Here is a 144,179-nt window from a genome sequence, read left to right on the forward strand (position 1 = left end):
CATAAACCTTATACAGGGTAAAACGGATTTATTTGGGGTTTAGACCCCATTGGGAGTTGGGCATCTGAGTGTTAAAGACAGGAACACTTTGTGAGCTGCTTTCAGGTAAACCTGCAGCTTTGGGGCAAGTAATTCAGACCCTGGGTCTGTGCTGGAGCAGACAGGAGTGTCTGGCTCAGCAAGACAGGGTGCTGGGGTCCCGAGCTGGCAGGGAAGGCAGGGGTAGTAGTAGTCTTGGCACATCGGGTGGCAGCTCCCAAGGGGGTTTCTGTGATCCAACCCGTCACAATGCCAGTGCGGGGGGAAATAGTTGCAGCACTTTCTAGTCTTTAGAGACATGGAGAATCCTGAAAGAAAACCCAGAGGAGATTTGAAGTGCAAAGGTTTTCTCAGACAGTTACATGGTCAGATAGAACCAGAGTATGAGCCCATCGTCTCAGGTATGGTCTCATGACACCTCTGCTATCTCTAGCCTAGACCGTTTTAAAATTTTAGTTCTAAACAAAACCAAAAACATTCAAACCTTTAAAAATTACCTTTTGGTTCAGAGGACAAAGACATTGCAATAGAAATGGGAAACAAACCATAACCAACTGGTGGGAGGGGGAGACAAGATCAATAAAAATAATCCCTTTGTGATCCCTGATCCGGCTTCAGAAACAGAGTCAGAAGATTGGTGCTATTTAAAAAATGAGTAAGGGCTAACTCAGCTTCTGTTAGCCTGCCTCACTTCACTGTTGTGGCGATACTCTGTTACAGAGTATGGTTTCTAGTTTGTTTACTTTTTCAATATAATTCAACATGTTCACGCAAGACTACAAACATGTATGGAGTATAAATCACTTCTGCTATGCTGTGGTCAACATTATTTTCTTGTTAGTTAATATATTTTATTAATGTATAGATCCACCTTTTATGCCCTGATTCAGCAAGGAATTTAAGCATGTGTCTAACATTTAGCATGCAAACAAAAAGCCTTGATCCAGCAAAGCATTTAAGCATTTGATGAACAGTAAGCACATAAGTAGTTCCATCAGCTTCGATGGAACCACTCACATGCTTAAAGTTAGGTATGTGCTTATGTGCCTTGCTGAACTGGGGTTTATATTAGGATGCTTTGACTTGTTAAGAACCCAGACAGGAGATGGATTTTGATGCAGGACACGGAGCATTCACTTTGGGCCAAATTCTGCCATCAGCTGTTCACGATCAACTCCCACTGGACTTCCTTGAGGATTGTGTATATATCTGATGGCAGAGTGTGGCCCATTGTGCTTCAGTAGGTCTTTTACATGCAGGTTGAACAGTTACAGAACATATATATGTGGTGAGGGTGACCTGTAAGTTGCCATTGATATTGTTTTTGCACTATGCTATTGTTTTTGAAGGCAGAAAGTTAAAACCCAGTAAGCAACTGAATTTAAAGTAAAACTCAGGGGGCTTTTCCTCGTGTTTATGTCCACAGCACTTATGCATGGGCTCGAGTCCCACTGACATCAATGCTTAGCTGTAAGCATGTGCTTAAGTTCTTTCCTACTCAGCAAGGCACTTAAGCACAGTCATAAGTTCCATGGATAAAGTGCCAAAGTGCCTTGCTGAATAGGAATGGACTTAAGCACGTGTAGGCAGTTAAGCACGTTTTGTTTAATCAGGGCCTATAGGAGAACACAGCCCACTTTACCAGCTGACCAACAAAAATGTACTTGTGAACTAACTGCACTGATAGAAGAAACAATATTCACTGAGTCTGGCCAGTCATCAGACATGTCACTAGATTATTTACGTGTTCTCCATCCAAGCAAATGGGAACATGAGAGGCCGTGTGCAACATGAGCACTTGCTGAAAGGGATGTGACAACATGGATCACGAGTGTGCGAACGAGGACCCATGTTGTCACTCGCTTATGATCAGCCTGACTAGATGCACTATGAACAAAGCCACAAGAGAGAGAAAATGAGACCAAAAGGCACTGGGTTTTCCAGGTCTGCTTCCATTCAAGTCAGGGGGCGCTTTGCCAGAATCGGGCCCTCGGTTTGTAACTATAGGCTCAATCAAAAGCAAATGTAAGTTGGTTTCTCTCTCTGAGCAGAGCAGTAGGGCATGATCTAATTAAAATGCCCTTGATTGCCCATTCCTACCTGCCCTGTACAATACAATGCCCCTTTGGAATAGTGATGCAGTCATTGTATACCCCACAATGAATAGCACTGTTCTTGTGCAGCACAAGCGATATTGCTCTGGAAGATGCAAAGTCTCTTCCCAACTGAATGAATTGGGCAAAACAACTCAGTGTGAGGTGGGTAAACACTCTGTTTTTAATGTTCAAATGTTAGCTCAACAGTGCTTGAAAAGAGCAATTTTATGAGTTGTACTGGGGCAAAGCACAATAGCCTAGTGTGCTAATTAATTACCAGCTAGAGCTCTGGAGGCAACTGAATCAGCAGAGATTATATAATTAAGCCCAAGACTTTTATAGATGTATTTTAAATGTTCTTCTAGAATTCTCTCTCTGGAAAAATGCAGAGGAGAAGCAAGTACCTGTTAAAGAGAATGCAGGAAGGCTGCAGTACCCAGCCATCATGAAATCTCAGCACAGAGCTGTAAAAAAAAGTTTCAAAAGTGAATTAGATTGATTTTTCTTTCTTTTTTTTTTTTTAAATGTAGCAGTTGTGATCCCAGCAAGTGATCTTAAAATATTGTTCAAAGACCTAGGAGCTCATCGAGTGACAGAGAAGGGAATGGAGACAAGCAAAGACCCTGATCTAGCAAAGCACTTAAGCATGTGATTAACTTTAAGCACGTGAATAGTCCCCTTTACTTCAAATGTGTCAATGGAACCGTTTGTGTGCTTTCACGTTAAGCACACACTCAAGTGTTCTGCTGGATTGGGGCCTAAATTCCCCTTTGATGCATTGCATATGATGTATAAGACGACTTTACAATAAAATGTTTAAAATGAATATTTTCCTTTGTTGGGAGGTTGAGTACAACTTCCATTCTGACTCCTCTGTTTCTGTTGCTCATAACATTCTCAAGCAAATAAGTTTGGAATTGAAATTTGCTCAGAAAAGTGTTGTGTTTTTTTGTGTAAAAAGTCTGAGAGGAATTGATTTAGAGATTTTTGAATTATGGTTGCATGGAAAAAAAGTATCTGTTCTGATCAGTAATTCTGTGAAGAGATAACAGAATTGGCTGAATAGAAAAACAAACAGCTTGCTTTGTAGCTTTCACTAAGATCTAACAAAATTAGTAAGTGGGAAATTTTGTGCATGAACATTGGAATTATGCTCTCTGCTTTTCTTAATAACCTGGTCTTGGAGTATCTCAAAGATGAGAATGGCAGAGTTAAAAAGACACCCTGTCAAATATCTAATGTTCAGAGATATCACAAGCTCTAATGGCAATTTTTATTGGATCAGGTCAGTGGTCGATCTGGCCAGTATCCTCTTTTTAACAGTGGCCAGAACCAATGCTTCAGAGAAAGGTGCAAGAATCATATTAATTAACATTAATTAATTAACAATATTAACTACGGGATAACCAGTCCTCAGTTTGTTCCTAACTCAAATGGTCAGAGAACGGCTTATGCCCTGAAGATTCAGGGTTTCTCCCCCTATCAAACTCTCTCTTTTAAGATGTTTACTATTCCAAAACTGGATAGTCTTGTTATCTATATAAATGTCCAATTTTTTTTAAAAAACCATCAAAAATCGGATAAGCGTTTGGCCTTAATGATATATTGTGGCAATGATTCCAGAGGGTAATTGAAAGAGAAATTAGAAAAAAACTAAAAGAGCATAGAGCCTTAGAACTACCTAAAAAAGAGAGTGGACGATGGGTTAAGGTTGGAAGCTGAACCTTAATGTTGTGTGCTCACATATAGAATGTTACATGTTAAAACTGTTCTTTGTATCAATATATTATTTGTGAAAATACTACAACATATAATGAAAAGCAACTTCACTTTAGTCCAATTCTAGGGCTTAGGCCTGCCCCAAAAGCCTAGGCCAGCCTGAAAGCTTGTCTCTTTCACTAACACAAACGGTCCAATAAACAGTATTACCTCACCAATCTTGTCTCTCTAATATCCGGGGACTGACACAGCTACAACACTGCACAGTCCTGCACCAGTAAACTTTTGTCACTGACTTCAGTGGAAGCAGAATCTCACTGCTACGGAGGGAAAGCAAGAGAGATGCAGTAATCATCCTATTTTAGCATTTAGGCTTGAATACGGTCTGCCCTTGCCTAACCTCTCTCTCTAATCGATGCTTAATGTGGTTTTGAATTGCTAATCCACATTAAATTTCTTTTATGCAGAGTCATTCAGGACCAACATATGGTTGAGGAGCAGGGAGGGGGAAAATAACTGATGGAAGAGGAACTGTTTTCCTGCTAAATTCTAGCACGTCAGCCAGACTAATCAAATGGAATCACCTTACCGCTTGGGTCATCTGAAGTGAGGATCAAAGCCCCTCAAGGGAGTTGAGGCTTGCTAGACACATTTTTTAGACACATCCAAGGACTTTAGCAATCATCCAACTACCAGGAGCCCCTGAGCTGAGGAGGCAAGAACCTGACTGCTCCACGTTCTAGAACAGGATCAGGAGTACGCCACCACCAGGATTAAATGGTTCCTCTCCCCTTTTTTCTTCCAGGGGTCCAGTTTAGAATCTGTTCTTCTGACAGCAGGACCATTGTTACTAAGCAGCATGTGACAAAACCCACATTCCCAGTATGTACGTCAGGGAGCTCTGTTATCCCAAAAGCACTGAATTTAATATCTTATATAAATAGTGCACAGGACGGAAAAGCCATCATGATTAAAAGATGACCCGAAACATTCCTTTGTAGGCTAGTCTTAGAAATTCCCCAGGTAAAACATGGTAAACTCATGACAAGGATTTACAAGCAATAAAGGTTTTTTGCTGAAGTATCCATTATTTCTATAGAACTGAAAAAGACTCTGAAGTAACCTCCACCTTGCATCCCCGTCTGCTGCAAGGTGGTACTAGAAAATTCTATTAAAACTGCACGTGCCAGTGAATGTTTCTCTCCATATGTATATAAAGATTTTCCACTGGCTAGAGAACTCGCTTTTCTCCAGGACGGGCTCCTCTTCTTACAAGACACATCCAGCTATCATAGGACAAGACTCCTCTTGCCAAAGTTTAAATGTTTTATTATTTTTTTCCCCACAGCCTCTGGGACTTACTCTGATCTGACCAGGCTGGTGTAAATCAGAAGTAACTCCAGTGATATCAATGAGGTTCCACTGAAATCTGGTTTCAGTAAGAAACAGGCAGTGCATTATTGACTTCCTTACACGAAAATGGTCCTTTGTGTTTATAATGTCAGAGAGTGGTTTACTTGCTTGACATTCTTTGAAGATGCTACCAGAAGGTAACTGATCTATCACCATTTTGTTCCCAACTGTTCTCATTGATAAAGTAGCACATTTTCTCATTAAGTACATTTCTGTTCTATTTTTAGAAAGCTTGGGTCTCAGCTTTGAGATCTTGAGGACAGCCTAAGTAGTGGCAGGCTACTGACAAAGCCAGGATAGCTGTGCTGCTGCTATGACGACAGGCTAGCAGTGTGATTTCACAACACCCACAACCACAACTACAGCCTAAGAAACAGAGCCTGTAAAATGGGCTAGCCAGACCGGATCTGTGAGACTGTTCCTCACAAGAGGAAATGCCACATGATGCTGACCTGGGACACATCTAATCAGTCCATTTCCAGAGCCGATGGGAAATACTAGACCATATGGTCCAAGAATCCATGGGTGCACTACTGACAAGCTTATTTTTCTCACTGAGACAAGAAAAAGGATTCCTCAACCTCATTACTCAGTTCTGGCAGTGCTGCCGTATTTCACCTTTCTGCCACTACTCAGCCAACACAATAGCCCACTACAGAAGAATAGGAGGATTATTTAGGTGCCTAGTTATGGATTTAGGAACCTAACTTTTGTTGTCTATATTTAAAAGTCTCAGCATCCGGTGGAGTGAAACTGTTCTCTACTACAGCGCCTCAAGAACAGTTTTGATAGCTCCTATGGGTCTATATTCTCACAAACACAGGCTGTTGCAGGCAATATCTTTTAATGAGAGATTCCAGTAATTATGGAATTGTCCTTACCACACTTATTTGCCACTCGTGACATGTTTTTCAAATTTTAAAAACTCAAGCACAACTTTAAACAAAGCAGAAAATGGCATCAGTAAATAACAAACACACAAGAAACGTACCTGACTCGGTATGGGGCCAGTGGCATGGTAGTGGTTATGTCATAGCATAGTGCACATCGGAGCACTGCAAATATGAAAATGGCCACCTATAACTTCTAACTTCAGGGGAATGCAAGAAAAGGTTTGCCTTTGTTTATGTGCTGAATGCCCACCTCTCTCTACTTGTTGCCGTAGCAACTTGTAATGATTTCAGATCTTTCAATGCTCTGCTAAGCCCTTCCTTGACATGTGAACACCCTGATGTAAACTTGGAATAGAATTGCCTTAATCCCTATGTACCAGGACCTCCGCAGTGCGCTCAGCACTGAGAAAACACGTCCACGTCTCCCCAGAGTGATGGATAGCTCTTTCCCTGGCTCCAGTTCAAATCTTCAAAGCTTCATGTCATACAGACACATTTTAATAAATTAACCTTTATGGAAAAGATCACCTCAGCCTTTATTTTTCTTTTTTGGCCCAGTGCAAAATTAAACCATTTAATATCTAATTGGAATAAGCTGAATTGCAGGTAGCTTTAAAAATGAATGACAAAATACACTTAAAAAGAGGATCAGACACTTTAATCTGGTGGATATGGAGGAATGGGAGGGGAAGTGGAAAGAATGTTATAAGGTCTGTCTGATACACAATCTACCATCAGCTTTTCCCACACACTTCTGTATTAAAAACCACTGTTTGGTGTACAACATGCACTTAAAATTGACAACACAAGGTGTAATCCATTAAATATACTGTCTGTAGACAGGAATCATTAGGGATGATAAAAGATTAAAATAAAAAAGCACCAGGGCTCAAAGGCCATTCTAAGATGATGTATATCTGTAGGGATAGTGTCATGCCATTGATCAGAGATCTACTGCAACATGCTATAAGGTCTGGTATTTGGTCCCCTTCTTGCACATGTTTTGCAGAATGTACTACTTTGGAAAAGTGACATCGCAAGCTCTGCATGGGCGAGGGAGAGGGGTAACATCAGACCCCCAGCTTATTGGCTTGGGTGAGGACGACTTTCAGCACTGGCATGAAGGCAGACGTCTCGCTGAAGTTGCTGGTGCTGACTATGTGGGTGTGGATGTTCAGTCCCTCTGTGTAGTTGCGCGTTTCGATGCTCTTCGCAATGCTGTGCAAGCCGTTGATGATTGCTGGGGAGAGCTGAAATGAAGCCGAGGACACAGAAGGAAGTTCAGCAGAAGGAAATACATCCAGTATGCCAAAGCCAGAAGACTGAATAGCCCGGGTCAAGCATCAAACCACAGTGCTGCTGTGGCACCTGGGTCATCCCTTGGAAAGAGCTAAAGCATTTTGGACCTAAAATGAAGCCTAATGAACTCACTGGCAGTCTTCTCATTGACCTCAACTGACTTTGGTCAGGCCCTTTTACACCAGTGTTTACAGGCTGTTCAGAGGGGAAGAATATTAACTGAATCATCAAAATACGAGAAGAAGAAAAAATTCCTGCAGAGCTCTTCTGGGATGGGGCAGGGGCTCAAGGCAAGCTTGTATTCTGGGACATACAGCCAATTCCACACATGGCTTTACACCGATGTTACACCAGCATCTCCCTGAGTTCAGAGCACCTGTGTTAGTGATGACTATGAAAAGACACATTAATGGTTTTATTGTTATTTATTTACTGACTTTAAGGTCTATCTCCTCTTCTAGAAGCATCCCACGAGCAAGTGCCAACAACAAAAAGATTTATCACTAAGGAAAGAGGGTCTTGTGGTTATGCCACTGGGGATGGTACCAGGGGCGGCTCTAGCTTTTTTGCCACCCCAAGCATGGCAGGCAGGCTGCCTTTGGCGGTCCGTCTGCAGGAGGTCCCTGGTCCCGCGGATTCGGCGGCTTCCCTGCGGGAGGTTCCCGGTCCCGCGGATTCGGCGTACCCACCACCGAATTGCTGCCGAATCCGCGGGACCGGGAACCTCCCGCAGGCAAGCTGCTGAAGGCTGCCTGACTGCCACCCTCGCAGGGACTGCTTGGAGCGCTGGTGCCGCCGCTGGCTGGTTCTCAGCAGAGCTGAGTTCAGTAGTTGGCTATGCCACAAAACTTCCTGTGTGACCTTCGACCACTCACTTAGTTCCCCATCTGTAAAATGGGGATGATACTTCCTCTGTCTGATTTGTCTATTTAGATGGTAAGCTCTTTGGACCAGGGACTCCTATTGTTTGCTTTTAGCACAATGGGACCCTGATGTCAGTCAGGGCCTCGAGGCACTACCACAATACAAATGCCATAACTCCACCACATGCATGAGAAGTCTGCACACGCTCACAGTGCCAATCATTTTAGGTAATGATTAATATGTGAGCATTAAACCTGGATCAATGCCATCTTTTCAAGAAAGTCTCAGAAATGCCTACAGCATAGGAACAGACCTGTGCAATAATATTCTACTGAAATGTCATGCGTCTAACCAATGATATAATATATATAAATGCAACATCATATGGAAAAAATATTTAAAGACAAAGTAATAAAAGAATAAAACTACTTACTGTCTGTTCCCTAAGTTTGTCATACAGAAACTCCAGGCGTTTGTTGGCATCATCTAATTTCCTCTTCGTTTGCTGCAGAGGAAAAAAGGAAGTGGAGTGGTACTAAGAACACAGTTCTGATTTGATAGTGAGACTATGATTTAGTCACAAAGGGAACCATATAACAAATGAACAGCAGCAACTGAGGTTCCCTGATTAGCACTGTTTTCATTAGGACTTTAAGCTGTTTGCTGAGTACCTTTTACTACTGATTTTACTACGAAAGATGAAGACTAGATGATAGTAGAGAGTAGCCAACCCCCACACCTAAGGTTCTGCCTACCTACTGCACTGCAGTAGTACAGCACACGTGTAGTTTGTGAAACATCCTGTGATGTTTTTGGGATTTAAAAATGTGTGACAAATATATAGTATACATTTTGTTTTGCAGCTAACTGGAAAAACATGAGTTCTGTTGAATAAAAATAACGCAAAGATCAAAATAGCCAGCTGCTGAAGGAATAATTTTGTCCTGAGAGTTCAAGGACTGACAGTAATAAAAGACAAAAACAAGAAATGAAATTCACTAGTTTAAAACCTATTCTGATTCTGTTTTAATGGCAAGGCTATTAAGAGTAAAAACAGGAACATGTAAATAAATTCTTACTGCAAGCAGGAAAAAACAAACAAACCCAGGCTACAAAACAGCTTTTGTGCCCATTGAGGGTTCTGATTTTGCAGATACAGAATTTTATGGGTGCAGTGTGATCTTTTCTGCCACAAAAATGACGATATTTCTCTTAGAATAGCAAGTGATAGATTCATGATTCCTGCCCAGGGTGTGGGGTGGAATTTCACCATGTTCCACCAAAAGTGCCACATTCATTAGTGAGATGGTGAATTTTCATCCCATGTCATGTTTGTGAACCGTTGTGAACATTGATTAGTCATGTGCAAAAATCAAAGTAAAAACAGAGTCCTCCAGCTGTAAATGGGACAGTGAAACATAGAGTCAGATTCTAGGACTGGAAGGGACCTCCAGAGGTCATCAAGTCCAGTCCCCTGCCCTCATGGCAGGACCAACTACTGTCTAGACCATCCCGGATAGACATTTATCTAACCTACTCTTAAATATCTCCAGAGATGGAGATTCCACAACCTCCCTAGGCAATTTATTCCAGTGCTTAACCACCCTGACAGTTAGGAACTTTTTCCTAATGTCCAACCTAAACCTCCCTTGCTGCAGTTTAAGCCCATTGCTTCTTGTTCTATCCTTAGAGGCTAAGATAAACAAGTTTTCTCCCTCCTCCTGATGACACCCTTTTAGATACCTGGAAACTGCTATTATGTCCCCTCTCAGTCTTCTCTTTTCAAACTAAACAAACCCAATTCTTTCAGCCTTCCTTCATAGGTCATGTTCTCAAGACCTTTTATCATTCTTGCTGCTCTTCTCTGGATCTTCTCCAATTTCTTCACATCTTTCTTGAAATGCGGTGCCCAGAACTGGACACAATACTCCAGTTGAGGCCTAACCAGTGCAGAGTAGAGCGGAAGAATGACTTCTCGTGTCTTGCTCACAACACACCTGTTAATGCATCCCAGAATCACGTTTGCTTTTTTTGTAACAGCATCACACTGTTGACTCATATTTAGCTTGTGGTCCACTATAACCCCTAGATCCCTTTCTGCCGTACTCCTTCCTAGACCGTCTCTTCCCATTCTGTATGTGTGAAACTGACTGTTCCTTCCTAAGTGGAGCACTTTGCATTTGTCTTTATTAAACTTCATCCTGTTTACCTCAGACCATTTCTCCAGATCATTTTGAATTATGACCCTATTTTCCAAAGCAGTTGCAATCCCCCCCTGTTTGGTATCATCTGCAAACTTAATAAGCATACTTTCTATGCCAATATCTAAGTCACTGATGAAGATATTGAACAGAGCTGGTCCCAAAACAGACCCCTGCGGAACCCCACTTATTATACCTTTTCCAGCAGGATTGGGAACCATTAATAACTACTCTCTGAGTACTGTTATCCAGCCAGTTATGCACCCACCTTATAGTAGCCCCATCTAAGTTGTATTTGCCTAGTTTGTTTATGAGAATATCATGCGAGACCATATCAAATGCCTTACTAAAGTCTAGGTATACCACATCCACAGCTTCTCCCTTATCCACAAGACTCGTTATTGTATCAAAGAAAGCTACCAGATTGGTTTGACATGATTTGTTCTTTACAAATCCATGCTGGCTATTCCCTATCACCTTACCAGCTTCCAAGTGTTTACAGATGCTTTCCTTAAATACTTGCTCCATTATCTTCCCTGGCACAGAAGTTAAACTAACTGGTCTGTAGTTTCCTGGGTTGTTTTTATTTCCCTTTTCATAGATGGGCACTATATTTGCCCTTTTCCAATCTTCTGGAATCTCTCCTGTCTCCCATGATTTTCCAAATATAATAGCTAGAGGCTCAGATACCTCCTCTATTAGCTCCTTGAATATTCTAGGATGCATTTCATCAGGCCCTGGTCACTTGCAGGCATCTACATTTTCTAAGTGATTTTTAACTTGTTCTTTTTTTATTTTATCTTCTAAATTCCCATTAGCATTCACTATGTTAGTCATTCCTTCAGACTTCTCAGTGAAGACCAAAACAAAGAAGTCATTAAGCATCTCTGCTATTTCCAAGTTTCCTGTTACTGTTTTGTGAATGAGGAGAGGCCAGCAACATTGGAGACACCCTAGTTTGGTGAAGATCTTGGGATTCCTTCTCCCAACGCAGTCTTAGGACCTTCTAGAATCAATAACTTCATTTACCAGAGAGCATTTCACTGAGTTATTGTACTCAGTAAATCACTAACACACAGAGAGAGAGAGAGAGAGAGAGAGAGAATGAAAAGTTATATGGCTGTATTTCAGTAGAGATTTGAAGCGTGATGGATGGTTGATATGGGAGAAATAAAGGAAGGTTATTACAGATGGCAAAAGCTTCAAGGAGAATGTCATTCCACAATCACATTCTAGAGTTAGCTTGGCATAACCCTGCATGGTATCCAGGGATTTAAAGAAGAAAATTATTTCCCAAAATGACAGGGTGAGAAAAGAGCATCTTAGTGTGACCTCCCACATATAAGATTTTGTACCATTTGTCTCAAATCACTTGACAGCCTGGGTACTATCCTCTTTTTACAGATGGAGGAATTGACGCATAGAAGGATTAAGTGATAACAACAACATCTGTGTTCAGCAAATGGCACAAAGTGACAACACAAGTCAGCAGCAGAGCTGCAAGTAGTTCTACTGACTCCCAGTTCCCTGTTTTAACCACTAGACAACACTTTCTTTCATACCGAGTCCTGTATTTGTACACAGCCTGGTAGAGACTGCCCATGTGCTAATGATAAATATTCCTCAAATATACGGAAGGAATCATGAAAGCTTTTCCAACTACTGTATCCAAGGAATGTTTGCTCTGCCCAAGAAAATCTGAGAGATTTTTTTTAAAAGAATTAAATGATTGGGCTGATGCCCCAGAAAAAGTGACCTTTTCATACGGAGAAAACAAGAAAAAGTAAAGCAGTGTTAGAACGTGAACTGAATTTTCTTCAGGCCAGTCTTACATTTGCGGCCCAGAAGGGAGAAGGTATAATTATGGGAGCAAAGGGCCAGACTTCTTTATTGTATTTGACTTTTGCTCCCATCCCACTACAGAGAAAAGCACTGGCCAATCAACTGCTACTGACTAGTCACACAGAGTATTCTGGAGACTATCAAAAGGAAAAGGAAGGGATTCTTTCCCACCTCCCACGAAGACAACGTGTACAAGAAATTGTTGGGATGAGAAACAAGGGGAAGAGGAAACAGCCTATGATACAAGCAGGTATCAAACCAAAACTACATCTCTAGTTTAAATGTTAGACAAAGCCATTATTGTATTCCAGCGTCAACATGTCAGCTGACATTAATAATGGAAACCTGTGTCTCTGTCATTGGTTAAACATATTCAGCATACAGGAGCCCAATAGCCAGTCAATCTCCCTTTCATAACCTACTTACTGTTGGCACAAGCTGAAGAGTAAAAATTATTCTTTACAGCTGCAGTGTTATTGACTCAATGCAAATCTCTCTCTCGGAGTCCCTCCGATATTTCCATTGTTTACTTAGAAATGTTTGTTTTCTCTGGACTTGGAGTGACAACTCAGGAAATGCACTGAAGCAGTTAAAAAGATAATGGACTGGCACTTACAGGAAATGAGCCAGGCACAGCTGTTGTACTTTACCAGTGATAACCCACAATAAAATGCTTCTGCAATAGTAGTAAGCCTCTAGTCTAGTCTCTGTATGTTGCCACTAAAGGGCAGCATGATTAAACGCATGAGCAGATCTGAAATCCCATCCTTTAGAACAGGGGTTCTCAAACTATTTTTGCTGGGCCTCCCTTTGAAAATATTTCAGGCTGTGATGACCACCCCCATACCATGCCACCCTTACTTCTGTGCTGCTGCTGGCAGTGGCACTGCCGTCAGAGCTGGGCATCCAGACAGCAGCTGCCGCTCTCCAGCCGGCCAGTTCTGATGGTAGTGCAGAAGTAAAGGTGGCAATATCTCGACCTCCCCACCCCCCTTCAATAGGCTTGCAGCCCCCTTTTGGGTCAGGATCCCCAGTTTGAGAAACGCTGCTTTAGACGGCAGTGGTCACATGGTGTGGGAGGACATAGGCACCACTACAGAGACAAGAGACACTGAATAAACCCAATTATTAAAAACTGGTTACCTAACCACTTAATACTTTTCCCCCTCTCCCCGTCTTGTGAAGCCTGTTTGCTATCATGAAGCACATGTCACCTTGTGACACAGAGCCCATTGGTGCCAATAGGTAAAGGGTTCTCTACACTGGGTCAGGAACTCCTAACAGGCCTGACAAACTCACTACACCCAACACGTTGCTGCTATATAGAATACCACATGCGATCTTAAATGAAAGCCCGGATCATGCTGGCCAAAAATATCATTGTGAAATGTGTGTACTCATTATATTTAACAAGTTATGTCAATATACTGAAAATGTGTCCTTACAAGTTTGTGTCCAGATGTTACTCCCCAGCAAAGGTGAAAAACTGGTTTAGCCAGACAAAGGGATGTATATTTGCATGACTGCTTAGGTTCATCTATAGATTAAGCATGGTAAGCCAAACACAATGGGAGCTACGCCTGCCTTTCAAGTCAATATATGGATGTGAAATAAACAGACGTATGGGAAGACACCTTGGAGCCAGCTCCCCAGGAAGAGAATCACAGGGGTCTCCCCATCTTTGGGGACAAAAATCATGAGTTTTTGGAAATACAAGGAACAACAAAAAGACTCTGTCATCTATTGACTGAGGAAACTGCTTAAAAGGACAGGGGTATTCATGAAAACCAGTATCCTAGCTATGACTAAAACAGCTCTGTTAAAGCCTGAATCCTTAGGGGAGAACATTCTTTCAAACAGGAAAAGGTGACCATCCATAAGTGTAGACCTGGGATGGCATTTTATGTTTTGTTTTATTTGAAATCTACTCTTCTAATTATCCTTGCTCACTAGCTCTTAAAATCTTAACCTTCGTTTCTAAGTTTGTATTTGTTTTCGCTATAAAGAGATTGCAGTGCTGCCTTGCTATAAAGGATCTGATCCCGAGTTGTTCTAGTCAAGCTGTCCCCTTCAGGGACAGCTTAGCTGGTAATGCCTGTGAGTGCCCAGTGACAAGGGCTGGATATTCCAGAGGACGCTGGCAGATGGGGCTCGGGGGCTGGAGTGTGACTGTCACTAGCCCGCAGAGAGAGGGTGGGGTTGTGGACTTCTGGAAGTCAGGGCTTGTCTGGGGCCACAGGCTGTTGCTTTCAGGGAGCTGAGCTACAGCAGGCATCAGGCAAAGCTGCTTCATGCTGTGAGCAGGTGGTGATGAGGCACCTCACACCCTGAATTCCGCTGGGGAGTGTCACACACCTATCAAAAATGGAGGCTTACAATGATCCTTCTGCCCCCTCTCTCAGCTCGGATGCACAATAGCCTCAGCTAATACCCAACCTGGCATATGAGATTTCTTGCTCCAGTTAAAGGAATGGGCTAAACAGACAAACAATGACATGCCAAAACAGCTTAGCGTTGCTCCAACCTTAAGGGGGCAGGTTTGGTGTGAAGAGAGGCAGAGGAATCCCTTTCCCCCTAAACAGAAATAGAGCAGAGACCCCATTGCTCTCCACCCTCCAACCCAGACCAGAGCTCCAGTTCTTCTAGCCGGAAGAGAGCCCAACGATGCCACTAATACAATGGAAGGAGTTTGCCCTTGTGGACAGAAGGAATTCCTCCTGCCTTTCTCCCAGTAGCAGTGCTCTACCTAGGCCTACTTATCCAGAGACAAAGTGACCCAGACCTGGAGCCATGTCTCCCGTGTGGTGGGGCAGATCATTAGCAGTAGGCCACAGCACTAGTAAAGATTTGAGGTGGAATCCTGCTCCCACTGAAGTCAATGGGAGTTTTGCCATTAACATCTATGCGGCCAGGATTTCACCACCCTTGATTCTTTGTTTCCCATTTGGAACGCCTGTGGTGCTTTGCTGTGCTGCTGCTGAACGGCTGCCATGTTCCGTCCCCAATGTGGCTGCCTCTCAGTGGTGAGTGGGTTTCTATCTACAATCTGTGTCTGATTTATGTTTGTAAAGTGCCTAGGGATCCTTTGGGCCAGAAAGAGTTAAAACGAATGAGAGAGTTATCACTAGTTAATGCAGTCACCACCGTGTATGTCTAATTAAAATACTTCTGCATTATAGAGTGCCACTCCACTAATGGATCACCCAATGCAAAGACCTACTGGATCTGTGGCAGATGACAGGCATCTCTGGATGAGAGCTTCAAATGTTGTCTTCAGAATAAGGTGCTCATCAGGAATAGGCTTCTTTGTAATCTTCTCCGCTGGCAATGACTGCACATGCTAAAGAAGAGAAGATGGGGTATTAAAGTCACTTTGGAAACTCCTCGGGAATTGTACGTACTCTATCATCATTTCTTAAACTCGTCCCAAGTACTAACAATCTGAGCACGCTCACTCGCTCCTCCCCTCCATGCCTGGGGAGCTGAGATCACTGAAGAGGTAACATTAGCAGTGTCTCAGCTGGGGAGTGCATTCGATGTCTCTTCTTCAGCAGCAGCTGTGCAAAGCAGGGTAGTCGCAGGGAGAAGCTACTCGATTAGCCTGACTGCCTGGCTCGGGGTAGTAGCAAGTGCAAAGCAGCAGCGACTAGGTGGTTATGGTTATAAAGTGACAACCCTGAATGAACACGGTGGATACAAACTCCACTGATGCTCTTTCAGCTATGTAAGATCCTGCTACTCATAGTGAGATGGACACCTCCTGGCATTAGTCTTGTTCTGGTTTGGGGAAAGGGGACGAATGCTCTGAGGTTGGGGTTGGTCGATATAAACAAAGGATGGGTGGGAGAAGGACACAGGAGATGCCTGTAATAACTGATATATAATCTATGTCCAACTGTTTGCCATTGCATTGTTTGTTATGATTACCAGGGGTTAATTCCAGCAGGAGTTCCTAGCATCTCTGCAGGAAAGGGGACGATGGTTTCAGGTTGCCCATTCACAGATACCTAATGGGACAGGCATCGCTACCTATGACCAGGCTGAGATCAACCATCAGGAGGGGACCCAGTATGGGAGGTACTAATCTGTAAGCCCATGGAGGGTCTGTCAGGCAGGAAGCTGGAAACACAGAACCTTGGGACTGACAAACAGAGAGAGTCTAAAGTGGGTGTGAGGGGGGATGGGGACACAGGGACCATGGAAAGCAAACTGAACTCCAGCCCCCAGAAGTGGGGGTGCCCGGGAGAATCTAGGTCAAACAGATATGCCTGTAGATTGTTGTGTTAACCCTCCCATTTCCTTGTTATGCTTGGCCATACTGTTAAAGTCACACAATACTTTGGTTTGTCAAAGCTGTACTGGGTCTCTACATTCACACTGGTCACAGCTGTGAAAGAAAGGCTGCTGGCAGCCAAATTTAGTCAGGCTGCTCAGCCATCACGGTTGGTGCACAGGAGGCTGCAGCCTACCCTCTTGGCTGAGAGTGGGAGAATCATGAGATTCCACCCTGGAGACGTAAAGCCTTGAGGCCTGAAGGGGGTGCATTCATAGAGATCACTGAAGGGGGCAGAGATGCAGATAGCTTTGAACCATGAGACGGTTTACTCGATTTTGCCTTCTCTCTCAGCCTCTCTCTGGATTTGTCTACATGAGAAAGTTGTACTGGTTCAACTTGAACTGGTTTTTATACCCATTTAATCTGTGCAAACCCTCATGTGGACATTCTTACTTCAGCTTAAGAGTGGCTTATTTCAGTTTAACGGAAACCAATTCCCAATCGACTTTTGCTAAACCAAAATAAGTGTGCACACAGACTTTTGAATCAGTTTAGTTAAACCGGTGCCACTTTCTCGTGTAGTTGAGGCCTAAGATGAACAGAGAACGTTCTCATTCTGTGTCTGTTCTGTGCCTAGCACAATGAGTCCCCAATCCTGGATGGGGCGGTTAGGTACTACCGGAATACAAAACAACATCTTCTTAATTACCGTTACCTGTATGGTATTGCCAATTGGAGCTCCTGGTGCCCCCTCTGTACTAGTTTTTGAGATAGCTGGAGGCATGACTGACTGCCCCAGAGGCTGCTGAATAGGCTGGAAAGGGTTTTGTAAAATGGGCTGCCCTGATGGAAGATGCGAGGGCTGAAACGTAGCCTGGGCTGCAGGTGGCAGTGAAGTTGGCGGCTGCTGCATCTGGGATTGTGGATCCAGGAGAGGATTCATTATTGGGGATGTGATGGGAACAGGAGGCATGAAGTTATCAGGTATCTAAAGAAAATCAAACAAAAAGTTTACCATGCCTTCTCTGTTCATTATTTCCACAAAAAGGGCTGTACTGTACTAACCCTGTCTTTCAAACACGATGTACCTGTAATACAGAAATGTAGAAAACAATCCCTCTCTGCCAGCTCCTTGTACATTTTTACTTATGACATATAAATTGGCACTGTTGTACAAGTGATAGATAACAAGTACATAAAAGGTCTCTGTTCCAAAGATCTTACAATCTAAAACCCCGATCCAGCAAACACTTACACACATGCTTCACTTCAAGCCGAAAGGCTAGTCACTAACTTAAAAAGCATGTGATTAAGCATTTACAGGATTGGGATCTACAGGCAGTAACGGGTACAACGTAGTAGAATACACTACAGAACTCACAGAGTGGCATACAGTCATTAGAACATGGCATTTTTCTTTCAAAAAAACGAAAGTGTAAGTGAGAATGAATCTCAGTTAATAACAGAAAATTAACTCCCAAATATCCAGATTACTTAATGATAGCATTACTCAGATGGGAAATAGTCTATAAATAGTTCATTTCTTATTGTTTTTTAATCTGTATTGATATTTTAAGATCTTCTTTGCAAGAACAGTTTTTTATTCTCGTCTGTAAAGTGCCTAGCCCACAGCTGACACTATACAAACAATACATCTTTCAAATGAGAATCAAGCCTCTGGCAAACAGATTTCTATTAAGCCCAATGATTAGTGCATTTCAGAACTAGTGCCTACTAAATGTTTATATGTACATACTCACAAAAGGCCACAAACGTGAGTGTGTGTGTTTGGGAGAGGAAAGAATCAATGACTAAATGGGATGCTGGCTTCTGTTACAACTACAATAATATGAAAAACAAACCCCAATTAGACTTTCCACACTTTTTAAGGGTATTAAAGGAAACAACAAGGAAGTCCAAGATGCTAAGTGTAGTTCTGGTTGAATGAAGCTGTAATTATGGCTGGTTGCTTGTCATGGCATGTTTTGGTCACAGCAAAAAAAGCAAAACTCAGTTTTAGCTATAAAAAAGAAAAATCATGGCCTTCAATATTTTCATTAATAAATATTAAGTCATTAGTCATGGGAAATTATTTTAAAAAAAGCCTTGTTGGGGAGGGAGGGGAGAGAAATGCAAAATATCCTTTATTTTACAATAAAAAACGTTTTAAAACCATTTAATAATATTTAATAGTTTAAAAACCATTATGAAACCCATACTCTCTTATAGTGAAAATACACAGTAAATAAATCAGTGCGTAAATATTCATGATGGAAGCTGGGCTGGTACCAATTAGGGCAGGGTGACAAAGATCATGACATTTTATTGAAATAACTCCCCAAACCCAAAGAGCAGGTTGTGTTACAGAAGCCATGGCTCTATCCAAAACATTCCACGACAACTCATCCAATTAAAAAGTATTTTCTAACCAACTTTTTATTAATTTATCATCAAGGCGTTATCCATACTGGTATGCTTCCTCCTCCTCTTTGACAGTATTAACCCTCTCTAAAAGGTACCCCAGATTGACAGCTTTGGAGACCAAAGCCCTGAATTTGTCATGTACAGGAACAGTGCAAGCTTCCCCAACTCCATCCTGCCAGTGAAGTTTGGTAATCCTGACCTGGACAGACAAACTCCAGGGATTACTAGTTACTGTAGTTTTGTCTCTGTGCACATTCACAACCTTGTTCTGTGTGCTCAGACTGCCATGAAGAAATGGACAGATCACCACTCTCTCATTTCACATGGACCAGTATGACAGCTGGCAGATGCAAGAATTTTGATCACTGCAAAATGTTCCACAATGAACCCAGATGCTAGAACTGAAAGGCTCGTTCTACCCTAATAAAAGGGTCATGTGCTCCTCCCTCCCGCTATCTACGCTGGCCATGCTGCATTTTCCCACCCAGACTCTTTGATAAAGGTAAAGTTTTATATCATGGTCTCTCAGCGTGACACCTCTCATACCATTAGTAAATACCAGGGGCCGGATCCTCAACTTGTGGACATTGTTGTAGCTGAGAGAAGTCAATGGAGCTATGACAACATACACCAACTCAGGGTCTGGCCCTAGGCAAACACATTCACGATTCACCTGCTTTTCTGCAAATAACAATGGCCCATAGTATTTTTGCCCCAAAATGTGACCATACTGATTAACAACAACAATTTCCCCAAGAACTCAGTCTCCTTTGAATGCATATTTCAGGGTGTTTACAAATGTATTTCAGGAGATAATATATGCTGAAAATTTACATTTCTTCCTTCCCTTTAAATGCAACTTTTATTCGTGATGCTATTAAATTGCTGTTTGATGATAACACTTCGTTTTTCTTCTTCCAGCAATGGTTTTCATACCATTTATTTAAGAGACTGCTTTTGAAAATGCATCATACAGTACCTTCTTCTTCTTTGTCATTCTGCTCAATGCCGGAGGATCGTTCCAACCATTTTGAGGTCCTATACCAAAAAAAGGCAACGTTAATCATGTGTTAGAATCCTAGAAGATGGGGAATAGACCTATTTGCCTCACTACACCTCCAAATTACTGCTCTACTAACATCTAAAACTCTTAAGCAAGGCTGGCTTTGCCAAAGTTGTAAAACTGGTGGTTACGTGACCTGCTAACCAAAGTCTGGGTTCTCAAATCTGCTACTGCACTACTAATTGTGCTAAGCAGCAAGCCCTGCAGTTCATCACACCGAAAGCCCTTATGCTCTATCTGCCTTAGAGAGGTTACTTTCTTTATAGCTAAGCTGGAGTTTGACCTACTCATCTTGAGCTTCCTCTCCTGTACATCATATAAATCCCCTGAATGCACTAAATTAAACTCCTAGTAGTCAACATAAAAAAGCAAACTACCAACCTCCGATCTCCCAAGAGAGCAATGTTGCACTGCCAAACCCTCTGAATTTTGGCAATGTTGCTGGCAGAAACACTGTTAGGACCGCACAGCCAAAATATGTTAACATAGTCTCTCAGTTATCAGTTTTGCTATATCTGTTTGTAACAAAACAAATCAGACCATTTGCTGGGCAATTTCGTTTGCACAACCACGTTAACGTTATGATAAAAGTTAATCAATAGTCGGTACCTCAAAGAAGTTTCGAAAAAAGCAGTTAATGGGCACCGAATTCTGCTTAAGACATTTTCTGAATGTTGCTGCTCTGTGTTTTTTGTGAAGGATGTTTACATAGCAACAAGATGTGTTCTCCAACAACAACAAAAGGAAAACAGAGAGGATACTCCAAGTGAAGAATAAACATCAGAAGGGCTCCTAAAATCCTAGGTCGCATTCACCTGTGCACTCTAGAGAGCGAAGGCGGTTATAAACCAGGTTTACCCAGCCAGTTAAATCAGGTTTATGGCTGTCACAAAAGCAGAGTAGGGCTTTCTGAGCAGACTGGTGATTCTGACCCTTGCATTCAGGCCAATGTCAGTAGTAATGAGGACAGAGAAATACAGAATATAGGCTAACTGTTTCTAAATCATTTTTTCAGTGGTTTTCATGAGAAATCAGGTCATTAAAAGAAAGCGTTTTTTGTGTACTTGCAAAATTTGCAGTACAAAGCTTAGATTAGTGAATTAAAAATTGTTCCAGTATTTCATTATGCACGTTTAATAGGGACCACTGTATTAAAGCTCAACATTTATGCTGCTTAAACTGGGGTAATGAGGATTTATTGTACAAAGCCACAAAAAGCCAAAAGAAAAAAATTCAATGGACTTTTTCACCACAGTATTTTTCTTTTAGTAAACTATGAATTCATGTTCACACAGTGCTCTGTGTTACTTCAGTACAGACTTAACTGGACTCTGAATTTAACAAGCACTTGAGAGTTTTGTTAAACAAGTTCCATAGCCATCATGGCCATAAGACCTTAAAGAGGCCTATTAAACAATTAATTAAAAACCTTTTATCTGACTTCTTGTTAACCAAAACTCAAGTCACATCCCCTGACCAACAAGATCATCAGGTATTATTTCCTCTACCTATCTGACACATCAGTTGTCATAAGATTTCAGATATGGAGAGCCTGGCTTTTGTAGCACAGACTATGACATCAAATTTTTTTTAGCATTACTAATACTGCTAATAATTGTATAGAATTCAGTTAAAATGCATCAACTCATTTCTGTGGTTAAAAATTCCAGTTCTGGTATTATTTATGTTCATTGGGGTATTATAAAATTTGATTCAATTAAAAATGTATTGACAAAGAGCATTGAATTTAGTGTACTATGAGGGTCACATTCATTCCATTAATTTCGCATTGTTGCTTAATGATTTCCATGTTATACTGTAGCTAGTTCACCTTGCAGGGTAGAGGCCTGGTCTTGAGAAGACTGATTTTCTGTAGATAAAATGCAAAAATAACTAAGGCGTTTAAAAAAAAGTAAACATAGCCTAACCTGTAATTATTTTTCTCATTAGCTATTTCATTTCAGCAAGTGTGCAAAGCTTGAATTTTTAATCACCTGACAAAAATATCTCATCTAATTAAATAGGCAGTTTAATGATAACATGAATTAGTGCTATATGCTGCCTCGTCAACCCTGCAGAATGACTTTCCTCTGCCCTCCCAAACCATGAGTCTGACTCCTTTCCCATTTAGCATGTCATCATTTCAAGTGGCTCCTAATAATTGTTGCAGAATCCTGATTCGCTTTGTTATCAGGCCAACTGAACCAAGAGACTACTCATCAGAGACAAAATTCCCTCATCACAATGGCTTCCACTCAGTAAAGCATTTAAGTATGTGCTCAAAGTGCTAGACTTCAGTAGGACTTAAGCACATGCTTAAGTGCTTTCGTGAATCAAGACCTATATGATTATTTTGTATTTATACTGTGTAGGAACTTTACACTTCTTAAGCACTAACGGGGTAGGAAGACCGCCCCCGAATTTAGAGCAGCTGAAGTGGTTTCCCCCCCACACACACTCGGTCAGGAGACACACTGATTAAGCGCCGACCAGGTGTTTACCACTGGAACACACAGTGCATAAAGCACCAATCAGGAGAAGGGGCGAGAAGTTGGACTGAGTTAGTACATGTGCATGATAGGATGATTTATGTAATCAATTATAATAAAAGGACGTGGAAAACCCCCGTTCGGGGCGCTCCACTGGAACAGATTGACTGACTTGGCTTCGTTATTTGCAACAATACTGCGTGTCAATATCATGTTTGTTATGATACGAGGTTTGCACAGAAATATAAAACAAGTTCCCTGCCCTAACTGAGCAGACAATCCAAATAATATGACACAGCAAGATACTTTGCATCATCTAGAAGGGAAAAGGGGAGCACTAGACAGCTATTCTATTTGTTAGGCACATCTGTCATTAAACCTGGTTTTTAGAGATTTATAATCATTGCACAAACTTCTCACTGGACTGAGACGTGCACTGTCATAACCCCAAAAAAGAAGGAATACTGTGCAACAAAAAAAATATTACTTCATGCTTAAGATGGATGCCACAGATAGGTTCCTTAAACATCTGCTGTTATAGAAGTCCAGACGGTTTAAAATGAAATTTGAAAGCACTTAGTTTCTAATATTATCTTATTCATATTGCTTAGCCTACTAATTTTTATATTTTTCTGTATTAAAAAAAAAAAATGGAAAAAACTGCCCCCAGAGTTCTAGCTTTTATACCTGCATCTTTGAAGGATGCTGGTTTACTGCATATATCCTTTAATCTTAAAGCATTAGATTTTTATTTTTGAATGAATAAAGTTTAAAAAGAAAAACCAGCCACATCAAAATTGTATTAAGATCCTGGATTACAACATATGAACGCACAGAAATTCAAAGTCAAGGATCAGACCTCCATTACTAGGCATAACCACCCTGTTTGCTTAAATTCATAAACGCTGATAGACACTAAACAGCATAGCTTGAATACAGACACTGGATTAATGGTTTATTACAATAATCTATAATCCACTAACAACCCTCCACCCTGCCTCCCTCCTCCTTTCCTCCCTATGACTGGAGGGGTGTTAACAGGCCACTTCACCTTGAATGGTCCCTTGAAATGTGTGTTAATTACTTATGCTAAACGATCTGTTCCACCTTGTATTTAGCTGTGACACTGATAAATAGCAGGTCTCCATACACATAAAATGCTGCATCGGTGCAGCTGCGCTGCTAAAGTAAAGATGCTCTTTACTAGGCCAATGGGAGAGCTTTTCACACAGCGCTGTATACAGGGAGTGGGGAGGGGGGTTAGGTCGGTGTAACTACGTCGCTCAGTACTGAAGCAGAGCTCTGTGTAAACTTGTCTCTCTCACCAACAGAATTTGGCCCCGTAAAAGATATTACCCCATGCACCTCATCTCTCTGTTTGCACCTAGACATTTGGAGGTACAGCTATGAGCTTAACGTTGGCTTTATGTTTTCATGTATTTAATATAATGGTCCCTTACTGAGTGGCCTTTTTCACTATGCGGCACAGCTTCTGTGAATGACGTTGGTGCTAAGGCACGGTAAGCAGTCTATTTATCAAGAGGACTCTGAGGGGATGGAGTTTGAACAGAATATATATTGTACTTTCAGCACTAAAAACATTTTAAAAAGCAAGTTTCCCCTCTCTGGTTGGTACGGTTTTCTGAGAGAAATGATCTAACAACTTGAACAGAACAGTCTGTTGAAGGTTCCCTGAAACATCTTTTTTAGAAAGTTCCCTCAGCTGCAGCCAGATGGTTCCAACTCAGCGGCCCAACCCTGTGCAATAGAGCAATTCAGCCCTTAAGATGCAATGGGACTAAGCACGTGACTAAAGTTAAGTATGTGCTCAAATGCTCAGGTGAATAGGGATGGACTTACATACATACTTAAAGGCTTTGCGGCACTGCGGTCTCAGTGCTGAAATCTGCTAATAATCAATTAAAAGAATTTTCAGTACCCAAGTTTAAAAGATTTAAACTTTACACCAGATCTCCCCCCAGGACACATTCAGCCCATATTGCTAATGTTGACAGAACTTGATAAAAAGAAGCGTAGGTCACCTTTGAGCAAAAAGTGGAAACTGAAAGTGACCTACATTACAGTGCTTGTTACTATGGTTGGAAGCTTCTACAGTGAGAGCTGTACCCTACTTTGAAAGGGGCATATGGACTATATTGCTTACACTTTTAACACAAGAAACTTAACAGGTGACAGATCTCTCAACTGCATTCTAGTGACCTATATCTAAATGGATTAGAGAGAAAACTGTTAAAGCGGTTTCCTGCTACCGGCATTTTTTGGAAGGTACAGGAGCAATGTTGTCTGCATTACAGTGCGCAGCTTTGCTTCTGCAAGGCTAGGAAACTTGGAAGCAACTCCCACTCCACCCGTTTTACTAATACCTCCTCCTCGTGGTGTACACCATCCTCACACAAAGATGGGGAAGGGTATCCAACTGCCTCATCATGAAGAGGAAAGGAGAAGGTATTCTGTCCGTTTGTAGAACAGATAGGATATTAACAGTCTCAGCAAGATGCACCCTTTGGGAAGATACATCCCTACAATGTTAAACAACGCTGCCCAGGCTGACAGGCCTCCAAAATGGAGCCCACTCTTCCCTGGACAGAGTGGACATTTTCCTCCTCACGTGTGTGTGTAAATGTAATACCCATGAAAGGAACTGGAGCCAAAGCCTAGGAGACAGCAGTCCTGTTTATCCAGAGAACAGGCACAGTCAGGGTAGGGGCAGAACCAGCTTCAGCTAAATGCAAGTAACATCCGTGTGCCCCGAGCCACCCTTTGGAGCTCCTCCTGGTCAAGGGTGCCTCATTCCTGACCCAGATTGATTGCTCAGGTTGGTCAGAGAACAGATCAGCTTCCACTCCCATTCAAGCCATGATATCTCTGATGAGATGGACAATAATGTTGCCAGTTAGTACCAAGTGGGTCTGGGCTTTTTGTGTTGGGGATGCTTGTTCATTGGGAATGGACCGAGACCAAATACATTTCACATCGACCAACAAACAACATCAGCCTTTCAGTCACTACCAACTTGGGCGGGATTCCAGCTGGCAACCTAGAAGCTCTATATCCCATTAGCAACGCCTTGAGCAAACCATTTCCCCACCAGAAAGGACATTTAAAAGAAAGTTCAATGGTTTGATCTCAGAGCCCATTAGCAGGACGCTGTCCCTTTAAACAATGGAATCCTTGCCCAAACACAGCCCTGTTTTCAGTCTGCTGCATTACTCTCTTATCCCCTTTGAGTTAACAGAGCGGATCTAAAACGATGTTTAAATCAGAATTGCTCACGCTCATGTATACATCAGGACTGGAAATGCTGTTTAAAAGTTAGCTGAGAAATAAGCGACATTAATAAAGAGATAGGTCGGTCATCATGCAAAGGTCACTAAAGCAGCTCAAACCGAAAACAACAGTAAAGGATGCTTGGGTCACTCTGTTATCACACTCAAACATGCTCTTGTGTTCTAGCAACAGACACATGCTATTTTTGTTTTATTTGTTTATCTTATAGAAAAAACATGCCATTGGAGTGTTTCTAAATAATTTGTGACCCTCTTTCAGGGCATTCATAAGCACAGTAATCCCATCACAGCTGATGATTAGGAAAACAGAGCTAATGACTGCATCTCCGTGAGGCTATTCAGTAGAAAGGGCTTCTTAAATTAAATTTGATCTAACACTGGGCTTGACCCTTCTTTCATTTATAGATGTGTGTGACTTGGGGATGACACTACTGAGAAATTATGCTAGTAAAAATGGTGCGAGTAAGAAGAGAACCAGGCTCACTGCATCCACAATGGTTTGATATTTGCTCATTTTTAGGTACTGGTTCACCAACCACATTTTGGCTCCGTTCACACGATGCTTAAAATTGTGCCAGCATCAATTGCATATGAACGCTGTTCTAGCATGGTTCCTCTGACCAGGGCAGACAGAGATTCTTTTTCTATAGCACAGCGTGACTCTCAGAAGATCTCAGTACATATTGATCAGGGAATCAGAGCTATTATGCTAGCATGGTTTCAGCTGTGGTAGACAAGGTGTTACAGCTATACTACGCACAGAGAGGATAATGCCATTTTTAGAAACACTGTGCATTAACCCTAAAATGCAGCCAAATTTTATATTAATAATTCACCAGAGCACACAAACTACAACAACAAAAATCCACATAAGCAAAACAACTCCTTTCAAGCACAGACCTGTTCTTTGGGATGCAGGAAGCTCATTGGTTGCAGGCAGAGTACCTGTTGGTCCAGTAGACAGTGCATAAGCCACAGAAGTTGCTGGAGCTCCTGGTCTGCCATGCTGGAAGGATGCACCAGAAGGAGGGGTGGGGAAAGAAGAGCCAGGATTCAAGCTTGTTGGAGAGGGTTGAGGTTGTCCTGGGTATAACTGAGAGGGCGCAGAATGGGGAGAAGCAGAAGGCATATAGGGGGGGTTAGCGTAGGAGGTTGAAGTAGGAGGAGCAATAGGTTGTTGTGGCTGATAGAGTGCTGGTCCCCCCGTTCCAAAAGAATACTGCTGTGTTGGCTGATAAGCTACATAGGGGGAGAAAAGGGAGAGGTTTTGTTAGTAACATTATTAGACTAGGAGAAAGCTACTATCCTCTCCAGTTTTGATGCCCCATTCCCTCTTCCTAGCTACCAAGGATCACAACTTTCCTCCTGATTTCAGTTGAGCAGAACATTTTAGACTAGTTCAATGGTTTAATAAGTAGAAAAATGTGCCGTCATGTAGGACACCTAACTTGAATAGCAAGCTCAGGCCTCAGATGTTGTGGGCCTTTCTCCAAAAGCCAGCTATGGGGGAGAGTCTTGCTACTGGTAGGTAATGAGCTAATACCCTGCTAGCGCAGGTTAAAGGTGCCAGCTTGTCCCTCTCTGTAGTGGAGGGTCAGATTTCATATCAGGTTCCCTTAGTGGCAGTGCCCACCTCCTCCCTTCCCAACCCACTTGAAATGGCTTCCTGGCTACCCAGTTCCCACTCCCACAATGCGATGCCTGGACTCAGAAGGCCATGTCACCTCACCCTGTTGCTGCAGCCTGGTAGGGAAGCAATGGTAATTATGTCCTTTTTCACAAATACCTTGATTATCGGCAGCTCTCTGCTTCTCTCCCAAAACTCATAAGTGTCAGGCATTATACAACCCATACACTCAAAATTAACAGGTGAGGAAAATTAACAGGTTTTAGAAAGACTGGTGGCTACTTCTGTGGGAGCCTTCTAGATTTGGAAAGTTAGGAGCAACATAATCCACACGATAGCCCGGTCACGTAGGAAAGTAGGGTCCCCACTTGACAGACGGGGAAACCCATACAGAGGAGATAAATGACATGCACACAGTCACAGTTAGTAGCAGAACCAAGGCCAGGACTCAGGTCTCTTCACTGCAAGGCCCCGATCTCATCACCAGATGACAGAACTCAAACACTGTGCCTGGTCTAATTTTGGTGTTTGTCATTTTTCCTCTGCTCCCATAGGATCCTTTCTCCATATTCTCTCTCCCTCCCCTCGGCCCCCCCGGTTACTCTTCCACATCCCGTGTTTCTTTTGTTGTTATTTGTTTTAAACGGGTTACTGCAGCTTCCCCTTCCTCGTTAATCTCCATCTTTGCCCTTATCTATGGTCTCTTCCCTGTCCCCTTTTTCTGTCTCTCTCTCACTTTGAGCCGACTCTGCAATAGCTGAATTAGGTTAAATTCCTTCTCAACAAGTAGGCATGCTGCTTGAGAAATACCTGGCTCTGGAGTACTCGTAGGGATCTTTGGCTCTCTGAGCTTTTAGGAAGGGCCAGTCTAGGCCTCAATCTAAGATTTGTTGGTAGCCACCCGCTTAATTATAATTTAGCTGTTCAATAGGCAGTGCCACATCATCCCTGACAAAATACCCCTCGGTATGGTGAGTGAATGGGAACAGTAGCAGGAGCTTTCTGTGGATTGTTCCACCCAAAGAGTGGCATTGGTTTTCCCATTGGTCTGAACCTCCCAAACAAACTCACTCATGCAAATGCTGTGTAAATAAGCCATTGCTACTTACTCTGTGGGTACGGCTGTCGTGCCCCCGCCGGCGAGTACATGTTGTAGCCGGGAGAGGCGGCCTGATGTGGCGACACATTTGGATGAGCAGCCCCTGGTGGCATAATAAAACCTGGGGGTGGAGGATTATCTCCCTGGGAAACAAGAATGCAGTAAAGAGAAAAGAGATTAGATGTAGTCGGTGCTGCTAACAAGTCGACAGAGGAGGAGTTGAATGGGATTTCACAATTTCATATTTAAAGGCCTTGAACTGACATGAACAGAAAATAGCCATCGCCGCTGACATAACTGTGCTGATCATTTCACCACCTCCGTGAGCCAGGCTTTTTGAACAATATAAAGGTGAACCACAGCCACATTTACACAGGAAATGAAGAAGCAGACATCCTTAGAACACAAACCCTTCGATATAATGAAGAGATGATGTGTAGCAAGTCACAAAAAATTGCCATCTAGATATTTTAAGACACTTTTTAAAGGTTAAACCTGATATTTCCAACATTAGGGGGAAAGAGAGAGAGAGAGGAAAAAAAGACTACTCTTGCAACACTTGCATGATTCCACAGCCAAAAGGAAGCTGTGCAAGTTCTCACTTGAACTTAAATTTTGATTAAAACACCAGCTAATGCTTTTTCAAGGCTAGCCGTCCCGGTAATATCTGGAAATGTAACAAGAGCTGAATGGAAACAAAAAAATCAGATTGACCTGAACACCTGTTGCTGTCTCCCAAATGCACTGGAATGCATCAAGCATACAAACTGTATACGAGGGTATTTGTTTAAAGGGAGCAGGATCTGCTCAAAGAGGAATAATGAATGTTATACCTGTGTGTCAGAGGGAGAGGCTGCAGGAGGATGGCTGGGAAGGGCAGTAGGAGTTTTGTTACTCCAGGTAGTGACAGTAGGGGCAATTCTAACCTGAATTGAACAAAGAAATACCAATCACGGAAAATAAAATTAAAAAGAACAAAAAACAAAACCACCCTAAAAGGTATCACATTACCAGATGCAATGCAGGTTATAGGAACTCTGTGAACACACAAAATCAGGCATCCCAGTGCTTCAAAGCAGCCATGAAATCAAGATAATAAAATAAAAATAAAGACAGAGCCTAAATCATTGCACATTCAAAAGCAAACAGAGAAGACAAGAGTTTTGGTATCTAAAGGGAACCATAGCAGGAAGATGGAGCATAGAGAAGGTACTAACAGTTAGAAAGCGGACTGGTGTTTGAATGGCATTATACATGGCCCTAAAGCCAGCTCTGTCAGAGTGTCATTATTACAAAGCTCCCTTTTGTCACATTTTTGTCACTGCTACAAAAATTCACCCCATGCTGAGGGCTCACACCAAGCAGCACTTACACAATAGCCTGTCAGTCACAAGGCTTCAATGAAATGGAAGGTGACTGCCTCCATGTAAGTGGAGTTTGTTTAACTTGGGGTCAGATGACTCTCTCAGGTGTCTTATTTTAAAAAGACAAATTTGAAATCCAGCTGTAGCACATGCACAATAAGCTTCTTCCTCAGTGTTAGTCTCTCCCCACAACTGGGTCCTCAGAGTGCCCCCGGGATACCAGATATCTCCTATGCCCATGTTTTCCGTACTTTCCCAAGGCCTTAGCCCTACATTGTAATCACTATCTTCCTGACCAAGGATGAACGAGCAGGACTCTGTTGGCTCATCTATATCACATCTTTAACTGGCAAGAAATGGCGCTGTTGAGGAATGGGAGATACTGCCGTACACTGAATTCATAGTGCCTACGTTGCATGTCAGAGGAAGGAGACAGGAGGTGAGCCTTAAATCCAGGTCTTTGCATAGTTAGAGTAAAAGCAACATTAAGTTACCATCCCGCTCAGGAATGACTTTAATACACCTACTTCTAATAACAGCAGTGGTTTGTTTAGTCTGGAGAAGAGAAGACTGAGAGGGGAAATGATAACAGTTTTCAAGTACATAAAAGGTTGTTACAAGGAGGAGGGAGAAAAATTGTTGTTCTTAACCTCTGAGGACAGGACAAGAAGCAATGGGCTTACAGTGCAGCAAGGGCGGTTTAGGTTGGACATTAGGAAAAATGTCCTAACTGTCAGGGTGGCTAAGCACTGGAATAAATTGCCTAGGGAGGTTGTGGAATCTCCATCATTGGGGATTTTTAAGAGCAGGTTAGACAAACACCTGTCAGGGGTGGTCTGGATAATACTTAGTCCTGCCACGAGTGCAGGGGACTGCACTAGATGACCTCTCGAGGTCCCTTCCAGTTGTATGATTCTATGTATTTTTTGATATAATGAGCCATTACAACAACAAATATGAACATTTTAATAACTTCCCAAATATGTATGTGCATGATTTGATCAAAAATCAGTTTGCAATTTTAAAAAGTTAATTAGATGCTTTTCGCCTTCTGAAAAAAAGAGTATTATAATGAAACACAGACGGAGGCCCATAATTAAGCACATGCTTAAAGTTAATCACATGCTTAAGTGTTGGCCTGAACAGGAATGATGGACTTACACACGTGTTTAAGTGCTCTCCTAAGTTGGGGTGAATGGCAAGTAAACGAAAAGTGAAGGCTCAAATACTACGTTTTACTTTGCTCTGTCCAATCTACATACTGGTGCATGTCCGTTTGTAACACCCCGTTAATATCAAATCCCTGCAGTGCCTAAATGTGGAATTGTGTTTTTAACACAAGGAACCTGCAAGTCAAAAATTTCTTTGCACAGTTCACTTGGAACGTACTTGTTGGTTTGTGTTTAAACCAGGGATTGGCAACCTTTCAGAAGTGCTGTGCCGAGTCTTCATTTATTCACTCTGATTTAAGGTTTCGCGTGCCAGTCATACATTTTAATGTTTTTAAAAGGTCTGTTTCTCTAAGTCTATAATGTATAACTAAACTATTGTTGTATGTAAAGTAAATAAGGTTTTTAAAATGTTTAAGAAGCTTAATTTAAAATTAAATTAAAATGCAGAGCCCCCCGGACCGATGGCCAGGCCCCAGGCAGTGTGAGTGCCACTGAAAATTAGCTCGCTTGCCGCCTTCGGCACCCGTGCCATAGGTTGCCTACCCCTGGTTTAAACCATAATTTTACCTGTATGTAAGTTTTGTTGTTTTTTATTAAATAAGCAGAGGCAGTTCTCCCATCCCCTTCCTAGCATTTAACTCTAGGGTAATAAAAAAAGGTAATAATTGGAGATATACCAATCTCCTAGAACTGGAAGGGACCTTGAAAGGTCATCGAGTCCAGCCCCCTGCCTTCACTAGCAGGACCAATTTTTTCCCCAGATCCCTAAGTGGCCTCCTTAAGGATTGAACTCACAACCCTGGGTTTGGCAGGCCAAACTTCAGTTTGTAGCATTACCAAGACCATCTGGTATCTAGGAAAGCTAACATTTTCCATAACAGAACATGAAGGTTATTGCGACTGCAGAATCACCTTTAAATACAATTCATTGGTTACAGGAAGGAAGGTGAGAGAGAAACAGAAAGGAAAAGCTGGTTTAATTATTTGTAATAATGTATCTGAAAACAAGCACAGTGATGTTTGCACAAATCTAATGAAGTCTTTTGCCCGCTCTGAAAGTTACTTTTTGTAAGTTCTACATCCAGGATATCATCTGGGGGTAACTATGCAGTAAGGCATTCAAAGCCACCGATATACAAAGGAAGACAACAATGCCAAACACCCTGACGCTTCAGCCTTTCCTCTTCATTCTGCCCTCAAAAAGGCAAATAATTTTGTTTCCCTGATGCGATGCGATGCAGCATAACCCCCTCCAGAATCCAAAAAAGCTGGGAAGATGCAACTACTTGATTTACTTGAAGCATCAGATGCCTCAAGACCAGAAAGTGTGAGCATTCCAGTAAATCCACATTATCAGCACCCAGCATGTGAAGGGAAACCCAAAGCGCAGACCTAGTTTCTCGTTTCCATTTTCTCCATTTAAAAACAGTTCCTATACCACTAATACACGCCTTCCGGTCTCAAGGAATTAGCTGAAAGCAGCTAGTGGCAAAAGGGCCAGCCAATCAACAATGGCTTGCTAAGGGACTGGCGATCACACTTAAACTAGGAGAACAGCTGAGATGGCATGTCTCACACCATCCCATGGCAGTAATGGCAAGCCTGTTTCCCCCCATTCTACCATGTAGTCTGATTTGGTACAGCCTTGAGTCCAATCTAGCACAAAGGTCCCCACTTCCTTTATATCTCATTTGCCTTCCCACTCAACGCCCCCCAAAACAACTTCCACCTCTACCCCAGACTCACTCACTCACTCATTCTTCCAGCACATCTCACGCTCTGGTCTTCCAGGCCTCCCGCACCAGCACCTCAACCCTGTCCAGGGTGCAGATGTTCTCCATACACAGCTCCTACTCCACCTGCCTCTTCCCCACACCCTGGGGAAGAGATTTTAAGCATGAGGCTGTACTGGCCACCCAATCTCTCCATCACTGGACTCACAGCACGGGCCAGCAGAATCGGCATCACCTGCCATGAGTTTGCTATTGCAGCTGTGCAGCAATTTCTCTGGATGGCTGCAGAGCAACGGGCTGCAGAGCGAATAGCCAGCCCGACCTTAGCTGAAGAGATGGTAACTGCATGACATGACTGCATCTCAAAGGCTGCATGTAGAAGGGGAAAATAAAAATAAAAATAAAAAATCCCTGAAGCTATAGTGCTTTGCACTGAAATACATTTGAAATTAAGGAAAAAAATATCTCCAACCCCAGGCTGCTTGATAAGGTATGTGAGAGGTGTTTCCAAAAGCCGAATAAAGGAGGCATCTACAGAGATGGCAAGAAAGCACAATGGAATTGCTGTCCAGAGGGTTTGTAGGCACATCACACACACTTCGGATTCATGAAAGAAAAAGTGCACAAGCCATCATCTTCAAACGCCACGCAGTGCAAGCACTGCTTCAGCTTGACAGCTGTAAATCATTTACCTGCTGATAATACTGCTGGGCCGGGCCTTGGGGCATCTGCATTTGTCCAGCCACAGGTCCAGAACTTCCCTTGGGCACGGGTTCTCTCTCATACGGGGACTTTGGTGTCTCCTGTCCCACTGGAAGTTCTCCCTGAGCTCTGCAAAGTCTGTCCCGCAACATCACGATCTTTGGCTACAAATAGTAAACCAAAGCAAACACATAATTACACCAAGTGGAATCTGTGGCCTCAAATCAGCAGATGGATGGCCACTTACTGACCAGTTAAACTTCAAATGACTGTTCAGAAGAGGACAGGATACTCCACTGAACAGTGTTCTGGTTGGCTGAAGCAAATCTGTTCGTCAGCCAGAAAACAGGCATTCCAGCTGGATCACGGTGCAGGTGACTCTACTGGAAGTGTGGGTTGAATCCCAAGTTTGGTATTCTCATTCCCAGGCCGGCAGTGGTGGGAATGCCAAAGAAATGTGGAGAGAGGGGAAAAATGGGGCATGGGGGGTGATTGCAGCTACAACCACTGGTGACTGGCTCTAGAGAGCTCTTCTCAAATCCACACTGGCCAGGAGAATGGCACGCCATGAGCCAAGAAGGGAGAAGAATGAAATGCAATTCTCACAGCTCAGAGTGACAAGAAGAAGAACTTCAGTATATATACAGGAATTAACTGATAGTCCAAGAGCCACCCTGCAAAACCTATGGAATTCACAGGAAGTGGTTAGCAGGAGAGAAATTAAACCATTCACTGTAAGAGAGCATTGTCACTTGGGGACCACAAAGCAAAGTCTTGGCTTCACCTGGATTTATTTTCCAGCCCCCTCCCCTCTAACTTCTGAGGCACCAGGAGACGATTATACTGAGACCAGGTTCCATTCCAGTGACTGTTCCCACCTACGCACAATACTAATCCCTGTCAATGCCGTTCTGAGCAGGAAGAAGAACCCCAAACCACATTGGAACATGTCTTCAAGTGACAGTTTTATACACTGTATGTGCCATGCAAAGGTCTTCAATTAAAGCTTGTTCATCTAGAAGGGGGCAGAAGGAAAGTTAAGGCCACTTACCTGGTTGGTGTCTGCAGGAAGGAAAGCCAATGCAGTAGCAATGCTCCCCTGTGCAGCCAACAGATTGGCATACTGACTCATCTTCTCAGCCAGAAGAGCCCCAACAGCATCAGCGTCCATAGATCGTGTAAACTGCACAGCCTTACGCAGGATCACTACTTTCTCAATGAGGTCCTGGAGGATTATGACAGAGGGAAAAACAGCAAGTTCATGGGATCAAGTGAGAGAAAACGGCCACTAACTACAGCATGTCAGTAATAGACTCGAGATCAACCTTGCATACTACACAGTTCTCATTACATTGTTTTAAACAGAGTGAAAATAAAGGTTTTCCCAACCATTATTAGCTCGTGTTCTGTGTAACATTCAGAGAGAGCAAGATAATAGAACAGTAATCAGTGATCATCAATTTCAGTGCATTTTAAAATGTACTGACATTAAATAAACCAGTAGTAATCTGGTTACTCCATAAAGAAAAGCTTTTTAAAATTCTTATTTTATGACATCTAAGGTACCTGTAGATTATCAGCAGCCATTTTTTCTAGTATTAGTCAACAAAAGAATGTTATTTACTGTGGTTACAAAATTTTTCTAGAAACATAAAGCAGAGATGGGAAAGACCAGTTAGGTCATCTAATCCATCTTCTCGCAAATGCAGGATTGTTCCCTAACGTACTATTAATAGTTTTTTGGCAACTCTAGTTTTAATCGTCTTAAGCCAAGAGGATTCAACCACTCCCTCTGGGAGACTATTCCACAGTCTAATAGTTCTTACTGACAAGAAATTGTTCTTGATATTCATCATACATTTTCCATTTCTTGATTCCATTCCATGACTCCTAGTTAAACCCATGTACCATTCAAAATAATTCTCCTCGTCGCTTGCACCACCCTTTAACAACTGTGCCTCTGTATATGTAGCCCAAAACTACCAAACAGCACTGCAAACTCCATGTTCAATGAAATGTCTACTCTCGACCCTTGCTCTCTTTCTGAAACCTATTCCCCAGTTTCTTCCTTCCCATTGAACTGCTGTGTTTTGGATTATTTTTCTCCTAGATGTCACTCGTACTTTTTTTCACAGTTGCAGCTCACCTAGGATGACCAGATGTCTCGATTGTATAGGGACAGTCCCAATATTTGTCTTTGTCTTCTACAGGGGCTTTGGCTTCTACAGTATAGGTGCCTATTATCCCCCACTACCCAGCCCCTGTCCCAATTTTTCATACTTGCTATCTGGTCATTCTAATCTCATCGTGTTATTTTCTGTTCACATTTCTTATCTTTCTCTTATTCCTCCACCTTCACTGGTGTTTGCAATAGCTCCCAGTTTACTATAATTTGTTAATTTCATTCATGTACAGTTTACTCCCTCTTCTAGACCATTAATGAAGGTACAGTGTTTAAAAAATCCAGACCCACACATGAATCGCAATAGTAAACCACTAGTATTGTGTGTTTATTGACTGTTCTCTAGTTCAGTCATGTTTTTCCTCAGTAAGTGAATATCTTAATAAATAAGTAAGCTTTTATCCCCCCCAGGATTAAAATAATAGTTTCTAGGATTTCCAGCTCTCCCATATCACAATTCGCTTTGAAATCCAAAGCAATTTCATAGGACAGCATCATAAAAAGAAAAAAATGCAAGAATTCCCTTATAGTGGGGAAATAGATATTGACTTTGCCTTAAAAGGAACACAACACACATATACAAGTCCAAAAAATAAATATATCCATGTCCACCTTTCAAAAACACCTGTGACTAACTATTCTGGGTTTTACTTCTAGGTACTTCATCCCCAAAGTTTCTAAACCATCTATTCCAAAAGCAAGAATTACAAAACAAATCAAGGTCTCTAATGAACTTAAATGATGTATCAACCCTTGCAAAGAAAGTATATAAATTAAAAATGCAACAGCCTTATTTTTACAAGCTGAGATAAAAACTAAACATGTTTTGCAATATAGTGTCAGCACAGGCCATTTATAAATAATTTTATTTTACTCTTAAAGTAACACATTACTTTCATGCTGAAGGATATGCAAGTATCAGAGGGTCTGTCAAAATCCTGTATAAAAATAAACTTATTTAAAAGCCAAACTCATATACTTACCAAAAGTACTACACCAAATTATTACAGCATGTCACTCAACACCTTTCTTCACAAAGACACTAACCTGAAGGGACAAGGGGCTGTTTCCATCTTGAGCTTTAGTCCAACACGCAACTAGTTTCTCTACATTCCCAGCACAAATATAACACAGACAAGCCTGTGTCTGCAGGAGATTGTCCCCTTCGTTTTCAAGTCTAGTACCCAACAGATCTAAGAATTATGAACAAAAAGCTTTTGAGTCATCTCATAAAATACTTGATAATTAAAACAAAGTACCATTCAGGATGCTTGGACTAGCTCTGGGTAAGACAATGAAAAGCCCGGTGATACTCAAATATATGCCCAAACTCTAAATTTAGCAAAACGTAGAAAAGAAACATTAAAATTGTCATTGTTTTGTGCGTACCCACTCGGTCATTTAGGGTGCTGTGGAAAATGTTACCCACCCTTGCACAGAGGGAATGCAGACATTGTGACACATTCCTGATACTGCTTGGCCAACGTGGCTCAGTGTTTATCTGCAAAGTCATAGGAACCCAAAGTGTGGGAACCCTCTTCCCTGACACTCACGCTGAAAACAGACTAATTGTGCAACATGTTCATGTGTCCAAAGGGGACAAATGATGGGGGCTAGTCTGAGCTTGTCTCACATTTTGCTGTTATTTGCATGTACCTGGCAATCTGATTTGCTAGCACAATATATTTTGTCTTGTAGCTGTGACAGTATCCATCACGCGAGTAATGTTAATAAGGTTTAGAACGTAAGGCTGGTGTAACCGTGGCTAGCCATTGGTTTATTATGCTAATAAGACGAGGTGAGACAGCGTGGTATGCAGGAGTGAACACATGGTGTGGGTGACTGGATTTTCTCCACATTCATCCTGGATTTCCTACTGACTTGCTGTGTGGTCTTTGGTGAGTCTCAAGGATCTGTTCCTTCATTCACAGACTTCAACAGAAGCAAGAGCAAGCCTTTAACTCCACTCTGCCTCGGTGTGGGCCTCTGTGGAAAGGAGACAGCACTTCCCTCCTCCTAGCCGTGGTGGGAGAATTAATTTTTCCAAGGTGCTTTAACAACTTAAAGTGCTAACACGGTTGTACACAAAAACAGCTACACTCAGTCAGATCAATATTCCATCAAGCCAGTATCCTGTCTTCTGACACTGACCAATGCCACATGTTTCAAAGGGAATGAACAGAATGGGGCAATTATCAAGTGATCAATCCTGTCATCCAGGCCCAGCCTCTGGCAGTCAGAGGTTTAGGGACACCCACAGCATGGGGTTGCATCCCTGACCATCTTGGCAAACAGCCACTGATGGACCTGTCCTCCAGGAATTTATCTGAGGGTATGGCTACACTTGCAGCTGTACAGCGCTGCTGCGGGAGCGCTCCCGCGGCAGCGCTTTGAAGTGCAAGTGTGGTCACGGCACCAGCACTGGGAGAGAGCTCTCCCAGCACTGCAGGTACTCCACCTCCCCGTGGGGATTAGCTTACAGTGCTGGGAGCCGCGCTCCCAGTGCTGGGGCACTGTTTACACTGGCGCTTTACAGTGCTGTAACTTGCTGCGCTCAGGGGGGTGTTTTTTCACACCACTTAGCAAGAAAGTTGCAGCGCTGTAAAGCACCAGTGTAGCCAAGGCCAGATTCTTTTTTGAACCCTGTTATAGGGCTTGGCTACACTACTTTATTTGCTGCAGCAGCAGGTGTGAAAAACACAAAAACTGCAGCGCTGCAAGCTGCAAATTGCAAAGCGCCCAGTCAAGTCAGCAGGCAGCCTGGCGCTCCGCGCCGCCCGCTGTGCTCCCCACAGGGATGTGGTGGGGGGGGCAGCGCTGGGCTGTTTTTTTTTCTCCAGCGCTGGCGACTACTACACTTGCTTCAAGCGCGCGCTGGCAGCGCTTTGAAATGCAAGTGTAGCCAAAGCCATAGTTTTGGCCTTCACAACATCCTCTGGCACCGAGTTCCACAGGCTGACTGTGCGTTGTGTGAAGAAGTACTTCCTTTTGTTTGTTTTAAACCGGTTGCCTATTAATTTCATTGGATGACCCTGGTTCTTCTGTTATGTGAAGGGGTAAATAACACTTCCATAACCCCCTTTAGTCATCTCTTTTCCAAGATGAACAGTCCCATACTTTTTAATCTCTCCTCAAATGGAAGCTGTTCCACACCCCTAATCATATGTGTTGCCCTTCCCTGTACCTTTTCCAATTCTAATGCATCTTTTTTGAGACGGGGCAACCTGAACTGCATGCAGTATTCAAGATGTGGGGGCGTTCCATGGATTTATATAGAGACATTATATTAGTTTCTGTCTTATTATCTAACCCTTTCCTAATGGTTCCAAACAGTGTTAGATGTTTTGACTGCTGCTGCACATTAAGCAGATGTTTTCAGAGAACTGTTTTCATGATGACTCCAAGAAAACTTTCTTAAGTAGTAACAGCTAGTATAGACCTTAACATTCTGTATGTACAGTTGGGATTACATTTTCCACAGTGCATTACTTTGCATTTTTCAACATTGAAATTCATCTGCCATCTCACTTCTGAGATCCCTTTGTAATTCTTCAAAGGCAGCTTTGGACTTAACTATCTTGAGTAATGTTGGATCATCTGCAAGCTTTGCCACCTCACTTTTTATCCCTTTTTCCAGATCATTTATTAATATGTTGAACTGCACTGGTCCCAAAACAGATCCTTGGGGGACCCTTTTATTTACCTCTCCACTGTGAAAACTGACCATTTATTCCTACTCTTTGTTTCCGCTTTTAACCAGTTACTGATCCATAAAAGAACCTTCCCTCTTGTCCCATGACTGCTTACTGAAAGACTTTCTGAAAGCCCAACTACACTATGTACACTGGATCACCCTTGTCTACATGTTTGTTGATGTCCTCAAAGAATTCTAATAGCATGATTTCCCTTTACAAAAGCCATGTTGACTCTTTCCCAACAAATCCTGTTAATCTATCTGTCTGATAATTCTGCCTCATCTAGTCATGTTTCTGAAACATTTGAATTGGCATCCCATAAGAAAAGAATATTATATACTGTTTTCTTAGCAGAGGCAGCTCTCATATTAATGGTCATCACTGCTGGCTTATAGGAAAAGATAACAGTGGTTGTGCTTTGCTTTGGCCATGAAGAGGCATACCTGTTCTTTCCACGTACAAACACCTTTGAATTGTACAATGATTTAGGAATGGATCACCTTGAGGGGTATGTTTCTTTTATTACAAAAAATTAAAACAATGAATTTAATGCCTTATGAAAAAAAAGAGTTGTACTGACATCCCTGGAGACTGAAGAGCTGTCTGTTCACGGAACAAATACAGTAGGGGGAGCTGCATGTTGAACCAGGAACAGAGACAGATTTGGTTGGGTAGGAGATGAAAGATAATAGAGTATTGATTTCAAGTTGATTGTATTCCTTTAAAATTCCAATAAATTCCCATAATCCAAAATAAAGGAATTATCCAATGAACGAACGAATTATGAATAAATTAATTCATTTGAAGGAAAATAACTTTGGAGTATTTAGAAGCATAGTTTCACTAAAGTTGAGTAAAATAAATTACATTCATTCTTAAGTTTTCTTACCACAGAGAGCTGCAAATTCATCTGGCCTAGCATAAGTCAACACAGCAGCCAGCGCCTCTCTCCAGTTTTGCAAATCACATGACTGAACTATCTCCTTCCAGTTCTTTGTCACAACGGCAGTGATGAGCTGGGAAGCAAAGAGAAAGACCGAATGATGTCTTTGTAGAATCCCCATTCCTGACACCATATCATTTATATCTATGCTGTGTGCCCAACCCCAGGGTATTTGGGACAGACACTTCACCATGACTCAACTAATCTGAAAGATTATGTAAATTCATGTTTAGATGGATCCAGTGAAACTTAGACACCAGGGCAAAGGCAACAGAGGACAGCAAGTATCCTTATGATAAAATTCACACCACATAATGTGACGATCAGGGGAAGGCTGCCTGGGGGCGGGGAGGGGCAGCCCCGCAGGGGCCCCCACGAGAATATAGTATTCTGTAGTATTGCAACTTTTTTTTAAATGGAAGGGACCCCTGAAATTGCTTTGCCCCAGACCCCCTGAATCCTCTGGGTGGCCCTGGATCAGGGTGCAGATGTCCCAGGGGGAAAAAAAGAGGGTCTGAACCACAAAGAATAAAGAATTGAATCAACTTATTGAATACAATATTATTATACTATAAACGTGTATTGAATAAGATGTTTTCTGAAAGTTGGTAATACAGTGGTGATTTGCGTTACTGCGTGAGGTACGCATGGGTAGCGTGAAAAGTGTTACATGTGTGTGCTGGAAATATGTTCCTAAAATGTGTTCAGACAAAGCAATCTGAGTAGAGCAGATAAACAGGTTTGTCCTAGACAAAGGAATGTGGATTCACCAGTCTGCCAGGGTCAAGCTTTGCAAGCAAAGTACAACAGAAGTACATTTGCATCGAAGGTAAATAAAGTGATCAAACTAATTAAAAAAGCAAATTGCCCAGAGGGTGAAAAAAGGGGCTTGGTGCCTTCAGCCTGAAGAACAAGCAGCAGGGGAGAGGAACTTCTTCTGTGCTTACTTTTCAAATAATACGTTTCAGGGGTTATTGTCTATAACAAGAAAGGGAGAGATCTCCTTAGGTGCCCATCACTGAGAGGACATAGGTACAGCACGCTTTGAGCCTGTAAAAGTTGGATCCCCTAGTCTGAAACGCTATGAATGCTGGTAATTTGATGTACATACAAAAACTGCTTAGGCAAAGAAAGATTAAGTTTTAGTCACTTTTATTTTATAGTATGTTTTCTTTTGTTTTATTTGTAACCATACCTGTCTCTTTCTCTTGGTTAGTATCACTTCAATGTCTGTTCTTTGTTCATAAACTTATTCTTGTTTTATTACAAAGCCATCTCAGTGCTGTTGTATGGAAGTGCGAATCTTAGCTAACCTAACATGCTGGTGTGTGTATTGTCTCTCTGGAGGCAGGGAACTTAATTTCTGTGAGTGCCCAGTGAGAGGGCCTGGACACTGCAGGGAGACATCTCTGGGGAACTCCAGAACTGGGGTTCACTGATTGTCACCTACAAGGCAAGGTTTAGGCTGGCGGAGTCCTGAAGAGTTTGCTGGCAAGGCAGACAGGCTGATGTGTCAGAAAGCTGACACATACCTTATCAGCAGCAACACTCTCACTCTTGCTAAGGCAGAGTGGGAACATGGTGGCTCACAGCTCTGGGAGTCCTGAGTGCAACGTCACACGGGTACAGTAATCAGCAATTTAGGGACACTGCAGGTGCTTAAAAAAATTATTTTACAGTACAAGGTTAGCTTTGTTTGGTTAAGAATTTAGTTATAAAACGTATGCACAACACAGGGTAAAGTGAGGGGCATCACTGATTTTGTTACTAAACTGCATGCCAATCAAACCTTTTAATTCCATTTTATTAAACTCTACGCCCCTGGCAGCCTACTTCACTGCAGTTAAAAGAGATTGCCCTAAGCAGCGGCAACCCAGACTTGCATCAACAATACTCCGGCCACTAACTGAACAACCCCGCCCTTTGTCCTGTGAGCCAAACTGCCAGGATCTTGATAGTATTCAGTTTTTTCTTCCCTGCCTCCGGCTCTGCCCTCCAGTTACTCATCCACTTCAGATGGAATACTGATTTACTCTGCAGCTGTGTTGATATTTAGTGAACAAGGGCCTTGTAAGTAACACAACTGAGCATAACAAACAGTTTGTATGACTTTAGAAGAAAAACAAAGGCAAGTAACTAATAAAAAAAAAATGTGCAATGACAAATGTATCACTTATTTGCTAACACAACGCATAGGTAAGGGATTGGTGTTCCACCAAATTGTCTTTCCCCAAAGGATGGATTGCCAAAAGGAGTATTAGAAATACCAGTACATCTGTTCTTTAAGCCTACTAAAGATATCTAGAAAAGGTCTCAGAGAGATGGACAGATTTTCCCTCTTTACTCTTTCCCCAGACAAAAGAAATTGGAACTGCCCTTGCCCCAATCGGATCATAGGGAATGGCCAGTAAAGGCCCACTTAGAGACTGCAGATGGTATGTTAGTCCTGGTCATGCTTTGCAGCCTTGCGCCCTAAGCCAGAAAATCACTTGAGCAACCTGCTCAACTTTAAGCACAGGAGCATTTGAAGCCACTGCTCCCTGTTAAGCATGTGATTAAGTGCTTTGCTAATTCAGGACCTTAGCATGAGGATAAAAACCTGCTCTTTTCAATTTTGCCTCCTCCTACTACACTGTTAAATGCCTTTCCCTGTCCAAGGAACAGTGAGAAGCAAGAACTGAAATACGCTGTCAGTTTCACAATGCCAACTTTGGTAACAGTATGTCTTGATGGCTGCTCCTCTCACCTTCTGCTGACACTGTGACACAAGTGAGCAGCAAGAGGCAAAGAACTGAAGGAGCATTGCCAGCAAGGCAGAAGCTGCAGAGCACAAATAACCAGATGTCCATATCACACTGTCTCATAGATGTTATGTGATTAGATTAGATCTGCTATTCTTAGATAACTTTTGTACACAGTAAAGCAAAACATCAGCAAAAATCTCTCCTCCAACTGACTGGACAGAAATTAACATAGTAAATGCTGCAGCTGGAGTAAGTACAGTACTTGCTAAAGATGGCCAGATAAGAGACTGCACATACACTAAACACTGTTTAAACTAAATATTTATCCTTGTTCATCAGCGAGGATTCTTTTTACTCAATATGATCAACAAATTTTAAAAGGACGAGGAGAGAGAGTAGAAATAAGAGTAAAAGCTGCTCTTCATCTTAGCTAATAAGCTTGTTCTCTGCTTAACAACACACAAAACAGAAAAACACCCTTTCACTCACAGATCCAATGAATGAATTTACCCTACATTCAATTCTCCTAGAAACAAATGTATATAGATAGCAAGGAAAGCCGTATGTCACCAGAACATTAACAGTTTCAGGACTCTGCTGAAAGCCTATACGCACAGATTTTGTTTTAGTTTTCAGTTGTAAAGCTACATACCCTGGTAATTTTGCTTTGCATCTTTGCAAAGTACTTTTTCTGTGTCCTCGACAGCAGCTCCTGTCCACCTGCTATGGCCAATATGATGGCATCAGCCATGCGATTATCATGTAGGCAGAGATCAACCGCACTTTCGAAGTTACCAGTCAGCAAAGCCTGGGTAATCAAACCATCAACATCTGCAACAGGAGGGATAATTTAGTTTTAAAAATTTCACTGCTTCAAAATAAAATAAGTGTTAAACATACAGTTATATAGGTGAGTCAAGTAGCAGCTTCTCTCTCACTCTGTGATGCTGGGCTGTTTTCTTCTTAAAGACCTTGATTCAGGAAAAAAGTTAAGCACATGTTTAAGCTCATTGCTATTCAAGACAACACTTTCGTATATGCTTAAGTGCTGTCCTCAATAGGGTGGATTTCCTGAATCAAAGCCAAAGAGCCTGCAGCCTTATCACTTTGTGCTATGATCCCAAGAGATCTCAAACGCACTTGGTCAGGCCATACCAGTACTAGGATAAGAGATCTCCAAGAATCACGTACTTCAGTGTCATAGGAAGTACTGCTAGTATTTCACTAAGCAGCCCTCTTTCTTCTGAGTCAGTATTGAAACTATGACCCAGTGTCTTTCGTCAGGGCTTCTTGAAGTGCTATCTTGTGGATGAGATGTACAAGAAAGGCCTTGAACTTCGGTGGTCACTAAAGATCCCCTGGGAGTGTTGGTAAGAATGAGGTTTTACACCCATCTCCTGACCAAATCTGAACTCTGCTAACAACAGTCTGTCTACTAAACCCTTCTTCTAGTTTCAGTGTCAACTGGTACAGGATCCTTCCTAACAATCTGTCTAAAAGTAGAGTTGCCTATATGCAGTTAAAAAGGTGTCAAACTACCCAGAGGTGGATGCATTTCAGTGATGGGGGATGCAATCCCTGTGTAATTCCTTACTTTTCCTAACACAGGTGTTGTAGTACTTTGAGATTGTTGGGTGAAAGCTAATATAGAAGTGAAAATAATTGAAATGCGGGTAAATAACAGACTCTCTGACATTCCCTAGGCAGAAGGCTCCATATAAAGAGAATTTAGGTAATACTACAGTTGTATCTCGATAATTAAAAATATTTGCAAGTACCATGAAATCAATATAAACAGGTTTTTACCTCCACTGACAGAGATGTTAAACGTTTCTTTTCCAGATGTCAGATCTTCAATCTCCTCTTTTGTTCTCTAATAGAGAGGAAAACTGCAGTTTTTCAGTCTATGCAAAGAATTTGGCTAAATAAATCCATGTTTGACGACATACACCGTACATTGGAGGGCATGGTATGCTTTCTTAAAGCCGTTCCCCAAGGAGCCACTAACTTAGAATGAAAGAGCATTGTTATGCTCAGTGTTTCTACTCAATGTCATTAACTTCCCCTGGCACCCGTACAAAGCAAATCTCTGAGCACTGTGGAAAAGCCCTGAACATACCCAGGAATCTACCTCGCTATGTACATGTACAAACATAAGAGCACACTGCTGACAGATCACTGGTGAGCATTATTAAAATTAGATGCAATTAGGGAAAAACTTCAAAAACGTCAGGGTTCACTTCACTGGGAAGAGGTTCATTTAAGTACATGGGTGAGTATTTAGACATTGTGAGCAATTACTTGGACAACAAGGTGCAGCCTTGGGATTTCCATGCATGAATGCACAGAATAATAGTAATAAAAAACCCCTCCAGAAGCTTTAGCTAATTAATCCTCACAGTGGATAACATCCTCATTTTACAGAGAGGGGAACCAAAAAGTTAAGTCACCTGCTCAAGGTGTCAGGGTGAGTCAATGTCCAAGCGTCTAATTGCTCTAGCATGATGCATCAGATTGGCAGGTACAGCTTTTTAAATAAGCATATATTTTTCCCCGCAAAAAGGCTGATCTGTATGTTAATGCTACCTACCTAACACTTAACTTTACTGCACAGAGATCTGGTGCTTGATCCTGCAAGGTCCTGGGCACCCTGGCTCAATCCAGCAAAGCATTTAAGCACATGCTTAGCTTTGGACATTGAAATGAGACCACTCACATGCTGAAAATTAAGCACATGCTTAAAAATGCTTTACTGGATAAGGGCCAGAGCATTCAGCAGCCTCTACAATAGAACCGTGTATGATCTTTCAGTTAAAAAAAAAACAACCCAAAAAACAACAATCTTAAATCCAATGTGAAAATCTATGCACAACATGTTAATTTTGGAATTTAAAATGAAATTCATATAGAAATGCATACTACCCAGTGGAAGTCTCCTTCACACATTAGTTCTCAACCTTTTCATAGTGTGGAACAAACCCTGAACAGAGAAACTGTTGATTGACCACATCCCCTCTCATTTGCCATTGTGCAAATATGCGCGGGCACAATACACAGAGAGAACATTAGAAAGACGCACTAGAAAGGAAATGAGCTGTTAAGGCGGTGGGTAAGCACGTGATAACCCAACATAGTTAATACAGAAGCCAACACTTACCTCTCCCAAGAACAGCTCTTCAGTAGATTGGCTATCTTCACCATCACTTTGTACTGATTGGTCAGATTCTTTAAGAGCCTTTTGCAGAGAATGGAAGATGGCATTTGGAAAAAGTTTGCAGGGGAGAGAGAGAGAGAGAAAGACACTCAGCACTGAAGAACACAGATTAAAAGGAACATGAGCCAACAATATACAGAGCGAGTCTGCCAAGAGCAGAACTCCATTTGCAAAAATGTAAATGTCTTCACTTCGTCCGTTTTCCCCACTAACTAGAACCATACTTAGGCCACATCTATGCTACAACAGCGCAGCTACAGTGCTGCAGGTTCTCCATTGTAGCCGCTGTAGCGTAGATGCTTCCTACGTCTACAGAAAGGGTTTTTCCACCGATGTAGACAATCCACCTCTCTGAGAGATAGTAGCTATGTTGATGGAAGAATTCTGTCAACCTAACTACTCTGCACAGGGCATGGAGTTTTTCACAGCCCTGAGCAATGTAGCTAGGTCAATATAATTTTTAGGTGTAGACCAGGCCAGTTTTCCAATTAGCCATCTGAACACATGTAGCCACTTTTTAAAAATTTGACACTTATTGATTGTAGCCAAAAGAGCATGTGCACGATAATGATACGAAGGGTGTTTGTAACAGACTCTGCTGCTTTCAAATTCACGCGCTGCGCAGCGCTCGCGCGCAGCGCTTGAGGCGCAAGTTAGTCAAAGCCCCAGCTGGGAGAAAGCTCTCAAAACCTCCCAGCCCTCATCCACATCACACATCCATGTGGGTGGCTGGCAGCCAGCGCGAGCGCTGGGCCAGCCTGGGGCTGGGACTGCACTGCGCGCGGGCGAGCGCCAGCGCCTGCAGCGTGTGTTTGGTTCACACCCTGCAGCAGCTGCAAACATACAAAAGTGTGCCAAGCCCTCTGACAAAGAAGAGAGTGTGAAGCAGAGAACGTATGGCGAGGGTATATTCCATTACCACTTTAGACCACTAAGAAAAAAAAGATGCATATTCAATACAAGCCATTCTTACAAGAAAGCTGTGGGAATCTCAGATTCAGTCCCACATGCTGAAAATTAAACCATTAGACCAAATCCTTCTCTGTAATGCAGACAGGTATGCTAGGGGAGAAGTGTGGCCAGGTGCTGCAGGGGAAACCCTAATTAATTCCTGCCACCCCAGCCCCAATCAGAGGAAATGGGTTGGGGCTGGGTCACTAGCTAGGCCTGTCCTGGAAAATGGCCACACCTGTCCACCTCATTAACAGGGGCTAAAAGCTTGGGGGGGAGGAGTACGCTCAGAAGGAGCCTGTTGCCACTGAGGCCTGTGTTAGGCCAACCCTTTAAATAATCTATTTACAGATAGTTGGAGCTGGTTGTGGGGGAGAGAATGGACACAGGAATAAAGAGCATGGGTGTTGCACCAGCTTGAAATGGTCCTGATTTATTAGGAAGCGGGGCCAGGAGGCTGAACCCAGCGGGGCGTGGTGAGCACCCCGTTACAAGAAGGGCCTAGCTTCAGGCCTGCTGATGCATCATATTCACTCTGGGAAGAGTAGGCAGCCAGGGCTGGTGCAACCATTTAGGCGACCTAGGTTGCTGGCATTTGGGGGGTGCCATTTTCTTCGGCAGTGACCTCGGCAGCCGGATCTTTGGCTGCCCCAGTTGCCGCCGGCATTTAGGCGGAGGGAGATGGGGCAGGGGGGGCGCGGGGAGGGCTGCCTGCAGCAAGTAAGGGGAGGAAGGGAGGTGTGGCACGCAGGGGAACTCCTCACCCCAGCTCACCGCTGCCCCGCCTCCTCCCCGAGCATGCCATGGCCGCTTCACTTCTCCTGCCTCCCAGGATTGCAGCGCCTAAGCTGATTGGCTTAGGCGCCGCAAGCCTGGGAGGCAGGAGAAGTGAAGCAGCGACGGCGTGCTCGGGGTGCTCGTGCGCAGAGCAGGGGTGAGCTGGGGTGGGAGGGGGTGCCTCAGGGAGGAGGGTGGGGAGCTGCCACAGGGGGGGTGCCTCAGGGCAGAGGGGGAGCTGCCGTGGGGGGGGGCACCTCAGGACGGGGGCGCAAGGAGGATGTTTCGCGCCCTAGGTGAAACTTCCATGCACCGGCCCTGAAGGCAGCCCCCTCTATCGGAATCCTGCAATGTACAGCACAGACTAGCCAGGGCCACAAACTGCTCCTCTTGACAGGAGCAAAGCACACTGCCTGGCAGTGCATTCCCTGCCTTCTCCCACCCCTATAATCCTGGACCTGGACGGTCCCTAGATCATTGTTGTGGCGAGAGCTCCCTTCCCCAGCTCCCTCATTCCATATGATAAGGGCAGGATTCCCCCTGTCTGTCTCCAGAGTGATGAGCACTTAGATGCCACAGATTATATTTCCCTCTGCAACTCCTGATAGAGTTCACAACATTTTGTTTTAGCAGATGTTTAAGGGAAGGTAGAAATTGCAATATAAGTAGTGATTGCCTACAACAACCATGACTTGCTGAGAATGTGGGTCTGCAGAGAGAAAGAGAGAAGAGGAGCTGTTTATTTCTGAGGCTTTGGCTACACTTGCACTTCAAAGCCCTGCCGCGGCAGCGCTTTGAAGCGCTAAGTGTAGTCAAAGCGCCAGCGCTGGGAGAGAGCTCTCCCAGCGCTGTCCGTACTCCACCTCCCTGTGGGGAATAACGGGGCTTTGACCACACTGGTGCTTTGCAGCGCCGCAATTTGCAGTGCTGGAGAGGGTGTGTTTTCACACCCTGCTGCAGCGCTGCAAATTTGCAAGTGTAGCCAAGACCTGAGCTAGCTACGAAGGTTGTTATTTACTCTGTGCTTTCCAGGGTGGTTCTTCCCCCAACACGTTGCAATTCTTTTTGTTAATGATCCGGAGGCTGCAGAGATTGCCTGACAACAGGAAGGATATGACACCTTTCTACACCCACAGACAACATAAACATTGTAATGGACACTACAAAAGCATTAAAAAAGCAACCAATATGGAGGAGCAAAGAAATCCCACAAAACTCATGTCAAGATTAATTTCTCTCCCTGCAGACAGAGATCCTAAAACAAAACACACCAGTAACTGTTAACTGGGTGATAAGAAATTAACTAATGATATTCACACAGTTCTAGTGCCAGAAATGTCAGGGACTTTTTAAAATATGAACTTTCATATTTTATGTGGAAATTGTAAATTTACAACATGCTCATAATCTGAGTCATTCATATGATCTGGTATAACTATTGAGTTAAAAGAGAAATGATTCTTACCTGGCACATTTTTGTTATATTAATGTGACAAAAAAGATTTTTGTTGTTTTTGTTTGCTTACCTCCTCTAGTTTGCCATCTACAAGATTCTCTTTATTCAGAGCTGAAGTAATCTACAAAACAAATAAGGTTTATTAGAGAAGTGGTTTTCTCTCTTACTTTAGGGTATGTAGCAAGTGTTAACATTTCACAGGTCACCATAAGTTGGAGATGAGATAAGGCCCTGATTGCATGCTAGAACGTTTCCCTGATCATTGCGCAGAGGAATTTACTTTGAGACCCATGCTAACCAAACCGTGATGGAACTGACCACTTCTAAAGGTTAAAATCTTCTTGGATTTTAGCTTTCTGGGGGGCAGAGACTGTGTCTTTCCTTGTGTTGCACAATAGGGCCCCAAACCTGATTGGGACTTCTGAGTTCTACTGTAGTAATAAAATAATAAAAATAATGTTATAACACAGCTCTCAGGGGGGAAAAGATCCCTATCTATAGTGATTAGGGAAACTGGATTTTGTTAGGATTACTTGAACCACAGCACAACAATGTGTCAGGGTAGGATTTTCAAACAGGCGGAAGAGTTCAGACACCTACCTCTCATTGACTTTCAATGTGAAGTGAGTGTCTGACTCCTTTAGATCCCTTTGAAAATCCCAACCTAATGTATAGATAAAGAGTTAAAATACAGACTGGAAAAGCATTAGTCTAGCAGCTGGACAGGATGGCTTTTCTAATACCACTAATCTCATCTGATTATTTCTAGTTCTACAGGTTGAATAGTCTCCATAGAGGCTGTTCTAGTCCGTAAATTTAGCTTAATGCACAGGTTTTTTTCTAGACTCTCATTTTTATTTACATTACTGTAAATACAGCAATGAAAAGTGATATTCCAGAAGTTCCCTTGGTTTGGCCAGAGTGCCAGACCAAACAAATAATAAAATAAAGCCACATGCTACTAGAAGCTCATTCTGGCAAACTGACACCAATTGCTCTTTTTATATTAGTGATAAAGTAAGGAACCTAAAAATGTTAAAGAATAAATTGTTTTTTGTTGTCAAGATGTCACTAACTCTAAGACTAGTCAGTCACTCTGTATTGTTTCAACTCACTAGACAACATGAATTCAGTTTACAGTGCAATTCTTTGCTGAAAACTGCCTATTTTTCAGACACACTTAAGTTTGGAGGTGCTACAGATTACAAAAATGAGTAAAGTGTTTGTACCAACTTAGTTAAAACTAAAGGAAGACAAACTGGAGATTTCAAGGAGGCAACACTGTTCTATTGAAAAAGCATGAAGCATTGAGAAATAAAGGTGATGGCTTGAAAAGCAAGCTCAGAAAAGCATGCCAGATAGGGTGACCAGGTATCTGGTTCTCAACTGGAAACCCGATTGAAAAGTGAACCTGGTGGTTCCGGTCAGGACCGCTGCCTGAGCTGTTGACTGTCTGGTTGGTGGTGCCAGGACTGGCAGGCTCCCTCCTAGCCTCCATGCCGTGTGGTTCCCAGGAAGCAGCCGGCATGTCCCCCCTTCGGCTCCTACATGTAGGGGTCTCTCTCTGCGCGCTGCTCCTGCCTGCAAGCACTGCTCCTGCAGCTCCCATTGACCAGAAGAGCTGCAGGGGCGGTGCTTACAGAGAGGGGCAGAGCGCGGAGCCACGTGCCCCCCCTCTCCCTGGGGCGCGTTGGCCTCTTCCGGGAGTGGTGTGGGGCCAGGGTAGGCAGGGAGCCTGCCTTAGCCTCGCTGCACCGGCCGCCAACTGGGAGCCACCGGAGGTAAGTGCTGCCCAGCAGGACGCCACACCCCAACCCCATCTCGGAGCCAGCACCCTGTACCCCCTCCTGCCTCAGCCTGGAGCCCCCTCCTGCATCCAAACTCCCTCCTGGAGCTTGCACCCCAACCCCCTGCCCCAGGCTCAGCCCACAGCCCCCTCCCACACTGCGAACCCCTCGGCCCCAGCTCAGAGCACGCACCCCCTCCCGAACCCCAACCCCCTACCCCAGCCCAGTGACAGTGAGTGACGGGCGGGGGGCAGTGTAGAGGGAGGAGGCGGAGCCTTGGGGAAGGGGCGGGGTAGATCCTGGATTGCCCTTAGATTAAAAAAAGTGATCTTGGGCGTAAAAAGATTGAAGACCACTAGTTTATAGGATAGTAATTGTAATATAGTAGTTATCACAGGGTCATAACTGCATCCTGGGATAATACAGCTTTAACTGAGTTATCAGGAAGCACCCTCAAGATACTACTACACAGAAAAATGTTATGTCCTCTCACGTGCTCTGTTTTGTTACTGCCATTCCAACTTTCCATCCATATGCCAAATAATATCAGCACCTCAACTTCTGACCGTCTCTAACATTTTATATTTCAATATATTCCTCAGTATAAATACTTAATACATACACAACTTTCAAGCAGATTTACCTTTTGCCCTAAGTCATCCTTCCTGTACCCCAAAAGTTCAAGGTATTTGCCACGAGAATCTTCTTCAAAATTCACCTTTAAAAAAAACAAAAAACTATTAGTCAAAAGAAGCATGTTTTCATTTTCCCCATTGTAATTTCAACTGACGTGTAACCATGTATTGGATATCAATGATTAAGCAAAATGTGTTAAAAAGGAAGAACTTAATTGTGGACTCTGAGGATCAGGGCCTCTGAGTATAGCTATGTCTAGTAACTGGACCTCTTCAATTTCCATTCAGTTCTTATTCTGAAAACACAAAATGTCATAACTAATAACAGGGAGCGTATTTTACCTTACCAAATACTAAACCTGAAATCTCTCATTACCTGACCTAGTATAAAGATGTACCAATACTAGGCTAATGGTTAAATTATGTCAAACCTTCCCCAGAATCTGTAGCTCTTTGCTTCTGCTAGAACATCTTTTAAGAGCAGACACTAACGCATACCTATTTCAAAGATTTCTTGTCCTGCCACCAGTCATCTCTTTTGATCAAGTATATGGATTATTTGATGCCATTTTCAGAATCTAATCTCATTCTACTGTACAAACTAGAAATTGCCTCATTATCTTTACACGGTGTTTTCTGTTTAAAATGTTTTACCATGCACTGAGAACCACTTTTAATATTGGTTTTAAGAGGCTGGGGAATCCTTTAATAATTCAGAAACATCTGAAAAACATTACCTTTAAGAAAGACCACACATTTTTCTCAAAATCAGTCTGGGCAGCTTCTATTTTTTTCTGACAGTAGTTGATGAAGCCTTCGGACTGCACAGCTTCTTGCAGCTGATCTGAGCGGTTCAGAAACTCTTTCTCTGTGACAACTTGACTCACATACACGTGGTGCTGCAGCTGCTGCTGCTCAGATCCTTGTTGATGAGACTTTATATTCTCAAATGTAACTAGCTTCCCTCCAAACTGTAATTTAATAAATCATGTACCAAATATTACAACGTATTTATACAATGCACACACATTTATACACACACACACGTTATATATTACTTACACACACATTTTCTCTCGATTCGTTGCCCCAATCCTGCACTTACACATGTGAGTAGTCCCATTGAACTCATTGTGACTACTAAGAGTAGTAAAATTGCTCATTTGCATAAATGTTTGTAGGATCACAGCCTCAGACCGAAAGCTCTTAGGAACAGGGTCAGTGTATTTGCACATCTAACACAATGGGGCTCTAATCTTGACTGGGGCTTCTGGTGCTGCTACAATTAATTGTTAAATAATAAAATTATGCATACACATATGGCATGATAAGTGCTACCTGAAAACAATCATAAAAATGTGCAATGCTACCTTAGACAGCACACAACTGGCAGATTAGAAAGACAGAAATAAAAGTGGCAGAGAAAGAACCAAGATTTGGATAACAGGGAAAGAAGAAGAAGAAGGAAAAAAAAAAAAGGTAACTGATTTGGCTTTAAATGAAGCCAGTATAATATAAAGCAAAAAAACCACACACATCCAAATTTCTCAGTTAGCTCACAGAGAACTAAGATGAGCTAATGGGAATCAACATCCCAAAGTACAGTTAGAAGGATATATTAATTGTTTCCAAAACAACATGAATTATACCCTAATGGAGATGTCAAATTTCACTTTAACCTATGAATCAGAGAGCACTATGCTGAGACTAGATCAGTATTTTGGCAGATATCTATTCTGAGTCAGGGTTCAACACTGAGAGAACAAACACCTAGTATATTCTAGTTATCAGTTAAAAAACCTGTAACTTAGAAGTAAGTGAACAATAAAGTTATAGAACAGATGGCTCTGCTCTCAGTGGAACCTTGCTAAAACTCACTTGGCTAATCTGTGACTTTGATAATTCTAATATATATACAAAAACAACAAAACTTGGCATTCTCACCCTTCTTCTCAGCAAAGACTTAACAGCAGAGAGGTCTCACACACTTCAAAGCTGTTACTAAACACAGAGTGTATTTACTATGCAGTGTAGTTCATAACTGAAATCTAAAGTACACATAGCAAAATAAATTAAAGTGTATAGTGATGCAGCACCCATAAAAATTATTTTGTAATGTATTTATTCACTTGGCTGCCAAATGCAAAACGTGGTACTCCACAGTGGACCTTCCAGTCATTATTGCAAATGAGTGAAGCTGTGTTGTAATGCAATATGGCACCCCTTCTACACTGCTTGCAGAGAATATATCAGAAATGTTATCGCCAAGTCAATTTTGCCCACTCAGTAGCCTACAAAGGGGCTCTCACTTACTGAAAACGATGCACCCACAGGCCGTCGGACCCATTTGGGTGGCTTCTTTAATGGTAGAACAGTGCTCTGAGGAGTTGTCTGCTGTGGAAGCTGCAACGGAGGGAGGGGCTGCCCCGTGCCAAATGGATCAAGATTCCCAAAGGAGGATGAAAGCTTTAAAGAGAAAGAAACTGATTGCACATTTCCTGCAGTATTCAACGTAAGATACATATTTGTACATGATAATTATTCAACCGTCTAGTGCACTACTTTGGCAGTCAATGCTTCCGCCATTTTCAAATACTGTCACACGGAACAAACTATTTTCTTCTCCAACTTCACATTATGTTTTTCAATACCTTGTCTACCTGTTTCTGCCTCAAACCATCTGTGCTCCCTCCCATGATGGAGTAAATGCTGATCCGTCCATCAAAAGAAGCAGCTGAAAGGATAGCGGGGTTCCTGGGACACCACTGAACATCAAAGCACCATTGGGTATTTGTGGGAAGTTCATACAACACCTGTGCCAAAACAGAGTTTGATGAAACAGTATTAACATAACAAACGACATTGTAGACCCTAATGTGTCACTAAAGACCCTGTGTCAGTAGGATGAGCAACCACACTCTGAAACAGGATTATGGTCTCCTGCTTTAAAATCATCTCCATGGGACAAGAGAAAGGAGGAGCTAAAAACTGTGGCTAAAGGCTTTAAAGAGAAGAATGATGGCTTTGTGGTTAAGGTGCTGGAATGCTACTCAGGAGATCTGGTCTCTGTGCCCACCTCTGCCACAGACATCCTGCATGACCCTGGGCTAGTCACTTAGGGTAATTTTTTCAAAACCTAAGGGATTTAGGAGCCTAAATCCCATTGAAAATGATGCTATGTTTCTCAGCTCAGAACCGTTGGCTTCCCACTTTGATTCAACAGAGCAATGCTCTGCTGCTGATCAGGGCACAGCATAAGGCTGATTGCTTTGGAACGAGGGCATGTTTGGAAGAATGAGAGAAGGGAGAAGCCTGTTTACTTATGCTAACTTTCACCAATGTTCTGTGCACAGTTTTGGGTCTTTTTGCATTATGGCAACATCCATAGGAAGGTGTTAGGGCACATTTCAAATAGCCAAAGAAAATGTAGTCATATTTTAAAACTATGTTTCCATGACTCAATGAGTTTCCTTGTATTATATAGTAACTATGGGAACCCTCTGTTGGGCGAAAAACTACCTGCTTACTTCCTATAGATTTTAATCAAAGATTCAAGTCTACTGAATAAAGAATCCGCACCGTTTTAAACATTTGTTCAGTTAAAAACCTGCAAGGAATGTAATTATTAAAGCTTCTATTAATTTTCCATCAATACAATCAGACATTAATTCTTATCACTTCTACAGCAAATACAAAATAGTGTCTGGTTGAAAATGCCTTGTAGCTTTAAAAAAAAAGGTGGGGGGAGGGACATATAAATTCTCATCCAACAAAGCTGAAACATGCTTAACTTCAGTGGGACTACGCACCTGCTTAACATTAAGCGTGTGCTTAAGTGCTTTGCCAAATCAGAGCCATAAAGATGTAGGTACAAAAACATCTATATTAGAGTAGGGTACTGCTATTAAATGGTGGAGTAAGAAATGACACAATCGATATTAATTTGATTTCTCCCCCAAATCAGAGTTCTCATGCGTAGCTTTGAAGGGATGCAATCAAGTCAAAAACCCATGGCCAGGAAGCCCCAACATCTTCAAAACCTCCTTCCTCGGAGTAGGAGCAAAGAAAGCAGGTCCTTTCAAATACTCCACTCCATGGGGACCAAAGGAGGTAGTGAGCAGGTGTTTGGCCTACAAGGCTTTCATATGTGCAAGCAAAAGGGTTCAGGGTTCTCATATGCAGGGCTGAAAGTAGGCTGGTATGGCATACCGGTAAGAAGCAGCCACCGGTACTGGCTCATACAAGGCTGACATTACCGTCGCTGCCCCTTTTGTGCCCCCCAAGGGCCGCCGACTGTAGGGGGCAAAAGGGGCAGCTGCCCTGTGGCCCGGCAATTTAAAAGGGCCCAGGGCTCCTGGCCACTGCTGCTGCTATTGCAGCACTGGCCAGATCCCCGGGCCTTTTAAATTGCCACCGGAGCCCCAGGTGGCGCTGGGCAGCATGGAAGGGCTGGCTGGAGAGGCTGACCCTCAGCCCCGCCCTGTTCCCCCGAGGCCCTGCCCCTTCTGGGGGCCTGGAGCCGGGCCCCTGTACCAGTATTTTTATCTTACTTTCACCCCGCCCATATAGATCACCAGACCCCAGATTTTTAGCTCATGGTTTCTCTGGATTGCAAAGAACAGCAGGTGTGTCAAAAACCACACCTCAAGGAAACCACGGACAAAAAAAACAAGAGCTCATAGACAGGTGCACTTCACAAAGCTACTTTTAGCAGAGGCAGATTAAATGGATAAAACTGAACTGACAGTGTCCCTTCAGTGAACCATAAGAGTGAGCAGGGTACAAGTCTTGTCCCGTTCTGGTTTATAATATATATGGCTGACAGTAGCAGCTAATACTTCCAGGTTTTAAAGAGGTCACCTTTGTATAAGACTGACCCATTTTTTCTCAGTGGGTTGTGTACACAAAATGTTTGGGGTCAAAGAACACAGTTTTGGTATGAACGGCACAGTGTAAAACAAATATGAACTACTTTAAAAAAAATATTTTGCTCACAACACTGTGTCATCTAAGTACAAAGTCAGTATGTTCTCCACTACTCTCCACAACAAATGTAATGCAAAGAATCTTTCTCTATTTATGACCTTTAAAAGTGGTTTGCATACAATACCTCCCCTGTATTAGGGTTAGAGCAGAGAATCTTAGCATCCTTTCCACAGCTGAGTAACAGCTCAGAATCTGCCATACTCCAAGCAATGGTCAAAATACCCCTGTGTGAAAAGCCATAGTAAGAAAATATTAATATAAATGCATGATGATTAATGAGGCACCCTCATTAGCACACATCTAGATTACCTGGCCACTCATCTTTAAATGCCACGTTCCCCACCACCCCCATTATGTTGAGAGAGCAGAGAAGGTGCTGCCAACATTTGTTTTATTGGAATAGATTTTTTCCACTTTCTGCACAAGGAGTCATGACAGCGTAGCCACAGGCTAAGGGCACAATCCAGAAAGGTACCTGAAAGCCAAAGACTATATCCACTGATAAAAACATGGCTATCAAAGGTAGATTGTGTAATAAAAAGTCACAGTAATACCTGACTCGGAAAATTGCAGGATAAGAACTGTGACTAATACTTGTGGCAATCTTCTTTTTATTATCAAAGGGTTAACATTAGCACAGTCAACATCAGCATTTTCAGGGAGTGCTTGCAACACAGTTTTTTGCTGCCCTCCGTCCTTGAATGCAGTAAACTCCTGTCCACCATTTTCACACCACTGTACACCAGGTCAGCCAAAGGTTTAGGGGAGAGTTAGTGAAAGGATTCATTAGAATACACCCCAAATTTCAGCAACTCATTTTGGATTAGAAAGCGCGTAGGATGGGGGCTAATTTAGCTGCAACTAATCAGGAAAAAGATCTTGGAGTCATTGTGGATAGTTCTCTGAAGATGTCCACGCAGTGTGCAGAGGCGGTCAAAAAAGCAAACAGGATGTTAGGAATCATTAAAAAGGGGATAGAGAATAAGACTGAGAATATATTATTGCCCTTATATAAATCCATGGTACGCCCACATCTTGAATACTGTGTACAAATGTGGTCTCCTCACCTCAAAAAAGATATATTGGCACTAGAAAAGGTTCAGAAAAGGGCAACTAAAATGATTTGGGGTTTGGAGAGGGTCCCATACGAGGAAAGATTAAAGAGGCTAGGACTCTTCAGCTTGGAAAAGAGGAGACTAAGGGGGGATATGATAGAGGTATATAAAATCATGAGTGATGTGGAGAAAGTGGATAAGGAACAGTTATTTACTTATTCCCATAATACAAGAACTAGGGGTCACCAAATGAAATTAATAGGCAGCAGGTTTAAAACAAATAAAAGGAAGTTCTTCTTCACGCAGCGCACAGTCAACTTGTGGAACTCCTTACCTGAGGAGGTTGTGAAGGCTAGGACTATAACAGCGTTTAAAAGAGAACTGTATAAATTCATAGTGGTTAAGTCCATAAATGGCTATTAGCCAGGATGGGTAAGGAATGGTGTCCCTAGCCTCTGTTTGTCAGAGGATGGAGATGGATGGCAGGAGAGAGATCACTTGATCATTGCCTGTTAGGTTCACTCCCTCTGGGGCACCTGGCATTGGCCACTGTCGGTAGACAGATACTGGGCTAGATGGACCTTTGGTCTGACCTGGTACGGCCGTTCTTACGTTCTTATGAGTGTTTTTATGGGTGTGGGATCTTTAGATTCCCCAACCCCTCGTGCAGAAGTGGAGCCCAGCTGCTTCTTCTTTTGCACCCTTGCAATCGGTTTACATACATTTACGTTTTTGAGACTTTCTTCTTAAAGGAAACAGCTAGAAATGTACTTTTTAAAATTAAAGCTGGGATCCTTCTTCACAGTTCTAGCTCCTTAAAACCAGTGTGGCCCATTGGCACAGGTTTGCTGGGCCCAAAGGCTAGCTATATCACTAAAAGTCTAGATTAAGGATTACAGTAGCTGCTAAAGCATCTGCCTTGGAGCTTAAAATTGGGATGGCATTAATACTAACTGATAGAGAGTTGTGTACAAACCAAGTTTAGAATGGGGAAAATGGCTAAACAACAAACAAAAATCAAGATTTACAGACTAGCCGACATAAATACCTTGCATGGTTTTCCAAAACACGAAGAGGAGAAGAAGCAAACCTAAGATCCCACATCTGAATTACAGGCAACCTGTCATCTTCAGAAGCCAGGACCATCTGTGTAGCCACATCAGGGTGCCAAGCCAAGTCTGAACAGTGCATCTGATAGATAAAGGAGTGTTAGACCACAAGATAATTAAGCAGAGCTATAAAAAAAAGGAACCCTCTAAAACAGAAGCATGGAGAATGCTGGCTGGAGCGTGGCCCTGTTTATTCTCATTTTGTGACTGTATTCTTCTGTAACTAGACCAGTGGCTCCCAACCTTTGCAGAGTACTGTACCCCCTTCAAGAGTCTGATTTGTCTTGCGTACCCCCAAGCTTCACCTCACTTAAAAACTACTTGCTTACAAAATCAGACACAAAAATACAAAAGTGTTTCAGCACGTTATTACTGAAAAATTACTTTCTCATTTTACCATATAATTATAAAATAAATCAATTGGAATATAAATATTGTGCTTACATGTCAGTGTATAGTATATAGAGCAGTATAAACATGTCATTGTCTATATGAAATTGTAGTTTGTACTGACTTTGCTAGTGGTTTTTATGTAGCCTGCTGTAAAACTAGGCAAATATCTAGATGAGTTGATGTACCTCTGCGTACCCTCACAGGCACACAGTCTAGTTTAGTAGTTCTTAGCCAGGAGTATCGGCCAGGTTACACCATGATTAGATCAAAATGCTCTCCTCTTTTTCAAAGCAAAGAACTGACAAATGGAATAAGCCCCCAACCCAGCTCCCAGAATGTTTATTTAATAACATAGGGAATGCTACTTGAGTTTAGGGTTTCAAAGGCTAGTTCAAAAGGACACTCATGTGGTTTGTGTCCAAAACATGGTTTTAATACAACAAATACAGCAAAACCCTTACATAACTATTTTAATGAAATTAAAAATATACAGATTTTAATGAAAACCACTTGTTAGCATGCAACTAGTCCCTTGCAAACACTACAGCATTGTGCTGGAGTCCAAAGGTGAAACAAGCTATGCTGAGAAACTGGCAAAACACAGATTGTGAAAAGTAAATTAGATGAAGACTGGAGGTCTAAGATGTTATTAGTAACTCAGATAAGCAATAACTTGTTTGCTAAGTATATTTTTAAACTGCTAGTTCCTCTTAAAAGTTTTAGAGGCTTTAAATCATTTACCAATATAAATATTTGCAATCACTGATTAATAATTTCCTTTAATAAATTTGTTCATAAATGTAAGATGCTTAACTATAAACATGAATAATTATTTAACCAGAGACCACAACTGTGACCCGTATGACTGAAGAAGAGCCCTGTGGAGCTAGAAAGGTTGTCTCTCTCACCAACAAGAATTGGTCCAATGAAAGATATTACCTCATCCCTCGCCCCTTGTTTTTCTCATACCCTGGAACCAACATGGCTACAAAAACGCTGCAAACAACCAGGGTGTAGTCAGCCTTATGTGGAATATTCACTTGTGCTACTGAGACACAGCCCAAGCATCAGAGTGAGCCTGGAAGGAATTCTGCTTCGGGGAGCTCTCCAGGGGACAAAGAGGATGTTCCCATTTCTACAACCCCAATATCATGTGCCTTCCACAGCAAGGCAGCCTGGTCTCCTGTCCAGTGCACCGGGGATGTGGACCATTGCCTCTGGAGTGTCTTGCCAGGGAGCAGTCCCAGCACCTGTGCCTGGCTGCTGTACAGAAGAGTAACGGAGCTGGAGTTCTTCGCACCCTCCATCTGAGCTGTAAGGCACAAGGTCAACCTCAAGGAGTAGCTTCACTGTGGAAGTAAAACTATTTAAACCTATTCGTAAATGCACCAGCTGCTTTATTCTCTCTCAGACACACACTGTTCCAGATGACAGCACTTCAGCCTATTTTAATAAAATCTTCCCACTGCAGCCATGAATGGGTCAATACTGAATTTATCAGCATAGTCCGCATCATTTAACCAGTCTGACTTCTCACTGCTGAGTAATACATAATATCCCCTTCTCTTGCCTGAACCCTAAACTCCCTACCAAATTGCTTCCCTGCCAAATATTAATTGAATCATTTGCAAAAAATAATTATTTAAAATAATAATCCATCTTTGGCATATAATTATAGCCCTTTAAAAAATTAACAGATCCTACAGCAGGTAGTATAAAATGGGGACATGTTCCTGTGTCACTTAAGAGTCTAATGAGAATCCATGCAGTCACTTGTCTTACTATGGCAAGAATAAGTCTAATAGTTAACCATTCATGATTATTAATACAGGCTCTTGATAGTTTAACATCATAAATTACCCGGTTGCTATGGTCGCTGACTTTGATGATAGGCTCATTCTTCCTCAGATCCCACACGGTAGCACGACCACTAGGACTGGCAGACGCCAAGATGTGCTGGACTTGCCTGTTCCATGCAATGCAGCTGATGTCTTCTGGAGGCTATTGCAAACAAAACACGTCCCAACATTCTCTTTTTTTCAACAGAGCGCTCAATTTTTGTGATTAGATAAGCTGGCTAAAAGAACAAGTTTTCAAAGCTAATCCTCATAGCCCACGTGTTCATTTTACCTTCCTGAATAAATAAAATTGACACTAGGAAATTTTAAAACCCATGCATTTAAATATACAGTAGCTTTGTCTATGGGCTGGCTATCTGCAGCCCTCCTTCCTTTCTGCCTGTGATAAATTTGCCAGCTATGGAGGAAGACGGAGCAAGTTTGTTGTCTCCAAGAGCTTAATAATGACCCGCAAAAAAGTATTTAAAAATTGGACTTGTGCCTTTGTGTTGTATGAAAAATGAAAAAAAATGTTTTTGTTTTTTTTTTTTTTTTTTTTTTTTTGTTTTATTTTTTTTTTTTTTTTTTTTTTTTTTTTTTTTTTTTTTTTTATTGGGGGAGTGGAGGTTGCTGTGGTTGATTGCCTTTGGTGCTAAATCCAGGGTTGTGAGTTCAACTTGAATCATGGGGGATCTGGGCAAAATCTGTTCTGGGGATGGTGTGGGATTGGTCCTGGGTGGTTGGCCTAGATGACCTCCTGAGGTCCCTTCCAACCCTGATATTCTGATATTCCTGTCTTCTTTCCTGATTTCTTAGAAATCTTGTGGGTGTCTCATTACACATCATCTATCTTCTCAACTCAAAACTCTGGGGCATGGATGTGGAACTTTATCATGTCAATTCATTGGAAATCATTTTAATAAATTTGATAACCTTACTGGGAGGTTTGGGTGTGCAAAAGAATTCAGAACTAGACACAAACTGCACTACAGCCACAATTAACATCATTATAAATAGAGTCATTGTTGGTTACTTGGAATGCAATTTAAGTCTCCAGTAAATTCAGAGTCAATTTTCACAAAGGTGGTGTTCACTACAACCTGTCTGTATTGTTTTATAAAGGTTGAAGCTATTAATGGATCACATTCAAAACAAAAACAGAGAAATGTCCACTTTTAGCCTTAACGGTCAATAAATTTACAATCAGAAAAACAAACATCCACTGGGGATTAATTTTATTGTTTGGGAGCAAAATATATACAATATATGTAATGTAAGAACATACTTGTACATAATTATTTTAAGGAATGTATCTCACAACAACAGATGTTTTTCGAGGGCTTAACTACATTCAAGGTAATATTTGCAATATTTAAATTAAGTTTTTGAAAACAGAGATTGGTGCTTAGAACTACTCCAATACTGTATGTCTGTATGAGATGTCAAGTAAATTAAATAATCTGCATATTTTTCAGAGTTCTTCAAATCATTTGACAAACATAACTCCAGTACCTGGGTCTTAGCTCCTGGTGTCATCGGTGTGGCAAAGTTGTTCAAGTCCCAGATATAGATTTCAGACTCATTAGCACCTGATGCTACAAGGTTTGTCTGTAATAGAAAGATGCCAATAGACATTGAGAGTATTTCTGGCATCAGCCTTCACCTTCCCAAATGCTATGGGCCCAATCCCTGGAGCTGTGCCAATTGACATTAGCTCAGAACACAGACCTTGTCACACAACAAGAGCACTTTAGAAGAGGTACAAGAATCCTTAATATTTCTAATACTATTTATTAGCCAAGACCCATATACTCTGCTGCAAGTTGGACTTAAATTCCCAGGGCAGTGTTCTTGGTTTCTGCAGTACTCATATGCAGAAAATGGACACAAAGAATGGGGTTGCACAAAATGACTCCATTGTACTAATGCCCCAAACCTGTAAACAAGTAAGCTTGTGCTTACCTCTATTTGTGTTACTAAACCCACTGACTTCAATGGGATCTCAAATGTGAGTAAAGTTAAACACATGAGTAAGCATTCACAAGATCAAGGCCTATAAGAACATTTCCTAGATTAAGAGAAGCATTTGAAGCAGTTTTACAGGTGGAAGAGGAATGCCAAGATAATAGCAATGGGATCTGAGGAGAATGAACAAGAGGGAAAATAACTATTGCATCAATGCATTTTGCTCATACTCTAATGCTGGTTGCAAAACAAGTTCCAATGTCATAATAAACAAGGACAGAAACCATGCAATTTAAACACAATTCACTGAACTAACTACTGCCTTAGTAAAAACATATGCCAAAAGAAAAAATGCTACTTAGTAAATCAAAACAAACTGAGTTCTCAGAGAACAGTCAGGAATGAGAAAAGATGCTATATCTTGAAGAGGTAAATCCTCATTAGTGATGGAATTAAATTAGCTCTGTGATTAAGTCCTTACTACTTTTAAGAATTGTGTCAAGCCAATGAGTTTTAGGCCCCAACATTTTATCTTTATTTTGGAACAACATACAAAAATGGATGAGTTACAAAACCTAAAAACTAATATTTAGTTGTTATTTTTTAAATTTCAGTGAAAACAGTTTTTGGGAGGAATTTCAACATCTGTCTGCAACCATGACAACACTGAGTAGTGCATGAGAACTGAAAAGTGAAACTGACTAGAAAACAAATAAAAACAATTTTATTTCAGTGTCTAAACAGAAAAATACACAAAGTAAATAGCCTAAATGGTGAAAAGCAGATCAGATTTTTAAAATTATTTCAGGTCAAATAATGATTAGTATCAAAGATTGTTTTCTTTTTTAAAATATGCAAAAATATTTATACAACTTTCACCAAAAAAATCACAAGAGAAGAACATTTCCTATAGCATTTTACTAATCCATGTTACTAATCCATGACAGTGTATACTGAAGAAAAAAAATCTAACCTGGAAAATATTCACGTCCAGAGCTCTTACTGGCCCAGTGTGCTTGTCTTTTTGTGCAATTATAACTTCACTCTCTCCAGCCATAATTTTAGATGGATCATATAGAATAATATTTCCATTTTCACCACCTGCAATTAGAACTCCAGAAAGACTACCATCTGAAGCCATTGCATGAGGTCCCCATATCAATTTATGGTACCTACAAGATAAAAAATAAATAATTTAAGAAAATCCATTGCCATACCATTATACGTGCCAGAACATCATAATGTTTTTCCCTGATAAAAAACACTAACACTTTATGGGAGGAAGTGCAGGCTGGTGGTAAGATCAAAGGCATGATGAGACTGAGAACTGCTAGGTCCTATTCCTGGCTCTCCCAATCTGTCAAAAGTGTGACAGTGGACAGGTCACAACCTATATGTGCCTCAGTTCAAGGTTCTAAAGTCAGAATACTTACTTATCTCATAGGGTTTTTTGAGATAATGTTTGCAAAGGACTATGAGATGATCCCTGAATGAGAATTATAAGCATAGCCAACTACAAGCAATCACAGAAATCTCTGATATTGGTGTACACTGCTTGGTGAATCTGAAAGTATCCAGATTTCCCTTTTTTAAACGAATTGGTTTTATAACAAAACAATATTCCTGTATGTTCAGCCATGCAGAGAGGGTACATTTCTTCCGCATAATGACCCACACCCTCTTGTGGCATTGCTCTTACAAAGTGGCCTTAATGCATTTGGAAAGCAAACTAACAAGTTTCTACACACAAAAAAAAAAAACCCCAAGAGGTAGGGCTTTTAAAAAAAATTACATCAGCACTAACAATGCCACCATTAATCAGTATTATATGCTGAATGCTCCAAGTAGCAAGATGCAGCACAACTAACTTAAATTTTATCTCTCTAACCTGGTGTTGAGCAGTTCCCAGTTATTATCTACATCAGAGGTCGGCAACCTTTCAGAAGTGGTGTGCTGAGTCTTCATTTATTCACTCTAATTTAAGGTTTCGTGTGCCAGTAATACATGTTTTTAGAAGGTCTCTTTCTATAAGTCTATAATATATAACTAAACTATTGTTGTCTGTAAAGTAAATAAGGTTTTTAAAATGTTTAAGGAGCTTCATCTAAAATTAAATTAAAATGCAGAGCCCCCCGGACCAGTGGCCAGGACCGTGAGTGCCACCGAAAATCGGCTCGCGTGCTGCCTTCGGCACACATGCCATAGGTGCCTACCCCTGGTCTATATTAAGATAGCAGCCGAGGGCCCTAATCAAATTCAGGGCCCCATCTTGTTAGATACTGTACAAGGAAGACATCGTTTCTGTTTTGTACAGATTACAATTTAATCAATTTATAATTTCTAAAAGTTCAGGCAACTGTGTTTGGTGTAAATCTTTGGAAGACAGTCTTAGACTTGTGCATCATTATTTAAAAATGGACTGTAGAGAATGAAATGGAATTAACTTCTATCTACATAATGAGGTGGTGTAAAACATGATCATCATCCCTCAATGGATTTAGATGTTTATATATCTCAGTGTAGCCGAGCTACCACTGTATTTCGGTCATACATATCTTTGATAAAAAGACATTAATGCTGACACTACAACTTATTCACTGATGAACACTGACAATCTGTAAGTGTTGCACACACCTCCACAGAGTACTAGGGGTCAATGGATGGACTAATGTTTGTGCTGACATTGTATCTAGTATGAAAGATTAATGGACCTAATCCAGTGTCAATGGAAAGTTTTCAGATCCTTCTCTATCTCCAAGAAGGGCATCTCACGCTTTCATTGACATTGTTATGGCCAATGTACAATGAACAGAAGCCACTATAATGCTACTGCAAGTGCCACTAAGATGCCAATAGGATGGCTTTTTGGATTTTTAATGCTAATTATATAAGTTATAGCTAAATACACAGCATGAACTTAGAAGTAATATGGGTCTAAATGAAGCAAAACAATCAGGAACGTTTTTTCCCAATAGCTAGGTGTAAGTATTGAACTACATATGGAATGCAAAAATAAAACACGGAGGTACATCAAATGAGTCCCCCGCAATACCTAAACACAATAAGATGACACAACATGTGGAAGCTATACCCGCCTTTTCCTATTTTTAAGAGCACACTTAACACTTTCCCTCTGCTCTCTGGAAATTCTTCAGGGCTCTGACCGTTATCTTCCTTTACATCAAAAACAAAACAAATCATATCAAACCAACCTAATATCCTTCTTTGACAGGGTAACAAGCCTTGTGGATTGGAGGAAGAAGTAGATGTGATATAGCTCAGCTTTAGTGAGGCTTTTGATACTGTCTCACATGCCTCATAAACAAACTAGAAAAATACAGACAAACCTGCTACAAAGTGGGTGCACAACTGGCAGGAAAACGGTACTCAGAGAGTAGTTATCTGTGGTTCACAATCAACCTGGAAGAGTATATTGTGTTGGGTCCTGCAAGGATGTGTCCTGGGTCTAGTCCTATTCAGTATCTTTATACATGATTTAGATAACGGCATAGAGAGTACACTAAAGATCATGCAAATCTTGGATTGGACTATTTAGTTACATGAGACATTGCAAACCATCTACATCGTAGGCTGCAATTCCCACTGTCTCTCGCAGATGAAAGGATGCCTACAAAAAAGAGCACACATAAATTTTGTGGACAATACCAAGCTAGGAGGGGTTGCAAGCACTCTAGAGGACAGGATTAGAATTATGCACAACGATCTTGACAAACTGGAAAAATGGCCTGAATTACATAGGATGAAATTCAATAAGGACAAATGCAAAGTATCACACTGAGGAAGGAATGATCAACTGCACAAATGAAAAATGGGAAATGACTGTCTAGGAAGGAGAACTGAAGAAAAGGATTGCGGGTAGTAGTGGATCACAATCTAAGTATGAGTCAACAATGTAATACTGTTGCAAAAGAAGTAAATATAATTCTGGGATGTATTAGCAGGAACACTGTAAGCAAGACACGAGAAGTAATTATTCCACTCTACTCAGAACTGATAAGGCCTCAACTAGAGTACTGTGTCCAGTTCTGGGTGCCACGCTTTGGGAAATGTGAACAAATTGGAGCCAGTCCAGAGGAGATCAACAAAAAAAAGTCTAGGAAACATGACCTACAAGGAAAGATGGAAAAAAAAATCGGTTTGTTTAGTCTGGAGAAGAGAAAGCTGAGGGGGGACGTGATAATCTTCAAATATGTAAAATGTTGTTATAGAGAGGAGGGTGATAAATTCTTCTCCTTAACCACTGAGGACAGGACAAGTAGTAATGGACTAAAATTGCAGCAAAGAAGATTTAAGCTAGACATTAGAAAAAAAAACTTCCTAACTATAAGGGTAGTTAAGCACCGGAACAAGTTACTGAAAGAGACTGTGGAATCTCCGTCACTGGGAGTTTTTAAGAACAGGCTAGACAAACACCTGTCAGGTCCAGATAATACTTAGTCCTGCCATGAGTGCAGGAGACTGGACTAGGTGACCCATCAAGTTCCTTTCCAGTCCCACATTTCTATGACTATCACCCAACGGATACCAGCCCAAGATATTTGTGACAGAACAGGAACTGAAACCAGGTCTCCAGAGTCCAAGTCTACAACTTTAACCACAAGCCCACCCTTCTTACCTTTCCTAATAAGACTGACACAGGGCTAAAGCTTCATACACGGTCCTTGAAGCCCATATCATGGACTGAAGTTGCCACCAAAAATGCATTTTTATAAAGCAGTCCATGAATTTGGAACCCCAATTCATACCTGTGCGAGGAGGAGAAAGTTGCACAGGATTTCATATCCAACGAAGGGTCAGACAAGTCCAGTTCAAATATTTCCAGAGAAGCATTGGTACTGAAAGTTGCATCCAACTGTTGAGCAGATGTACCTACGCAGAAACATACAATTGTATCAGAATGACATAATACAAAATATGGAATTTCAAATTACTAAAGCATCAAATCATACAAAGGAAATAAAATCTTCAGTGTCTCAGAGGTACACTGAACACAAAAAACATAGTACATTTTTCAAAAAGGGAGTTGAAAGTAGTTTCAGGTATTTCACCTGCCCCTAAATCCCTTTTCTGGTTTTACAACCAAAATTTCCCATTAAAATAAAATTAAAAAATAAAAATAAAAGGTGTGTGATTTTTCCTCTCCCCTGCTGCTGTGTAAAAATCCCACACAAATAACAGAAGAAACTCAGAAATAGACTGAAAGGCAGTAGTGTTAGCAGCCAAAACTACTGAGAAACTGCAAGCCATTGGTAAAGACTAGGTCATGAAATCCTATGATTTAGGAGAGAGAAGCCTTGAAATTAAGTTACTAACGCTGCCGTACAGTTAGGGCAAACATGCACGTTTACAAGGTATATGTGGGCTGGGGTTTTGATTTCTAAGGAAAGCTGATACTCCAGAGGTTGAAAAGTGATTTCAAGTGGGTACTGCATTGCATTCTCAATTACTATTTCAGCCTTCAGGACATTAATTTTCTATTATAAAATACAAGTATAGTGAGTATATTATAATCTACACCATATGCATAGAAAGCCCCATGGGTAGGGACCATACCCTTCAACAAGTTACCTGTAGCCAGGTAAATGGGATGTTGTTGGGCAGGGCTCCATGCCTGCATAGCAGTACGATCAATCTCCTTTAACTTCATCCTGCTAAAAGAAGGTAACTTTTGTAATACAGAAAATCAGGAGGAAATGACACCAGTACAACAGAGGGGAAATGGGCTGTACATGGAACTGTGGGTATAATGTGGCGTTTGTAGGGAGGAGGACAATGGTGAAATATTATTGAAGTTTACAGGAAATTAATACTTGCTAAACATGTTGAATTAAACTAAATAAACCTGGAGAACACAGCAACTGCTGTGAGATTCTATTCTTAGACCAAATGCCTTTGATAATAAGAGTTTACATGATATAACTTAATATCTTCCAGCAGCTATTACATTTAAATTAAAATACTGTCCATGTTTCTAAATGCCCAAACTGACATTCATAAACTGTCATCAGAGCTGAAAACTACTGAAACTTACCACAAAGTCACTACTGAAAACCACCACATTGGTTTCTAAAACCGTGTGAAAGAATTTACTAATCCTGTTCCTTAGTGATATTTTAGGGACATAGTTAACTTGCATTCTAGCAATCTCAGGAAATTAATGTAAAGGAGTTTCAGGTTCAATACCTATCCTTGAGTCTGTCTGCCAATTTTTGTGGTCTTACAACATTTTCCTATTTTTAAAAGTTGTGCAAAACCCACACAAACAACAATCCCGACTGATTATACGGAGAAAACAATGAAATTGACTCTATGTAAAGGCTTATCAAATGTACAAAGCAAGCAAGCAAAAAAGATAAAAATATGCTTTTTCTAATCTCTTTAAATTCTAGTAACTTTAGGTGTTACTTTGAACAATAGTAAGTACAAAGAAATTTAAAAGTATCCCTTTAGGTATGTCCCTCTTCCCATACAGGCTGAGGAAGCATGTGTGTATAAAAAGATAAGTAACGCGAAATACTCATTTCAGACATCAACAGTTTTTCAGTCACCATCTTCTACCAATCACCCATGAAAAGGTTATATGGTCCTCATAATAATGACATTCTGAAATGCCAAGAATTTTCTCCTAATTGTGGTTTCGTTAATGGTTTAAAAGAAAGTGAAAGTTTAAATGAAAGCCTGAAATGCTCAACAACTTTGAGTCACACAGTCCTCACAAGCGGATTTATGCAGCTTTTGTGCATGAACAAAAAGTTGTGTGAAGAAGTGCAAAGGTTAATCATGTGATGCAAGATAATTCAGAAAAAAAAAAGCAACCGATAAAACTGGTCTTCCAGCTAAAAGTTTCCAGAAAAATGCTAAATTTTTTCATCAAATGCCTCCTAAGCAGAGCCCAGCACATAATAATCTAAACGACTTTGCAACACACAGACATTTTAAACAAAATATAATAATTCAGGCTTGCAAAAAATTACTTACTCAAGGCAGGGATGACATAGTAATTACCAGAGCTGGTTGTTACCAAGTAAAATCAAGGTTTTTACCACCCTGGATAAAACTAGTTAGTCTCAGTTTAAGGCATTTGCTATTTTAAAAATTGTTTCAAATTCATGCACATCGCATTATACTAGTTTAAGTTACATATTCAAACTGTGGTTACATAAGGCAGTAGCTACACAGATTAATTTAGGACTGTACAAATAAAAAGTAAAACTGCATTGGGATGTAATAATAATATAGTCATTATGATGCTGAACATGGGAATGTCTGTATATATTTGAGTTTGTATTTTCTCAAGAAAGTTATACACGTCATGACTCATATTTTGATATTATATAACCTAAAGTAAAAAACATTTGATCATATAAAAACAACAATAATGCACAGTTGCATTAAGCAATCAGAAGCATGAAGAGTTGCAGATGACCAGTTGTACTATTACTATAACTACAACAGCTAAAACAACGACCTTAACCCATGTGGCCTACAACGTTCTGTAGCAGAAGACCAATTTTTATGTAGTGAATAAATTGAGCCTATTCCTTAGTTCTGAATGGATGTATCCAAAGTTTGAAAAGATTTGTCTTCTGTTTGCTGAACTTGCTGGACACTGAAGCAAATATTTTTCCCACTTTCCTGGTTTAAACCGTATTTAGCAGCGCTCCATCCTACACTTGTTTTTCCTGGAAAACTGCCAGCCCTGACCAAAGGGCGTATAAAATATAACTTTTTGCACTAGCTGGATTAGTGAGTTTTGCAAGATTGCAATGGTAATTTGAAAATTACTTCCAACGGAAAAAAAGAGTTTGTTCAACCTTTGCAAAATGCTTATAATAATTAATCTGTTACACTGACCCTAAAATAGACTTTAATATCGTAGGGCAAATTAACATTAAGGCACAACATATCTTGTCCTCTGATTTTTATTTAATGAGGAACATTTTCTTAAAGAAGGGAGTAGTGGGAATACTCAAAATTTAAACATCTTTATTGGCCACACTTACTCTGTGATAATGGGAAGGTTTCAATTCTTTTCTGTACTTGATTTCAATCTTGACACTGCAGAAGTTCATTCTGACAACACATACCCAGATAATTATACTATGAATAGGGCCCACCAAATTCACGTCCATTTCGGTCAATTTCACGATCATAGGATTTAAAAAAATCATAAATTTCATGTTTTCAGCTATTTAAATCTGAAATTTCACAGTGTTGTAATTGTAAGGGTCCTGACCCAAAAAGGAGTTGTGGAGGGGTTGCAAGGTTATTGTGTGGGGAGGGGTTGCAATACTGCTACCCTTACTTCTGCGCTGCTGCTGGCGGTGGCACTGCCTTCAGACCTGGGCAGCTGGAGAACGGTGGCTGCTGGCCAGAAACCCAGCTCTGCAGGCAGAGCCACCGCCAGCAGCAGCAAGGATAGCATGGTACAGTATTGTCACCCTTACTTTTGCTCTGCTGCCAGCAGAGTTGGGCCCCCCTCAAGCCGCCAAGCTCTGAAGGCAGCAGTGCAGAAGTAAGGGTGGTATGGTACGGTGTTGCCACCCTTCTGCGCTGTTTGCTGCTGGCAGGGTGCTGACTTCAGAGCTGGGCGCCTGGCCAACGGCCACCCCTCTCCAGCCACCCACTCTGAAGGCAGCACAGAAGCAAGGGTAGCAATACTGCAACCCCTTAAAATAACCTTGTGACCACCCTGCAAATCCCTTTTGGGTCAGGACCCCCAATTTGAGAAAGGCTGGTCTCCCCTCAGGCCTATATGGTAAATGCACATAAAAGACCAGATTTCATGGTCCATGATGCGTTTTTCATAGTGGTGAATTTGGTAGGGCCCTAACTGTGAACCCTGCATCTTACATCAAATATGCACATCATAATCAATATCAGGAGTTCTTAGACTGTTGCTAGACAAAGGTCTTTTCAGAGCTCTTGATAATTTAACAGGCAACACACAGTTTGTCTTACTCATATGAATTCTGTATCCTTTAGGGGGATATTTTACAAAGTTAGTTTGTAGCAGACCTCAAAAATAATTTCAAAAATTAGATCTCTTTATATAACTGAATTAAAAACCATTGTAGTAGGGCACCTCACACTGAAAGTACCATGTGTATCCTCATTCTACTTTTAAAACTAAGGAATAGTTTCAAATACCTGTCCCAGAAATGCTTTTCCCAAACTTGAGTGAGGTTTAGTTGTGAGTCGGCTCTAAGCCAAGCAGGTGTGTACTCCACTGGGCTGAAGAACGCTGTTGTGTGGAAAGATCCTGACTGGACTTCAAACCCTTAAGTAAAAAAGCGCAATTGCACAATCCCTCTCTGAAACTGCTCATGGAAGAGATGATTACTGGGTGTCCTCATCAAGTGTGCAGACACCCATGAAGCACCTGGGGAATCACAAAGATGCATATTACTGTGTCTAGTTCAATTTTAGATAAGGAATCTCTTGCATTTGCTCATAACAAGGCTTGCTTTTGCAGAGTTTTTTTCTGGATATTAAAAGTGATTTCTACAGTGGATGTACACATAAATCCTACTCTTGTTTTCACATAGCCTATACTTTTACTGTTAAAAACAGCAATACATGCAGGGTAGTCTGCTGCCTACTCTCTGCCAGGACCAACTGGGACCCCTCCCTCATAGGAGAGATCACTGCCAGGTGGACACTGCGTGACATTATTTAAATGATTTTGATGAACCAAACACCATTTTAAAAGAGAACATAAAACAGACGGGCTCCCCTCCTCTTTATAACATGACAGTAAATTTCATAAATTCTTTACCACCACAAGATTGGTTGGATGTCAGTCTAAGGAATACATCTGTTTAGCAGTGTCTATTTTATACCATGGTAATGACATAACTTCACTTTAAGTCACAAGGGTACTGGCAAAAGAAAATTTGTATGTTGGAAGTCTTGCTGTTGCCATGTTGGCACGACAGCCCCATCTACACCGTCCAGGAAAAACACGTTACTGCACTCTTCTAGTGAACCACTCATAAATATAGTTCATTAGAGAAGTTCTAGCATGTGGCCTGATATCCTGAGTGATTCAGCACCTTTAAGGCTCATGGTTTTTCCACATATTTTCTTATACTTTTTACTTATAGCATGGTATGGTCAATATATTACAGTACAGAAAGGCTATAAAAGATTCATATATTTTACAAATGAAAATAAAAATCTCACTAACAATACTACTAAATTCACTAACTAAAACAGTGAAGAAACATTTTCTTGTATGCACATTTATAATTACAAGTATTTTTACAATATCCATTAACAACATCTGGGAGCTGCAAATCAAAGATTCAGGATTATATTTGAGCTAGTCACTAAAAATATTCTGCATCTCCATGTAACTGTGGTAGGGTAATATTTACATATCTATTAAATTGGATAATACAAGCAAGATGAAAATCTCAAAATGGATATTAATATGTGATCCTCACAGCAATCGTGCAATCTTTCTTCATCTTTCTAGAATCTCTTTTCCTAAAGAGCTTTAAGGCTCCATCTACACTCTGGTTTCCCTTGCAGTTGGATACTGTGTTTAAAGATGGCTTATATAGAAGGTTTTTGCAAACATGGTGTAGATGGGGCATAACATTTTTTTAATTAAAATTAGGTTATAAACCGTAGAAGCGTCAACCCCATATTACGTGTGTTTTGGAGAAAGTTATGAAATAGAGATTAGTAAAATATATTAAACAACCTCAGAGGCTACTATGACAAAGCTAGGTCTAGTATCAGAGGGGTAGCCGTGTTAGTCTGGTTCTGTAGAAGCAGCAAAGAATCCTGTGGCACCTTATAGACTAACAGTGATATCCACAGGACCCTGCCACTGCTCCGGGTAGAGGGGCTGGGGGGAGAGTTTGTCACTTCCCAGCTGCCAGCAAGGCGGCTTTCAGCAGTGCTTAATTTGTAATGAAAGAGGAGCCAGGACACAAGTAACGCTGCATCCGAAGAAGTGAGCTGTAGCTCACGAAAGCTCATGCTTAAATAAATTTATTAGTCTTTAAGGTGCCACAAGTACTCCTGTTTTTTTTGCTGCTACTTTAGCAGCTGACGAGGCAAGCCCAGCGGTGCCGGGGCTATTAAGTGCCAAGCCTAGGGGTGGCGGGGCTTAGCCCTGGCACGAACTGAGCCCTGGCTTTTAGGGACTGGCCCTGCGGCAGGGAAAACGCCCGATCCCAGTCCCAGAGCGGCAGAGCTAGAAGCAAAGGCCGGCCCAGGCCAGGCCAGCGAGCGGGAAGCCCCGGGGAAGCGAGGCTGCTCTGCCCGGGGGGACCCTGCGAGACAGGGCCGCTCTGCCCCCGAAGACCCCAGCTGGCAACCCCGCGCCCTAGGAACGGAGAGACCCGGCGGGGCCCCGCGTCCCCTCACCTGGCGGGGCCGAGCTCTCCGCTGCGCCCCACGTCCCGCTGCGGCGGCTCAGCTGCCTGTCCCCGGCCCGAGGCTCCTCCGCGTCCCGCTCCAACGTGGCAGCCGGAGCGCCGCCCTCGTCAGCCCCGGCTTCCGGCACCGAGACCCCGCCCGGCCGGCCGGGCCTTCCGGGCCGCGCAGCTCCCAGCGAGAGGGGCCCGGCCTGCAGAGGGGCCTAGGCCGTGCCCGCCCGGGCGGCCTGCCGCGCGTTCCCAACAGCCCGGCCAGGGCAGGCGGGCCAGACGCTGCTGCGGCGGCTCGCCGGGGAGTTTTCATGGAGCTCTAATGGCGGAGCAGCTGGATGGCTGCTGGCAGCATTGCCCTGATTCAGCCGTGCTGGAAGTAGGGGGGTTACTGCGTCCCCGGGCTGGCAGCGGTGTCCATCATACCGAGGGGTTAGTTTGGTTCACGGGCTCTCAGTACCACTATACCCTGGTTCTAGCACCCCTGCCCAGCCTCTGAGAGTCCTGAAGGAATGAGACATTTGTCCCTTCTCCTTTCCTTGGTAAGGGCCCCAAAACACTGTAGAGGAGGTTCCAACGTACTTACCAAGTACAGTTCTGCACCCTCACCTTTGTTTCTGATCTGTAACCAAATTCCGCTGCCAAACTGTTCTGCTATTCAGTACAAGATACAAAGCCTAGCAGTGAAGGCAAAAAGGAAGGTGGGGGCCGCTGGTCCCCTTCACCATAGTTTGCCTCTCCAAAGCACTGTGGCCCAAGGGCTAGACAAGCCCCAGCAAGAGTAAAGCATTTTGATCACCTTTACTGGGGTGAATGATCAGGATTTGCCATTTTCATGGAAAAGGTCACATTTCTCCCTCCATACTGAATATTATGTGAGACTGCTACTAGTATAATTCCCTGGGTGAAAATAGGGATGGTTTCCTAACTAACAGCAGTGTTATGAGGCTTAGAGGTCATACATGATTAAGGCACTTATTCTACAGCAATGAACAGAGAATTAAAAGAAATAAAGTCAAGACACCACATAATTAAATCAAGGGCAGCATATCATGTTTATTACCAATACAAATGAAGAGGATTTTACAACAGTCTCCAAAAGCAATCTCCCAAGATTCACACGTTGTATTCGAAACAAATGCTTTGAGACATATTTCTTGCCTTCACCACTACTTTTTCCACTGTAAAAAGCATTACATCAGCAACTAGATTCCTCTTTTTCATTGAGGGGGTTAAAGTAAACAAACAATTTTCAAGCATCTTCCTTAATGATGAAAGAAGAAATTCAGATGGAACACAAACTCTTCACAATTACCTGAAAAGTAAAAAAGCATATTAAATTTTTGACAATATAGATACAGGTCTAATTTAGTGCAGATTAACTTCTACTTCTCAACATTCTTAGGAGTCTTCACTCAATAAGCCCACAATTTCAGTAAATGTTCCTAAGTTCCCCAGACCTGAAGAACGGCTCTGTGTAAGCTTGTCTCTTTCCCCAATAGTAATTGGTTGAATAAAAAAGTTACCTCACCCATCTTGTCTCTGCATGTTACCAAGCTCAGTAACAGTTCAGTAAAGCCCACAGTCTATTACAACCACAATTAGGATGTCCTCCCAGTAGCGTTTAAACAATTTTTTTGTATTTCTAGAAACAGACTCATTCAATTTTTACACATTTTAGAAAGAATGCTCATTACTGTCTGGTTCAGCTTATTTTAAATTATCCCCTTGTCATCTCCAAGACCTGGAGTCTGACTATACGAAATAAACACCTAACAAACATGATGGGTCTAACAAAAATAAAAAAAGAATTCAGAATCAGAAACAAGGTCAGACCCAAACTAGTTGCACTGAGGTACTGTAGTACACACACTAATATGCTGTAATACACTGTTCTGAGATACAATACCAGGCACAAACTGAATCAGCAAACAAATTAACAAAAGTGTTAATGCTTACCCACATGTCAACAAGTGCAACCAAAAAAGTCTTAGTTCACCTTTCACAAGTAGACAGCAATAATTTAATGCTGGGGAGGGAAAGAAGTTCTTTTGTTATATATTCAAACTGAATGAATTCCAGAAGTGTATTTTATGTTTTTCTTAATCTGCAAACTGAACTGACTACCAATGTTCTTAGATCCAGTTTTGAATTTTTTACCCCATGTCCTCATCCAGTCAAACACTAATCACAGCGAGTCATGATGTGAACAGCAGTGAAAGGTTTTAATCATTGGACACTAGGCAAAACAAATTAACACAATATATTAAAAAGACTTACCACATTCATCTTGCAAATCTTTAAGCCTAGCTTACTATACATGGTTTGCCAATTCCCAATCAAGTTCTAAAGTTGATAAAAATACACTTTTTTGAAGAGAAAACTAAGTTAATTATTCTCTAACCACATTTAAAATTTGGGAGGCTCTCTAAACCTAAGGTTATTTGAGGCTTTTATTTCAATAGTTTTAAATATTCTATTTTCACCTTTTATTCACTTTTCTCCCCCCCAAGAACTTGCTGAACCATGATGTAAGCAACTTTATCTGCTCAGGACAGGAAACAGGTCACTAAGGGACACAGGCCTGGGAGGAAGATAATTTTCGGGTAGGACACAAGGGATTCTACTACTGCAGCTACTGTTACAGGACAAAAGAAATTAAAAAAAAGTCCCCTTTTCTTCAAGAGGTACTTGATCTACACTTTAGTTATTTTGCCAGTCAGGGTGTGAAAAAAACCAAAACCACATCAGAGAAGGGGACTACTTACACCTAACATTGGCAAGTTATGACTTCTTGCAATTCACTGCTATGTTGCCAAACCCTCCTCTCTTCTACAGTCAGTTTAGACTTTTATGGGAAGTGATACCCCTTCCTAAAGAATGTAGGTAAAATAAAATATTTAGTTCCCATTTTTGAACATCCTTAAATTATTGTTGGATTCCCCAATTAGGGAAATCAGCTATACTTCAAAATCACTTAATGAAACCCTCACCTGAACAATAGTTAAGTAATATGAACTTCCAGATTCCAAGCTTGCCTGGCAGATCTTGTCAGTAGAAAAATCCCTAAAGGAGTAAGAACATACATTTAAAAAGTGATTTTTCTTCCCAAAATTATATCAGTGCAAAAAGTATCAAACATTAGCAGCAACAGTTATTTGCATTAGTAATATTTATTGGCTTTACCCAGCTTTCCACTTAAGTTATGTCAGCACATTATGCCGGTTTTTAAACCACATATCCTCATCCAAACAGATACTAATCACAGCACATCATGATGTGAACAGCAGTGAAAAGGTTTTAATCATTGGACATGTGAAGTAAATATTAAGTGAACAGTAGCACTTAACCACCCCTTAAACCAACACTTCACTTGGCTCTAAGAAGAAAACAGTAGATGGCTGTCACATGTGATAATGGTTTCACTATCTGATAGCTAGTTGATTGCTTTAGTCCATGTTCTAGTGGGCAGTTTATTTACATTACAAAAGCCAGCACAATAAAACATTGGGTATTCTTCTAGTGTTAAGTGTGGGCTACAAATTAATTCGCCTGACAACTCAGTTACACTTGCACACAGAAAGGTTCCTCTAGTCAAGGCTAAGGCATGCCAATGGTGGAATTAATCTTGCACCACTATTGCCTGCAAGCTATCTGTTCTGTGGAACTTCAAGTTGGATTAGTTCAAACACAGTTGAGTATTGAGAGCCATCAATACGGCAAATACTTGCTGATGTGCCATCTCTCGCCTCCTTTCATCCCCTCATGCTTCAGGTAGATCAATCAACTGCTACTTTAGTTTAGAATAGCTGTCCAGGTTCCCTACTTATCACAAGGGGGTCTTAAATTCCAGAAAGTTTTAAATTCTTATACCTGAGCATGTCAGTAATTCTGCACATGCTCACGCCAACATTAACCCTTACGTGAGATCTGTAAAACGGTAAGTGCTCATTGACCCAACTGGCTACTGGAGCTACACTGACCAGAGCTTGTACAGCACAGGAGTTGTTGAGCATCCACGGGTTTGTTCCAGTAAAGCACGTAAGGGTTAGTTTAATTTCTGCTGGTGCACTAATCAAGTTGCGTTGGGCCTCTTTCCTGTAAAGTAGGCAAGATAACGAGCCTCCCGCTGAAGTGCTGGAGACTGCTGTGCAAGGCCTGAGCGGGAAGGCGTGCCTCTAGACACAACGTGAGCCACTGGGCTCTCGGCCCAACCCAGTCAAGGCACCTGGACAGGCTAGCGCTAACCACGACTTCACTTACCCCGAATCTGGGGGACGCTCCATGCACGGGGTGGGGGGAGGCTGAGCGCTCGCAGGCCCCGGCTGTTCCCTGCTGCTACGCCCCCGACTACACAGTACGTGAACTCGGACTCGGGTTCAAGCCCCAGGCCCCTTCCGTCCACACGGGAAGGGGCCTATGACCCCAATAGCTCGGCCCGCCTCAGGCAGAGCCCGGCCCCGGCTGAGCCCCAGGCGGCGGGCGCCACGTGGCACCCCGCCTGCCTCAGGGCCTCCCCGCCTGGGGCCCATGGTGCTGGCTGGGGACTGGGCAGCGTCCCCTCGGGCAGCTCCTTCCCCATCGAGAGCCTGAGTCCCCGCTCCGCGCCCACGCCGCACAGCAGCCAGAGTCGAAAGGGAAGGGGCGCGCGGAGACAAGCGCGATCAGTAACCCGGATACGGCCACCCCCAGGCAGAGAGCGCCGCTTCCATTGGCTCCAAGTACGCTGGGTTTGATTGGCTGCCTGCTCCTGTGCCGTTTCTGATTGGTTCAACTCTCCTTCCTCTTCTTTCCCTATTTCCTGCTTCCGCGGAGCTATGTGGGGTAGGGTCATAGACAGTCCCCGCGCTGAGAGGGTGTGGTCACAGGAACGCCGGGAGGACAGCGACCAATGAAAGCCTCTCTTCCATAGCGCAGGGGCTAGCGAACGGGGGGCGGGGGGGGAAGCGAGAACCAATCGGAAAGGGCAGAGAAGAGGCGCTCACCAATCTGAGGGCGCGTTCCATCAGCGCTGGCAGTGGTTGGAGCGCTCCCTAGTGCCGGGAGTGGGGGCTCTTGACTTGGCCGCGCGCGACAGCGGGACGTGGCCGAGGGTGCGCGGGGCGGCCGGGTGCCGCGCAGCGCGAGGACGCCCCGGGCCGTGCCCTGCCCTGCGCGCGGACCATGACCCGCAGCTGCTCCGCTCTGGGCTGCACCACGCGGGACACCGGGCTGAGCCGGAAGCGGGGCATCTCCTTCCACCAGTGAGTGGGGCGGGCGGCCCCTCAGCCGCGGTGGTTGGCGCTGAGAGGGGACACTGGGGGCTCCCCTCAGCCCCGCGCGGACAAGTCAAACCGCCACGCGTGGGCTGCACCCACGCGATCGGAATCACGAGTCATTGCCCCCCCCTTAAACATCGGGGAGGGGGAGGTGACTGAGCCGGGGTGCAGGGGGCCGCCTTCCCCCGCAGCCGCCTTCAGAGGATACCTGGAAGGTATTTTTATAATGGAAAAAGGCGAGATTTTCTCCTCATCCCAGGACTCCAGGAGCTGGGACTTGAAGAGAAAACACCAACCACCACCAGCGTTGGCGTGAGGCGACCAGCCCGGGGCAATATTTTGAGAACCATGGAGTGGGGAGGGAAGGCTAGAGCCTTAGGAGGTGGTCTAAAGAGCTGGAGCCCTGCTGGCATAGACTGGAGGGATGTGGCTGATCAGCCACACCTGAGTTTTAAAGAGTTAAACAGCCTTGGTGTCTACACCTTCCCTACTGAAATCCCCGTAAACCATTGTGGCTTCACAATCGTCCTTCCCTCCGTTTTTCTCTCCTCTGCTGCAAAGTGAAAGATGCCACCCCCAACATCACAGAAAATGACAATAAGCGTAAATCAGTGGTCCCCAACCTTTTTCGTCTGGCGGGTGCCAGATGACGAGCCACGGAGGACCGTGGCAGTGGATGAGCATCCACCGAAATTCCACCGACAAGTGGCAACGTCAGTGGGCGTCGCTGCCGAAATGCTGCATCATCCAGAGGTGTCGCCGCCAAAATACCGCCGAAAATCGGTGGCATTTCAGCGGCGTGCCTCTGGATGACGCAGCTTGTCGGTGGCATTTCGGCGGATGCTCATCTGCCGGCCAGTACATGGGTGCAGGTAGATGCCCCCGGTGGACACCGTGGCGCCCGCGGGCACCGCATTGGGGACCCCTGGCGTAAATGCTGAAATTGACTCTTAGAGCTGCCAAAAGAATTATAAAACATTCCTTTGTCTTTGGTACATTTAAAAAAAAAAAATTGTACCAGCTCAATCAGTGGTTGAAAAACAGGGTGATGGTGGTGAGGATGTACGTTCAGAAACATTTTGCCCTGTTTTTCAAATTTTGCCATTTTAACCATTTCTCAAGCTCTACTGCCATTGTGTTCTCAAATGCACAAAATAAAATTGAAAAAAAAAACAACCCACAACCAAAAAACTTCTCTTTCTTTTATAGTAATCTTAGAGGATACCTGTAATGATAGAAGATTAAGTAACAAGATTTTGTTTTTTAAAATTGTGAGTAGCCTTTTCAATTTCAAACTGAAATTTTATAATTTGACCCAGACTGTTGAGTAATATTTCAGGCCCCCAGAACGGTCTGTAAAATCTCAGAACTTTCAACAACAGATGCAACAGGCACAGAACTTACCTATGAAAATTATTATGCTGAAGATAATTAAAGGGAAATAGAGAGTCCTAGCAGGGCCTGATCCTGAAAATATTGTAGCTTTACTCAAGTGAGTAGTCCCATTTCAGTGGACTGTTATACTTAAACATGTTTAAGCATTTGCAGGATTGGAGCCATAGGTCCTGAACTACTCATCCCTACAATTATCTGCCCTTACTTAAAATGAAGGATGAATCCTTTATTTGAGTTTAAATAAAATTGAAATTAATTTTTATTTCAGATGTCAGGGGTGGGGAGGGAAACAGGAGAGCACATGGGTCTGCTAAGAAAAAGATCTCAGGCTTTTCAATTCTCCATCATAGGCAGGTATGATTTTGAGGCCTTGATCTCACACGTTAACATTGCATTATTATTTTTCTTATCTCCAATGCAAAAACATTAAAGTCCCAGTTTACTAACTGTTTAGTGTCACTTACTAATCAACATAAGAACGGCCATGCTGGGTCAGACCAAAGGCCCATCAAGCCCAGTGTCCTGTCTGACAGTGGCCAAAGGGCAGGTGCCCCAAAGGGAATGAACAGACAGGTTATCATCAAGTGATCCATGCCCTGTCACCCATTCCCAGCTTCTGAGAAACAGAGGCTAGGGATGCCATTCCTGCCCATCCTGGCTAATAGCCATTGCTGGACCTGTCTTCCATGAATCTATCTAGTTCCCTTTTGAACCCCATTATAGTATTGGCCTTCACATCACCCTCTAGCAAGGAATTCCAGAGACTGACAATGTGTTGCATGAAAAAATATTTTCTTGTTTGTTTTAAACCTGCTACCTCTTGATTTCATTTGGTGGTCCCTTGTTCTTGTGTTATGAGGAGTAAATAACACTTCCTTATTTACTTTCTCTATACCACTCATGATTTTATAGACCTCTATCATATCCCCCCCTTAGTCTCCTCTTCTCCAAGCTGAAAAGTCCCAGTCTTATTAATCTCTTCTCATCCAGAAGACATTCTCTACCCCCAAACTTTTTTGTTGCCCTTTACTGAACCTTTTCCAATTCCAATATATCTTTTTTGAGATGGGGCAACCACATCTGCATGCAGTAGTTAAGGTGTGGGCGTTCCATGGATTTATATAGAGGCAATATGATATTTTCTGTCTTATTATCTATCCCTTTCTTGATGATTCCCAACATTCTGTTACTTTTTTGATGGCCACTGCACATTGAATGGATGGTTTCAGAGAGCTATCCACAACGACTCGAAGATCTCTTTCTTGAGTGGTAACAGCTAATTTAGACCCCATCATTGTATATGTATAGTTAGGATTATGTTTTCCAATGTGCATTACTTTGCATTTATCAACATTAAATTTCACCTGCCATTTTGTTGCCCAGTCACCAAAAGGGCAGATGAAATTTAATCATGGGTAACAGTACACATACACCCTGATTCTTCCCCGCTTATGTGTGTTGAGTTGTATCTTAGTCTATGAATAAATTGCCCCTTACTTATGTACACATATATGTCCATTCTGATCCTTTAATTCCTACTGACTGCAGCGGTGCAAGATCAAACCCTATTAGTATGCACTTTTACACCAAAGCTTGATCCTGCAGCTACTCTGTGGATGAAACCCTAACTTCAGTGAGCAAGGACTCAGATTTTTTTTTCCCATTCCCAACTGTATTTGCAAATGGTCATAGTTTTGTGAGCTTAAAAATAAAGTAATTCATCTGTAATTTGATTTCTCTGTGGATATTGACTGTCGATTCACATCCCAAAAATAAGGAATGTAATATTTTTCATATCTAGCAAACATACTTAATTCAGGACTCTTTGCATGCTAAGTCCTTAACCCTGCAATTAGATGTGTGCAGGTTGACAATTCCCACATCTGCTTGTACCTGGCAGTTTAGAGTCTTAAGTTTGAACTTTCAGAATTCAGCTTTTATGATTTATCTCCATGGGAAAAAGCACTGTTGTATAACCCCAGAACAAAGTTTTTCCAAATTTCATTGCTCTCTTCTTCCTCCACCCTCCCACACCCCAAAAAATTACATTTGGGCAGTACCAAGTATATATCATTTTAGCCTGAATGCTGAATTTTTCTGAAAGTGAAAGTGTGCAGGTGAAAAATAGCATCTTTTATAACTGCTATATTTTGAAAAGGGTAGCATGTATGTTTGAAAGTGATCCAGTCAAAACAGGCAGAGGTCCAGGTGGATAGACTGGAGAAGGGAAGACGTCTTGCAGGCCTCCCTCCATGCATGGATCGCCATTTGAATCCCTAATATTTTAGGGTAGATTAATACTGCATTTGTGGAGTACATGCTGGGGCATCTCACAGAGTGGGATTAAGCAATCCTAACTGCACAGGTAAGACCTGCCTGATCTCAGAAGTGTTCTGAAGTGCTCCTTAATCAGTTTAACTGGGGAATTTGTAACTGTAAAATTGTAACTTTTCAAAACCAAAGTATTTGAATATTAAGGACACTTTCTGTGCTTTTTTATGCCTTTTATCAATTTGGAATGATTCCATTGCCTTCAATGGAATTACTCAGGATTTACAGCAGTTTAACAGAGTAGAATTTTACTCTGACTGTATTATGAGAGAGCTCTGCTCATGTTTCAGGTTTCCCATTGATGACATACAGCGTACAAAATGGATCCATGCTGTTAATCGAGCAGACCCCCAAAGCAAAAAGGTTTGGATTCCAGGACCTGGTGCCATATTGTGTTCCAGACATTTTGCAGAAGCAGACTTTGAATCATATGGCATGAGAAGAAAACTAAGGAAAGGAGCTGTACCTTCTGTTTTTCTATATAAGGTAGTTAAAAAGAACTTTTCATGCAATTACCATTTTTAATAGGTTGAAAACACATTAGAAACCTTAAAGACAAATACTAAAATTACTTGAAAAATTGAGGTTGCAACTCATGTTGTAAGGCTACAGCAACACAAGTTAAAACTTCTGAGTTTATTTTATACTGTGTCACAAATACACTCTAAAGAGGGATGGGGGAAGGAAAACATTCTTTATAAAAGCCATTTTGAATCATTTTAAATACATTGCTGGCATTAGTGCTCTCTCAGTTTAACTTAAATAACCCTCATCCTACTAACAGCTCTTCTGAAACTACTATTGCTTAGAAAGAACCTTGTCTTTTTCTAGTAAAGCAACTAAATCTAAGACAATTTTGTTCTGATCTATCAAAGCTAGGTAACTTGATTCCTGCCATGCCCATGAAAAGTACAGTAAAAATACAACCCTCTTGTTACTGTACATGTGTATTTTTTTCTCATTTATATTTAAGTATTTATTCTAGTAGGCTTTCATGCCTACTGGGGGTGGTCATTGTTTGAAGGATGAGGCTATAACCATGCTTAGGGGAAGGGTGATCTTTTGGCTAAAGCACAGATACAGGGGTGTTGTGAGATTTCATTCATGAGTATTTGGAAAGCGCCTTGAAATCCCCAGACTGAAGGCATTTTTATATCTATGCAAAGTGTGGTATAACATTCTAATATCTATTTACTAGATTGTGGAAATAATATAGCTCTCTGCACTTGAAGCTTTTTATAACAAGCATTTCTGATAATTAATGATAGGAAGAATCTGACAGTTGAATTTTTGAATTGCATTGCACCATACCTGTCTCCTTTTCCATCACACCAGCAGTCTCCATGTTTTATAGGCTTGTTACACTTCTGTTTTTTGTACATTCCAGATATCTTCCCAAATTTTAGATCACATCCCCTATTTTCTGAATTCTTCCCGAGTGTATTCATCCCTTTCAGAATTTGAAAAGCCTCTCTTTTATAGTATTAACAAGACAGGCTCTCTTACTCTTTCCTTGTAATTTAGTTCGATGTTTTTCAAACAAACAGTGAGTTCCAACTCACCATGGGATGTTTCTAGATGGCTTGCAGGTCCCTAGGCAAACATACACTTCTTCCAGGCTGGAGCAGAAGGAAGGCCATAGGGGAAAGGGATTTGGAGAACAAACCTGCCCCGCACAAACCCCACATCAGCAGCTCCTGTTCTGCAGGGCTGGTCCCAGTTCCCTGTTCTGGGCATTGCAACCAGGCACATGAGATCACAGTGCTACTTATGTTTGGTCTGGGTGCCCCTCCATCATAAGGGAGAGGTGGCTGGGCCAAATTTGAGTGAGTGGCATTGTGGCCTGGCTCATGGGATCGCAACACTGGGCCAAACCTGAGTAGCATCATGATCCCATGTGCCAGGTTGCAACGCCTGGATTGGGGAGCTGGGTCCAGCCCTGTGGCACAGGAGCTGCCACTACAGAGTAAATGTGGGGCAGGCTCGCTCTCGAACCACCACCTGTGGCCTTCCCTTTGTATCCGTCCAAGATCAGGGTTGAGGTTCAAGGTGGAGGGTGCATGTATCTAACGGTGGGTCACAGGTGGTTGCTTATTAAGAGTCTGGGAACCACTGATTTGATAGTTGAGATCTGATGGCATCTTTTTTGTCCTGTGTAGAATCTTGAGACAATAATATCCGTATTTATCCTGTAAACGTGTACAGTACCCAGCATTCAGATATGAGGGGAGTAAGTCCAAAAAAGACCTTTCTTAGAAATATCAACACTTCCTGTTTTTCTGTTAATACAACCAGGAATCTGGCTTGTATTGTTTTCACTATAGCTGTGCACTTGTTTCAAGTATTTCCCCCCATAATTAGCCCCATATTCTTTTCTGTATTGTAGGATCCTCTGAGTACATATCTTAAAAACAGAAGATCCCAGAAAGCATTAAAGCAGCCACTCTTACAGAATTCTCCTGATGAGGAGGTCATTACTGCAGATCACAACTATAGCTTAAAGAGTCCTGCAACCGCTGCTGAGCAACAGACAGAAATGAAAGAAATAATACAGTTGCCTAAAAAGAAACTTGTTACAGCGCGAAGGGGTCTCTCATACCGAGAACGAAATGTATTTAGTGTAATCAATGAGCTTGCAAAGAAGAAGCTGCTCTCTGAAGAAGCTAAGAGCCTGCTGCAGGCCCAGTTTTCAGGTATTAAGGACATTGTTTAGACAGTAAACTCTTCAGTGCAGAAACTGTACATTTTTTTTCCATTGCCTACCACACTGGGGCCCCAGTTTCAGTTGGGGGTCTCTAGGCACCAGTGTAATATAAAAATAAGAACCACAACCAAAGGCTTTTTCTTGAAGATACTGTATCTCTAATTGGTTATTAAAAGTTACACAATATCGGCCTGTCCTCCAAGGTATTTAGCTCCCTCAGCTTGTACTGAGATGAAGATGAGGGGTGGCCACGCCTCATATCTAGGCCCTAGAACAGAGTGTGATGTGAGATACTAGGCTTTATTGAATAAACATATTCAGCTTTAAGAGATTCAAGCTTGAATCTAAATTCTGTTTAAGTAAGAGAACCTTATATTCCTCTCTCACTTAGAAAGTGTTTAGAAAATTGGCTCTGTTCATTTTGATAATATGAGAGAAAAACCATTTAAATTGCTTTAATCCTGAGTCGTGAATAATAATATTTAGCACTTATATAGAACTTTTCATCTGTAGATCTCAAAGCAACTTTTTCCAGCTAATTCAGGAACAGCATTGACCCTCTCTGAATGGAGCCACATTTCATCCTTCTCCTTTAGAAGGATGTTGGCTGTGACATGGGTCCTTAAAGGCAGTGAAGCGTTAGGGTCTGAGGAAAATGGGGATATCTGGATTGTTAGTAATGTTAAATATTAAGTGCCACCCCTGTCTAGAAGGCAAACAAGTTGGGATAAGACAGAATCCACTGCAACACGCAGAGAAAGGCTAGCATAAGCGAGAGAGTTCTGGCAGGACATGGAGGATTTCATCCCCTTTCTGTAGGAGAGGGAACTCAGCAATCAGTCTGAATTTTGCTTTATTGCAACAAAAGTACTTGAGTGATAGCACTTGGGCATTAGGCTTGTGCCTTGTTAAACACAACATTCTTTTTTCTTGCCTTGTGTCTCAGGCCTGGCAACGTAGAGGCATTTTTCATCTGAATCAAATGATCAAACTGTTCACGCTTCTTACCAAAGCTGACCTGTATTTTTAAAAAACAGATTTGCAGTGGGAGCCATGCAGCTGGAGACAGATGACAGAGTACTCCACAGAAATGAGGCAGTTTGTCTGTACTCTCCACCTCTATAGTAGTAAAGCCTATGATTATGTAAGAAAGAATTGTCCCCTGCCTCATCCTTCCAGCCTGACAAAGTGAGTATTTATTCTCGTTATCTCAAGTTTTATTTCCAGGTTGTCCTATAATAAGTACGAGATGGAGTGTTCAGAGTAGAGATTTCATAAAAACAATTGAACGTGACACCTACAAATAATTAAAATGCAAGACAATAGTGTAACAAAGAAGCTAAACAGAAGAGGCTGCGATTGTTACAGGAATATTAACTCATGTCAGAGCATGTTGCTGGGGGGAGAGGGAGGGAGGCTGTGCAGAACAGTTGCACCATCAGAAAATAACACATCCAAAGATTAAATTTACAGTAGCAGAGGTAGTCAGAAGCTTGCTGCATTCTTCCAAGTGAGTGATCAGTGGGGAAAGAGACATCAAGTGCTTGACTTTGATATCTGTATTCATTTCAGCATATAATAGAAAGGGAACAAATACTAAAATGCGATGACTACTTTAATCACTACTATTTATATAGTGCCAAGGGTATACATAGTACTTTGCAAACACAAAGCATGACCATGTCCCTGACATGAGGAGTTTACAGTCTAAGATCCAGATCCATTGACTTCAGTGAGAGGATCACTGCACCAAATACTAGATAGAGAACAAACTATAAAGATCAGTCCTGGGAGAGGAAGCAGATGGCACTAGAAGAGATCAGTGCCACATTTAGAGCACTGTGTGCAGCACTGGTCACCCAGAAGATATTGAAGAGTTAGATTGGGTTCAGAGAAGGGAGATGAGAATGATTACAGGCATGGGAAAACACAACAACAAAACCACTTTCCTGTAAGGAGAGATTGAAAAGATTGGGATTGTTCGCCTTAGAAGGAAGAAGAGTAAGAGAGGACATGCTTAAAAGCACATAAAATAATGAATGTTAGAGAGGAAGTAGATTAGATGTCTCATGTAACACAAGGGGACACTCAGTGAAGGTACAAATTCAAAATTTATAGAAGGAAATACAGTTCATGTAAAAAATAATAATAGATTGTAGAACTCATTACCACAGGAAGTCGTTGAGAATTTAGTAAGATTCAAAGAGCTATTGACATTTATATGGAGAACAAGAATATCCAGAATTATAACAGTTATTGCAAAAAAGTTTTGGATAGGATAGAAATCTCATGCTTTAGGATTTAACCAGGCTCTACTTATTAGAGGTCAGAACGAGACCTTCATATGGGACAGAATCTCACATCTGCCTACTGTGGGTTTCTTTCTGGTCATCATCAGACAGGTTACTGAACTAGATGGACCACAGGTCTGATTCAGTATAGCAATTCCTATCTTATGACAGGAGGCCAAGGAAATGTACTAAGTGTGAAGGGGAAATAGGGTAGGAGCTGTTCCAAGCATGCAGGACAGCATGAAAAAAAATCTATGAAAGTATATGAGGCTATAAAGGAACCACTGGAGAGAAAGCCAGAGCATCAGGCAGGTGGAGGAGAGGATGGAAATTGAACTGTAGGAAAATACTGTTATGTTTCAGGCTGCAAAATGTATCATCCAGGTAAGCCTTATTACTTTATAAATGGATGCTGCGTGTATTAATTTGCATTAAAAATCTGTCAGCACTTTACTAAGTCCTAAAGCCTGTTAGCAGTTTTTTTTTCCCCCTTAGATTATAGCTCCTAATTATTTCTATCCTCTGTCTTCCAGCTGGTTGTCTAATGATGAAGGTAGTCCAGGCTTCAGCAACAGTATTTTCTTTCACCTTCAGCAGAGAGTTGAGCAAGGAGAACAGGCATACCAGTACTGCTCACTGATGATCGAGGGTATGGCTCTCAAGAAACAGCTGGAGTGGGACCCTGTGACTCAACGTCTGGTTGGGTTTGTGGACCTGGGTGCAGGAGCACTTGATGCTGATGAAGCACCACTGGCCTCAGAAGCTGTAGTCCTAATGGCAGTAGGTGTTCTTGGTCACTGGAGAGCTCCCCTGGGTTATTTCTTTGTAAATGGAACCACTGGCCATTTACTAGCTCAACTGCTTTATCAGACCATCAGTAAGCTGACTAACGTAGGTATCAGAGTTCTCTCCGTGACGTCTGCGGCCACTGCTCATGGTGTTGAGTTAGCAAAGGCGTTGGGCATACGTATCGATGCCAACAACATGCAGTGCACTTTTCAGCATCCTCACAGTGCTACTCATCGGATCACATACTTCTTTGATGCTTGCCATATGCTCCAGTTAATAAGGAACGTGTTTCAGTGCTCTCATAGGATACAGTCCATTTATGAAACAGCACACTGGCAGCACATAGTGGACCTAGTGACTCTGCAGGAGACGGAATTACTGCATATTAGTGACAGATTGTCAGGAAGACCCGGAAATAGTGAAAGCTGTCACTTGAGAGTGAACTATGCAGCACAGCTGTTCAGTGAGAGTGTCGCTGGCACACTGGAATGTCTCCAATTGTTGGGCCTGCCTTCTTTTCAGAACTGTGGTGGGACCATCAAATTTGTGCGCTTGATGAGCTATCTGTTTGACATTTTTCACGGAAGAAGCTATTACGGAACGGGATTGAAAGGGCCTGTGTCCTCTGAAAATTATGCCAGGATACATCGCCTTTTAACTGAGGCTAAAAGTGTCTTTGTTGCATTAACTGACACTTCAGGGAGACACTTCCTGAAAGGTAAACATAAATTAGGATTTCTAGGTTTTTTGCTTAATGCTGAGAGCTTAAAATGGCTTTACACAAACTATGTATTTCCAAAGAGCATGCCCTTCCGCCACCTCCTGACTTACACATTCAGCCTAGATCATCTGGAATTATTTCTCAGCACCCTCAGACAAGCATGTGCTAGCTGTGATAACCCTACATGCATGATGTTCTGGACTGCTTATTCTAAACTGCTGACCAAGTATAATTTGACACCAGGATTACATCAGAATCTTATTTTCGGTGACATGAACACCTTAGATGTATCTATTGTTCGTAGGACAGATTTGGCCCTGGATACCATTCATTCTCAGTACAATCGGGGTTGTGTGGCAATTCCATCAACAGACTACATTTACTGTACAGGCCACATTTCATTTAACTCTACACTGAGTTATGCACTGACAGATCTGTCACTATATGCAGAAAGCGTCACCTATACTGCTGGCTATGTCGCTGAGAAATTAGCAGCTGCCATTAGATGTGAAGCCTGTGTCACTTCTCTCTTTCTGTTAGATGACAAAATCCTAAAATGTGGTTCACTGTTGTGCATTAAAAAGATCGGGAGCTGGAGTTTGCCATCAAAGAGCGTGCGTCAGGTTGTGAGTATTTCTGAGCAAGTCCTAAAAACGCATGCAAGAGTGAAAGACTATAACCTAAACCTCAAGCAACAGGATATGTATTTAGAACAGAAAATTTTATATGAGTTATCTGAACAGAGTCACCTTTTCTCTGAGTTAAATAATCACCTATTTGATGGGGAGTTGTGTGTCACCAATCACTACACAATGCTGTTAAGGAACATAGTGCAATGTTACTTAAATGTCAGAGCTGAACATGCAAAAAAATGGGGTTTGGAATACTGTTCTGGAAGTCATGGATCAAAGAAGTTGACTAGGAAACATCCATTTTCATCATCATTAAAGACTTATAAATCTATCCAAATCTTACCTGTGCCATAATTTCTTACTAGTTTGTTAAATGATGGATCTTCCCTTGAGTAGTGTTTAGATAAGGTCTGATCTAGGCAACACAGGTGTCGGAGAACTGAGATGATGTATTTCACTTGACCTCTTGGCAATACTGTGTCCAGCAGTGGCTAATAAAGGAGAGTCCTAGGAGGATTAACTGTACTAGGTTCCAGTCATGCCTGGGATTAGAAGTGGAAAATGAGTTTGATCTCATCCTAAATTCTCATTTATGCAGATTGCACAACCACAGCCTATTTTAGAACAACAACGTCTATGGAAGGACTAGATTACGGAAGCTACTGGAAATCCACATTGAGGTTCATTGGCAGTCATGTGGGGAAGCTTGCTGAATACCTACCTGTGCTATGCCTGGCTCTGGGTAGGGCAGTTAGCCCCTGACTATGATGAATACCAAGTTTACTCATACATGTTTAGAATAGGGGCTGGTGGGAAAGAACTGATGGAGTACTATAGCAGCAGATAACTCCCTAGAGCTGCAGAAAAAATACTAAGCAGCAAAACAGCTTACACAAAGCTATTAAAAAAATAAAATAAAGACTTGTCCTAGAAACATGTTCTACTTGTACTGACTGATTACGTAATCACTCCGCCTTTCGCCCTTTAATTCCACTGGCAGCTTATTAGAAAAATAAAGGATTCCAAACTGCTTCCTTTAAGTGCTTAAATCTGAACACGAATTAGGATAACATGAAGCGAAGAAAAGACCTTAATTTTGGCTATCCCAACTGGAAAAAAGTCAGTCAGGTAAGAAATAAAACTGATGGACTAGGGTCAGATGCAGGGGATCTGTCACAGAATGGAATGGATAGAAAAAACAAGACTTGTTTCTCAATACAGGATTCTACAAAATACTATATACAGGGTGGGGCCAGGTAATCCTTGAAAATATTTAATATCTGCAGATGTGCTTGCCAGTGTAGGAGGTCTCCTGCCTTGGGGAGCTTGCAATCTAAAGACAGAAGAACTCAGGACCCAGTAGGTGACGTAGTACAAAGTGTTGGTGAGAAACTTTTGGTTTGATTGTTTCCTCCTCATAATAAAGTGTAGGGAAGCCAGTACAGGTGTGGGGAAGCCAGTATTTGACTGACGAGGATTAGTGTGTGCAGAGCTCCTCGGAGAAGTGAAGGATTTGGGTGAAGGCCCGACCTATTGTTGTAGTTGACTGTGCAGAAGGGAGGGAGAAAGAAATGAAAGAGGGTGGGAAGGCTAATATTGGTGGGCAAAGAGAGTGAGGAAGAGCATAATGAGATCCAAGCTGTACCATCAGCTGATTATACAAGGCCTCAAGGGCAAGGAAGAGATACTAACATTTGATTAGGTGGGGAAGGTGGAAAAATCCATTTGAAAGAAGTTGTACACAACCACCCTGGGACTTGGAGGAAACAGAAGACTCCAGATTTAACATAACTGCAACGTGTGGTGTAATAGCCTCCTGCTGCGAATCAGACAGATGTTCTTCAGGTTGTGTGTATATTATATTAATATTGTTTTCAAATACACAAACTAATAAAAGCGCAGGTTACTGTTTCTCTTTTTTTATGTTATTAATTCCTTACTCCCTCTTTCCAGTACGTTTCTGTATATAGCTGGTTGATTTCCTCCATTCTGCACTGTTTTGTACTAAACAATTAACAGTTTAAAATTCATCTGCTTATTTCCAGCTACTGGGTTCTCATTTCTTCAGTATAATTTTGTTTTAAGATTACTTAATTTCCTCTTTGTGGGGAATTATAATGTGCATTTACTGGGCCCAATCCTGTGAGATATAGCGTACTTTGTAGTCCAGTTGACTTCAATAGTTTAGGGTGCTCAAGACCTTCCAGGAACAACCCCCCTTAATAGCATTGTAGGCTTGTGGTCCTAATTGCCGGCTGGGGACAAATAGCCCTGCCTCACTTTCTGCAGGGCTCTTATTTCTTTGTGAAGATAATAAAGAAGGTGTAAAAGTAACACAAACACCCATTTGGTGAAGAGTAGTTACTGAGCAGGCCCTTCCCCCAACTTGGAGAGTGGTGGTGGTGAAGCCACAAGGCCTGCCTGCGGCTTCCTGCTCCCTAATTTCCCCCACCGTCCCATGGAGCTGGGTCTTTTATATTGTTCAGCTGAGAGCATGGGCCATTCATGAACTACTGCCCGGCTCCATCAGCTGATTCCCAGCACCATGCCCTGTACCAACCTGTGGTCCTGGACATCCCAAGCTAGTAGCTGAAGCCTGAATTACTGCTGTTTCTGTTGGAACAGGTGCTGCTGTATTTGTAGCTGCTGAGGTTGCTGTTGCTGCTATGGCAGGATCTGCTGCAGTTGCTGTTGCTGTCCCATCCATTTCACGAGAGCTTCAGGAGCCATGCTTCTCTCTGAGCAATGGCAAGCTGTGCCTGCATTGTTAACTACATATAGGCTGGTGGGTCCTGATTATCAGATGGGGATAAATGGCCACACCCTGCTTTCCTCGGGGCTCTGTTTATTCTCCTTACAAAAAAAAAAAGCGAAAGTAACACAGACAACCATCTGGTGAAGGGTTCAGACTGGGGGCCTCTGGTAGCTACCAAACAGGCGCTGCCTACAGTCAGCTGCTCTGATTACAGAAGAACAGGGAAACCAAAGGGAGAGAGTGCACCTTCCCAGGGAGCTGGGCCCTCCTTTATATTGCTCAGCTGACAGCCTGGGCCCATCGAGGTACCGGTCAGCTGCAGCCACAGATTCCCAACACCTGCCTGCTGGGCTCCTCTCTGGAGCAGGATCAGCTGCTCCTTGTCCCTGCTTCCTCCAGACACTTAAAGGGCAGATGGTTCTGTTAGAAGCATCATGAAAGAAAACAACGGAATTCCTGTTGACTGGATGATGGAAACAGAAAACCCAAGAACTTTGTATGTTCACTAAGGAATGAGTAAGGCCTTCAGACGTCACGGTGATGGGTGGTGTATGAAACAGAAAGATTTCAGCTGGGGACCTCAAAATGCTTTACAAACTTTAATTATCCCTCCCCATAGCTTTGTGAAGTGAGGAAGAAACTAATTATTTCACTCACCTCTGACATGAAAAGCTAGGGCTGAACATAACTGTTTAGCAGCACATGGTAATGTCACATTCACAATAGTTTAGGGCTGAAGGTGAAAAATTCACTTCCCCTTTTAGTACTCATGGGTACCCAAACAATCCCCAAAAGTGTTGGAGAAGTCTAGATATGTAAAATACACTTACCCCAGTTAGAAGCCAGTCAGACACCATTAAAGTGTCTCCTCACTCTTGCCTAAAGATGCCCCTAGGTGTCTTTAATGATTGCAAGCAGGTATGACCTCAGTTTTACATGTCATCCAAAATAGAGCGTGGCCACCCACACAGTCTCCTTAAACTGTCCTGGGGCACTGATTTCAAGACAGAGTCTAAGAAAGAGAAACATTTACTGAATCACCAGCATCATTTCCTGTTATGTGTTTTTTGGAGGTTTACCCAGCCAAACCAATGTAGTTTGTGAGAGATGATAGGGTCACACTACAAGGCAGTGTGAGTGCAGGCCAAATATTAAGTAAGGCCTGAATTAAAGTTTTGTTTTCCAGAACACTAAAGGAAGGTGTCCAAAGTTACGTAGCTGTGACTTTATGCATGTTATTGAAAACACTAAGTTGACCTTGAGGTATAACAATGTGTTTTCCAGTTCAATTACTCCTTGCTTTATTTTAGCTGATTGTAAAATATCAGAACCATTAGGAAAGGGATAGATAATAGGACACAAAATACCATATTGCCTCTATATAAATCCATGGTACGCCCACACCTTGAACACTGTGCGCAGTTCTGGTCACCCCATCTCAAAAAAAGACATTAGAATTAGGAAAAGTACAGAGGGCAACAAAAATGATTAGGAGTATGGAACAGCTTCCATATGAAGAAAGATTAAAAAGACTGGGACTTGTCAGCTTGGAAAAGAGATGACTGAAGGGGGATATGATAGAGGTCTATACAAGCATGAATGTTGGGGATAACGTGAATAAGGAAGTGTTATTTACCCCTTTACAGAATACATGATCCAGGGGATAACTAATGAAATGAATAGGCAGCAGCTTTAAAAAAACCCAAAGGAAGTATTTCTTCACACAACGCACAGTCAATCTGTGAACCTCATTGCCAGAGGAGGTTCAAAGGCCAAAAGCATAACTGGGTTAAAAGAAGAATTAGGTAAGTTCATGAAGGACAGGTTCATCAATTACTGTTAGCCAATATGATCAGGCATCCGACCCCATGCCCTGGGTGCCCTTAAACCTCTGACTGTGAGGCACGAGGACTGGAAGACAGGGTGTGGAGCACTCCATAAATTGCCCTGTTCTGTTCATTCCCTCCGAAACATCTGGCACTGAGCACTGTCAGAAGACAGGATACTGGGCTAGATGGACTATGGCCATTCTTGTGTTCTTACCAACTGTTATGTATAAATGGGAGAGTTGTAGCCTAAAAATCATTGTGTATAAAAGTTATAATGGTACATTCTTCTACCTTACAACAAAGAAATAGCCTGTGCAGTTTAAAAGCTAAGTTGAGGACAGTCTCCCCTGGATGATGTGAACAGTGCTATGGAAATTTACAAATTTTTACACTGCTGAGGATACACAACTTTTGAGACAGTCCGTGAATTTTCTTGCCTGTTCATGACTCAATACTAGATGGCACTGCTGAGGCACTTAAAATGCTGCAGGTCCCTGGAAGTACACCAGATTATGCTCCAAAAGGCCCTTTTAGCTTTTTATGCTGGAAGGGCATGTGGCTCTGTTGCTGTTTCCGCTGAGCAGCATAGACAGAGCACCATTGTGCTGAACTGCTTGTTGAACTCTGGTGGTCATATGGCCCTATTAAATGATCCATGCAACAGGACTCCCCACTACTATCGCATCAGATTGATTTATCCAACAGTACAGTTCACAAAGCAGCCTATTTATTCTACAGTCGTTTTTACAAAGTGAAGAATACCAGTATTGGCTCTGATTTCATGCCAAGAGGCAGAGTGGTTGCATGGACTTCCATGGCTCCTCATTCAGTTAGTTTGTTGCGGTGAAGCTGCCCTGGCATATGATGCTTTATATAAAACAGTAATGCCCCCATTTAACTGCTGTTTAGTCACTTAGTTTGCTAAGCAGGGCCATGGTGTGTACCATGTTAACAGGATTAATCTGTTTGCCAAAGCACCTCATCTACTCTCAGGTTATTTCCATGCTACATGCAGGAGCAGATAGAATCATTCAGCCCATTTTTCAAGGCACAGGGCAACTCTGCTAGACAGTGATTATTCCTATGTATGACAAGGACATTGTTAGTCTTTTGTTGCAAATTTTTGCCCTGCTAATGAAGTGTTTGAGTGGAGCACTGTATTTAATTCCTAGCGCTCTGTTTATTAAGTAGTGGCAGAACAGAACTGAAATGGCTCTCAGTGCTTTTTTCTAGACTTGAAGTAACAAAACCACCCAAATTTCAACTCTTCCCTGCAGACGTATTTCAATAATCTTCTCTCCTACTTCCATATCATGCAACATCAGTTCAAACTGGGCATCACAAAGCTTTCACCCCATTCAGCAGGCATTTTCTCTTAAGAATATCACTGAACAGAATTGTAAAGTATTTGATGCCTTCCCTTCCCAGTGCATCCACTCATACCTCTTCTGGCTCAGGTGCTTTCTCCTTTTTCATTTTTCTAAGTAACTCTACAACCTCATCCTCCTGTTATGCCTCAGTTCGTCTTACATGGTCCTCTGCTGGGTTCTCCTCATTCACCACTCATTCAAAATATTCTCGTTTAAAGATTTTTTTCATTCCCACCTCTAAGTTTTCACCACTGAGGCCTTTCCGGTGCTGGGGGTTCAGATATTTCTGAGGTCTCTGCATTCAAAAGTCTGTGCTGGTTCACAATGCACTTGCCAGGTGTTACCTTACAATTGATTATTTGTGATCTATTGCTTCTTCTCATTAAGCAGAAATCAATTTAGGATTTGTGTCCTCCACTGGCATAAGTTATGAGGTGGCAAGCCCCCTTCTGAAAGTGTGTGTTTGCAATCACCACATCCAATGCCAGACAAGGTGGAGGGCTATTTCTCCCTCAGAATTTCTGATTCCAATTTCATATCTAGTCTTCACAGTTCCAGCACGTGCATTTAGATCTGCTCTGATTATTATTTCTCATGTTTCCAATAAGGCACAACAACGCCTCAAAAAAATCCTCTTTTACCTTTTGAGCCTCTCCTAATTGGTGCATATCCACTTACTATATGGATAGTTTCCTCTTCCCAACACAGATGGACACTCATCGGTTGTTCCGACCTTCTGGTAACTTCTGTCAGATACCTTTGCATGGTTTCATCCAGAATAACTCCAACACCATTTCAGGTGGTTGAACTCCCTGAATGGTAGATTTTGTAACCTTCCACTAGCATCTTAGCTTTAACTTTCCAATTAACTTTTTGTACATATGCCACATTTACTCTTCTCTGGGTATTCTCACATTCCAGCTTGGATATCTCAGCTTACTCCACTTACTCACTCGCTTCTTTAACTTTAGCGGCTCTTGCCCCATTACAACAGTCAGGCCAGGCTGTTGTACATCACTTGTGGGGAATGCCCTACCCCCTGAGGTACATTTGACAGGCACATCAGTTTACACAAGCATAGCTACTGAATGGGCTTTACGTGTTGGCTGTCCAAGCCTGACACCCCTGGTTTAGCCTTAAGCCTTTTATAGTTTGTGGTTGTCTTGGATGTGACAAGTGAGATTATATGAAGAGAGGCACCTTGGAATATGCTGTATTCTGACGCTTAACGCTGTGTGCGGAAGATTGTGAGACCCTGCAAACCAACTTGGAACAGTGCAACAGATATTTGAGCAGGTGGGACTTAGAGTGTAAGACTGAGGCTATGACAACTAAGAGAGGTGGACCTACTATAAAGGATACTATAGGCAGAGAGCTTAGATATGTGCAAGAATTTAAATACCTAGGATTAATGACAGGTTTCAGAGTAGCAGCCGTGTTAATCTGTATCTGCAAAAAGAACAGGAGTACTTGTGGCACCTTAGAGACTAACACATTTATTTGAGCATAGGATTAATGGTTGCTGACAATGGTGCCCTCCTGAATGATGCCCAGCATCATACCAAAGCTGCTTGGCACAAATGGCAGGAGCTGAGGCCAGTTCTCTGTGATAAAAAGATGCCAATAAAGTTAAAAGGTGTATAAAACTAATTCGACCCATCCTAATGTGCAGGACAGAGACTTGGCCACCCACAAGAAAATATATCAGTATGCTCTCTCCTACTGAAATTAAAATGTTGAGATGGCCAAATGGTTGGACACTCCATGATAGGAAATGAAATGAGGCTGTGAGGGGCCTACTGCAGGTTGCCTCAATTGAAGACAAGTTGCGGAAGGCTGGGCTAAATTGATATGGGTGTCCAATGGAGATGTGAGAGTTATACTGGTAGAATGGCCCTTGCAATCCTCATGGATGGAAGATGACCAAGTGGGAGGCCAAATACTCGTATATAGACCATATATCAGCAGATATGAGAGACAACAGCCAGACATATAATCATGACTTTTGGAAGAAGGCTATAAAAGTCAGAGCCTTAAATGGGAAGTGGCAAGAAAGGGGGAGCAAAAGCAGCTAGTTATTGAATAAATATTCTGAAAGGGCAATTTATTTATATGCTGCATCTTTTCCCTGCCCGTTGTTGTAGACTGTAATCTTCTATTGTTTGTAAAGCATCTAGCACACTGCAGTCTCTCCCAGACCACCACCCCGGCACTTGAGCTGGTTCTGGAATCAGGTCCCAAATGTGTTTAGTGTCCTCATTCTAATCCGGAGTGATCAACTGTCCGGAATGCATTCATTGCCCAATTTAGTATGTTTGACTGTCTGCTCAGAAATGGAATAGCAGATATGTACTACTACTACTTATTGCAGGCCATGACTGAGATGCACCAGTAGGGTTGAGTGAGGGAGAGAAGAAAGGGGCGGCAGCTTTGGAGCACTGCACCTCGTTAGCTCTAGCCAGGAGGATTAATCCTTCACTTCCATGAGCACTGATTTCACACTAAATAAATAAATACAAAAAAATAGCTCAAGAGGACATAGCCAGGGGAGCTTAAATAAAAATAAAAGTTTTATTTTGTAGAAGGAAGCAGTTTTGTCTTTAAAACTCACCGTTTTTATGCAGTGAAGTAACCCTTACAGGAGATACTTAGAAACCTACCTGCTCCTCAATAAGGTTTTTTTTTTTTTTTTTTTTTATTAAACCAATAAAATGCCTAGGGTCAATTTTTCAAAGGCTGTGGCCAAAGTTGCCCCTGAACATTTTACCCTTGATCCTGCAATCAGATTTGCATGGAGAGACTCTTGTACTTCTATGGAGTCCCACTAACTTCAATAGGATCTTGACAGGGCACGAGGGTCCATCCATATGGATGTTTGTTGGATCAAGGACTACATTTGTTCACTCCCCACAGGGGTAGAACCTGGATTTGCTCATGCAGGAGAGGTAACTAAATACAAAAATACCCCTTTGGGCCCAATTACCTGGTTGTGCATGGATATATTTTGGCCCCATTTCAAAGTACTTAAGCACATACTTAAGTCAATCCCTATTCAAAAAAGCATATAAGCACATACATGCTTTGAGAATGTGCTCCAGTCCTATTGAAGTCAACGGTATTTAATGACAAGGAAGTGCTTTGCTGATTTGGGTCCTTAGTAAATGCAACTTCGGTGACAACCTGGCCCAATTAATAAATCAGGTACTTTAATAAAACTGTTAATGTTCTTGCCAGCTCTAAAGGAACAGAATTCAAAAATCGTGTTACAGAATAGTATAAATGTTTATTTTTCTTTGTGATTTAGCCAACTTTTTACAATATAGAAAAGTGTATTTTTTTAATTGGTCTAGTAAATATAAATTTAATCTTTCTACTTTCAGGTGTAAATAGAACTAGAAAATGAACCTTTAACCCCACCCCAGATCTGTTTAAAATAACGGGATGAACTTGACTGTAAATCTTGTTCAGCAGTTTGCTGCAAATGGCTAAGGAAGTACAAAAATGATTTAGTACATACTAAGCGGGGGTGGGCAGGGGTGGGTGTTTGGAAACAAGCTCAATGAAAGCTTGTTCAAAACAAGTAGAACTAAGAGTATTTGATTGCACCTTCACAGTCTTTACAAGCAATGCCATCATACATCATCTACAACTGTAATCCAAAGTTCCACAAACATTTTCTCCACACTGTATATAAATACACATCACAAAAGGTGCAATTTAGAATAGGACACAGAATATATACAAAATTAACATGGATTTAGTTCTAGACAAAAGAAGGTGTATTGCAATCTGTTTGAAAAATAACTTGATTAAAAGGTCTTACTTTATCCACTTACACTAATTTACATTTATACAAATCTTACTGGACATACTATATTGAGTCACTAAAAAGTAAGATGAATGGCTGAACTATCTACATTTAAAGTTATCGCACTGACATTTTAGAAATCCAGATCCTAATTATTAAAAAAAACATACTTTTTAATGAATGGTGGATTCCCTTTTCACAGGTGTGTGTATGTGTATTTGCTACATATACACAAACATATGTTAAAGAATATACACACACCATTACATGGCAAGAATATAAAATCCCTTTTGGAAAATAAAAGTATCAATCTTGTTCTGATAATTACAGAGAGGATTAAGATATCTAACTAAATAAATGCCTGTGAATTTAAACATGGTTATTTCCTTTCATTAAATTTATAGCTACACTACCAAAAATGTGATTTGGGACTGTTTGTAGTAAATACTAGAAAAAGTTCCCATCCTTAAGTGTCTTCCATGCACAACTGTATTTGACCTGATTTGAGTCCTTCCCTGTTCCCCACACAACAAAAGGTCAGGTGTATCTGTTTTTGATGGTGATCTTGAATCCATATCAGTGTACTTGCATGTCATGGCTCAACTGCAATCCTAAATAACACTTTTTAAAAAATAAGCCAAATGATTCCCAAAGATTAAAAAAAGTGATATCAAAAAGGTCCACAGTTTTACAGGGAGTCTGATCTTCACACAAGTTCTCTGATTAACTTAGATGCAGCTAGTTTGGAATCCATCTCACATGAAAACTGTGCTAACAGGAAAACACAAGGGTTGGTTCCCTCACACCCAGTAATCTCAGTTTCTGTGTAAATGTACACAACAATAATCTCATTTTCTGCCAGTTTAAGGGCTCTATCCTATGAGGTGCTAAGGGCTGCAAATGCTCTCTGGCTTCAATGAGAAGCGAGAATGCTCAGGACCTTGCAGGATTGAGCCCTAGATGCACAACAGCATCTCCCTGCTTGATGTTTATCTAATGATAAAAGTTGGATAGACAACTTGCTTTTACAGCATTGCTTTTAATGCTTTCTGAATGTATGGCAAATCATCTGTCCTTCAACTTCCATTTTAGACTATTCAGCAAGCCAGTAATGACATTTCTGTCATCATTTAAAGAAAAATGTAAATACTTTCCATTTCAAAAGTTGTGCCCTGAGGCCCAGATTCAGCAAGGTTTTTAAGAACATCTGCAATGCTAAACGGGTAAGTTGTCCCAAGAAGTCAACTACCCACGTGCTTAACATTATTTGTGCTTAAGGACCTTGGTGAATCGGGTCTTTAACACTGATCCGCTGCCTTCCAGGGTTGTACAGTGATGTTCTTTTATCTAATTTGGTATTGTCAGTATTGTGAAGATGCTCATTTCTATACATGTCCTTTCAGAATTAATTCCTCCACAGATAAACTGTTTTCGTGGTCTACCGCCAAAAATATTTTCTTCCAGTGTCTGATTCTTCATGTGAACAAAGTGATGCAACTCTATACACTGTAAATAATATATATTATAATAATAATTTATAAAGACTCTCTGGACAATTTTCTTAGAGAAAGGGGGAGGAAGAAAACATCTAACTCTTGCCAAACCCAAGAAAGTTAAAAGCTGTACAACAGGAAGAAAAATTCACCTTTAGGCATCGTCATAAGTAGAAGAGAATTTAGCTAAAATTTAAAAGACTCTACTCCTAATTATAAAAGATTTTCTTGTTTCAACATTATGCAAGTCAATTTAAAACAAGCACCAAATTAACAATAAAATAGTATTAAATCCTCTGCTGTGAACCAAAGTGTCCCTGTGCCTTAAGTGTCATGTTCAGTCCAATTTACCATGGCTCCTATGCAAGAGTCAGCAGTTCATGGCACAGGGGTCACTTTTGGATTTTCCTGCTGAGTTAATGACTCTCATCAAACAACGTCCAAATTCCTCCAGGATCATGCGCTCCGCTGCTGCTTTTGACTTGCCCATCTTTTCGGCCTGCTCGGCCTGCACAAGCAGGCAATCACAAGTCGCGTCAGCCACCTCCTTGGTTACAAAGGTAAATGGCAATCTGAAATGGAAATAAAACTTAACTGTTATCATCAGTAAGCTACACCACATGCACTAGCTACAAAACTCTCTCTGAAGCACTGAGAAGTCAGAAGCTGAAGGAAGCCCTCTAGACAGTCCCTATAGCAATACCAATATATACTTGGACACGTCGTCAAACAAGAAAAATGTTGCTTACCTCTCCATTTTCCCTGTACTACAGTCCATGAATCCAATTAATTAACTTTAGGACTATGCCCTTTCAAACGGAGATAGAGCACATTCAAAGTTTTCAATCAGGGCTGATCTGACCAGGATGAATCTGCTCCACAGTTTCTGGGGTACATCTGAGGTTGCCCCAAACTGAAAATACTGAACAAGCCCTACAGCTAAGCAGGAAGATCACTCCTCAGAGGCAACGCTGACAGTTTTGTGGCTGCTTCCATCTCTGTACATTTTGAGACAGACTGCAGAATGCCATGAAGACAGATAGAGAATGCATAATTTTCCATATAATTTTTTGCTGTAGGAAAACTGTGAATTAACTGATTTAACATTAGGATTTCACCTGTATTGATGCTAAAAACTGCATTAAGAGAATGTTAAAGTTACATGGTTAGACACACAGAGGAGTGGCAAATTTGAGTGTACACGTGTAAATTTAACTCCGTCTCCTTCTCTGTATACATTTTGGTACAAGTTTTTCATTAGTATTTCTCAAATGCTACAATGTAACACAAAACAGTTTTTCTATACCACAGATATATGTATACACTATCTTGCAATTGTTTTTTGTAAATTTCATGTTACTTGCACTCATTTCAATGTCATAATGATCCAGTATATCTTGACTGACAAACTTGTTATATAAATTCTCTTCTCTGTCAGGGATGTATTTTAATAGTTTAGGCAGCAGCCATACACTATACACGGGAGCTAGCTCAGCACCGGGGCCGGGGCCGCGCAGGGGGCAGGGGGGCGGGGGGCTGGTGGGTGCCGCCTGCATGCTGCTGCCTGGTCGAGGTCGGAGCCCGGACGGACCCACCGACCAGCGCCGCCGCGAGACGGACGGACGGCGGTGCGTCGCTCCGGCTCGCTCTCTCTGGCCCGGCATGATGCTCGCAGCTCGCTCAACCCCCGGACCGACCCCGCCCCCCGCAGCCGCGCGGCGGTCCAGAGCGTGCAGAGCGGAGCGACCCTCTCCCAGTCATGTCATGCCCCGTTCGCTCCTCTGCCTGCGGCGGCTCGGCGCCGGCATGATTTTGGGCGGCCAAATTTGTAGAGCCGCCCCTGACTATACATCTTTTCAACCAACAGCACTTAGAGGAATTCAGGGGATGAAATTAGCTCAACTGCAAATTTAGGCGGCTTATATAGTCCAGAAAGGTTTCACTATTACTTGGGACAGAGAGTAATATGCATTTGTACAGCACGTAGCTCAAAAGGGCCCCGAGTCTGATTGAAGGCTCTTGAGTTCTATGGTAATACAAATATTAAATAAAAGCCACCAAAACCTACAACATGAATACAAATGTCAATGACTGAAGTAATCTTAGCTTGCTAAAATCCACCCCAGCAGAGCAGCAAGATATCTGAATCATGAAAACAGTGTTAAAGCCAAGTCCAGAGGATGGAACGTGTTAACTTACTTCCCCCCTCCACTAGTCAGTACTGGGGCTGGCCTCGTTAACAGGTCTGAGATTTGTGACGATAACTTTGTCTTTGCAGCTGTCTGTTGCTGGACTCTTACTTCTGCTGCATCTGCTAAGTGCATCAGAGTCTTTCGTTCTGGGCTTTCTTCAAAGTTTTTACAGCCAATGCATTTACATATTGAGGAACACATGATTTTTGCCTAAAAAGAACAAAAGAAAGGGTGATTGGCCTAAAATATTATTTTATTCTCCATTGCTGGCTCATAAACTTAGTATGCACTGGAGAAATTATACATAGTTACAAGTTTTAATTACGGACAGTGCAATGGGCAAGAGTGACATTTAGAAAGGAGAAAAAGCCAATGTATTTCTTCAAGACAAGAAACCCATCTTACCTCATAGCATTCACAATAGTTTTTGAGACATCCTGATCGTTTGCAGTTGCAGCCTTTGCTGTGCCGCCGGTCTGATTCCCCTTCCTTTCCTTTCCCTATTTTGGGCTTGAAGGCTTCAGGGTTTCTATCAAGGCAGGCCTATCAATGCAGATCCAAAAGGTGTGTCACAGTTCATGCAGGGAGCAAGATCTAGAGGACCAGTGCATTAAGGACAAACCCAAGATTGTGCTGGAGTAAGTAAATCACATTCTCCTCCCAACCCAACAGGAAAAGGTGGCTACTTTCATCCCAGCTAGAGATGTAAAACAAGAAGCAAACTGTCCAGTGTCAATAGCAGGGTTGAGTATGTTGAAATAGATACATTGTGACAGGCTTTTCTGGTTTGCGAACTTTAAAGGAGAGAAACAAAACACCCCTTACCTTTATTGCTTTTTGCCTATCATTTTCATGGTCCAGGTTGTTATAACAATTGGTACAGTTGCAGTTATTGCAAAATTCACCATTTGCAAAACAATCACAATACCTGAAACAGGAGACCCAGAAGGGATTTACAAACATGGTATGCAGGCATCACACTAGCTGTGGCAGTCGCCACAGTAAACATTTCTATGATAGTAACTCCTAAAAGCCCCAGTTGGGATTGGGACCCCCACTGTATAGACATGAATGAGAGAATTTCTGGCTGGAGGGATACAGCATAAGACCCCAAAGTAAGGTAAGTGACAGGGGTATAATCTACAAGTAATGTGGCCCAGGATCGGCACCACTTTGGTAGTGGCAAGTTTTGCTGGTTTTGTGCTTGTTAATTTTTTTATTGGGGTAGGGTGAGGAATGGCAGGAATGGCGTCAGGGAGTAGGAAAAGGAAGGAAGAGGGGAAGGCACAGCTCATCATCTGACCAGTCATGAGCAATTGCCAGGGTATTGCAGGCTTTGCAGCAGAGGTGAGTCTAAAGAAGGGATTTGAAGGAATAGGGCTGTATGGATTTTATCAGGGATTCTTCCTATGCACTGCGGTGGGAAGAAGAAATCACAAAGGTGCTTAAGGGAGGAGCTGATTGGATAGCTGTATATCTTAGGTACTTCTGTGAACTCCGTTACCATAGTGTCTCAGCACCTCACAAACTTTACAGCACCCCTGTGAGGTAGGGAAGGTGCTATAGCCCCCCTCCGGTCTTTAAAATGGGAATCTGAGACACAGAGAGAGTAAGGGTCAGATTTTCAAAGGTACACCTTTACCCTGATATAACGCTGTCCTCGGGAGCCAAAAAATCTTACCGCTTTATAGGTGAAACCGCGTTATATCGAACTTGCTTTGATCCACCGGATCGCGCAGTTCTCCCCCCCCCACCCCCAGAGCGCTGCTTTACCGCGTTATATCCGAATTCGTGTTATATCGGGTTGCGTTATATTGGGGTAGAGGTGTATTTGAAATTCACTGATAAATACATTGAAACCTGTGGGAATTAGGTGCCTAACCTGCTTCACAGGTGTATTGTGAGGACTACCCCATGTGCAAGCAGGGGAAAGTTCCCCTGGAGCAAATGGCAGTTTACATTAGCGGATTACACCGCACTGCACCGGTGTCTGGGCACAGATGGCTGTACCTGGAGCAAATCGCGTGGTGGACAAGGCCTGAGTTAATTTCTGTACAGTGTTATGTAAATACAAAATATATCAGCATCAGCATCTTTTCTCCCCTTTAGATTTCACAGAACATTTGGGAATCAGAAAGCTGATATCTAGGAGGAAACCTCATGTCTGGCACACACTTGGCTCTCTATAAATAACAATCACGCAGGCTGTGAGATGTCTGAAGGAAAACTAAACATACATGATTAGTTCTGTTCTAGTGTGATGAAAAATTTCTAAGCTCAAAAGTATGTGCACGCCCACATTATGAACATGACATGCATTACATTAAAAATAACCTAAAATTGACAGGTGCCAGACAGATTTCCTAACTTGGACTCAGATGGCTGTTATATCAGCTTCCCTAACAGTAGCACAACCACTCTGAATGCCGCCTTCGTCATCCAAGCATTAGGGAGCCACAAAATAATTTCAGTACCTTCTCCTGACGTTGTACTATGTGGGAAGGTGTGGCATCATCCCAACTGAACGTCCTCACATAATCACACCAGATACTGATGCAGGCATTGGAGTGGAATGGCAGGAGATGGGACACTGGTCAAGGAGGGCTCTGAGATACCACAGAGAATTCTTCGTCAGGTGTCTGGCTGGTGGGCCTTGCCCACATGCTCAGGGTCTAAGTGATCACCATATTTGGGGTCAGAAAGGAATTTTCCCCCAGGTCCAATTGGCAGAGGCCCTGGGGGTTTTCACCTTTCTTTGCGGCATGAAGCATGGGTCACTTGCAGGTTTAAGCTAGTGTAAATGGTGAATTCTCTGTAACTTGAAGTCTTTGAACCATGGTTTGAGGACTTCAGTAACTCAGCCAGAGTTTAGGAGTCTATTACAGGAGTGGGTGGGTGAGGTTCTGTGGCCTGCAATATACAGGAGATCAGACTAGATGATCACAATGGTCCCTTCTGACTTTAAAGTCTATGAGATATCTCACAGGATGTAAGGAGCCTCACAGTTCCATTGGCAAGTTTCTTTTTTCACTAAATGACATTTTAAGGCTTTGTCTACCAGACTATTGTACTTAGTCTCCCACGGATGGAAAAATGGATGCAACTCCAGTGGTGGTAGCAACAGGAGGAGCCTTCATGCAGACAGGGTTCAGGTGACCACTGGTAGCTCTGTCATCCAGCTGAAATGCCAATGGGCAATCTACCCCATTGTTCCCATGATACTATCACCAGTGAAATCACAAGGTTCAGAAACTTAGAAAATTGCTAGGATAGACACAGCCTAAAGTGCGTCTCATTAAGTATCATATGCACTTATGGCAGGATGATTTGTGGATGGATTGAGAGCCTTACACTGGAATCTTTTTTATATACAGAAATCACCCTTTAGAGTTACTTTAATATTTCTATTTAATTTTGGCAATATACTAAAATATTTGTTAAAGAGAAAATACTTAAAACCAAATACACTTACAATTTCAAACACAGCGATTTTGTACAATTGCACGGCTTCCTGGGGCGGTTTGCAGGTTCGGATGGCATAATTCTGGAAAAGAACCATTTCATTATTGGTTTCTCTCTTTTTTAAGTTCAGAATGTTGATCCACTGAAATTCCATAAGCCAAATTAGATTTTTCTCCTACAATGTGAGCTTTAAAATGTCTACGACACTGATTACAAAATACAATTAGTAGGTAAAAAAATCAAGGAAGAGGTAGGCGATTGCCATGACCCTGGCTGCACGCTATGCTTAAAGAAGAGAAAGAAAGGAGACAAGGCTAGGAGGGGTCCACATGAAAGGAAAGTGCAACTGAGCGTGCTGCAGCCATTACCCTGAATGAAGACCACTCTCCATGGGGACTGTATCTACATCTGGAGCAGGGGTTTGTGATGCTGTTGTGAATCTAACCAAATCCAGTACCATAAAGAAGACATAAATTCAGACTATGCCTCTCCCTTCATCCGACTTATGTGTGAATTAAAAATGATAATGAAATGACAAAGTGACAGTCCTAGGCAAGAAGACAGAGACCTGAGCAAGGGGCAAGCAGCATATGAACCTAGCCATTTAGTTTAACATAAAGAGCATTCTGTGTCAGAGATCAGCCTTAACAACCACTGAAAGCTAGGATTTTTCAGTGACTATATCTGGCCAGCTATATTCTGACCATATGTGGTAACCCTCTGATCCTTACATACTCCCAGAAGCTGAAAACAAAGCCATTTATTGGGGGGTGTCAGGCAGGGGTTCAGGATTAGCTCAGACAATTTTTTTTTGGTTTGGTTTGTATTTTTTAAATCACAGCAAACACTTTTCAATGTAAGACTTCCAGAAAAAGGCAGGCTCAGCAGAACAGGGTAGAATTTCTAAGCCTGCGTGGGAGGAGGGGGAGGCATATCAATTTGAAAAGTTTCCACTTTCAATGTGTTACCTTGGAACTAAGCCAAGATTAAAAAAAAAAAAAGGATTGGGTATGTCAAATCATACATAAATGGCTGGGTTTTCACAAGTGCAAGCACCCAGCTGCTCCAATCAACTTCAAGGGAAAGTCCATGACCAGGGCTCCTATGTGCTACTGCCAATACATATAATAAACAAACACGGGCCAGCTCTCTGTTCAAACTCCCTCTATGGGATTGGGGAAAAAAATACAAGATTTGACTTTGACCGAGTTTAGTGATGGTAAAAGGCACTGGATTGACAGCCAGAGAAACAGATGTTCTTTATTTAGCCACAGAACAAGAACAGCATAGCACAGATTGCAGCCTTCCCACCCCACCGTGCTAATTTTTCCTAAAAACCTCTTCAAAGACAGATAGTCTGTCCTAATTAAATACATCACCTTACCATCCTTTGGGGAGATATTGTGGCAAGCTTTTAAAAGTATTTTCAAAATACTCACCCATTGAACGGTAGCCTTGCTTGGGTCTGGATATTAGATGTCCCAGTAAAACCAGTGTTGCTTGCTATAGATACGTATGATGACTGCTGTAGCTAACAAAACACAAAGTATAAATGTATATTCTGTAGCTTCTATAATTTTATACAACAGGCTTTGTAGTACACAGTTTCTAGTAAGCATTTCTGAAACTGCTGTATGCATCATGTACTCTCCTAAAACACGTTTGTGAATGGTTTGAAGGTTTCACAAACTCACAAGACCTAAGCAGTCTAAGGGTTACTCTATATTCAGCAGAAATGTCCTGGTCTATTTTACATTATGTTTTTATCCATTTTATCTTAGAATCTTTGGATTGCATTATTTTTAAGCTACTTACATTATGTAATAACTTTTAGTCAGACGGATGCTAAAATGCTTTACCAATAGTTTGTATATCAGCTATCTACAGGAGTGCCTGCACCCACCAGGTGAAAGCTTGGCGTTACAAACGGTTCTCACCCCTTTAATCACATCCCTTTTCTTTCTTTACAGAGTGGATCTTGGTGCCTGATCACTGCACCTGTGCTACCAGGGATGAATCCGAGCAAAGTCACACAAATCACTGAAGCAACCTCCATTCAGAATTTACTTTAACAAAAATAAGAACCCAAGGCTGATTTGCACTCCCTTTGACTGTGGTTTACCTGCACACCTTGTTTCATGCCATGATGAGTTAGGTGCAAGAAATCTGAGCAGCAAGACCTAGGCACCCAGGACCTTCTCCTAGGAAGCACATACTACAGGAGCATTCCTCATGCATCGCTTATCAGAATCCCCTGCAGGTGGCTCGGCTTTGTATTTTTTTACTCATTGCTTTCTCAGTGTACATTTATTTTTCTGCACTGGGCCAGGTTTTCAAGAGAGCTCCGCCTGTAACAGCTCCCTTTTAGGCATCTAGATGAAGTGGCCACATTTCCTCAAGTGCTTGGCTGCCAGCAGTTCCCTCTGAGAACAATATGAGCTATTTGGGTGCTGAGTACTTCTGAAAATCTGGCCACTTCATTCAGATGCCAAAAAATAGGAGGAGTTCTTTTTAAAAAATCTGGCACCCACCGTGAGTGCTGGACACTTCAGAAAATCTGGCCTATTGTCTTTCTTCCATTGCTTCTTTGTACCAAGGACAAAGATCTTGCTGTGTCATTTCCCTCCTGCCATTCGTGTACTGTGTTGTTCCAGATATTTTTACCTACATAAGGCAGGCCGCTGCAGAAAGAATTGTAAGGTCTCTACCAATTATATGCAGCATGCCAACAAAAATGCCTGTACATGTTTGTAGTGAGGCGGCCTGGCTCCCAGCCGCACCTGAGAGGGCTGAGCCAGAACAGCCGCCGCAGTGGGCGGAGCCACCGCCGCCTGTCCCCGCCCCCCGGAAGTCAAGGGGCGCGACAGGAAGTATAAAGGCCCGGCCCCAGCGCTCAGTTGCTGCCTGGCTGCCAGAGAGGACAGACGCTGCTGCCCGAGCTCCGGTTAGGCCGAGCCTTCCCCGAGCCCGGTACCCTGAGGAGGACTGGCCGAGCCTTCCCCGAGCCCGGTACCCTGAGGAGCTGCCTGAGCGTCCCCTCGCCCCGCGTCCTGAGGAGCAGCCCGACCTACCCAGCGCTCAGCCCCACGAGGAGCCCATGGTGTGGGACCCAGCGCTGGACACCAGAGATGAGCAGGTACCCATGGAGGGGGAGCTGGGAAGTAGCCCGGGGGTAGCCGACCCCAGTCTGGCTACAGCAGACTGTGAGCCAATGTCGGTGTGTTGCGGTCAGGACCCCACCGACACAGCAGCAGACTAACTGCCGCTGTTAGGGCCCCGGGCTGGGACACAGTGGAGTGGGTGGGCCTGTGTCCCCCCTGCCACTCCCACTCACGGGTGGCAGTCTCCCCCTCACACCCACACTCAGGCATAGAAGCCTGGACTTACCAGTGTTGCTCAGCCCCTGCCTGAGGACCTGAGCCCCTGAACTGCTATTTGTTGCCAGCCCTGACTGAGGGCTTGGGCTTCAATTACTGTTTGTTTTGCTCAGCCCTGCCTGAGGGTCTGAGCCCAGAACTGCTATCTGTTGCCTCGCCCTGGCTTGGGCTTGAAGTACTGTTTATTTTGCTCAGCCCCTGCCCGAGGGTCTGAACCTGTGAACTGTTGTTTGTTGCCCCGCCCTGACCTAGGGCTCGGACTCTGGACACTGAGCTGCTTACTTAGCCCCGCATAGTGAGGCGGCCTGGCTCCCAGCCGCACCTGAGAGGGCCGAGCCCCACACCGGACCGTCTACAATGTTGCTGGACCTTTTCAATCTTAAATCATGGATTTAATTCCCATTCCTTTTCATTCTGATTCTGGACCACATTTTGGCAAAGGACAAGCCAAAGCCCTAAATTGAAGGAAGCGACCAAAACCATTTCATCATTTTGCCCTGTGCTAACACCATACCTGAGTGACGTATTGAGCTGGAAGAACTGCATAGCCTACATTTCCTGTGCCAGGTGCTGGCGCCAGCACAGTGCCCGGCGGGAGGTTAGTGAGGTTTGGCTGTATCTGTGGCAGTGGAGTAGCTGGCATAATAAGTCTCTGTTGTGGCTGGCTAGTAGTAACTATCTGTGAAGTTGGGTTGATTGGTTTGGGCACCACCTGGAAAGAGGAGAAATCTTTATGACATTGTCAACATATCATTTTTTATCCGCTGCAGAAAACTACATTTTTTTAAAAAGTCATTCTGAAGACAAGAATCCATGTAGAACAATGTAAATCATCTTATTTTACCTCCAGAGTCAGAATTTTGACATCTGTTTGCCAGCTGAAGTGAGACTACAATATGGATTTCATGTTGAACTCACCTGTTTGACAGTCTGAGCTGGTACTATTGGGACAGACATCCGCACTGGAGTTGCGTTCACCACCACTGGCTTAGCTGGTTAAAAGAAACAATATCCGATGTCACACTATATGTGCACATTTATAAAGAGTTTCTAGAATGTAATCCTGAAGCAACTTATCACTTTCACATACATAGAATAAATAGTTATTTTTGTGTGTAAGATGGTGGGGTTTATTGCCTTTTTAAAATGTATTTTGGTTATGCTTGTAACATTTTATTTGGGTTCCATCCTGTTTATTTTAGTTTATTTACTGTTGTTCTATTTGTTTTTACATTTTAACTTGTGCACTGAGAGTGGACTTAATTTATAAAGTGATTATTTTATTAGTTTTTTTTCCAGTAGCTCTTTGAAAACAGAGCTAAACCCTGTTATTTGCAGGAAACATAGTTCTGCAAGCAATTGCCAGCTGATTCTCTAGATCTCTCTCACTTAGGCCCCAGTCAAGCACTGACACACATGAGAAGCACCAACGAATGATGGTTACTCAAGCGCATAAAGAGAAGTGTGTGTTTTCAGGATCAGGCCCTGGGGAGAATACTGGTAGATCAAAAAACCTAACTTTTTTTTAAAACCAGTGTTACTGTAAGGAACAAAAGATTTTTAAAACTGGATTAACTCTTCACTATTTATGCTGGTTGTCCAAGTGGAAAGAAAGAAATGCAAAAACTAACAGTTTCACTCTAATCTATTTCACTTTCAGTTTACCATAGTATTAGCACTAGGCTGCAATGTCTGCACTAAAACATTACAGGGTTTTATTTTCTATTGGAATTTATACAATACATGGGAACAGTTCAAAATAAATGTCTGGCAACTGTTCAAAACAATTGTCTTAAAAGTTTGGTCGAAGTTTGTTTTCAGAAAACCTACATTTATGGTCAAATTGGATCTTACATTTTCCCCTTAAACAAGACTCTCTAGGCAGCCTTTTCTCCCCTAATTTTGCTCACCAACGTATTCCCCTTGCCCTTTAATTTATGCCAACATAACATATTTACTAAATATTCAGTACTGACACCTAGCAAACTGCATACATTTAAGACCAACACTTCTCATCAGTCTATGTGCAGAGCTCCTCTTGGCATTAATGGGAGTGGTATGTAAATATGCAAAGAGGAGAACAGGTGTGAAATCTTCTGGTTGCTACTGTCCATTCCATCACCATCACCAGAAAATGCATGGTAAAAACAAGGGGTACTTTGCAGTTCTAAATCACTGTCTATCAAAGGATCTCAACAGGCTGGGCAAACATTAATTAATCCTCACAACATCCCAGTGAGGCCTATATGGCACTGCCCAGATTTCACATTTGGGCATACCGAGGTAGGGACAGGGTATCAGACTTGCAACAATCACCCAACAAGCAGATGAGTGGCTGACATTCTTCCCTGGGAACAACAGCATATCAGGCACCCCAGGAGCCAGTCTCTAGGGAATGAGGAGTTGAACATCAGAGCATTTCCAAATGCATCCTGGAGTTGGTAATACAGAGCCTTTCAAAGCCAGGGGCCTGGTACAAAACTAGCACAGCTGGCCAGGGCCACAGATTTATATCATTTGCCAGTTTATTTACCCTTTGTGTGTGGTGGTGGTGGTGGGGGGAGATATTTGTTAGTGCTTAATAAACCTAAATTAGACAAATAAAATAGGGTATGAATGGACACCACTGACCTTGCTGAAGAGGTTGTGTGTTGGTACTAGGATTCTGACTGGCTGACTGGGTTGAACTGTTGGCTGTTGTGGCCGTAACAAGTCTGACATAGTGGAATTTGCTTCCAGGTACCTGAATTTGCTGAACATTGGGGGCCGTTGCCAAGGGAATTATGGTCTTAAATTGAGATGTACTCACTCCTCCCACAGTGATGGTCTGTACTGCTGACTTCACAGCCTGTTAAACAACACAGGCAGCACAACGTTACCTGACAGTGGTAGGGAAGTGTCACTGTTTCTATCCCTACATTTGCTAGTGAACAATTCATTAACCCGCCCAGTACCTCTGTGAAGCACGTCACTATTATCCACTGAAAACCCGAGGCACAGCAAGGTTAAGTTCCCAAGACACAGAGCGAGTCGGTAGCAAGACCAAGGGAGCTCGGTCCCATTCTCAATCCATTATACCAGACTCCCAAATAACCAGAATCATCTATATAAGCAAAACCAACTGTCACTCAATCAAGAGCCAATGTCAAATAAACACAAACTATACAGCAGACACTTTGAGAAAGAGCTTTCACCCAAACTATTGTGAATAAAAACAAATTCAATTTTATGATTTTTCAGTCTGTGTGGAAGTGGATGCCCCACTCTGGCATTGTCGCTCCACCACTCAGCTCTGCCTATGTAGAGCATCCCCTTCCACAGCTCAGTATAGGAAGCCTACATGTCACCATGCAGCCTCCGACTGGAAATGGAACTGAGGCTATGAACCTTGAGGCTTTGAAGCAGTGGGCAATAGTGTGTGGGCTGGCTAAGGACAAAAAGGAAGTAATGGGAAGTACTGAGAACATGGTAAACAAGTTTAAATCCATGAAATCAGGAGCAGAAGCCAGAGCAAAAAGCATTTTAAAAAGGGGAGAGGAAGCAGGAAAGGAATTTGGTAGGCAGCATGCATGTGAAATCGCAGTCCAGGATAGCAGAACATTTACAACATGTGAGACTTCATTATTTCAGGCTTTTCTCAACCTACACACTGAGTAGAGAGCATGTATTTATTTTAAATATACACATTTGTTGCTCACCTGACTTTCTCCATCACCGCTAACAACTTTTCCATCCTCCCCATCTCTCAAGCTCCAAACCCTGACTCCCTTGTTTACCTTCTCTCCCCGCATCCAGGCTCTTACAAAATTTGTTCCTTCTTCCTCTGTAACATTTCTAAAATCTGCTCTTTTCTCTTCAGTCCCACTGCGAAAATTTTGATTAATGCCATGAAACTGTCTTGTCTAGATGGGATATTTCAATTTCTTTTCCAGCCTAGCTGCCTATTCCCTCTTCATCTTCCAAATTTCACCAGCTACAGTTCTGGGCAGAAGCGAAGACCAGATCTACTCATATTCCACTGCAAGCATAAACCCACTCAATAGATTTTATGAGCAAGTTGTTTCTTGGGGTATTTTTTAAATCTTTTTGTGCTGTAACCTTAATTATCAAGAGCAATTCAGAGTAAACATCATCTATAATCACAGCTATAGCTAACGTGCTGTTTCCATAGACAGACCGATGTGGGCAGAGAATTTCCTCTCCTCCTTTAAGGGCTGACCAGTGTCAGAGAACAACTTCGCTACTATATGAAATGTAACGTGTGTTCTTTAAAGGGCCTGATCCAAATCTCATGGAAGACAGTGGAAAGCCTTTCATTGTTTCCATGAACTTTGGATCAGACCCTGAAAGTTATAACATTCAGGTGACTTAATTATGGTCCATTGATTGCTTGTATCCAAGCAATAAGCAACAGTTCATTAAACAAAGGTTTAAAAAGGGAGCAGGATTTGATCTGAAAATGAGATCTAGAGTGTATTTAAGCCCTTAAACCATAGTTCGTATTATCAAACATACACATAATGGAGAGACAAAACAGTCAAGACCAGGCTGCGTCACTGGTATTGTACAGTATCAGAGGGGTAGCCGTGTTAGTCTGGATCTGTAAAAGCAACAAAGAATCCTGTGGCACCTTATAGACTAACAGACGTTCTGCAGCATGAGCTTTCGTGGGTGAATACCCACTTCTGGTATTGTACAGTTTCTCAGGGAGCCCAGAACTATGGGTGGACTTGTTACCCCACTGCCTGAGCAAAAGAGACTTATTGGAACTAAACTAGGTGACACCTCCCTGTCTGTTAGCCGATCAAACAATCTCCTCCAGCCCGTCACTGGATGCTCACAGAAATTACCAAGTAGCTCACCTGAGAATTCACCCTTTAGTATTACAATGCTGAGAAGAATTTACAAGTAAAACCAAGAATAAGTTTATTGACAAAGAACAGAGAATTAAGTGATATTAAGCAAAGCTAATAGAAACAGACATGGTTACAAATAAAACAAAAAATAGAACATGCTTCTACAAGAATAGAACTTAACTTTAGCAAGTTAAGCTTATCTAAAACAGTCTCTCACCTAAAACTTTTCCTGGAGAGCTTGCTAGTATTCAGTTATACCAGGAGCCAGATTTTCAAGTCACCTACACCCTACAAGAGGTTTCCTCAGCAAATGGATAAACATCATGTCTTTTCCCACTCTTCTTATAGGCCAGTTCACCTTTGAAATGTATCCTTCGAAGCATACCTCCTGACAAAGTCTCTCTCCCCCGCTGTTTGTTCTTTGGGGTGTAGACGCCATGCTGACATGCTGTTTATGTTGATCTTCAGTTAATTTGCTTTTCCTATTGACTCAGTATGCAAATATAATCCCCATTGTCTTGGGCTAAACCTGCTTAATTTACATCAGAGACAGGGGGAGATAACTATCTTCCCCTCCTGTCTGGAAGAAAACACGTTTTTTCTTTGGTTACAGACTTAGCTTAAAGCATAATATCAGGAAGTATCCAGACACACATTTCACTTTTAATACATTGGTCATTAATATAATTGTTTTCATATGATATCTTACACAACATTCTTTATAGATAAATGCCATGACAGTAATGCTTTGGGTGTAATGAGCTTTCAGGTCTGATAGGAGCTGCTGTAACATTACAATGAACCCTTTGCCAATTGACCGTAGGAACCCCTCAGCATCTCAAGTGTATTCAACACATAAGCTCACATACAAAGTGGAAAGCTCCTCTCTCTGACTAACAGAAGCTGATCCATTAAAAAATATTACGTGATCCACGTTGTCTCTCTAATATCCTGGGACCCACACTGCTACAACAACACTGCATATAACATGTTTCTGGACAGTTACAAGACACCTTGGAAAGGGATGATAGGTAGATGGCTGAATAAAGTGTAATTTCATGTCATGTTAATTGCAACAAAATTAACAGACTATTAACAAATAAAATTAACAAAGGTATTACTGTTGTGAAAGGAATCTTTAGAGCAAGGATGAGAGACTTGAGAATTTACTAGCCATTACAAAATGTACTAGTACCTGAAAGCCTATGCAATCGCATGGGTGTCAATGACAAAGCCACATGTCTAAAAAAGCCGGCAATGGCTGGGAACTTAAAAAACTAGAGAGTACCAGACAGCAAATCCCAGTGATGACTGAACCTAGTGATATTTTTAACAAAAAAAGCTCTAAACCATACTTATACCTGTTTCCATCACCTCACACTGACTCAGACTTTCCAAGCTTCAAAGTGACACACAGACAGAACGACAATCCTGGAATTTTATTATACAGATACCTCATTCACAGAAAGTCATTAGCATTCAACTGCTACTCCAGAATAACATTCAATGTAGTTAATGATATGGTCTTTATTAAAGTCAAGCCATTTTGTTTCCATAAGCAAAACATTTGCTGGTCAGCTACTAATGACACAACTGCAGAAGATCAATACTCTGAGGTCAGGCATAGAATCTCAGGGTTGGAAGGAACCTCAGGAGGTCATCTAGTCCAACTCCCTGCTCAAAGCAGGACCAATCCCCAATTAAATCATCCCAGCCAGGGCTTTGTCAAGGCTGACCTTAAAAACCTCTAAGGAAGGAGATTCCACCACCTCCCTAGGTAACCCATTCCAGTGCTTCACCACCCTCCTAGTGAAAAAGTTTTTCCTAATATCCAACTTCCCGCACTGCAACTTGAGACCATTACTCCTTGTACTGTCATCTGCTACCACTGAGAACAGTCTAGATCCATCCTCTTTGGAACCCCCCTTCAGGTAGTTGAAAGCAGCTATCAAATCCTCCCCCATTTTTCTCTTCTGCAGACTAAACAATCCCAGTTCCCTCAGCCTCTCCTCATAAGTCATGTGCTCCAGCCCCCTAATCATTTTTGTTGCCCTCCGCTGTACTCTTTCCAATTTTACCACATCCTTCTTGTAGCTTGGGGCCCAAAACTGGACAGAGTTCTCCAGATGAGGCCTCACCAATGCCAAATAGAGAGGAATGATCACGTCCCTTGATCTGCTGGCAACGCCCCTACTTATACATGCAATTAGAACATATGGCCCTACACTAGTCCTTTTTAATAAGCAGCCTGTAAACTTTGCTAGGCTGAAATACAGTGAGGGCCTCATGTGGGATGCTCCTAAGCGGACAATTTTCTGCAAGTCAGCAACCAAGTTTACCGCTAAATGAATAACAAAAGCAGCAAAGAATCCTGTGGCACCTTATAGACTAACAGACGTTTTGCAGTATGAGCTTTCGTGGGTGAATACCCACTTCTTCGGATGCAAGACCCACTTTGTCGGATGCAAGTGGGTATTCACCCACGAAAGCTCATGCTGCACAACGTCTGTTAGTCTATAAGGTGCCACAGGATTCTTTGCTGCTTTTACAGATCCAGACTAACACGGCTACCCCTCTGATACTTAAATGAATAATGTAACTGATCAAAGGTGGAAGTCATCAGGTTCAGCATATATTGCCGTTTCGTATTTTAGCAACACAGACTTACCGGCAAATTTAAACACCAACAGGAAAAGGCTATTTTCAGAGCAAAGAGAAGCAAAAATAGAGACTCAGTTCTTACATACAAACAGGAAACCCCTTTGGAAATCTAATGGTGCTGCCTCGCTTAATGTGAAACCCATTTCTTCTGCTTTAGAGCTAACTAAAAATGTTCCCTTAAGTGCCTAGAAGTCACATTTTCTACATTGCACAGCTGCATGGCTATTTTCAGAAGAGGCTGGTTTTCCTGCACTAAGGTTTGTCCCGGCGATAAAAGACTAAGGCCTGGTCTACACTAGGGTGGGGGGGGTCGAACTAAGGTACGCGACTTCAGCTACGCGAATAGCTACCTTAGTTCGAACTTCTTACCTGTCCAGATGCCGTGGGATCGAAGTACGCGGCTCCCCCGTCGACTCCGCCACCGCCGTTCGCAGTGGTGGAGTTCCGGAGTCTACGGGAGCACGTTCGGAGTTCAAACTATCGCGTCTAGATTAGACACGATAGTTCGAACTCCGAGAAGTCGAACGCTATGCGTCGACCCGGCAGGTAAGTATAGACCTACCCTAAGTTAATATTTTGGCTCTTGATGAGACCTGAAGGAAGTTACCTCCCCAGAAAGAACCAGCATGACATCCAACATACCTAATATCACACTACATAAGTTTTGCTGGGAATTGTGAACCACAAGACAATGCCAGAACATGCATCCTGTTGTGGCCAGACCACAACAATCCCTCCAACATAGAAAAGCCCCCGCCTACACTATTCAGTCAACATATGGTGTGAAATTAAGTCTTTGGAAGACAGTCTATAAACGGATGTCTTAGTCTGACACGAAAACCACAGTCCTTCCTGAACAGAATACAGAAAAAGCATCAACGAGTCCTTGAAGAGAAAGATTTGAGCCTTTAGTTCATGCTTCCATAAAATCTTTATTAGACATTGTATTTGGAAGAAGTATGTAACCATAGCTATTTGTGGATACTTTGGTTCATCTTGGGCAAAGCAATCATTGCTACATTAGATTTTCCTCTGATGTACTGTGTGATTGGAATATATACCCACTAGGCTGCGCTGAAGAGGCTGTCTTTCTTAACCTGTTTGCATTGTTGTTGTAGCCATGTTGGTCCCAGGATATTAGTGAGACTAGATGGTTGAGGTAATATCTTTTACTGGACCAATTTCTGTTGATGAGAGAGACAAGCTTTCAAGCTACACAGAGCTCTTATTGAAAAAGGTACTCAGCGTGTCACAACTAAATACAAGGTGGAACAGTTTGTTTAGCATAAGTAATTAACAGGAGAGCATGGATCAGCATTCATGTTGTGCTCCAAGTCAGTACCCGGCCTGGGTCTGGCAGCTAATGATCCAACCAGCAGACCAAATTCGGTGATGAATCCTGGTCATGTGCCAGAGGAGGCACATCCCACATACTCTAAAAAGAAGTAGTTAACATATTTTAAAAGGTGAAGTGGCCCGTTAACACCTCTGCAGTCATAGGATGGAAAAGCGGGCATCAGTGGGTTACAGATTTACAATGATTTGTAACCGCCTAAGCCCCCTTTTTTGTCCTATGACTGCAGAGATGTTTACGGGCCACTTCACCTTGAATGATCTCTTAGAATGCCTGTTAACTACTTAAACAATCTGTTTCATCTTGTATTTAGCTGTGACACTCTAAGTACCTTGCCCAGACCTGAAGAAGAGTTTGTGTAGCTCAAAAGCGTGTCTCTTTCACCAACAGAACCTAGTCCAATAAAAGACATTCTCACCCGCCTTGTTTTTTTAACCTGGTCAGACACACTGGTCACTCTTGGCATGCATCTGATGACGTGGGTTTTAGCTCACAAAAGCTTATGCCTAAATAAATTTGCTAGTCTCTAAGGTGCCACAAGTACTCCCCGTTCTTTTTGCTGAAACAGACTAACATGGCTACCACTCTGAAATGTTGGTAGTAAGACAACCTTGAGAGATAGCTGTTTCACCAAAAGAAACAATTTTTTTTAAGCTGAGCTAGAATGTTTATTGGGGTTGTACTGTCCCATCGTCCTGTCAATCTTCAGCACTGCATGGTGCTTCTTACTATAAGGATAATTACGGAGTGTCTGAGATGAAATTTAAAAGGGAAAAAATGAAACGAAGAGGAAACCACCTAACAGAGGTGCTAGTGATGTCTTGTTATATCACACAACAAGCCAACAGCCAGCTCTCAAGATAGACAAGCTGAGCCACACCGCGTTAGTTCTAGATGTCTAGAAGTACAGAGTCTCTATTATGCATCAGAAGCTTGTATTATCTCTAGCTTTTGGAGCTACCAAACAAATAGATGCTGTTCGGAAATCCCTTATTTTACCATATATAATACAACAGAGTATCATCTGGCAAATGAATGGCAGTTTGGGGAGATACTTGATTCTTTTCTACAGCATACTCTGCAAGCACAAACTGTGGACAGCTTTCTCTATTTTCAGCTCTGATTCCTTTTGTGAGTGAGATATTTGTTCATCCTAAAAAGGGTGTGGGACCAGATACTGGAGGAAGCAAAAAAGGTTCAGAGTTTGATTTCACTAGATATTAGACTCCAGTTCTGGTTTTAAATCAGCTTTTGCAATAGTTTCATGAGTGCCTTCGAGATCAAGGCTCCATGTCCATTGTTCCTTGGTACTTGGGGATTCCAATATGCCAAAATGAGAGACCTGCAGTATTTCGACCAAGTGTTCTCAGTGAAAACAGAGTAGCAGCCTTAGCTCTTTCCTTACTTGTGTGTGCCTGTCCCTTATTACTTACACAAATTGATCAAGATATTCTGCTGCTAAAATTCAATTTACTCAACCACAATCCAGGCTTCTTTCCAGTCCTTAATAAAATAAGAAGATGCAAACCAGATAATATCATCTGCCTAATAAGGCTCAAGTAGCACAATGGTGAGAGTAACACATATCTACAGAGATAAATGAGTGATCTTTGGCAGAAGTGCTGTGTACTGAAACTACAGGCTCCTGCAATACACAGCCTAAAACTTGGTATGAGCTAATGCTCACTATGGACCCAGTTCTGCAGGCAATTTTGGCACAGAACTCCCATTGATTTCTACAGGAGTTCATGTGCGTAACAGCTGCACAATCAGGACCTGTAGTGGGGCAACCTGATAGTGTGTTAGTACCAAGTAAAATAAAAGAAAAAATAAACAGAGAAGATATGAAATAGGCAATGAATCAGTTTGCAAAGTTATGAGGGAAAACCTCCATTCCCCAAAAGGCTCAAACGGGCTCACTCTGCATCTTCTTCAGCTGATTTTGAACACATTATTCCTTTTCCACTCGCAACAAATTGTGGAAGAAGTAGCGGGTTTTCAAAAACAGCCTTTGCTATCACATTGTATTCAACAGCCTGAAAACCCTGAGTTCAGTGCCACTGGATTGGCCTGCTCAAAGACTTCTGTATTTGTGGAAGACACCACAGTTTGAAAGAAGAAACAATTCTGTATAAAGAAATGGTACAGCCTTACAGATTAGGGCTTGATTTGTGGAGGTTTTGGAATTAATTGATAACAGTAACAAGTCACTGGGACCAGATGGCATTCACCCAAGAGTTCTGAAAGAACTCAAATGTGAAATTGCGGAATGAATCTATTGGGTTTCTGAGAACCGGGCGGGCAGAAGCCCGCCCAATGCTAAAGGATTCACCCCCCCCCCAGCCTAAGAGGAGGATCTACAGGACCTCAGAAACCCACTAATTTCGGGGGACAACTAATAAAAGAACAGGGACAGGAGTGCGAGCAGAGTGCCCCCAATCTCCCAGGAGGTATGCAAAACCTCTGAGATTCAAGCCCTACATTCTGAACTCTCCCTTAAACCCAAGCAGCTAGTGAAGATGCCACGTAAGTGCCTCAGAACGGAAAATAATTTGCAGCACTTCCTAGTAACTGCTGTTCTTACTTTTATTTACCCATATTTCAGTTTCCATCATTTTGATGAGACAAAATAATGCCACATATGTGCAGTTCTAAGAGGCAGGAAAATAGCCTAAAGCAAATTTATTGCAGTCAAACCAAAAAGAGAGGCTTTCTACAGATAACCAGTAAAACAAGTTTAAAGTCCTTTTTACATACTTATGGATTTAGCTTTTGTTCTTCTATTTAAAAAGCAGCTGATGGACCATTCACTTCCCCAGCTTTGATAAGTCATTGTCCAACTGCTTGACTTCCCTCTGAACGCCTAGTGATCTCAGATTTAATAGCATTCATTTTGGCCCTGGGTAGTAAGACTGCCTGCTCCACAGGGTGATGCTTCTGGTGGCTGGCAGTCCCCATGAACAAGAACACCCTGTGACAGCTGAGTGCTCTCAGACAGAGAGTGGAAATTGAAGCTGACTCATGGAAGATAAAACCGTATAGTACAAGGAAAGCCAATATATACCTGAGCAGTTGTATGGTTGACTATGGCCTTGCCAGGGGAAGAGGGTGCTGACTGCTGCACTGTGAGGATCTGCTGTCCTAAGGCTACATTCAGAGGAACACCCACCGTCTTCTGAGGGGAGTTAGGAGGCTGCGAGGCCACCGACACCATTGTCAGCTGCTGAGCAAAATGAAGAAGCTGGTTAAATTAATTCTGCAGTAAACAATTCCACACTACTAGAGTTCTTCAGTGCACTGCATACATACACACCACACTTACACAAAAGGCAAGGTGTTTTACCTTATTAGGGGACTTCAGCGGGGAGATAGCTATTTTATTCGGTGTCTGTTGCGTTGTAGAACCTAAAGAAGGCCCAATAACTCCACTCTCAGAGATGGTTATGGTCTTTGGTGGTGTTCCCGGAGCAGTCTGTGAAAGAACCCTACCTGTAAACAAGAGGCACAAGGTCACCCTAATTACTTGTAAGTTTGTTTATGACAGCCTTACAAGTAAAAGGTTTATTTCCATATCATGGGCACTAACAGAATGCCTATGCATCTCAGCACCACCTCAAAGGGAAAGTTACCTTGATATCAGTGGAACGACACCAATGTTATTTAGATCATGTTTAATGGGCAAGGAAATAGTCAAAGGAAAACCGCCTTAGAAGCAAACACATTGCTTTTGGGAGTTTTCCAAATAAACCTCATGTCTAAAAATACCTTGAAAAGTTAAATTTACATTGATATTTTCAATATGTTTCACTGGTTATTCCTTACTCCCAGAGCTGAGTTTTAGCTCAATCTTCTCTGCACTATTCTGACATCATGGTGCCCTACACAAATAGCTAGTTCTGGCATGAGACTTACTATCACCCTGCCCCAGCCCTCTTGATAAATGCCTGCTGCGCAAACACCCAGTGACTTTCCCATTTTTCAGGAAGACCAGCACACTCAGAAGATGATTCTGAGTATTCACGACAACCCACTGAAAGATTAAAAAGCCAATCAGCAGAAATGAGCTATTTTAGGATGGTGAGGAGAGTTTTTGTTAGTTTATCTGTAAACATTAGTTGTAAGTTTGTTCCTTCGGGATTTGTTTCTTGTATTTTATGTGTCACTGAGCAATGTAAATGTGCTATCCCCAGATCAAAGTGTAACCTGAATAAACATCTGCTCCGACATGACAGCCAAAGGTAACAAGCTTAAACAAGTGGCACCACTATCTGATCTCTATTTCTATTAGAAAACATGGAGGGTCACATACAGCTTGATGCTGGCAAGTGCACTGCTGATTTAGCCCTGCTGCCATATCAACAGGACACAAAGGATGGCAGCAGAGCAGATGTGGTGGGAAGCAGGAGCTGACGCTCATATGGGACTGACTTTATATTGGTAAGAAATAGTTCGTAAAATAGGGATACAAGTATCCAACCTAATTGTTAATTCTAAAGGGATTTTTTTCATTTGCATTCACCTTAAGAGGGATATAATTAAGGAGTTTAGGCCCCAAAACTGGCAGCCTGCATTAGGTCATAATCCATTTTTCTTAGATTAAAAAAATATCCAGAGTTAATGATCTACACACACCTCTGTGCTTGTGATAGCTGGCTCCTTAAAAGCCTTCTCACCCTGCTCCTACAGCAGCCCCTGGGAACAGGACATGTGTACAAGGAGCAGCTCACTAGCCCAACCTTCTCTTCTGCCAGCAGGTGGCCCAGGCTGACCCAGCAACCACTGGAGGCCCACACTGAGTAGCTTATGGCTATTGTGGCCCCAATCTACTGTCCAATGAAGTCACTGGAAACACACCCGTTAATTTATTTCGATAGGAGTTAAATCCGGCCCTGGGCCAGTGGGGGGGAAATTGGTGAGAGACAGAACAAAAAATGAAATAAAACAAAATAATTAAAATGGAAATAAAAGGCGAAATGGTGGCAATTGGAGTCAGAATGCAGAGCAAGAAACGATGACACTGGGAAAACTGGTGTGACACCAGTTCACCAGCCTATTACAAATCTGTGCTCCAGCAGGAATGGGAACTACTGAGATCAACTGCTCCCCTGTGCTCACATCTTCCATGTACAATAGCACCAAATATTTAAAAAGCCATGTTACTTTCCCCTGAATTTTTGATTAAGATGAAAGTATTTGCTCTACAGGCAAGGGACAAAGACGAGAGAAAGAATTAAGCAGTAAGATGACAGACGGCATGTCAACAGAGTTCCATGAGCCCCTTGAAACAGCATTATTCTAGTGAAAAATCCCCTCCCCCAGGGAGTCTATACACAAGATTAAAAAATGATCCTATCTATAAGTTCAGTAAAAATGTAAATGTACAAAATGTAAATGTAAAAATGTACAATTAAAAAAATACAACTCCATTGTTACTAATAGCCCTTAAATGAAGAAACATGATGTTCTTACAAAGCTGACATAAAAACCTCACCTTCAATACTTGTCAATGTTTCCAGTTTGTTTTTCTGAAGATAGCAGCTTTCCCCTTCTCTGTCTATCCCCTGAGTACCACTCTTGTTTTTCCTTCCTTCCTAATTGGAAGGCTCACTGTTTACATTTACTTTAAACTTTAGGAAGCTAAAAGCTAGAAGTTGTAAAATCCTCCCAGTCAGCTTAAAAATATCAGCAAGCACACGTGCCACACCCTCCCGGTGAGTGAAGGCCAGAGACTCTCTCAGCTGGCAAGCTTGGTGAACACATCTTTAGAAACATTTTTCCCCTTTTCAGAGAAGGAGTTCTACCTATCAGTGATGCTTTTCTTGCATGGACTGAGAGAAAGAAGTCCTGATTCTCTAGCACACTGGTTTAAAAGAAAAATGAAGTTGAAATACAAATCTTTTAAAAAAACTGAAGTAATTGTCGATTTTGTGTTTCTGTTCCAATGCAAGAGCTTCCAAGAACTGCAGTGGAAACAGACTTAACAGAAATTATAAAATGGCATGTTCTTACATGTAAATTTCTTGCTATAGTCCTGGTCCTAGCTAATTTCCACTCTTTCATATATTACTAGTGAAAATTTAATATGGTTTTGTGCAAAGTTTTTTGTTTGTTTGTTTTTTTAAACAAAGTTACAATTAATAAAGTTCCCATCTAGAAGTTTAAGACCAAATTTTAGGAGAGCGGAGAAAGGAAAGCAGAAGCTACTTTCTTTCAGAAAAGCATGGAAACCAGGAAAAGACAAAGAAATACTACTTAAACTGAAGATCAGGTGCAGGAGTAAGGAACAGGAAGCAAAGCCAGATAAGAAAAGGGTTGTAATTCTTATTACATACAGCTTATATGGATAAACAGTTAAAAGGAACCTTGCAGAGATAGTTGCGTCTTTTCATGGGCCACTTATGCATAAAGTTCAGTAAGTCATCAGACTGCACAGGACTGGGGCCTAAAAGGCTCTGTCAGTCTGGTAGAAGTTGAAGAACCGCCTATTTCCAAGCTCTGTGGACTCCTTATCTTTCATATTTGTTTTAAGAGAGAATTTACAGCATCTCCTAGATCTTATTTTTATATTTATGTAGGCAATGGAACTAAACACTGAATGTACATCGTCTCAGTGGTTCTCAACCTTTTTTTATTTGCAGGACCCTAACAAATTTCGAACGGCGTTGCGGACCCCTTTGGAAATCTGCTCTCTGCATTATATATAGTTGAATTCTGTTCAATCAGTTTTCAGTCTAAGTCTTTCACGGACCCCTTAGACATGGTCTGCAGACCACAGCCTGAGAACCACTGGTCTAGAAGAGCTGAAAGTACAAAATGGAGAGGGCAAAACCAAGCTGATTATTTCCCAAAGTAGAAAATCATTTCTCGTCATGTTTGTTTATATTTATAGACATTTCTATGAAGGTAAGCACCTATACATGGACACGCCATACAATTTCATTAAAGGGGCACTGTAAGCTTTAAAGTCACATTTCTGTCTGAGAATACCGTCTGCAACAAGTAACATTTACAATTACAATACATGGAAAATATTAGAGGAAAAAATAATTTGCTTTCTTTTTTCAGTTCATTCACTTTACACATTTGCTAGCACTTTCTGCACAGTGAATCAGTCAGTCCATTTTTTCTGAGAGGACTTTTTCCACATAGCATCAGGGAAAAGAAAAGCATCTTAAGAAAATACAGAAGGTGAACTTGTACAACCATAAAAACTGGCAGCGGTACTCCAGGACAGGTGCAAGACTTGAAGCCTTAAGAGTTTAAAAAGTAGCTTAAAGTTGATTGTGTCCCTGCATTATACAGCATAGGATTTTAAAATAAGGAAGTGTGACCCAACACACCTGCTGATGATCTACATCGATATACACTTATTGACCTAATTCATTCCCACTGTCTCAGAGACATCATTCCAGGCTTTAGCCAAAGAGAGCCAATGTTATTAATAAGGTGCAATTTCCTTCTTATACACATGATTGTGTGTTTAACATAATTTCAAAGTACTTTGAGTCTTGGATAGCTTTTGTGAATTGCATAAAAATAAATACTGTATTATCCATATCTGATCTATTTAGTTTTTATTAGCAATTTTAAAGCTTATTAGTATGCAAATACTTTCACAGCTAGCAATCTGAATGACTGAGGTTTGATATAAAAATAAAATCGTGAAGGTGTGGTGTGCCATCTTAAGCAGCTACATATTAGCTATAAGTTCTTTTAAACTTCTAAAATTCTGAAATGTGATGCACTTCACATAACATCAAAAGCTACAGTAAGTGAACTGCAAGATTTTTATTCAGTATCACCATTTCATTCCACAGCCCTTGAAAAACAGCACAGCAAAACAAGTCATAAAGAAGTACAACCTGCAATGACTGGTGACACTTGAGTTGTCTGTCCTGTAACCGCTTTGCTATTAATTGGTTTTGCAAAGATCAGCTTGGTGATTACTGGGCCAGAAGTTGGTGTTCGGGTCTTCTTAGCAATCTGAAAGAGGGAGAGAGAGAAAAGAATTTTAAAATAACCTCATAGAGTTGGGATTTGAAATACAGTTTTGCTAGGTTCATAATAAAGGGGAGGGGACAACACACATATAATTGAGAAGAAGTGATTCATCCATAATATTCTGCTGTTGTTTCCCTCCCACTCACACCCCAATTTTTCCCTAGGGAGAGAATTAGCTTGTCATTAGTGCCATTTGGTCAGCCTGCAAAGTAAACAAAGGTGCAGCATAGCCACAGTATTTCTTTTCCAGATAGAGTGAATCTCTTCCAAAATATGTCTGGTCACAAAAGATCCTCGGGCAGAAGTCCTAAAATTGTTTCTACACTCACCCAGTTTTATTTAAGAAGTTGGAGCATATTTGCGGATACAGAAGTGCGTGATTTTTAAAAAGTTACAAAATTTCAAACAAGGTATTTATTCCAAGTCTGAGTCATTGAAGGAAACTGTGTTTTGGAAGTGTTAGTCCATCTATCCCAACCTGAAAGCACACTTCTACCGCAAAGCTGGTGATGGGGAAACCATGTTCAGCATCTGTTGTAAGAAAACGCTATCAATCTCTGGGAACTTTTGACACTTACTTTTAAATAGCTGCAAATGTTCTGTACACAGAAACGAAGGGTACTTTTTTTCTGCAGTGAACCTTCCATACCTGTGAAGACTGATCCAAGTCTTCCAAAATATGGCTTGATAAGAGACAGGTAATTTTAGCTGGTTGAGGGAGTTCAGGTCGAATTGAAGATTTATAAACAAGCCTTTCATCTCCCCATCCAATTTATGGAAATAAAAACCTGACCTCCTCAACAGAACTCTAGGTTGTGTTAGTCACAGGGATCAAATCTGATACTGGTAGTCAGCTGGCAAAGAGTTGTGGGTTACTGATTTAGAATTAAGATACCTTCTTCCAGTCACTAGGATATATTTTAATTTGCTAGCCACAAAAGCTCCCTACAGCTGTCTGTTACCAGTCAGCAGGTATAAATTGAGGCCCACGGCCTCTGTATTCTAGATATGGCAAGTAGGGATGGCTCTACCTTTAGCTTCTGGGCACTGTGTGCGAGCAAGGGTCAGGAGGGCATATACTCTAAATGAACAGAAGGGGAATTGTGGAGGGATAAGAGGACCTTTTGGAGGAAGAATGGGCTGGTTGCTGGTCCCCAAATACCGAAAGGCAGATTGGGTGACAGTGGGAGAGCAGACCGCATCTCTATCCAGTTGTCCCTTAAGTTACAAGGTCATGGTCTAGTTCCTCTTTAGCCTTCCCCCCTCCCCCATTTCTGCCAATGGGGTAAAAGAATCCTACAATCTCCCAATCCCTCACATCTCACCTTGGGATGAGAAAACATACAAACAGGATGTTCAAAGCCCCTGGGATCTTTCAGCCCACCCCCAAATAGTCATGTGGTGGAAAGAGGTAATGAAGCTGGAGTGTGTCAGTGGTGAAACACCTTGCGGTAAGAATGCCATTTCCAGCTTTCAGAACATCCCCTCCTAATTATATGGTTTTGGAAGTGAGCCAAGTTGATTGGAGAAAAATTTTGGCTCCCCTATTAGGTACTCTGACCAAAAGTCAGCCCTGACAATTACCAGTGTGGTAGATTAGAAGTTTATTTTTCCCACTCAACACCACCAGATTTACATGAGTGTAATTCCAGTGACTTGAATGGAGTTGCCACACCATAAAACTGACAGCAGAGTAGAGAATCAGGCCCTAAAACTTGGGATCAAAACCACAATTACATTTCACTCTAGAGTAACCTACAGAGAATAAAATCTGTAAACACTGCAAGGATTTGGATATGTAAATTATGATTTTATATGGCCACAGTAAAGAGGCCGTTCAGAGGAAGTTATTGCCAAGTGGGCTAGTTTCTGTGATCTCCTATAGAAAACCCTAGTTATAGTAATCACTGACTAAAAGAACCCATAGTGTTTTGTTTTTAAGAAATGCTGCCGTTTTAAAATTGATCTGCATCAGCACACCATCAGCTCCAAGACCTTCAAACAAGAACTAGCAGTTGGGTCATTTCAGATCACAGCAGTGTACTCTGTGATAGGAGTTATACAGACAGCACCACTGGGGGAGTCAGTGCTCACATCTAGTGATGGCTGTGGGAGGCATTAGGCCTGTAACTGTCTAGAGAATCATCCTAGCACATTGGCTGCCGTCCTTTTCAAGGAATTTAGTCTTACTGTCTTGACAATGAAACCTCCCTAGTAAAACAAACTGTGCCTCTGTCCTCCCTCAGCGATACTCAGCCAACAGCAGCTAAGGGAAGATGGTTTTAAAACCAGACACAGCTAGAAAACAGATCTCATTTAATGGAAACCATGCACTCCTCTGCGCTGCAGTGCAAAATTATTCCAGAGAGAAAAGCTCTACCTTATTCAGTCCGTGGATCAAGTCCAGCCGTGGCCTGGAGATTTATTCTCCTCACATATACTGTACATACTACTCTATGCCTTGGCACTGATTTTCTCTTCAGTTTCAGAAAGTACAGAACCAAAAGATCGAAATATCTTTAAAAAATGTGGAAAGAAAATATAGACTATAATACAGTATGCAGCTCATATCGTTTTAGAGCCTTAAAATGAGGCAAAATTTACTATTAGCCCAAATGAAAGTTTGTTAGAACATAAGGGAGACAGAAAACAGTCAACAGAAGTTTGAGAGAAAAAAATATTATTAGTACATTGTATTTAATTGTTTGGAAAGAGCAAATCTCATCTACATTGCAGCATATAATTGTGTAGCGTGTAGATTTAATGAAAGTTAAGAGTTAGCTCTAATAATAGATACTACAATAGATATGTTTAAAATCATAAAATACATTTGTTTTAAAGAGATATTTTTCAGTAAAATTGCTTATACAATTTAAAAAAGTATCATAAATGCACACACACCTGTAACAGTAAATATCTGTCTACTAATACACCCCCTGAAATTGTCTCTGCCCTGTCAGAAATCAGTCGCACCTGCTCTGGACTATTACAATAATTCAGTCACTTTTACTCTCTGAAGTGACAAGTGATGTCAAAAAGTCAAGCTAGTCCAGCATACAATCCACGTCTAGCAGGAACACCTTTGTTTGCGATGACATTAGGTATTACTAATCAATAGTGATTCATCTCGTTTTAAAGCACTGCCATATATCAATCAGGCTGCTGCTCATGTGAAATATTTTAGGAACACTCGAACCAGCGTTTTGGTGGTGGTTGTTTTCCTTTGCGAAGCAAGGGGTTGCAAGCCTGGGTAGTGGGGAGATCAGGAACAGAGTGGGGAGCAGGAGGGGATAATTGCAGCAGAAACAGATTGCAACTAATTCTATTTACTTGTGTCTGACAAGAATGTCCATTTTACTCAGCAGCTACCCAGGGCTCCCAGGTTCTGTAGCTGTAGAGCAGCCCTGCCATGTGGACTGCCCCAGACCAGGAACCAAAGAGCTTCCAGGGCATCCCAATACCCAGCCGGCCCGGCAGTCTGGAAGTCCTGTGGTTCCCAGTCTGGGGCAGCCAGCATGGGGGGTTGCCCTGGAGCTGCAGACCCCGGAACTCGGGAGCCCAGCCCGGCACTTCCATATTCCCTGAGGCGGAGCTGGGAATTGAACCCTGGTCAGAGCTAAGGCTTCCAGGGCCTCCAGCTCCACAGCAGGCAGGGAACCAGGCAGGTTTCTGACAGAACCCTGCCTCTGATTCAGCTAAAGTTCATCAAACCCAACTTGCTTTCGCAAGAAATTTCAAGTTTGATGAACTAGTACAGGGATAGGCAACCTATAGCACGCGTGCCAAAGGCGACACACAAGCTGATTTTCAGTGGCACTCACACTGCCCAGGTCCTGGCCACCGGTCCAGGGGGCTCTGCATTTTAATTTAATTTTAAATGAAGCTTCTTAAACATTTTTAAAACCTTATTTACTTTACATACAACAATAGTTTAGTTCAGGGCTCGGCAACCTTTCAGAAGTGGTGTGCCGCGTCTTCATTTATTCACTCTAATTTAAGGTTTCGCGTGCCAGTAATACATTTCAACGTTTTTAGAAAATCTCTTTCTATAAGTCTATAATATATAACTAAACTATTGTTGTACGTAAAGTAAATAAGGTTTTTAAAATGTTTAAGATGCTTCATTTAAAACTAAATTAAAATGCAGAGCCCCCAGGACCAGTGGCCAGGACTTGGGCAATGTGAGTGCCACTGAAAATCAGCTCGCGTGCTGCCTTCGGCACGCGTGCCATAGGTTGCCTACCCCTGGTATAGTTATATATTATAGACTTATAGAAAGAGACCTTCTAAAAATGTTAAAATGTATTACTGGCACGCGAAACCTTAAACTAGAGTGAATAATGAAGACTCGGCATACCACTTCTGAAAGGTTGCCAACCCCTGAACTAGTATTTTCCAGTGAAGTTTCTGACCAGTCCTACTAGTTTCTTTGAACTGGAGTGTGAAGAATCTTCCCTGCAAGCAGCTCTCCCCTAAGGAAATGTGGCAATATCACAAGATAAATGCATACAGCTCTCTGCTCCTGAGAGAATACAAACAGGCTGCTTTGCAAGTGTCTTTATTTACAGTAAGGGTCAAATTCTGTCCTGGGATGTGCACTCACAGCTCAGTGGGAACAGCATGCATGTATCTAAAGGCAGATTTTGCCCTTATCTGTTAGATTAGAATATGCTTATACAAGAATATGCTAGATGATTCTGACCTATACATGCAAATACAGCTAATCTATACACAGTATTCTGTCATATCAAATCTGGAGATGTGACAGAGCAAAGGTGAAGAGAAGTACCACAGCCATTTTTCAGGAAAGATGACTGAGCTTGAAGAAACAGGTTCAGGGAGCAGGGTTTGGAGCAGGGAGGGAGAGGAGAGAAGGGTGGTTTTTAATTTGAAGAGAAGATACCATTGAGGTGGCTTAAAAGATTTGCTTTGCCAAAATAGCCCTGGCACAGGAGACTGAAATCTCTATTGCAAGCTATTGGCTCTGCCAGTTATCACAGCAAGACAAATTCATTTAGGCTAATTTAGCAATTGGAGTGGAGATGGGGTTGGGCATGAGATTAGAAAGAGGCAATGAGTAAGGCCAGATCTACACTCAAAACTTTAGCTGGTATAGTAATGGGGGCTGGGGTGTGATTTTTTTATTATATTTTTATGCTGGCAAAAGCACTGGAATAGATGCATTTATCACATCATACTTGTTCGTATAGTTTATTTCAGCTGGAGAACTGGTATAAGTTATATCGTCAAAAGCTCTCTTTTGCCAGTATAAGTTGCTTCTACACTAGGAATTTTTCCTGGTATAGAAAACCTTTCCTAGCATAGAAGAGGCCCAAGTTTATAATGCATTTTACTCTCAGTAGCATTGCAGATTCAACATAGCACTAAGAGAGGGACCTAGATTCTATAGAATATTTTACTGAATTCCAATTAGTTTTGCCTTTTGCAAAGTAATGGGATTGTATCAGTTACTTAAGGTCCAAACTGGAAGACAGTGGGGCTGTACTGGTGTAACTGAAGGTCTAACATGATCTGAACAACTTTTAATACCGGTGATGATATAAGTTAAGAACACAACTAGATTCTCAGATCCCAGGCTGATTTTAATCAATTCACTTTTCAGAGTCAAACAGCATTTTAAATAAATAAATAAGATAAATTATTAGCACTTTACATAGCCTTCCATTGGAGGATCTCAAATGGTTTTACCAATCAATTAATTAAGCCTCACAAAATCCTTGAGGTAGGGGAGTGGCATCACCATTTCACACACAGGGGAACTGAAAAGTTAATCAGAGCCAGAAAGAGAATCTGGATCTCCTGACTCCTTCTGTCACAATTAAATCTCCTAGATCAGGATTCTCAAACTTTGTAAGTGTGGACAAGATCTTAATAGTGAGATTATCTTTCCCTCACAGAACACTTTCCCTCACATTCATGATCTTGTGGATCATGGATTTCGCTCCCATTTGCAATGACGTAATATCCCTGTGTTATATTATTTCTTACAAGGAAAAAGCAGTAAGAGGGAAGTGTTTATATATTTCTGTCTTTGTTGTAGTAAGTGCTTTGTTGTTTTTAAAACAGTTAGTCACACTGTTGACTCTTGGTCTGCATTTTTTTCTCCACAATCCCACCCATTCCACTCCTCTATACCCCTTGCTTCTCTGCACTTGCTTGTTTGCCACTTGCTCCTCTTCTTCTCCAGAATGATTCCCCTACAACTGGTCCACCTTTGACACTACTACATAAACTTCTCTGCAGAAGCAGCTGAAAAAAAGACTCGGCGTCACATGATCAGCCTCTTTCACTGAGAAACTGCTGCAGTAGATCACAATCCCCACACTAAGCCCTAATCTACCCTTATGGATCTCTTACATATTAAACATGCATGTAGATGGCATAGCTTTATGGGGGGTAGGGGGGGTTAATAAAAAACATTAATAGTAGCTTTTGAAAAGCCAAATGCAAACAGTTACATCTATTTTACAAAAGGAACCAAAGGGGAAAAGCAAGTTCGTTTTGTAGAGCAGTGATTCTTAAGGCCTTGCAATTGGACATAAATCAATTAATCAGGAAAACCTTCAGGATTCCTAAAGGCAAGAAAATAGCGGAGGACAATCAGGAAGAATTGCAGCCTTTCAAGTCTGAGATACCACAGGCAAGAGGAAAATCATAAACGCTACAACCCGAGAGTGCAACACAGCTTATGCATTTTTAACTTTAGCTTTCTTTTAACTGCCAGCATCAGCTCTACAACTCAAGCCAAATGGCAGGAACTGATCCATTCTTAAATGTTCCTGTGCTGAGTTGCTGAGTCAGGAGCCACAGCCGCTTTTAAAGATATTCTGCCAACCTCAACATTAACAATGGAAGTAAAAAAGAAATCGGTAGGGAACAGTCAAACACTAAAAATCAACATTAGTCAGGCATTTGATCTTCAGCTTTGAGCACTGAGCAATATGAGAAAAGACTGCACTGGAAAATAACACTGAGATTGTATGGTGCTTTAAAATACATAGTCTCAAATGTTCTGCATGATATAGTTTGTGTTTGCTTGCTGTGAAATATCCATTTGGGAGTTTAGCACTCTAATTGGTTTGCATATGGCTCCATCATTTTACATGCACAGCAAATATTCTGTTTTTATATAGACTGAGTTTTATTTTCCCATCCCCAGCTAATGATTGTGGGAAGATCTTTTTTCCAGATTCAGCCTGGTGCGCTTTAGAAATGTAACAGCAATCGGAAATAAATAAATAAATAAGGATTTAGAAGAAATAAACTTAATATCCCTGCAGAGTTCAATCTTCCTAAAGGTATATGGGATTAACTGAAACACTCAGAGAAGAATTCTCTCCACTGCAATACATTCTGATGGCATAGACACATACTCTGTGATAAACCTTAATCTTCCAAAAGGTAGTTGGATGTAAAGAACTTACAATTTAAATACATTCACATATGACTGAATACACTAGAAGCAATATTCTATATATACGCACGGTGAATTGTGAGGGTTGCGTGTGCACACACATGCAAACACATTTCTATCAACAAAAACAAACCTTCAATATGGGAACAGTTTTAGTTTTAAGACAAAAAAGGTTTATTTTAAAAAAAGTTTCATTAGTACAACCCCTTTTACCTGTACTGTTTTTAACTGCTGGGTCTGTAATACAGAAGACTGGGCTGCAGTATTTATCAGCTGACTTCCCGGCGTCAAAGAGGAGACACCAACGACAGGCTTCATCTCTGGCCTCCCTCCAATAGTAACTACTTTGATCTGCTGGGCAGGTACCTTGGAGTCTCCTGCCTGAGCCTGAATTGTGGCCTTCTGAGCCTGGGGCAGTTGGTTGTGGGGTAGTGCTAAGACAATTGGCTGGCCAGCCTTTCCCAAAGTTGTCACAATTAGCTTTTGCCCTTCTTGTTTAATAGTTTGGTTGCCAAGTTTAAGATCAGTGGCCTTGTTCAGAATAATCTGATTGGCTGAGATAGTGACAGGAGTCTGAGCACCAAGTTTATGGAGGCCACTTTGCAAGGTAGATTTTACTGTTGCATTAGTGTCAGTTTTTGTAATTGTGGTATTCACTGTAACTTGGCTTGAGTGATTGCTGGGCACAGTAGCTGGCTCTGTGGTGGCTGTGGTTGTAGCTGCAGAGTCACTGGCTGAGCTTATGTTCACTATTTCTTCCAGTTCTGTTTCCATAGGAATAGCCTCTCCCATAGGTGACGCCACAATAACAGCCTCAATGCTATCATCTTCCATCAGAGTTATACCAGTGTCCATTATCTCCTCGGGGAGTAAGCTGTTCACCTCTGCTGATACCACCTCCATCGTAGATGTTCTGGCAGTAAGGCAATGACCAGGCACTGCAACTATATTAAAAAAAAAAAAGTCAATTAGTAAGTCATAAATTATTAAACTCCATGACAACATACATTTCAGCAAAGCTTCATGAATAGTATTACCATAGAAGAACGTAAGTGCACAAATACTGGAGGTGCAGGAATTTTAGCAGAACTATATTTTCATGTGAAATTTATCCTTGATTCTTTAGTACTTTTACTTGAATTTCCTTTCAATCCTAATTTAGATCAGACCTCCTCCAGCAGCATTGCAATACACCCACATCTCCTGAGGCCAGAGAAAGCCAGGAATTAAAATGTAAGAGTTCATGAATGGTTTTAGTGGTCACACATGCCAACATTCATTACCAAGCTGTCATTCTGTGGAGTTGTTTGAAGTAGTGAATGTGCTAATAGTTCACTTGTTTACGAGTATTAATTTCAGTGATCTCAGCAACAGCACATGGGAAAGCAGAGCTATTTTAGTGACAAACTTAGTTACCTATTGAACTTGATCACCAACTCATTTGAGAACCAAGCCAATAGTACTGCTTTTCAAAGCCATGGGTGATTTCATGCTTCGGTTGTCCCACGGGGCGGGGGGGAAAGCACAGCTCACTTGTTCTATACTTATTAGAAAAGAAAGAGCCTCAAATTGTGACTGTAATATAAAACATCCAGTGAATAAATGAACTAATCTGCAGGACACAGCAGGGTGTGCTGAATTGATTAGAAAGAAAAGCAAGCTTAAAAAAAAACAGAATTAGCAGTGGGTTCTATATATGTGAGTCTCAACTTGAAAAACCTTGAAGAGGGGGGAAATGAAAATGGCAGAATCTCCTGTAAATATGATACAGAATCATGAATATTGGACTTCCCATTAAAAAAGTAACATTGTCAGTCAACAATGATCAGCATTTGCCTCCTTCCATCAGCTTATTTCTTTCACCTTGTAGTGGATGGGCACACTATGTACCCTCTTATCATTTACAACATTCACGCTGAACCTCAGGGTGTAACAACCATAACACCTTGCCCTCGCAAACCTGGGTTTGCACATTGCAGAGCAAAGTACAGTGGTGCCATTTTTACAGCACTCCCATTCATAATTAATGGATTATTGTTGTGGATGATTTAAAATGCATGGATTAAATGCTGAAGTTGCATTTATTGATTACAGTGCCATTGTATGTCTGAATTTGCACCATTTTATGATAATAGCCAAACTGACCATAGAATAACTGTAGATTATTCACCCATGAAGTACAGAAGCTAGGGAAAAACTGCAGTATGTTATCTAGTTTATATGCTGACCGGCTGATGATGAAAGCAATTAACAGAGTCAGGGGTTCCCACTAGTTTCTGTTTATTTTTGTTCATTACAATGTTGTAAGAAAACTATACAAGAAAAAGATGATCAACAAAACATTTTTATGATGCAGCTCGGAACTGACAGATCATTAACAAAGAGTTTCGCACCAAATACACTTTAAGAACTGAGAATCTTGGGGCAGGTCTATACTACAGATTTACAGCAGCACAGGTGCAGGTGTGCTGCTGTAGCGCTTATGGTGAAGACACGCTAAATTGACAGGAGAGCTCTCCCAAAGCTCTCTCCTGTCAGCTTAACAATTCCACCTCTGTGAGAGGTGGTCGCTACGTTGGTGGGAGAAACTCTCCAACCGACATAGCACTACCTACACCAGTGATGTAGTTATACCTATAGGTCGGTATAACTACATCACTCAGGAATGTGAATAATCCACAACCTTGAGCGATGTAGTTATAGCGCAGTAATTTTGTAGTGTAGACTAGAGCTTGGTATTAATGACTTTAGCCAAGTTTGTTTTCTATAATAAACTTGATGGGAAATTTTCATAACAATACTTAGCATTAGAACTTTATTCTTTGCCTGTTCTGGGAAAAGGCTAATTTTTTAACATACCAGTATTTAAACCAAACTCCCTTATTTATTATTTTTAGCAACAGTGTAGGAAATTTTTTGTATGGCATCACAAACACAGCTTGTTATGAACAAAAGTAGGCTTTGTAGGAATTCTATGGCCCTTAAAAAAAAAATCAACGTTTTTGTTGCCATCAGGGATCGGAAACTTTTCTATAGCTAATTTAAGACCTACCAATTCCCTAGGCTAGTAACAAAAGACCGTAGAATCTAGTGGATAAGATGCTAGTTTCACATTTCAAAGATTGCAAGTTCAAAATTTGTTCCTTCAAGTATTTTTTCTACTCTTTTAAAGCAAGGAAGTAATGTATGTGATGACAAATATTTCAATGTTAAAAAAAGCCAAGCTAAAAAGTGACTGGCTGTTTAAATGGTTAAAGTAAACAAGTCTCTAGGACTAAAAGCCATTTAAAATGACAAACCCTTTTGCAACATGATTGATTTAGTAGCTACCATATAGTTATATGGCTGCACTGTTCCTTTTCTAAATAGGCTTTATTTTTAATAGATGAAATGTTATGCATTATGCCTCATGTAGGCAAAACTCTCACTCGTCCAAGAGAAGCTCTGTCCACATCAGCTGTTTTGCTTACATAACCAGCATAGGATCAGGCGCCAATTATTTTTCCAAAGAAACATGAATGAGACAAGATGGGTGAGGTAATATCTTTTTCAGACCAACTTCTTTTGGTCAAAGAGACAAGCTTTCGAATTTACACAGAGCTCTTCTTTAGGTCTGGGAACAGTACTCAGAGCATCACAACATAAATGCACACACATGCCTATACTTAAGTAACCCCTCAGCTGCAGCCACTAAACCCATTTTATTTTAAGGGGATTGTTTTTTTAAATGGATCTCAGAACATGACAAAATAATGCACTGACATTAACATCATTAATAAATTATGCTGCCTTTATTTCTCACATTATACCAAGCTTCAGCTACTAGTGTGAGATAATTTACTCATATGACCCACAGGCACACCCACATATACACAACTCACTTATTGGCAAGTACGTAAAACTATTTATTTCTCTGATGTCACTGCCAGAAATACCTCCTTTGGAAAACTTTACTTCTCGGATGACGGCAGCACAGTCTGTAGTGATGCCATGCCTTGTAACTACTGGTACAGAAAACAATACTTCTTGTAAGGACATATTAGAAAATAATGCCACACTGCTGCTTAGAAGATAACCCAAATTATCAGACAAGACTTACCATAGAATAGGAAAATACAAAATCAGCTAGCAATGATCCAGCACTGATGTGCCAAGACCACTACCTATCATGCTGACCAACATGGTCTCATCATTTCCTTGTGCTCTCCCATCTGTCTGTATCCACCTGCAGTCTCTTGTCTTATACTTTGATTGTAAACTCCTTGGGGCAGGGCCTAACTTTCTGTTCTGTGTTTATACAGCACCTAACACAATGGGGGCCTGGTCCAGGACTAGGGCTCCTCGGTGCTACCCCAATACAATAAAATATACTTCCATATTTGAAGGTACCCAAAGTTGCCATCTTTGGCTGTAATGACTTTTTAAGAGAAAGAGAGAGAGAGGAATAGGAGAAAAAGGATAAATGCAGTGAGCCTTGTGGATGTGGAAAAATTGGAAAGAGTCCAGCGAAGAGCAACAAAAATGATTAGGGGGCTGGAGCACATGACTTATGAGGAGAGGCTGAGGGAACTGGTATTATTTAGAGAAGAGAAGAATGAGGGGAGATTTGATAGCTGCTTTCAACTATCTGAAAGGGGATTCCAAAGAGGATGGATCTAGACTGTTCTCAGTGGTAGCAGATGACAGAACAAGGAGTAATAGTCTCAAGTTGCAGTGGGGGAGGTTTAGGTTGGATATTAGAAAAAACTTTTTCACTAGGAGGGTGGTGAAGCACTGGAATGGGTTACCTAGGGAGGTGGTGGAATCTCCTTCCTTAGAGGTTTTTAAGGCCCAGCTTGACAAAGCCCTGGCTAGGATGATTTAGTTGGGGATTGGTCCTGCACGGAGCAGGGGGTTGGACTAGATGACCTCCTGAGGTCCCTTCCAATCCTGATATTCTATGATATGCAAAAAACAAGGAGATGGCCTGGCTTCTTGTATTTACATGTGGCTATAAGAACCTCTCAGTAAATTTAAATCCTGATCCCCATTCACTACTTTATATATGATGAATTTCTAACAAACTGTTATAGCATTACAATAATTTGGTATATATTAACATTTTCACTGGTAAAAATGCAAACCAATAAAGGTAGATAGGATTCTTTTGATGAAAATTACAGAATCAATAGAATAAGCTGTGTAGCACAAGTTAAATGTTAAAAAAAAATCAGAATTTTTAAAATACCAAAGTTAATTACATCTATGATCCTTCCCCATTTCCTTTGACCTTGCCAAAGTAATTTCAAACTCATTTACTGAATGCAATTTTCACCGGTAAATAATTTTCCTCACATCAATCCGAAGGCAGTTGGTTAATTTCAGGCATGCAGCTAGTTTTTATAAATCTAAAAGTAGCTACATAAAGTATACATCAAACTTTCAACATAATCCCCAAAATGAGTGACGTTCTCTTGTGACCAGCAGAGCCATTGCCTTGTGCCAAATAAAATGAAACAGCTTTGCCAGATACAACAGCTGGTAGATCCTTAATGCTGAAAAAAACCCTACTTCAACGCAGTGTGCAAATCCTATAGAAGCACTATTTAGAACTGTGTGGGCTCAGAGAATAATGTCACCATATTGAGCAAAGTACCAAGAAAGCCCTTACAGAAGTAAGGGTTTCAGAATCCAAGCCCAAAACCAAGAAAATCTCAGCAAGATCTTTCCACACTAGGATATAACTAGGATATAACACTACCACAACCCCTCAAGAGTAAAAAACCAACCCAGATGCATTGGGCCACATCTGCTACTCACGTTCAGAGCAATATGATTCTCCTAGGTTTTACACTAGCCATAAACAATCGGACAATACAATACAAGGTTAATTAGAAAAATAATCTTCTTGCAGGATGAGAAGAAAAGATTGTTAAAATCTTTCAGCTCCCAAGAGACAGAAATAGAAAATGAACTGCTCAGAAGTGCTACAACAACTCAAATGTGCCGAGATCTCTGCATGTTGTTTGTAGGGTGACCAGACAGCAAATGTGAAAAATCGGGACAGGGGGTGGGAGGTGATAGGAGCTTATGTAAGAAAAAGACCCAAAAATCAGGACTGTCCCTATAAAATCAGAACATCTGGTCACCCTATGTTGTTTGTGCCCCATAAATCCACGTCTTCCACAGCTCAATTAAATTAATGGGAGACTTTCTGTTAACTTCAATGGACTTAAGATGGTCTCTACTGAGGAGGACTATCCAAGATTTCCTCTGTAGTGTTTTGCTTTTTGGACTGATAGTGGAGAACCTCATAGATATAGTTGTTCCCTGAAAGCCTAATAGCCTCTAAATACGTCTCTGGAAATATTTGTGTCCACTATCCATGAAAGAAATAGAGCAGTATGTAGAACTCCCCTTACAGACAGATAATGGTAGCATGTCATCCTTTTTTGTAAATGAAAAAACAGAAGAAAAATTAAAAACACTAACATTTCAGCTGTCTTAAAAGCCCTACCAATTATAGGCTGTGGTCAGGTTTGGGGGATTGTTTGATTTATTTTTTCAAAATTGTGCGCAATAATTTAGAGCAAACAAAAGATGTAGAATTTTAATATGGTTAGAAGCATAAAACATGGTTCTTTGTAAATAATTAGCTGAGATAACAAAACTGCACTGCAGTTAATGAATTTCTGAGAAGTGAAGAGAGAGGCTGTAGCTCCAAAATCAATGTTGGTGAGGTAAGGTGGGAGGGAGAGGGTGAGAGAAAAAAAATAAAGTCTCCTCCATGAGTTATGGTCTGCAGGACTATTTTTTAAAGCTACTAATTTGGGCAGTGTGTGGTACTTAACTATTGAACCGATTGTTGCTGAAAAAAATCTACTGCAGAAGCATAGACAGGTTATTTTCTTTACCAAAATAGTAAACCCATACCCAAATGTAAAAATAATAAGATCCATGCAGGAAACAATAATAGCATGTATAAACTTACGTCCTGCTTTTGTTTTGAACAATATACCAACAAAAAATATAAAACTAACCAAAAAAAACCACAAAACACAAATGGGATTTCTCAGAATACAATTCAAATTCTAGTCAACGTCCATGAAGGTTATAGTGGTACATCTAGAAAGGGTACGAAAAAGTAAACAGCCTAAATTCCTAACTTTGACCTACAAAGGAAAAAAAAATTGGAATATTATTTTTTGTTTCCTTGTTATGTATAACAGAGGTCCTAATGGAAATGATTTTCATATGTTTAAGCTGTTTTATATTAGAAATTCAGATCTTGTATACCTGGGAAGAGTTAATAGGGGAATTGAGAAATACTAAGTTATGACATTAGAGATACCAAGGAAGTAGATTGTTTAAAACTCTATTTCTCTTAATATCCTTCTAACAAGCAATAGAAAGAAAAATCTCTCTTTGTTAAGGATACAACATAGCAATCCCTTCAATTAAGGGCTGCAGAAGCTCTGACTTCACTTGAGTCACTCAAGGAATTTGTCATCAAAAACAAGGAAGACAATTTACTTGGTATTCCTGATATTTTTAAGGCAAACAAGGAAAATATAGAGCAAGGTAAGGTAAGAACAAGCCTTGTTTTCAAGCCAAAAAAAACCTAAAAAAGATGAGTAATGAGTAAGGGTGTTCAGACCCTTCTTTTACAAACCATAAAGGAACAAGAAAAACACAAATCCTTTTTCCCCTAAGAGGGGATTAAGAGACAATAGACCAGTGGAATAAATATGTAACAAACACGAATTAAAAACAGACCTGCAAGGCAGCTGGATTTTATGACCAGTTCTGTTGAACGTATAATGCAAGAAGAACAGAAAGGAACCCATTCAGATGTCAGACTTTACCAAAGTTATTAAGCTGTTAATCACTGCTACAAGATCAAAGTATCAAAGTTTTAGATTCCAAAATAATAATTAGGATTACATTACACTTCACTAACAAAACAATGTCTCAACACAAACCATATAAAAATTGCATTTACACAAAGTACTGGGAAGCACCAATAACATGAACCCAAGATACTATACTATTACACTGTTCTTGCACTGTCTTAAGGATCAAAAATTCCATCTCCATTTTTAAAAAGTTCTTGAAACTATATTAATAGTAAACAATTAGGCCCAAGACAAAAGTAATAGTCAAACTAAAGCAGTGTCTGGCCAATGATTACACAGTCGAAACTATGGCCTACTGTCTCCTCGAGGCAGGGCATAAAACCCGAGATTTTGAATATTACAATGAGCTGCATGCAAACTGAGAAATACTTCCCAAAATCTACTCATCTCAGTAGCAAGTGGGAACCATTGCCTGGCAAGTATGGCTAAGGCATCAATTTCTCCCTTAATGTAAAGTTTAATTAAAAACTGAAGTTTTTAGCCCTTCCATACATGAAGTGAATGTAATCTTATGGAGACGCAAGTCTGTAGACAGCCAGCTCCCAGGCATCTATTGCAGCTTTGTGCTTTGCAAGGCAGTAACTGAGTGAGATGAAGAACTGGGCAGTTTCACTGCTGTGATTCAGAATCCTATGGGGCAGCAGTGACACTGTCAAGAATGATACCAATTCCATAGTGCTGCTACTGCAGACTGGGAAAGCTGTGAACAGCAACAGAAACGGGCACTGGATTTATTCCTGGGGACAGAGGATAAAAACCAAATAGAGGCTGGGGAAGAGGTGGAATAATGAAGACCTGTCCCCATGAGGCTC

The 144,179-nt window shown here is 41.8% G+C and overlaps 3 protein-coding genes and 2 long non-coding RNA genes across 18 annotated transcripts in view; 1 reads left to right on the forward strand and 4 right to left on the reverse strand.

The window, feature by feature from the left end:
* Positions 1 to 6,796: 6,796 nt before the first annotated feature.
* On the reverse strand, positions 6,797 to 75,009 carry SEC31A (SEC31 homolog A, COPII coat complex component). Of its 7 annotated transcripts, none has more exons than XM_039540368.1 (30): positions 74,757 to 75,009; positions 72,525 to 72,756; positions 68,943 to 69,022; positions 68,120 to 68,243; positions 64,327 to 64,525; positions 62,901 to 62,996; positions 61,411 to 61,551; positions 59,097 to 59,239; positions 57,118 to 57,217; positions 54,659 to 54,820; positions 54,321 to 54,473; positions 52,745 to 52,978; positions 52,016 to 52,090; positions 49,656 to 49,706; positions 46,345 to 46,422; positions 44,994 to 45,060; positions 43,840 to 44,018; positions 40,390 to 40,516; positions 36,853 to 36,998; positions 34,675 to 34,848; positions 33,614 to 33,787; positions 29,486 to 29,578; positions 28,663 to 28,795; positions 26,827 to 27,165; positions 21,961 to 21,999; positions 20,046 to 20,104; positions 17,358 to 17,630; positions 15,587 to 15,706; positions 8,757 to 8,828; positions 6,797 to 7,410 (listed from the first exon to the last, which is right to left on the reverse strand). In XM_039540368.1, the coding sequence occupies exons 3-30, from the start codon at positions 69,019 to 69,021 to the stop codon at positions 7,231 to 7,233; spliced, it is 3,810 nt and encodes a 1,269-aa protein (XP_039396302.1). In that variant the 5' UTR covers position 69,022; positions 72,525 to 72,756; positions 74,757 to 75,009; the 3' UTR covers positions 6,797 to 7,230. The 7 variants fall into 7 exon arrangements, with proteins under 7 accessions (XP_039396302.1, XP_039396301.1, XP_039396299.1 ...); XM_039540367.1 differs by having other exon boundaries at positions 68,943 to 69,025; XM_039540365.1 differs by lacking the exon at positions 72,525 to 72,756.
* A 777-nt stretch (positions 75,010 to 75,786) lies between these two features.
* Positions 75,787 to 79,387, reverse strand: LOC120405690. Its single transcript, XR_005598775.1, has 4 exons — positions 79,022 to 79,387; positions 77,752 to 77,824; positions 76,718 to 76,787; positions 75,787 to 76,073 (listed from the first exon to the last, which is right to left on the reverse strand). It is a non-coding gene; the product is annotated as an uncharacterized LOC120405690 (long non-coding RNA).
* A 406-nt stretch (positions 79,388 to 79,793) lies between these two features.
* THAP9 (THAP domain containing 9) lies at positions 79,794 to 92,792 on the forward strand. Of its 4 annotated transcripts, XM_039542185.1 has the most exons (6): positions 79,920 to 80,001; positions 81,226 to 81,287; positions 84,033 to 84,228; positions 86,129 to 86,435; positions 87,484 to 87,634; positions 89,271 to 92,792. In XM_039542185.1, exons 3-6 carry the CDS (start codon positions 84,178 to 84,180, stop codon positions 91,231 to 91,233), a joined length of 2,472 nt encoding a protein of 823 aa, XP_039398119.1. In that variant the 5' UTR covers positions 79,920 to 80,001; positions 81,226 to 81,287; positions 84,033 to 84,177; the 3' UTR covers positions 91,234 to 92,792. The 4 variants fall into 4 exon arrangements, with proteins under 4 accessions (XP_039398118.1, XP_039398119.1, XP_039398121.1 ...); XM_039542184.1 differs by lacking the exon at positions 81,226 to 81,287 and having other exon boundaries at positions 79,794 to 80,001; XM_039542187.1 differs by lacking the exons at positions 79,920 to 80,001; positions 81,226 to 81,287 and adding an exon at positions 80,049 to 80,231.
* Positions 89,850 to 93,867, reverse strand: LOC120406959. The gene is made up of 2 exons (XR_005599703.1): positions 93,440 to 93,867; positions 89,850 to 90,237 (listed from the first exon to the last, which is right to left on the reverse strand). It is a non-coding gene; the product is annotated as an uncharacterized LOC120406959 (long non-coding RNA).
* Positions 93,868 to 99,552: 5,685 nt separating this feature from the next.
* The window catches only part of LIN54 (lin-54 DREAM MuvB core complex component), a 64,146-nt gene continuing 19,519 nt past the window's right edge, over positions 99,553 to 144,179 (reverse strand). For 3 of the 5 annotated variants that reach the window (XM_039541951.1, XM_039541947.1, XM_039541950.1), the window contains exons 2-14: positions 135,686 to 136,416; positions 127,899 to 128,019; positions 123,380 to 123,525; positions 123,101 to 123,259; positions 113,797 to 114,013; positions 112,084 to 112,157; positions 111,680 to 111,877; positions 109,228 to 109,319; positions 107,799 to 107,870; positions 105,152 to 105,254; positions 104,732 to 104,869; positions 104,334 to 104,536; positions 99,553 to 102,706 (exon numbers count right to left, since the gene is read on the reverse strand). In XM_039541951.1, coding sequence (XP_039397885.1) covers positions 102,505 to 102,706; positions 104,334 to 104,536; positions 104,732 to 104,869; positions 105,152 to 105,254; positions 107,799 to 107,870; positions 109,228 to 109,319; positions 111,680 to 111,877; positions 112,084 to 112,157; positions 113,797 to 114,013; positions 123,101 to 123,259; positions 123,380 to 123,525; positions 127,899 to 128,019; positions 135,686 to 136,375 — 2,415 coding nt within the window. In that variant the 5' untranslated portion in view covers positions 136,376 to 136,416 and the 3' untranslated portion in view covers positions 99,553 to 102,504. The remainder of the gene's footprint in view (positions 102,707 to 104,333; positions 104,537 to 104,731; positions 104,870 to 105,151; positions 105,255 to 107,798; positions 107,871 to 109,227; positions 109,320 to 111,679; positions 111,878 to 112,083; positions 112,158 to 113,796; positions 114,014 to 123,100; positions 123,260 to 123,379; positions 123,526 to 127,898; positions 128,020 to 135,685; positions 136,417 to 144,179) is intronic. The other 2 variants (XM_039541948.1, XM_039541949.1) reach the window with 2 other exon arrangements.

The sequence above is a fragment of the Mauremys reevesii genome, linkage group 5, assembly GCF_016161935.1.
Source record: "Mauremys reevesii isolate NIE-2019 linkage group 5, ASM1616193v1, whole genome shotgun sequence".
Taxonomy (NCBI): Eukaryota; Metazoa; Chordata; order Testudines; family Geoemydidae; genus Mauremys; species Mauremys reevesii.

Coding starts and splice junctions, on each gene's coding strand:
- SEC31A (XM_039540365.1), bottom strand. CDS start 69,021: ATGAAGTTAAAGGAGATTGATCGTACTGCTATGCAGGCATGGAGCCCT. Junction 68,244..68,942: donor TCCCATTTACCTGGCTACAG/GTAACTTGTTGA, acceptor GTTTCTGCGTAG/GTACATCTGCTCAACAGTTG. Junction 54,474..54,658: donor GGCAGAAACAGGTAGACAAG/GTATTGAAAAAC, acceptor TTCTCTTTAAAG/CTTTCATCCTCCTTTGGGAA.
- THAP9 (XM_039542184.1), top strand. CDS start 79,922: ATGACCCGCAGCTGCTCCGCTCTGGGCTGCACCACGCGGGACACCGGG. Junction 86,436..87,483: donor GCTGCAGGCCCAGTTTTCAG/GTATTAAGGACA, acceptor TTTAAAAAACAG/ATTTGCAGTGGGAGCCATGC. Junction 87,635..89,270: donor CATCCTTCCAGCCTGACAAA/GTGAGTATTTAT, acceptor TCTGTCTTCCAG/CTGGTTGTCTAATGATGAAG.